This window comes from Manis javanica, chromosome 7 (genome assembly GCF_040802235.1).
Source record: "Manis javanica isolate MJ-LG chromosome 7, MJ_LKY, whole genome shotgun sequence".
In the NCBI taxonomy this organism is placed as follows: Eukaryota; Metazoa; Chordata; class Mammalia; order Pholidota; family Manidae; genus Manis; species Manis javanica.
In genome coordinates, this window is record NC_133162.1 from 76,317,654 (window position 1) to 76,461,832 (window position 144,179).

At 46.9% G+C, this 144,179-nt stretch overlaps 3 protein-coding genes across 10 annotated transcripts; 1 reads left to right on the forward strand and 2 right to left on the reverse strand.

Moving 5' to 3' along the window:
• Window positions 1-26,186: 26,186 nt before the first annotated feature.
• On the reverse strand, window positions 26,187-27,844 carry LOC108406087 (uncharacterized). The gene is given in 3 exon segments (XM_073241688.1): window positions 26,187-27,223; window positions 27,226-27,589; window positions 27,591-27,844. Coding segments are annotated over 3 exon segments (738 nt in total). The 5' UTR covers window positions 27,744-27,844; the 3' UTR covers window positions 26,187-27,002.
• Window positions 27,845-36,939: 9,095 nt separating this feature from the next.
• Window positions 36,940-75,763, reverse strand: RASSF4 (Ras association domain family member 4). 7 transcript variants are annotated; one of them, XM_073241182.1, is made up of 12 exons: window positions 75,530-75,683; window positions 66,221-66,314; window positions 56,254-56,329; window positions 46,875-47,014; window positions 45,730-45,821; window positions 44,872-45,029; window positions 41,198-41,299; window positions 40,901-40,952; window positions 40,209-40,330; window positions 39,417-39,514; window positions 38,653-38,714; window positions 37,993-38,232 (listed from the first exon to the last, which is right to left on the reverse strand). In XM_073241182.1, the coding sequence occupies exons 2-12, from the start codon at window positions 66,280-66,282 to the stop codon at window positions 38,213-38,215; spliced, it is 984 nt and encodes a 327-aa protein (XP_073097283.1). In that variant the 5' UTR covers window positions 66,283-66,314; window positions 75,530-75,683; the 3' UTR covers window positions 37,993-38,212. The 7 variants fall into 7 exon arrangements, with proteins under 7 accessions (XP_073097280.1, XP_073097279.1, XP_073097281.1 ...); XM_073241179.1 differs by lacking the exons at window positions 38,653-38,714; window positions 39,417-39,514 and adding an exon at window positions 71,742-71,980 and having other exon boundaries at window positions 36,940-38,232; window positions 75,530-75,699; XM_073241183.1 differs by lacking the exon at window positions 38,653-38,714 and having other exon boundaries at window positions 75,530-75,662.
• LOC140850439 (protein DEPP-like) lies at window positions 49,018-88,552 on the forward strand. 2 transcript variants are annotated; one of them, XR_012133280.1, is made up of 2 exons: window positions 49,018-49,722; window positions 87,875-88,552. XR_012133280.1 is itself a non-coding variant. In XM_073241185.1 (2 exons), exon 2 carries the CDS (start codon window positions 50,314-50,316, stop codon window positions 50,890-50,892), a length of 579 nt encoding a protein of 192 aa, XP_073097286.1. In that variant the 5' UTR covers window positions 49,019-49,722; window positions 50,287-50,313; the 3' UTR covers window positions 50,893-53,445. The 2 variants fall into 2 exon arrangements, 1 of the variants encoding a protein (XP_073097286.1); XM_073241185.1 differs by lacking the exon at window positions 87,875-88,552 and adding an exon at window positions 50,287-53,445 and having other exon boundaries at window positions 49,019-49,722.
• Window positions 88,553-144,179: the final 55,627 nt, after the last annotated feature.

Consider the following 144,179-nt stretch of genomic DNA (forward strand, 5'->3'; position numbering starts at 1 on the left):
AGAACCAGCTCTTGCCTTCACTGATTTTTTTTTATTGTTTTAATCTTCTCAATTTTATTTATTTCTTCTCTGATCTTTATTATATCCTTCCTTCTGCTGACTTTAGGCCTCATTTGTTCTTCTTTTTCCAATTTTGATAACTGTGACATTAGACTATTCACTTGGGTTTGCTCTTCCTTCTTTAAATATGCCTGGATTGCTATATACTTTCCTCTTAAGACTGTTTTTGTTGTGTCCCACAGAAGTTGGGGAAAAGCCAACATTTTAATGAGAAGGGAAGGAAAAAGAACTGAGCCTGACAAGTGGAAATTTTCCCTTTAAGACAAACTGCACAGGGAAGAAGGGTGGGCAGAGACTCCAAAATGTGAGGTAGCATATTCAGCAAGCTTGACTTGTTAAGGAAATAAGGTAGTTCAGGAACTTCCCAAGAGGAGGGGCTCAGGTGCACACGCTATGCTTATGCCTGGAATCCTTGGAGAACTGTGTTCTAGGAACATGGGTTAACTAGAGGTAAAGGGAGCCTTCCTAAAGCTGCAACCACACCTGATAGCACAGTTCCTGATAGATATAAGTGATTAGCCAGCATCTACCTGCCTAGATAAGAAAAACAGTAGTGTTCTTTGGAACCTCTCCAATTATTTTATATGCAACGTCTGGCATTTAATCAAGATTCTCTAGGACCAAATGACCAAAAAAACTAAGCAAGAGGAGAAGACAATTTAAAAAGACTCAGGTGATCCATGTATTTTCAGATAAGGACTTTAAAATGGGCTAATTAAAAGGATTAACATATACAAGATTTAGAGAAGATGGCAAAAACAATGGAGAATTTCATTGAAGAACTTGAATTTAATAAAAAGAATCAAGTTCAAATCTTAGAACAGAAAAATATTCAAATTAATAACTAAAAAGAGTGAGATTAACAAGTAGATTAGACACAGTAGAAGAAATAATTTGTAAATTAAAAGTACAGTCAAAAATATTTAAGCACAGAAAAAAGAATGAAAAGAATGGAAAGATGTAAGAGACATGAGGTACACAGTGAAAACATAACATATGTAACATATGTAACTAGACACATGTAAGGAAAGCAAATGGGACACAAGTATTTGAAGAAATAATGGCCAAGGATATCCAGAATTGATAAAAAGACATCAACCCACAGATTCAAGTTCTGTGAGTGACAAATAGGTTAAATGTAAACAAAACCATATCTAAATGTAGTTAAACTGCTGGAAAATCAAAGACAGAAAATCTTGAGAACCAGAGAAAATTAACTTCAAGGGAACAGCAATAAAACTAAAGTTGAATTCTGAATAGAAATAATGTAAGGTAGAAGACAATAGAATATTTTTAAAGTGTTGAAAGAAAATAACTATCAACTTAGAATTAAACACTCAGAAATGTATCCTTTAGAAATGAAGATGCAAAAAAGACATTTTCTAAGCACTGAGAAAACTTACTGCCAAAAGCCTGCACTGCAAGAAACACTAAGAGGGAGTTCTTCAGGCTGAGAGAAATGAAGATAAATTGAATTGTGGAAATGCAAGGGAATAAAGGAACATGTAACTAAATATAAATGAATATTTACTATATAAAATGATAGCAATAGTTCCTTATGCTATTTAAAACACACATAGGACTAAAATACATGCCAAACATAAAGCAAAAGGCACAAGGGTGATAAAATAAGTGAAATTGTTCTAATGTACTGTTATTAACAAGGAAATAATAAAAGTATTTACATCAGACTCTAATAAACTAAGAATACACATTGTAATTATGAGGGTAGCAATGAAAAGGGTAAAATATTGTATAAGTAATGAAAGAATAAGTATATTATATATATTTATATAATTAAATAAACACACACATATACCTATACAGACATACCTTTCACCAATAAAAGAAAGAGGAAAGGGAAAAGAAATGTGTCAAGAAGAAAAACAAAGTAAGATGGTAAATATAAATGCAAATACACCTTTAGCTATAATAAATATAAACAAATTGATACTTCCATTAAAGGAATATACAAGAATATTACTCAGCCATGAAAAAGAAGGAAATCCTGTCATTTGAAACAACATGGATGGATGTAGAGGATATTATGCTAAGTGAAATAAGCACACAAAGACAAATACCATATGATTTCACTTATATGTGGAACCTAAAAAACAAAACAAATGAATAAATGAATGAGCAAAACAGAAACAGATTCACAGCCACAGAAGAGACAGAGTGGTTGCCATGGGGGAGGGGAGAAGGGGTGAAATAGGTAAAGAGCATAGAAAGGCACAGAATTCCAATTATATATAAATTATTCAGAGGTTTGAAAGTACAGCATAAGGAACATAGTAATATTGTAATAGCTTTTTATGGTGACAGATGGTAACTACACTTATGATAAGCATTTAATAGTGTGGATAATGTTAATCACTATGATGTAGACCTAAAACAAATGTAATATTGTATGTCAACTATACATCAATTAAAAAATAATACAAACTGAGCAAGTATGTATAAGAGAATACCTCATTAAGGATACAAAATTGTAAAATAGAAAAAGATACACTGTAAAATGTAAGAAATAAAAGAAAAACTGGTATAGAAACATATCAAAGCAGACTGTAAGAAAGGAAGAATTACTAGAGAGAAAAGAGGATATATCATGACAAGGGACCAAGCCATCAGGAGAATACAGTGGTTCTCAATCTGTATGTAGCTAATTACAAAGCTTGTGAATATATAAAAGTAAAAGGATATGAGGGATTAAAGATGGCAGCATGAGAGACAGAGGCTTCCTCCTAAAAGTGGATAAAATTAGAAAATTTAATTGGCGCTAATCCTGAGAGAGCAACAGGAAAGAGGATGTGCCAGACTGTACACACTTGGAGAAAAGAGCAGACCTCAGCAAATGGGGTAACGTACCAGAGCTATGGCTCCGCGGGACCCGAGCCCCTCCGCCACCCCAGCTCACCAGAGGGAGGAAGAGAAATGGAGCAGGGAGGGAGTGGAAGGCTTGGGACTGGGGAACACCTAGCTCAGAAAAATCTGCACTGGGAGCACAAACCTACATTTCATGGTGCTTTCATGAGACTGGCATGACTACTGGGTTGGAAAGTTAATACAGGCAGAGTTCCTGGGGAGACTGGGATTCTGGCTGCTTGTGGAAAACAGGGATCCATATCTGGCTGCTCTGGGACAAAAATTTATACCTGTGTGCCCAGCCCACAGGCTCAGGCAGTGGAGACAGGCACAGGAGCCAGGAGGCAGGGAACAGTTCTTTCCTACCCCCAGGCACCAGTACCACTCCCCTGAGACTCCCAACATTGCTACAGGGGCTCAGCAGCTCCAGAATAGAGCTTATGGACATGAGAGGGTGCCATAAACAAACATGAAATGCCAAAGGAACCTTGTCCAGAGTAAAATTATTAATACAACTCCCGAGAAAGATTTAAATGATATAGACTTCGTGACTCTTCCTGAAAGGGAGTTCAAAATAAAAATAAACAACATCCTAATGGAGGTATGGAAAGTCATCCAAGAACTCAGGAATGAATTTAGGTCAGAGATCCAATCGTTAAAGAACATGATGGATAGTATTAAAAGAAGGTTGGATATGGTGGAGGAGACAATAAATGAAATAGAAACTAGAGAAGAGGAATACAAAGAAGCTGAGGTACAGAGAGAAAAAAAGGATCACTAAAAATGAAAGAATATTGAGAGAAATGTGTGACCAATCCAAGCAGAACAATATTCGCATTATAGGGATACCAGAAGAAGAAGAGAGAGAAAAAGGGATAGAAAGTGTCTCTGAGGAGGTAGTTGCAGAAAACTTCCCCAATCTGGGAAAGGAGACAGTTTCTCAGGCCATGGAGTTCCACAGATCTCCTAACACAAGGGACCCAAGGAAGACAACACCAAGAAACATAGCAATTAAAATGGGAAAGATCAAGGATAAGGACAGACTGTTAAAAGCAGCCAGAGGCAGAAATAAGATCACATACAAAGGAAAGCCCATCAGGCTAATATCAGACTTTTCAGCAGAAACCTTACAGGCCAGAAGGGAGTGGCATGATGTATTAAATGCCATGAAGCAGAAGGGCCTGGAACCAAGATTACTTTATCCAGCGAGATTATCATTTAAATTTGAAGGAGGGATTAAACAATTTCCAGATAAGCAAAAGCTGAGAGAGTTTACCTCCCACAAACCATCTCTGCAGTCTATTTTGGAGGCACTGCTATAGGTGGAAGTGTTCTTAGGGTTGGATAGCTGTCACCAGAGGTAGTAAAATCATGGTAGGGAGGGTGGAGCAGCTGATTGCGAGGAAAATGCAAAATTAAATTGACTATACCCAAAGCCAATCAAGGGATAGAGGAAAAGTATAGAATCTGATACCTAATATATAAAGAAAGAAGGAGGAAGAAAAAGGAAGAGAAATACAAAAGAACCTTTAGATTGTGTTTGTAACAGCATACTAAGTGAGTTAAGTTAGACTCTTAAATAGTAAGGAAAATAACCTGGAACCTTTGGTAACAAAGAATCTAAAGCCTGAAATGGCAATAAGTACATACCTATCGATAATAACCCTAAATGTAAATGGACTGAATGCACCAATCAAAAGACATAAGAGTCACTGAATGGATAAAAAAACAAGGCCCATCTATATGCTGCTTACAAGAGACTCACCTCAAACCCAAAGACAAGCACAGACTAAAAGTCAAGGGATGGAAAAAGATATTTCATGCTACTAACAGGGAGAAAAAAGCAGGAGTTGCAGTACTAGTATCAGATAAAATAGACTTCAAATCAAAGAAAGTAACAAGAGATAAAGAAAGATATTACATAATGATAAAGGGCTCAGTCCAACAAGAGTATATAACCATTCTAAATATATATGCACCCAACACAGGAGCACCAGCATATGTGAAACAAATACTAACAGAAGTAAAGGATGAAATAGAGTGAAATGCATTCATTTTAGGAGACTTCAACACACCATTCACTCCAAAGGACAGATCCACCAGACAGAAAATAAGTAAGGACACAGAGGCACTTAACAACACACTAGAACAGATGGACCTAACAGATATCTATAGAACTCTACACCCAAAAGCAACAGGATACACTTTCTTCTCAAGTGCACATGGAACATTCTCTAGAATAGTCCACTTAATAGGCCATAAAAAGAGCCTCAGTAAATTCAAAAAGATTGAAATCCTACCAACCAACTTTTCAGACCACAAAGGAATAAAACTAGAAATAAATTGTACCAAGTAAGCAAAAAGGCTCACAAACACACGGAGGCTTAACAACATGCTTCTAAATAGTCAATGGATCAACGACCAAATTGAAATGGAGATCCAGCAATATATGGAAATAAATAACAACAACACAAAGCCCCAACTTCTGTTGGACGCAGCGAAAGCAGTCTTAAGAGGAAAGTATATAGCAATCCAGGCATATTTAAAGAAGGAAGAACAAACCCAAATGAATATTCTAACATCACAGTTATCAAAATTGGAAAAAGAAGAACAAATGAGGCCTAAAGTCAACAGAAGGAGGGACATAATAAAGATCAGGGAAGAAATAAATATAATTGAGAAGAATAAAACAATAGAAAATATCAATGAAACGAAGAGCTGGTTCTTTGAGAAAATAAACAAAATAGATAAGCCTCTAGCCAGACTTATTAAGAGAAAAAGAGAATCAAAACACAACAACAGAATCAGAAACGAGAAAGGAAACATCATAATGGACCCAACAGAAATACAAAGAATTATTAGAGACTATTATGAAAACCTATATACTAAGAGCTGGAAAACCTAGAAGAAATGGACAACAACCTAGAAAAATACAACCTTCCAAGACTGACCAAGGAAGAAACACAAAACCTAAACAAACCAATTACCAATAAAGAAATTGAAGCAGTAATCAAAAAACTACCCAAGAACAAAAACTCCGGACCAGATGGATTTATCTTGGAATTTTATCAGACATACAGAGAAGATATAATACCCATTCTCCTTAAAGTTTTCCAAAAAATGGAAGAGGAGGGAATACTCCCAATCTCATTCTATGAAGCAAACATCACCCTAATACCAAAACCAGGCAAAGACCCCACCAAAAAAGAAAATTACAGACCTATATCCCTGATGGACGTAGATGCAAAAATATTCAACAAAATATTAGCAAACTGAATTAAAAAATATATCAAAAGGATCATACAGCATGACCATGTGGGATTCATCCTAGTGATGGATTCAAGGATGGTACAACATTCGAAAATCCATTAACATCATTCATCACATAAACAAAAAGAACGAGAAAAACCACATGATCATCTCCATAGATGCTGAAAAAGCATTCGACAAAATTGAACATCGATTCATGATAAAAACTCTCAGCAAAATATATAGAGGGCAAGTACCTCAACATAATAAAGGCCATATATGATAAACCCACAGCCAACATCATAATGAACAGCGAAAAGCTGAAATCTTTTCCTCTGAGATTGGGAACAAGACAGGGATGCCCACTCTCCCCACTGTTACTTAATATAGTACTGGAGTTCCTAGCCACAGCAATTAGACAAAACAAAGAAAAACAAGAAATCCAGATTGGTAAAAAGAAGTTAAACTGTCACTATTTGCAGATGACATGATATTGTACAGAAAAAAGCCCTAAAGACTCCACTCCAAAACTACTAGAACTGATATCAGAATACAGCAAAGTTGCAGGATACAAAATTAACACACAGAAATATGTGGCTTTCCTATACACTAAAAATGAACCAATAGAAAGAGAAATCAGGAAAACAATTCCATTCACAATTGCATCAAAAAGAATAAAATACCTACAACTAAACCTAACCAAAGAAGTGAAAGACCTATACCCTGAAAACTCTAAGACACTCTTAAGAGAAATTAAAGAGGACACTAACAAATGGAAACTCATCCCATGCTCTTGGATAGGAAGAATTAAAATAATCAAAACGGCCACCCTGCCCAAAGCAATATACAGATTTGATGCAATACCTATGAAATTACCAACAAAATTCCTCAACAAACTGGAAAAAATAGTTCAAAAATTCATATAGAAACACCAAAGACCCTGAATAGCCAAAGCAATCCTGAGAAAGAAGAATAAAGTGTGGCGGGGGATCTCACTCACCAACTTCAAGCTCTACTACAAAGCCACAGTAATCAAGACAATTTGGTACTGGCACAAGAACACAGCCACAGATCAGTGGAACAGATTAGAGACTCCAGACATTAACCCAAACATATATGGTCAATTAATACTCGATAAAGGAGCCATGGACATACAATGTGGAAATGAGTCTCTTCAGCAGATGGTGCTGGGAAAACTGGACAGCTACATGTAAGAGAATGAAACTGCATTACTGTCTAACCCCATACACAAAAGTAAATACAAAATGGATCAAAGACCTGAATGTAAGTTATGAAACCATAAAACTCTTAGGAAAAAACATAGGCAAAATTCTATTGGACATAAACATTAGTGACTTCTTCATGAACATATCTCCCTGGGCAAGGAAAACAAAAGCAAAAATGAACAAGTGGGACTATCAAGCTGAAAAGCTTCTGTACAGGAAAGGACACCATCAAGAAACAAAAAGCTACCCTACAGTATGGGAGAATATATTTGTAAATGACATAGCTGATAAAGGCTTGACATCCAAAATATATAAAGGGCTCATGCACCTCAACAAACAAAAAGCAAATAAATTAATTAAATTAAAAATGGGCAGAGAAGCTGAACAGACAGTTCTCCAAAGATGAAATTCAGATGGCCATAGACACATGAAAAGATGCTCCACATCGCTAGTTATCAGAGAAATGCAAATTAAAACACAATGACATATCACCTCACACCAGTTAGGATGGCCAACATAAAAAAGACAAACAACAACAAATGTTGGCGAGGTTGTGGAGAAAGGGGAACCCTCCTACACTGCTGGTGGCAATGTAAATAAGTTCAACCATGGTGGAAAGCAGTATGGAGGTTCTTCAAAATGCTCAAAATAAGACTTACCTCTTGACCCAGGAATTCCACTTCTAGGAATTTACCCTACGGATGCAGCACTGCTGTTTGGAAAAGACAGACGCACCATAATGTTTATCGCAGCACTATTTACAATAGCCAAGAAATGGAAGGAACCTAAATGTCCATCAGTAGATGAATGGATAAAGAAGATGTGGTACATATACACAATGGAATATTATTCAGCCATAAGAAGAAAACAAATCCTACAATTTGCAACAACATGGATGGAGCTAGAGGGTATTATGCTCAGTGAAATAATCCAAGTGGAGAAACACAAATACCAAATGATTTCACTCATCCATGGAGTACAAGAACAAAAGAAAAAGTGAAGGAACAAATAGCAGCAGAATCACAGAACCCAAGAATGGACTAACAGTTACCAAAGAGAACGGTACTGGGGAGAATGGGAGGGTAGGTAGGGTTAAGGGTGGGGAAGAAGAAAGGGGGAATTGTGGATAGCATGTATAATGTGTGGGGTGGGGGAAAGGGGAGGGCTGTGCAACACAGGGAGGAAAAGTAGTGATTCTACAGCATCTTACTATGCTGATGGATAGTGACTGTAATGGGGGTTTTTGGGGGGGACTTGGTGTAGGGGAGAGCCTAGTAAACATAATGTTCCTCATGTAATTGTAGATTAATGATAACAAAATTTTTAAAAACGGAAAAAAAAACACAAACAAAAAACAAAAAAACAAAACACACATGAGCAGCATGAACAGAGAGATGGAGATCCTAAGAAAGAACGAAAAAGAAACTTTACAGCTCAAAAAACTACTGTAACTGTTTTGTAATGAAGAAGGCCTTTGATGAGTTTATTAGTAGACTGGATATAACTGAGGAAAGAATATTTGAACTAAAGGATATATCAGTAGGTGAGCTAAAGGATATATCAGTAGGGTCCTCAAAAACTGAAAAGCAAAAAGGACACAGGCTGAATAAAATGAACTGAATATCCAAGACAGTGGGACAACTACAAAAGGTGTAACATACATATAATGGTAATCCCAGACGGTGAACAAAGAGAGACAGGAACAGACAAATATTTGAAACAGCAACTACTGAGAATTTCCTCAAATTAATGTCAGACACCAACCCACAGATCCAGGAAGCTTAGAGAACATCAAGCAGGATAGGTAACCACAAAAACTACACTAGGCATATAATTTCTAAATTCTAGAAAATCAAAGTAAAGAGAAACTCCAGAGAGAAGCCAGAGGGAAAGAACACCGACCTTACCTGCAGAGGAACAATGATAAAAATTATATCCAACTTCTGAGAAGCTATGCAAGCAAGAAGAAAGTGGAGTGAAATACTTGAAGTGTTGAGAGAAAAACTCCCACCAACATAGAATTCAGCACCCTGTGAAATTAACTGTTAAAAATGAAGGAAAAAATACAGACTTTCTTAAACTAAAATCAAGTGAATTTGTTGCTAGTAGATCTGTCTTGCGAGTTAAAAGAACCTCTTTAGAGAAAAGAAAAATAATATAGGTCAGAAATTGAGATCTACATAAATTAAGGAAGAATAATTAAGAATGAATAGTAAAGGTAGAATAAAACTTATTTTTCTTATTCTTAACAAATAATAATTTGTTAAAAATAGCTATGCCAACAATGCATTTCATTATGTGTTATGTATTTATCATATATATGTGTATGTGTAAGTGAAATGAGTGTAACAATAATATAAAGGACAAGAGGGAGAAATTAGGACTGTTTGTTATAAAGTATTCAGACTAACCATGAAGTGGTATATGTTATTTGAAAGTGGACTTGGATTAACATAAACATATATTACAAACCTTAGGAAAACCACTAAAAAGTTTTTAAAGGAAGTATAAACCACATGCTATGAAAAGAGAGTGAATTCATATGAAATGCTCAGTTAAAAACAGAAGAGGCAGAAAAAGAGTGGAAGACAAAACTACAAACGAAGACCAAGGACAACCAACAGAAAACAATAACAAATATGGTAGGTAATAATTCAACTATATAAATAATCACATGAATGTCAATGCTCTAAGTGTGCCAATTAAAAGATTGACAGAGTGGATAAAAAAAATAAGACCTAACTATATATTGTCTATAAGAAACCCACTTTAAATATGAATACACATATAGACAAATATTAAATAAATGGAGAAAAATATACCATCATAACACTAATTGGTAGAAACCAGGAGTAGTTATATTAATTTCAGAGTAGACATAAAAGCAAGGAAAATTTTCAAGGATACAGAAGGTAATTACATAATGATGAAAGGGTCAATTCTCCAGGAATATATATCAATCTTTAACATGTATGTGCCTAACAACAGAGCATCAAGCTACATAAGGCAAAAACTAACTGATCTGCAAGGAGAATTAGATGAGTTCACTATTAGTTGGAGATTCCAACACACCCTCCATCAGAAATGGACAAATTCAAGAAGCAGAAAATCAACAAGAACATAGTTGTATTCAACAACACCATCAAGCAACTGGATAAAATCAACATCTATAGATTATTTAATTCAATAACAGCAGAATACACATTCTTCTCAAGCTCACTCACATGGAGCATTCACCAAGATAGACCACTTCTGGGCCATAAAGTACACTTTACAGATTTAACAAAATAGAAATCATACAACGTCTGCTCTTAGACCACAATGAAATTTAACGAGAAATCCATAATAGAAAGATTTGAATTGAATTGCACTGAATTGCATTGAATGAATTGAATTAGTAATAACCTTCCAAAATTGAAAGTATCAGGACCAGAGGGGCTCACTGGTGAATTCTACCAAGTACTTAAAAAGTTATATCAATTCTCTATAATATCTTAGAAAGGATAGAAACAGGAGAAATACTTCTTAACTTATTCTATGAGGCCAATATTATCCTAATGCTACAAACAGATAAAGACATTGCAAGAAAAGAAACTACACACAAATAGTTCCCATAAGCATAATGTAAAAGTCCTCAAAAATATTTTAGAAAATTGAATCCAACAATGCATAAAAAGAATTATATACAATGACGAGTGGGTTTATCACAGATATGTAAAGCTGGTTCAACATTTGAAAATTAATGTAGTCCATCACATCAATAGGCTAAAAAAGAAAACCCACATGATCATCCCAATAAGTGCATAAAAATCATGTGACAAAATCCAACACCTACTCATGTAAAAACTCTTAGTAAGTAAGGATTAGGGGGAAACTTACTCAAATAGATAAAGAATAGCTACAAAAAAGTCCTATAGCTAACATCATATCTAATGGTAAGAAACCTGAGGCTTTCCCACTAAGATAAGGTATGTGAGGATGTCCCTTTTCACCACTCCTTTTGACATTGTACTGGAAGTTGTAGCTAATGTAACAAGACAAGAAAAGGAAATGAAAGATGTATGGTTGGGAATGAAGAAATAAAACTCTTTGTTTGCAGATGGCACGATCACCAATCATCTACGCAGGAAATCCAAAAGAAATGAACAAAAAATTCCTAGAACTAATAAACAATTATAGCAAGGTAGTAGGATACAAGGTTAATATATGGACATATTTTGCTTTCCTATATACTAGTAATGAACAAGTGGAATTAGAAATTAAAAACACAATATCATTTATAATCTCACCCCCCAAAATGAAATACTTAGGAATAAATTTAAAAAAATATGTAGAAGAGCTTTATGAAGAACTCTACAAAGCTGATGAATGAAGTCAAGGACAAACTAAATAAATGGAGATATTCCATGTTCATGGATGGAAGACTCAATATTGCCAAGAAGTCAATTCTTCCCGGTTCAATTTATAGATTCAATACAATCCCAGTCAAAATCCTAATATTTTGTAGATATTGACAAACTGATTCTAAAGTTTGTATGGAGAGACTAGAAAACCAGAATAGCTACCACAATATTTAAGGAGAAGAATAAAGTTGGAGGACAGATACTACTCAACTTTGACACTTAAGTATAGTTTCAGTAATCAAGATAGGGTGGTATTTGCAAAAGTATATAGACAAATAGATCAATTTAACAGAATTGAAAGGTCAGAAATAGACCCACATTTATATATAGTCAACTAATATTTGACAGAGGACAAAGGCAATGCAACTGAACAAAGAAAGTCTTTCCAGCAAATGGTGCTGGAACAACTGGACATCCATGGAGGAAAAAATGAACTAGACATAGATCTTATATCTTTCACAAAAAGTAACTCATAAAAGATCACTACTCTAAAAGTAAAATGCATAACTATAAAACTCTTAAAAGATAACAGGAGGAAAACCTAGTAATACACATTTTGTTTATGGTGATGAATTTTTGATAAACCACCACAGGCACAATTTGTGAAAGAAATAATTGATAAGCTGGACTTGATTAAAATTAAAATCTTCTGTTTTGCAATAGACAAGGTCAGGAGAATGAGAAGATAAGCTATGGACTGGGAGAAATATTTGTAAAAGATACATCTGATAAAGGACTGTTAGCCAAAATATACAAAGAACACTCAAAATTCAGCAATATAAAAACAAACAGCACTATTAAAAAATGGTCCAAAGCCCGGAACAGATTACCTCACTGAAGAAAATAAGCACATGGCAAATAACCATACAAAAAGATGCTCCACATACTATGTCACCAGAGAAATGCACATTAAAACATCATGACATACACTACATGCCTATTAGAGTGGCCAAGATCTAGAACACTGACAACAAAAAATTCTGGTAAGGATGTGGAGTCACAGAAACTCCCATTCATTGCTAGCAGGAATGCAAAGTAAGACAGCCAGCCACTTTAAAAGATAGTCTGATGTTTTATTACAGAGCTAACCATACTCTTATCATATAGTCCAGCAATCATGCTATTTGATATTTACACAAAGAAACTGAAAACATGTCCATACAAAATCATGCATGTGGATAGTTACAGTAGTTTTATTTGTAATTGCCAAGCTTTGAATGTAATCAAGGTGTCCTTTAGTAGGTGAATTGATAAATAAGCCGTGGTACATCCAGACAATGCAATATTATCCAACACTAAAAAGAAATTAACTACCAGCTCCCATGAAGGAAAATTGTGTATTATTAACTTAAGGAAGCCAATCTGAAAAGGCTACATACTCTGTGATTCCAATTCTATGAAATTCTGGTAAAGGCAAAATGATGGAGACAGTAAAAAGATCAGTGGTTGCCAGGGGTTGGGGCAGGAGAGAGATGAGTAGGTGGAGGAAAAGAAATTTTTAAAGCAGTGAAAATACATGATACCATAATGATGGATACATGTCATTACATGTTGTGCCACCCCATGCAATGTACCACACCAAGAGTGAATTGTAATGTGAACTATGGAATTTGATGATTTTAATGTGTCAACATAGGGTTATCAATGGTGACAAATACACCACTGTAGTGTGGGATGTTGATAATAGGATAGGCTATGCATGGTAGGGGTAAGGGACATGTGTGTAATTTCTGTTCTTTCCCTTCACTTTTGCTGTGTGAACCTAAAACTTCTCTAAACACATAAATTCTTAATTAAAAACATACACACAAATGTAAATAGAAAAACTAACCAGAGCCAAATGTTGACCTTTTTGATAGATTAATGGAATTGACATGTTCCTAGAAACATTGGTATAAAAAGAGAGAAAGCACAAGTTACCATCCGACTGACATCACAGACCAGAGCCCACTGTCAGGTCACAGCATCGTGATCTATAAGCGGAGGTGGGGAGATTTAGCCCCTGGGCAGCAGCTCTGTCAGAGTCAGTGGATAAAGACCTCTCCTCGCGGCCTTCGTGGCTCCCAGCTGGTAAATGGCAGGCCCTCTATCAGGTCCCTTGGAGGTGCTCATGGGATCAAATTCCAGCTTCCCTCAGCCTTTCCTTGTCCGTCACTTTTGTCTTATGCCTGCTTGGGCTGCTTAACAAACTGCCATAGTCTGAGTAGCCTAAATGACAAACATTTATTTCTCACAATTCTGGAGGTTGAAAGTCCAAGATCAAGGCACCAACAGATTTGGGGTCTGCTGGACCCACTTCCTGGTTCATAGACATCTTCTCATTGTACCCTGACATGGTATAAAGGACCATATTGTTCTCTGGATCCTTTTATAAGGGCACTAATTCCACTCATTAGGGCTCCACCCTGTGACCTAATCACCTCCTAAAGGCCCCACATACAAACCATCACATTGGGGATTAGTGGGATTAGCATATTTATTTAGGGGGACACATTCATTCCATGGCAAGTCTCCCAGGGACCTCCTTCTACTTTCTGGGATTTCATCCAGTAAACTACCTATATACATGTTCTTACTCAGGCTCTGCTTTTGGTGGTAATTCCAAGCCAAAGAAAGTTAATTCTTCCTTTTTAATCCCAGGAGAGGATCTCTAATAAGGTTCCCAGTGAAAGGAACCAGAACCACTTGGAGGGCTACTGATTCCATGGCTCAGAAAAAAATCACAGTGGGTCTGGTCTGGACTTTACTAATAACCTAAAGTGAGGGTGCTTTCAGGATGTTGGACGGAGGGGCTCCCACGGGGTGGTGGTGCAGGGACTGGAGTCAAAAGACAGAATAACAATTATGTTTAATCAGAACATTATGTTTAAGCCAGTGAACAGCTATGAGTTCATAAAATACTAAAAGAGTCAGTATTATGTGACAAAACAGTAGCTGTAATATCAAAAAATGGTTAGTGTAATAGGATTAAGAGAAATGTATGGCTCTTTCAATAAGTATCAGAACATTAACATAAGCAAATTTTTTCTCCAAATTACATGTTAGTAAAAAGGCTTAGTATATGTGCATGCAAGAATGTATATATATATATATATATATATATATATATATATATATATATATATATATATGAGTAAATAGGACATGAAGAAGAAAATAATGTGTTTAGAGTAGAAATATGCTATCTGAAGGGCAGAGTTCGAAGAACAATAATTGTGTCACCAACAAAGTTTAAAAGTAGTATGTGAGTTAGCTTCACAGGTTTTCAAGGGACAACAACCTATGATGAACTTTTTTCAATTAAATGTGACGTAAAAATAATTTAAATACATTTTGTTTTGTTACTGTTGAGTAGATATGATTTACTTACTAGAAGTTCTTGGAAAACATGATTCAGTAAATGTGAAAATTTAATCCTATTTTTTGTAAGAATGGATGCAAACATAATACAATAACATGTAGTGTGAGAAACACACTCACTGATCCAAATTCAGTAAGTGGACATGGAGACAAAGAGAACAGCAGAGTGAGGCTTTAATGATGGTCTTGAAAGATCAGGTGCCTGGTGAGCAGGCACACCTGGGGAGTTTGGTATCAATAATTTATCTCCTAGTGCACAAGTCCCTCCCCTGGGGGGATCGTCTAAGCCCTTACATTTGTCTTAATCCTATGGGTAGGCTTAAGAAACGCAAACAGATATAGCCAGGCCCTTATCAATTCTCACAGCCACTCTCAGCCTGAGTAGCTTCCACCACGTGGCCCTTTGTTAATATTTTACTGTTAAAATGTTTTTAAACCTCCTGGTGGGAATAAATCACATTTAGGTTTTATGGTGTTTTCTAACAGGTAGTACACAAAGATAAATTTTTTCTTTTAAAGTAGTCGTACCACAAAGTTGTGTGTTCATTGCTGTGTCTGTTACTTAAACTATTGTTAGGTCACTGCTTTGGAAATTTGGGAACTGTCTCCAGAGCTAATTGATAAGTTTTAAGAAAATAAGTCCTATTCTTCTATTCTTTTTTCTTTTCTTGTGTAGTTTCTTGCTCTCCTTTCATCTCTCCTCCCTCCCTCCCTTTTTCCCTTCCTTCCTTCCTCAATTGTTGGAAATGGCCTTTCTCCTTTCTCTTGCAAAATGTACACATAACATGGGAAGGGCCCTGTAACCACAGCTACTAGGTAAGGGGGCTAGAGCTGGAAGCTCTCCAGGTAGCCTCCTGAGATCCCTGGGGATGCCCTGGCTAACCAGCCTTCCTAAGGCCCAGTGGTTCAAATCTTGCTGTAACCATCTTTGTTTATTTCGGTTTACTTTGCTTTATTAACCAAAGTTGGTTTCAGCAGCTTGCAGCCATAGGCTCATAACTGAAACATGTGGCTTAATTGCCAAATTTGACTTCATTTGATATCTGAGAAGACTTGGGACCAGAGAGGAAAATGAATTGTCTAAGGTCACATGGATATTCCCCAGCAGGACTGGACCTAGAACTCAGTAATACCCACTCAATTTCAGATATTTCCTTTATGTCACATTGCCCCTTACATTCAGCACTCCCTTCCCCCACTCTGCCCCCTACCTAGCTGAGCACAGAGGTGTCACCACACACAGGCTATGTGACACCAGAAGCCTTTTGGAAGTGGGTGAAAAGAAATGCACCAGGAAAAGTATTAGAGGAATAAGTACCAGATGAGATGGTACATCTACAACGTGCAATGAATGTGATTTAGGATTTCCCACACACCAGTAAAGGTGACAAAGCATGGAGGCATTGCTCTGGGACCCCGTCTCCTGTTTCCCTGGACTGTTCTTAATCGCTTCTTGTTACAGAAATGATGGGATTTAAACCTATATTTTAATGGTAAATATATGCTTACACATGATAAAAAGTTCAAACTATGAAAAGCAAACTGTTCTCCCAACTCCAAAGCTCCAACACCAGTCTCTCCAACTGCATTCCATCCCCCACGGGTCCTAGCCTTGCCTCCCAGCCTCCCTCTCAATGGGCTGTGCTGCACAAATTGTCATGTAGAATCCTTGGTGTTTCTGAGCAGAGAGGAGGATGAAAACCTGATGACTGAGGGGAGAATGACAGGTAAAGAAAGGGAAAAGGTCAATATAGACAAATCTTCCAGAAAGTTGGCTGTGTAAGAAAGCAAAGAAAGGGGAGCAGAAAAAACAGCTATGATTTGTTTAGGGAACACTTTAAATGATTTCTTTTTCTACTGGGACAAGAAAAAAAAGTATACTTACCTGTGCCTTATACGTTCTTTAATAATGAAGTTACTGGGAGAAATGGAATGTCTTTCAGGTGATTTGATGAAATTGTGCTCAATTTTAAGAATTACATTTGCATCTTGAAAGATATTTTACTGAATTCCACATCCCAGCCGCGGAGTGTGAAGAGTGGCCCTCAAAATTTCAACATTCTGAGTATGGTGTTTTCAGGAGACAATACAGGATGGTGGTGTGCACAGAACAGCGGGATGGTTTGCATTAGGCGTCCTGTGCTGCCATCTACTGTAGGTAGGTCAGCACTGGTCGTTCTGGGTCCCACTGAGGCGGAGAAACGCTAAGGTGTCTAGGGCCCTAGGAGACACGTGACAGTGCTGTTTGCTTTGTCCAAGCAGGGCCCTCCGTGGGCTGGAGATGCTTCCCAATGGAGCCTAGGCTTTGGATCAGCTGATCTGCATCAGCAGTGCCCTGCACCTCCTCAAAAGGACTTATGAAACATGTTTCTGGGTCCTGTACAAAGTAAGGTGGCAGAAAATGATATGCGTGGTCCAACCATAGTTCGAATGAACAGCCTTGAGGACACCATGAAAAATAAACACATCACTGAGCAGATACTTCACATATTTGGGGCAGCCAAATGTTTTACAGTGAGAAAAAGTCTCTGTAAAAATGTGCCACTGCGTGTGCACATTATTTCATGTATTTGGTATTGTTTCTTTGGAGCTAATTCCTAGAAACATAATTTGTAGATCAGAGAATAAATGCATATACAAATCTGCTAGATATTGCCAGATCCCCTCTGGAGGGGTTGCACTATTTTGTGTCACCACCAAAAAGGCGTGCATCTGGCTGGGTCTCCGCAGCCTCGCCCACACAGGAGTTCCTGCTCTTGGACAGCCCTGATCTGTTAGGCAAGACATGGTCGGTCCTTGTTCTCGCACTTTGTTCCTCTGAATATTATTGTTTCAGTCAAGGCCCAGCCAGGAAAAGAAAAGCCAGACCAGTTATTGTAATAGAGAAAACTTCAGTTAAAAGGGTAAAGGGTAAACATAAACTGGTGGACTAAACAGGCTAAAAGGAAATACGAGGTAACAGAGGCAAGAAGTCTAGTTATATTAAATATATTAAAACTTCATATCTGGAATATAGAGTGGCTCTGGGTTTCTAACTGAGCCTAACTTCTCTCTCTGACTCTTTGCACATAATCATAATAGTGCCCCCTGACACACCTGCTCAAATTTTGATATGTAGCTTTTTACTCTCACGGAATAGAGAGGCTTCTTACAGCCTAGGGAACCCAGGGCCCATAGCGTGCTTACCCCTCTCAAAGACTATTATAATGTATCAGACATAGACACCATTTTATATAAACATATCACTACCTCCCCAGCAATACATCATAGCAGTGATTCACTGTATCACTGTGTCCTGGACTAGCCTGTAAAGTTCACCTGGGGTGTGTCAGAAATGTAAATAATCTGGCTACAGCCCAGACTTACTGAATAAGCAATTCTGGGAGTGGACTCAGCATCTGTTTTAACAAGTCCTCCAGGTGATTCTGATGAATGCTGAAATAAATAGAGGACCACTGGGTCAGAGGTCCCTCCTCTGTGCTCTCACAGCACCCTATGCTTGCTTTACTAATTTACATAGTTTTCCATTCCTCTTACTACCCATGTAATGGAAGTTCCTTTATGCTAAGGCTGTCTTGATCAGTTTTTTTTCTACCACACACACTGAATAAATGAACATAAGAATGTGGAAGCTAAGAATTTTTAACATTTTACTCATTAGTGTAGGGTGGAAGAAATATAGCAATACTTGGGAAAAAAACCATCTTTGGAACTTTTTTCTCCCCAAACAAAACATCCAGAGATTGTATAAGAAAGAAGCCTGCCAGAAAAGGACTCAGAGTGTGGTAAAACTGAGATATGGTGGTTATTCAGAATATTGAGGGGCTGTATGCTTTTGTAGGCAGCTGTTCAAAGAGACAAACCTGCCACATTCACATTCTGTTACTCAAACTTCCTGGACATTTCCTTTAATTCACTCACTCAGAAGACTGGGATTTTCTGTCCCAAGAGGCTCATGATAGGAGCAAAAGCCTGCAGTGCCACTTTAGTTACCCCAGAAGGCTACCACGTTACTGACCTTTGGCTTCCAGCTTTAGGGCTCTCAGAAGAAATGTAAACCACAGTTAAGCTGGGAACACATCAGAACCTGGGAGTGTTTTCTTTATTTGATAGAAAATATGAATCTGTTCAGGATAAAAATATAAACTATGATATTTAACAATACACAGAGGACTCTGTTGCAAGATCCTATGGTTGCTCTCAAAATTGGTAAGTTCATTACATTTAAGAAAGTGGTATTGGTCCCAGCCAGAGGTTACTCTACTCACAAAACTGTTAAAAGAACACGGCAAATCTTCAAAATGGCCCCTGCAACAAAGAGACTTGGCTGTCATTAATAGGACACTTGTTAAGTGGTCAAAGAGCAAGCCTTTTGTAAAAGTAACTGCAATCACCTCATATTCATGAAATGCTCTGTGGATATCCTCTTGGATGCTGCTGTTGTCAACTTCCAACATATGACCCTGCACTCAAATGCAAGGCCAAGAGGGAGGCAATGTTCAAGTTTGAGGAAACAAAACAGGCAGAACAAGTGTTTCCTCCAAAAGCTGTGATTTTAGATATCCCAGGAGAAAAAGAAGCAGATAGGAGGATGCAAAATAATCCACTTTTTAAAAATTTTATTTTATGGCTATCATTAATATAGCAGGAATTGGTATGATTATAAAAGATAAAAAATCTGAAGAATGTTAGAATTCAACAGAAATTAAAACCTGAGTTGAATGTTGATCAGGATGTCTGATGTTTGGTACTATTCTCATGGAAGTTAAGAACTATGTTTACTAGACATCACAAATAATTCACATAACGCAAAAAGTTAACCTTGATTTCAAAATCTATACATTGAGCTACAATGCATTCACAATCGAATCAAATGACTTTTGCTGTGGACAAACACTAAAATAATCTGAGTTACTTAAAGTTCACAAAGGGGAAAGCAGATAAGTGTAGATTTTTAATTAGCAAGTTGAGATTATTTTGCTATAATACAGGTTTATTTATTCATGCAGATCAAAAGGGCTAGATCAGTTTGCCAGAGCATAAGAGAATGCCAAAAGAAGTCAAAGGCATGGGACAGATCAACATAATCCACCCAACTTCCTGAAAACAAGAGACATGGTGTAACACCATCACAAAGTCAGTACTAGTAGGAATAGGAGACTTGTGACCTAATTTGCTTCTCACTCTGGCTTCTAGAGTATCTCCAGGAACTTGGTGAAAAACACGGAAATTCTACTTTAATAACTATCCATAGGTAGAAGGGAAGAAGCAAGAGAGCTAACAGAGCAATGGGCCTTGATTAAAAATCTGAACATCACATTTTAGTATGTTGAATCTTGAGTCATACTTACAAAACATGGTTAATACACAAAACTTTACAATCTCATCTGTTGCAGAATCCCAAAACTGAGATTAATTTCTTCTGCCTTTAATTACTTCATCCACAAAATCTTTAGTCATCAGAATTTCTGAACACGTGTGTTATTTAAAAATGATTTTGTCAAAATGATGCAGGGAACAATTTCAAGTAAGATAAAGGATCTTATATTCTCTCAAAACATATCTTACCTTCTGTGTACTCTATGCTACATCAAAAACAAAGAAAGAGAGCTGGACTTGTGAATTTCTTTCAGCCCAGTATCTAATTAAACTCCCACTGTGTCCATGCTGTGAAAGGTCACAACATTTAAGTACTTTATTATAAAATATCCCTAGTCCTAAAAGAGATTTTTTAAATTTTGATATCGTTAATGTACAATTACTTGAACAACATTATGGTTACTACACTCCTCCTATTATCAAGTCCCGCACAGATACCCCATTACAGTCACTGTCCATCAGCATAGTAAGATGCTATAGAATCATTACTTGTTTTCTCTGTATATACTGCCTACCCCATTTCCCCAACCCCCTAAATTATGTGTGCTAATCGTAAAGCCCCATTTTACCCCTTATAGTCCCTTTCCCTTTGGTAACTGTTAGTCCATTCTTGGGTTCTGTGAGTCTGCAGCTGTTTTTTACCTTCAGTTTTTTCTTTGTTGTTACACTCCACAGATGAGTGAAATCATTTGATACTTGTCTTTCTCCACCTGGCTTATTTCACTGAATATAATACCCTCTAGTTCCATCCATGTTGTTGCAAATGGTAGGATCTGTTTTCTTCTTATGACTGAATAATATTCCATTGTGTATATGTACCACATCTTCTTTATCTATTCATCCACTGAAGGACCCTTAGTTTGCTTCCATTTCTTGGCTATTGTAAATAGTACTGCAATAAACATAGGGGTGCATATGTCTTTTTAAACTGGGCTGCTGCATTCTTAGGGTAAATTACTAGGAGTGGAATTTCTGGGTCAAATGGTATTTCTGAGTTTTTTGAGGAATCTCCACACTGCTTTCCGAAATGGTTGAACTAATTTATATTCCCACCAGCTGTGAAGGAGGGTTCCCCTTTATCCACATCCTTGTCAACATATGTTGTTGTTTGTCTTTTGGACACTGGCCATCCTAACTGGTGTGAGGTGATATCTCACTGTGGTTTTAGTTTGCATTTCCCTGATGATTAGCGATGTGGAGCATCTTTTCATATGTCTGCTGGCTATCTGAATTTCTTCTTAGGAGAAGTGTCTGTTCAGATTACGTGCCCGTTGTTTATTGGATTATTTGCTTTTTGTTTGTTGAGATGTGTGAGCTCTTTATATATTTTGGATGACAACCCTTTATTGGATATGTCATGTATGAATATAATCTCCCATACTGTAGGATGTCTTTCTGTTCTACTGATGGTGTCCTTTGCTGTACCGAAGCTTTTTAGTTTGATATAGTCACACTTGTTCATTTCTGCTTTTGGTTCCCTTACCTGGGGAGATATGTTCATGAAGAAGTTGCTCATATTTATGTCCAAAAGACTTCTGCCTATATTTTTCTCTAAGAGTTTTGTGGTTTCCTGACTTACATTCAGGTCTTTGATCCATGTCGAGCTTACTTTTGTGTATGGGGTTAGACAATAATCCAGTTTCATTCTCTTACATGTAGCTGTCCAGTTTTACCAACACTGGCTGTTGAAGAGGCTGTCATTTCCCCATTGTATATCCATAGCTCCTTTATCATATATTAATGGACAATATATGCTTGGGTTTATACCTGGACTCTCTGGTCTGTTCCACTGGTCTATGGGTCTGTTCTTGTGCCAGTACCAAATTGTCTTGATTACTGTGGCTTTGTAGTAGAGCTTAAAGTCACAGAGTATAATTCCCCCTGCTTTATTCTTCCTTCTCAGGATTGCTTTGGTGATTCAGGTTCTTTTGTGGTTCCATATGAATTTTCGAACTGTTTTCTCTAGTCCACTGAAGAATGCTGTAGGTATTTTGATAGGGATTGCATTAAATCTGTAGGTTGTTTTAGGAAGTATGACCATTTTGACAATATTAATTCTTCCTAGCCAAGAGCATGGGGGTGAATTTCCATTTATTATTGTCCTCTTTCATTTCTTTTAAGAGTGTCCCATAGTTTTCAGGGTATAGGTCTTTTACTTCCTTGGTTAGGCTTATTCCTAGGTATTTTATTCTTTTTGATGCAATTGTGAATAGAATTGTTTTCCTGATTTCTCTTTCTGCTAGTTCATCGTTACTGTATAGGAATGCAATATATTTCTGTGTATTAATTTTGTACCCCACAACTTTGCTGAATTCAAATATTAGATCTAGTAGTTTGGGAGTGGATTCTTTAGGGTTTTTTATGTACAATATCATGTCATCTGCAAACAGGGACAGTTTGACTTCTTCCTTGCCAATTTGGATGCCTTTTATTTCTTTGCGTTGTCTGATTGCCGTGGCTAGGACCTCCAGAACTATGTTGAATAAAAGTGGGGAGAGTGGGCATCCTTGTCTTGTTCCCGATCTTAAAGGAAAAGCTTTCAGCTTCTCGTTGTTAAGTATAATGTTGGCTGTGGGTCTGTCATATATGGGCTTTATTATGTTGAGGTACTTGCCCTCTATACCCATTTTGTTGAGTTTTTATCATGAATGATGTTGAATTTTGTCAAATGTTTTTCAGCATCTATGGAGATGATCATGTGGTTTTTGTCCTTCTTTTTGTTGATATAGTGGATGACGTTGATGGATTTTTGAATGTTGTAACATCCTTGCATCCCTGGGATGAATCCCACTTGATCATGATGGATGATCCTTTTGATGTATTTTTTAATTCAGTTTGCTAATATTTTGTTGAGTATTTTTGCATCTATGTTCATCAGGGATATTGGTGTGTAATTTTCTTTTTTTGTGGTGTCTTTGCCTGGTTTTGGTATTAGAGTGATGTTGGCCTCGTAGAATGAGTTTGGGAGTATTCCCTCCTCTTCTACTTTTTGGAAAACTTTAAGGAGGATGGGTATTAGGTCTTCACTAAATGTTTGATAAAATTCAGTAGTGAAACCATCTGGTTTAGGAGTTTTGTTCTTGCGTAGTTTTTTGATTACCAATTCAATTTCTTTGCTGATAATTGGTCTATTCAGATTTTCTGTTTCTTCCTGGGTCAGCGTTGGAAGGTTGTGTTTTTCTAGGAAGTTGTCCATCTCTTCTAAGTTATCCAGTTTGTTACAATATAATTTTTCATAGTATTCTCTTATAATTCTTTGTATTTCTGTGGTGTCTGTGGCGATTCTTCCTTTTTCTTTCTGAATCTGTTTATGTGTGTAGACTCTCTTTTTTTCTTGATTAGTCTCGCTAGGGGTTTATCTATTTTGTTTATTTTCTTGAGGAACCAGCTCCTGTTTTCATTGATTATTTCTATTGTTTTATTCTTCTCGATTTTATTTATTTCTGCTTTAATCTTTGTTATGTCCCTCCTTCTACTGACTTTGGGCCTCACTTGTTCTTCCTTTTCTAGTTTCATTAATTGTGAGTTTAGACTATTCATTTGGGATTGTTCTTTCCTGACGTATGCCTGTATTGCAATATGTTTCCCTCTTAGCATGGCCTTCGCTACGTCCCACAGATTTTGTGTCGTTGAATTATTGTTGTCATTTTTCTGCATATATTGCTTGATCTCTGTTTTTATTTGTCATTGATCCATTTATTATTTAGGAGCATGTTATTAATCCTCTATTTGTTTGTGGGATTTTTGTTTCTTTTGTGTAATTTATTTCTAATTTCATACCTTCATGATCTGAGAAACTGGCTGGTACAATTTCAATCTTTTTTAAATTATTGAGGCTCTTTTTGTGGCCTAGTATATGATCTATTCTGGAAAATGTTCCATGTGCACTTGAGAAGAATGTGTATCCTGTTGCTTTTGGATGGAGTGTTCTGTAGATGTCCATTATGTCCATCTGTTCTAATATGTTGCTCAAGGCCTCTGTCTCTTTACTTATTTTCTGTCTGGTTGATCTGTCCCTTGGAGTGAGTGGTGTGTTGAACTCTCCTGAAGTGAATGCATTGCATTCTATTTCCCCCTTTAATTCTGTTAGTATTTGTTTCACATATGTAGATGGTCCTGTGTTGGGTGCATAGATATTTACAATAGTTATATCTTCTTGTTGGACTGACGTCTTTATCATCATGTAATGTCCTTCTTTGTCTCTTGCGACTTTCTTTGTTTTGAAGTGTATTTTATCTGATACCAGTACTGCAACTTCTGCTTTTTTCTCCCTGTTAGTAGCATGAAATATCTTTTTCCATCCCTTTACTTTCAGTCTGTGTATGTCTTTGGGTTTGAAGTGAGTCTCTTCTAGGCAGACGGTCTTGTTTTTTAATCCATTCAGTGACTCTATGTCTTTTGATTGGTGCATTCAGACCATTTACATTTAGGGTGGTTATTGACAGGTATGTACTTATTGCCATTGGAGGCGTTAGATTTGTGGTTACCAAAGGTTCAAGGCTAATTCCCTTACTAACAGTCTAATTTAATTCACTTAATGTGCTATTAAAAACACAACCTAAAGGTTCTTCTTTTTTTCATACTTTTTATTCCTCCTCCATTCTTTGTATGTTATGAATCATATTCTGTGCTCTTTATCTATCCCTTGGGTGACATCCATTTAGCCTTAGGAATACTTCCATCTGTAGGAGTCCCTCCAAAATGCACTGTAGAGGCGGTTTGTGGGAGGTAAATTCTCTCAACTTTTATCTGAAAATTGTTTAATCCCTCCTTCAAATTTAAATGATAACATTGCTGGGTATAGTATTCTTGGTTCAAGGCCCTTCTGCTTCATTGCATTAAATGTATCACGCCACTCCCTTCTTGCCTGTATGGTTTCTGTTGAGAAGTCTGATGATAGCCTGATGGGTTTTCCTTTGTATGTGATCTTTTTTCTCTCTCTAGCTGCTTTTAAAAGTCTGTCTTTATCCTTGATCTTTGCCATTTTAATTATTATATGTCTTAACATTGTCTTCCTAGGGTCTCTTGTGTTGGGAGATCTGTGCACCCCCATGGCCTGAGAGACTATTTCCTTCCCCAGATTAAGGAAGTTTTCAGTAATTACCTCCTCAATGACACTTTCTATCCCTTTTTCTCTCTCTTCTTCTCCTGGTATCCCTGTAATTCAAATATTGTTACATCTGGATTGGTCTCACAGTTCTCCCAATATTCTTTCATTCTTAGAGATTCTTTTTTCTCTTTGTGCCTCAAGTTCTTTGTATTCCTCTTCTCTAATTTGTATTCCATTTACCATCTCTTCTACTACATCTAATCTGCTTTGAAATCCCTCCATTGTATGTTTCATTTCAGATATGGAATTTCTTAATGATTGAATCTCTGACTTAAATTCGTTCCTGAGTTCTTGAATATTTTTCTATACCTCCATAAGCATGTTTATGATTTTTATTTTGACCTTTCAGGCAGATTGGTGAGTTCAGTTTCATTAGGCCCTTTTTTTGAGGTTTGTGAGACTTTGGTCTGAACCATGTTCTTTTGACATTTCATATTTCTGTGTGGTACCTGCTAGTGCCCAGAAGCTCCAGTCTCTGGAGCTGCTCAGCCCCTAGAGTGAGGTTGGGAGTCATAGGGGAGCAGAGCTGGTGCCTGGGGGGAGGAAATATCTGTTTCCTGATTCCCGTCTGCGGTGCCTGTCTCCAGTGTCAGAGAAGTGGGCCAAGCAGAGGTGAAAGCCTCTGTGCTTTGAGTCTCTAGCTGTTGTGGGTGGGGTCTCCCTCTGGCTGGCCTGACACCAGCGCAGTGATTGCTGGTTTGCAAACTGGTGCCGGCAGGCTAGGAGGAAGAGGCAGCAGGCTGTGTGTCACTGTGTGGAGCCTCGGAGCTGAGCAGGCAGCCAAGGGGATGGGGCGCCTGAAGTTCCACAAAGTTCCCAACCAGCTGGGCAGAGCGTGCACAGACAACCTGTCCAGCTCTCTCCTCCCCTGCACAGCAAGCCCCATGCAAACCTTCAGCAGCCTTCTCACTGCTAGGAATCCTCTCAAACTGCCTGCCTTTCCTCTGACACAGAGGCCGTGTGTGGATCCCCTCCTCCACAAATGGCTGCAATCTGTCTCTGAATCACTCCACCTGTCTGATATCCCCAATGTCCAGACCACCACACAGTGTAGGTTTCTTCTCCCAAAGCAGACCTCCGGGGCTCAGTGTTCAGCAGTTCTAGACTTCCACACCCTCCTTCGCTGTTTCTCTTCCTCCGGTGGTGAGCTGGGGTGGGGGAAGGGCTTGGGTCCTGCCTGATACAGGCTCTCCATACGTTACCCTGTGTTTGTGAGTTCTGCTCTGTTTGTGAGGTCTGCAGGTAGTCTGGTTCAGCCTTCTTTCTTGTTGCTGTTTTAGGGTTAGTTGTAGCAATTAACTATATTTTCATACTATTTGTGGTTTTGGGAGGAATTCTCCGTCTCACTTCTCATGCTACCATCTTGAATCCCCCGTTTTTCTTTTTTAAAAGGGCTGAAGCAGTGTCCTTTACTTTGCGGAGACCAGCCATTGACTTCCTGCTTGTACCAGCTTTCCAAGATGATACTAAGGGAGAATTTGCCCTAAGATTTTTGGCCCAGGCTTTGTGAGGCCTCTCTTCTTTGTGCACCTTCACTTGCTGCCTGACATGGGCACTCTAGCTGAAGCACTAGCACTGTCGTTGCACTGGCAGTGTTTCTCCCCGGTGTGGGTTCTCTGATGCTGAATAAGGTAGGAACTCTGGCTGAAACATCGGCCATATTCATCACACTGATAGGGTTTCTCCCCAGTGTGAATTCTCTGGTGCTGAATGAGATTCGAGCTATGTTTAAACCTCTTGCCACACTCATTGCATTTATAGGGCTTTTCCTCAGTATGGATCCGTCGATGCTCAATGAGATTTGAACTCTAGAAGAAACTTTTCCCACAATCAATACATTTATGGGATTTCTTTCCAGAATAAATCTTCTGGTGTTGAAAAAGAGTTGAGCTCTGACTGAAACTCTTTTCACATTCAGTGCACTTATAGGGCTTCTCCTTCCAAACTTCTTCTTAGTCTACTTAAGCTTGAGTCAAACTGAACAGTCATTCCCCATTTCTGCCTCTGGCTGCCGGTTTTGCGCTGGTTCACAAAGGCTTTTCCTTGGCTTGACCTCCGAGAAACTCCTCCCTTAGGTTTTCCTAACCTCATGGTGAAAAGCCAAATATATTCTTAAGAGTCTACTCTCTGGACAGCTACATGTAAGAGAAGGAAACTGGATCACTGTCTAACCCCATACAAAAAAGTAAACTCGAAATGGATTAAAGACTTGAATGTAAGTCATAAAGCTATAGAACTCTTAGAAGACAACATAGGCAAACATCTCCTGAATATAAGCGTGAGCAACTTCTCCCTGAACCCATCTGCTCGAGAAAGGGAAACAAAAGCAAAAATGAACTCATGGGGCTACATCAAACTAAAAAGTTTTTGTATGGCAAAGGACATCATCAACAAAACAAAAAGGCATCCTACAGTATGGGAGAATATATTTGTAAATGACATATCCAACAAGGTGTTAACATCAAAAATATATAAAGAAATTACACACCTCAACACCCAAAAAGCAAATAACCTAATTAACAAATGGGCAGAGGATATGAAGAGACAGTTCTCCAAAGAAGAAATTCAGATGGCCAACAGACACATGAGAAAATGCTCCACATATCAGGGAAATGCAAATTAAAACCACAATGAGATATCACCTCACACCAGTAAGGATGGCCAGCATCGAAAAGACTAAGAACAATGAATGCTGGCAAGGATGCGGAGAAAGGGGAACCCTCCTACACTGCTGGTGGGAATGTAAGCTAGTTCAACCATTGTGGAAAGCAATATGGAGGTTCCTCAAAAAACTAAAAATAGAAATACCATTTGACCCCAGAATCCCATTCCTTGGAATTTACCCAAAGAATATAACTTCTCAGATTCAAAAAGACATATGCACCCCTATGTTTATTGCAGCACTTTTTACAATAGCCAAGATATGGAAGCAACCTAAGTGTCCATCTGTAGATGAATGGATAAAGATGTGGTACATATATACAATGGAATACTATTCAGCCATAAGAAAGAAACAAATCCTACCATTTGCAATAATGTGGATGGAGCTGGAGTACATTATGCTCAGTGAAATAAGCCAGGTGGAGAGAGACAAATGCCAAATGATTTCCCTCATTTGTGGAGTATAACAATGAAGCAAAACTGAAGGAACAAAATGGCAGCAGACTCAGACTCCAAAAATGAACTAGTGGTTACCAAAGGGGAGGGGTGTAGGAGGGCAGGTGGGGAGGGAGGGAAAAGGGGACTCAGGGGTATTATGTTTAGTACATATGGTATGGGGGATCACAGGGAGAAAAATGTATCACAGAGAAGGGACATAGTGGATCTCTGGCAACTTGCTGCACTAATGGACAGTGACTGCATTGGGGTATGGGTGGGGACTTGATAATATGGGTAAATGTAGTAACCACATAGTTTTTTCATGTGAAACCTTCATAAGAGTGTATATCAATCATACCTTAATGAAAAAAAAAAGAAGAGAATCATATGAAAAGAATATATTATGACCTTATTTGAAATATTGTGTGTATGCCCCCCCCAAAAATGTATATAACTGCAGGATATAGATGACTTGGTATTAGAATAAATTTTTAAAAGCATATTTACTGTTAAAGTAGAAAATGAGCTCTCTGTACATGCATTTCAATAATCTGTACTAATTCTCAAGTCCATAAAAACATTGGTATGTATTCAACATTTAACTATGAAAGATTACAGAGCTGCAAGATAAATTAAATGTGCAAGTGATCTTAGTCACTATGTTTCTTAGTCAGAATAGTTTGTTTCCTACAGACTATCTACAGAAATCAGTGATTTTGTCTGTGATCCTAAGATTCTACCATTATGCAGAGTGATTACAAAATTCTATTTCTAAGTGAAGCAACCTACAACTAATGGAAAAATACATGATTTGTTAAAGACATTTACTATTTCAGACTTTTGGGGAGATTATTATCTAAAGGTTATGGTACATACTTTTAGAAGAATGAGACAAATAATCAGTTTTCCTCATTGATCATTCTTTCTTGAATTCCACAATTCCTAATGCTTTTTTACACTCAAGAGTAAATGCCATAGTAACACCATTTTCTAGTTATTATGGAAAAAGTAATATTTATTTAGGGAAAGTATAATAGTTCAATAATCTGGAGAATGTATTTTAGTTTAAGAGGATGAAATTACTAGTCCTCATAGTTTTGTGATTTCTAGTTTGATTTCTACTTTTTTCCAGAAGAAAAAAAATATTTTTTCCTAGGACTTATACAAATAATTTGCATATTTTTGTTTGTTCTTTAAAGAAATTTAATATATTCTCTTTGAAAATTTTTTTAATCAATTTATCTTTCCCATTTTATCACTTAAAAATATAAGTGTGAAAAGGAGACATATTTATGTCTTCTTGCTTTTCATTGCTTTTTTATTCTCTTTTCCTCATTCCCATTTCTTTATAGGGATCCCAAATTCTTTGAAGGCTTTTTGTCTGTAATGTAATGGATAAACTCCATTTATCAGAATTTAGGGAGGTCTGGAAAAGGCCCTGTAGGCTATTACTACTACAAAACACTGGAGGTATGGAGTTTGGGGATAAGGACAATGGTGAGTTTGAAAGAAAAAAAAAAGAGTCTACTCTCTTCTTATGAACTAATAATGTCTTTCTAGAGCTATGCAGTTCAGAATTCTCTGTGTGTAGAAAAAAAATAGATGATTTGTTAATTACTCAACTTTAATATCTCTTCAACCCATTAAAATTACATCCATGTTTAAATTTAAAATGTATCCAATATACATGAAAACAAAGAACTCTGGGGGGAAAATACTTGCAAAATAATTCAAATAATTTCAGCTTTTATATTTTGGGATAGGACAGAAAAAAGTAGTAACATGAAATTTCAGTCTTTATTAGGCATTATCAAATGAGTACATAATTCTGATTAAAAGGTAGAGATAAGATTCTTAAGGGGAAAAGAAAAACTCCAAAAGACTATCAAAATTTTGATAGTAATTACCAGTATGTTTTAATATTTACTCCCACATTAAATTTATTTTTATTTATTGGTGACTAATAGGGCATCCAAATTGGAAATGACAAATCATAGTACTTTTTTATTTAATCTTACTTGGACATTCTACTTTCACAGCTACAGATAACAAGATGGCTCTAACTTTGTAGCACACATTGTTTTGAAAGGAACAACTCTAAGAAAGGCATGGCAAGTTTCTGTGAGTTGATCATATAAAATACTGGATGAGAAAAATATGAATAAAAATGATTATTTCTCCTAGATTCTAATGCTGCAAGAAAAAGCACAATGCTTTGAAAATGTGAATCAAGAGGTCTCTGGAGACAGGAAAATTTCAGAACTTTTACTGGATATTGTAATGAAACTGAATAGAAAAAAAGGTAAGTAGAGCACAAGAAAAGGAGATTTATAATGTAAAAATAGGATGGATTAAAAACATATCCTTGTTCTTGACTTTCCCTCATCTGACTGTATGACTGAGACTCCAGGCCTGACAGTGCCGAGAACTTTATTTGGATACTTAGTGATTACATGTGCTCTAAAGTACACCGGCCGCACATAATACTCACTCCTTAATTTTCGTACGTGTTGGCGCATGTCTATTCCAAGGAGACATTCGTTAGGTCCATGGTGTTGGTGTCCAAAAAAAAATCTATGAGGATAATTACACGTGGGAAAAACAAATTTATTTTCAATACAACGAAGTCACATCTGGTATGAAAACGAGGGACTACCCAGACCGCGCAGGACCGAGCGGACGCGGCGACTGCGCCAGAAGCGGGCCCCGCAGGCCGGACGCGGGTCGGCACAGGATCACGGGCCCTAAGCGCACGTGTCTGCGCCCCGCGGCTGGCGCTCTGCCGCCCTGACCGGCCACCAAACCCGATCGGCCCCCACCCAAGCCTCCACAGCCGGCGACGTGCTGCAACTCCTGGGCCGGGCCAGGCCGGGCGGGGAACAGGGCGCGGGGCCCGCCCCGCCCACCGCCCACTCTCTGCCAGTCCGAGCCGCCGCACCGTCACCAGCGATATGCTCCGGTTCCTTCGCCGCGCTCCTCACCCGGCCGAAAGCGCAGTCCCCTCGTCAGTCGGCGGCGGCCGCTCTAGGAACGTGACGCAGTGACCCTCTATGGCCCCGGGCCCACCCATAAGCCCCGGCCCGGCTTTGCTCCTTGTTCCTCTGCCCCCTTCTCTCCTGGCTTTTCCTTTCTCTCTGGCATCTTCTAACTCCAGGGGAAAAATCCCGGGACAAAATATCTTTGAAACAAAAATCGGTCAAAGGGAGAAATAAAGTGGGAGAAACCCGTTTATTGTTTACAATAAGTCGTCCACTTCTGCTCTCCCGGGCCTCTCGGACCCGGCTGCAGAAGAAGGGACCCCACCCAACCTGTCCGGTCCAGATATGCCCTCGCTGCCCTTTTAATTACCTACTGATAAGGAGATGGACTACCCTTGACCCCTTGGGAATACCTGTTAATATGAAGATACCCCAAAGCCAGGCGAAAGATTCTGGAAATACTGCCGTTTTACCCACAGATCTTCTCTCTGACAGCCCCTTCCCCTCACCCCGTCCCTCAGCCTGGCCCTACTGGGCTGCCTAGCTTCTGTTCCCCTTGTGGCTCATTCCCGCCTGGAGCTGCTCCAGCCTGGTGGCTTCAAATGCCAGATGTGTAGGCCCTGGGATGCAAACATCACTGGGCTCCACACCTGTATATCCAGTTTCATTCCGCCCCCTTGCTTGTAGCTGGGCGTTCTGATCCTAGCCTGTCAGATGAACTTCAGGCGTTCACCTCACCTGTTCCTTCCATAGTATCCATCCCAGCAATTGGTAGCAACTCTGTCTTTCCAGTGTCCAGGCTAAGATTCTTCATGTCATCTGTAACTCCAGGGAGAAGTCTCAGGGCAAAATACATCTAAAACCGAAATCAGTCAAAGGGAGAAATAAAGTTTGAAACCTCTTATTGCTTACAAACTGCTGTCCGGGGCCCTCTCTTTCCTGCTCTGGCAGAAGGGAAGGAGAGCTCCCCCCAACATCTCAGGTTCAGATAAGCCTTCAGCTGCCCAGGTAATTAGGCATTGATATGCAGATGAACTACTTCTCTCCACCCCTTAGGAACGCCTGTTCAAATGGAGATGAACTAAAGTCAGGCATGATATTCTGGGATATTACAATTTTATCCACACATCGTTCTCTTTTTTTTTTTAACCTAAAACCAAAATCCAATCCATCTGTACCTTCAGTGTGTATCTAGAATAGACTCACCTCCGACACCGTGACTGCTGTAACACCCATGAAGTCGCCGCCATCTCATCTGGACTATGGCATTGGCTCTGTCACTGGTCTCCGCAGGGTCTACTCACTCACCTTCAAATCCACGTAGATCAGGTCATTCATTCTGTCCAAAATCCTCTGCAGGCCTTCCAGGTCCCTGGAGCAGTGGCACACACTCCAGAGTACCTTGCCCAGTGCAGTGTCTGCAGTGGTAAGAACAGTGCTCAGTAGGAAGCTGGCACACAGCAATCAATTCTGAATGAATGAGTGAATTTAACAATGCCTCATTGTTTGCAAAGTGCTTTTCATCTATAAAGTGTTTTACATCTACTCTCTGGTCATTCATCTTTACTGTCTTGAGCATCAGTGAATGGAGGCTGGGAGAGGGAAATGTGCCTGGAGGCACAAAGAAAGCTGAGGGCAGAGGCTGCACTAAGACCAGGGCCAGACCTCAAGTGGAGGGCTTTCTGCTGGCAGACGGAAAAGCCTGAGCCTGATTAGGCCTAGACAAAGAAGGTCAACCCAGTCACCCAGAACATAGACTATTACGAAGATTAAATGAGATAATGTAAGGCACTTAGCACAATGCATAACACGTAAGAAATATGAACCATTGTTATTACTTTTGTAAGTTATTGGTACTGGTTGATGGTGGTTGAAGGGGGTGGGGTAGGGGGCAATGGTCAGAGTTAAAGCAAAGTTTCAAAAGTGAAAGTGACCTTGTTTTATGTACATTTAAATACTAAGAAAAAATGTACTCAAAGCATTTTATTAGTAAGACAGTCATTAATGAAAACTATTTCCATGTCCCACATAAAGGTCTATTATCCCTTTTTCTTGTACCTGAAAACCTCTGGTCTAGCTACAGAAAGCCCAGAGATATATAGAGGTAGAGAATTGGGTAAAGAAAGGTGAATTTTTAAAAAGAAAGAGATGAAAGTGAAGTAATAAAGGGGTGTGGTTGTTCACGAGAGGACAGAGTAGGAGGTAAGCATGGAGAAAAACAAGAGAGAGAAAAGGGTATGAGATGGGGAGGAGGGGGAACACGAAGTAGAGAAGGAGTTACAGTTTTATCTAATTGTGGTAACAGCGCTTACTGAGTGCTTGTTAGGGGCCAGGCACTGTTTGAAGCACTTGTGGTGCATCGTTCAGTCGTTCCATATCCCTGAGGTATGACTGTTCCTGAGCGTTGGCCCCTCTAGGCTTTCACATCCCTGCTTATGGCTCGGTGATTTTGAGTGCCTCCTAGTGAACAGCACCCCCCCTGGACGTTGAGTCTCCTTGTGAGCCACATTGGCCACCTCATGGGAGGGCTCACCACGTACCAGTAACAGCTTTGGGTCACTGTCCTTTCCTTCTTCCTGGAGAATAATGTGTCCCAAGGAGGGGCTCTCCATCAGCCTAGGGCCCAGGATGAGAAGACCCATGCAGCAGAGCCACAGGAGCCCGCCTGCAAGGGCATGTCACAGTGGGACACAGATGCGCCTGTAGCCCCTGGGAGTGTTACTATTGCAAATACATTGGCAAGTACGCCTTGCAGGACTGAAGAGGCAGGATTGCCATTGCCTTCATTTTACATTTGAGGACATGCAGGCAAGTAACTTGCTGAAGGTCAGTCACACCTAAGTGGCAGAGCCAGGGCAGAGCCTTTGCTAGTAGCCTCATATGGATTCCAGACTGTTTTTAAGGAAGCTAAAATATCGGAAATGGCCATATATGATATTTACAAAACACAGAAGAGAAAGGGGCAGGTGTGGGAGGGCTGGGAGGCAGGGCAGCAAAGACTGGCTCTGCCACACCTCCTCCCAACAGTACATCTTTCTAGGGAAACTGGGCAACAAGAGCTTAATGGCTGGGGCTTCTTTGGGAAACTGCACCCAGCAGGGCCAAGTGTGCCCTCGAGCCTTGTCATGTTTGAAGGGCTCACTTAAGGAAGAGGCTTCTGGGATGAGAAAAGTCCCAGCAAGCCAGCTTCCCTTTACTATGGCTTTGTCCCCTGCATCCACACTCCCTTACACGTGCATACACACACGTACACACAGAACAGCACTGTCTCAACAGGGAGCACTGCCGCCTTGGGTCTGCATCTGGCAACAGAGCTAGGAGGTTGCTCACGTTTGTGACCCAAGGGCAATTACAGGAGTAGCCCATCTCGCACAAATGGTCCCTGAACAATGGTTCTCCCCCAAGCCTGAGACTTTGCCATTCTGTTTCCTTTGGGTTGTCTGGGAAAGGAAACTGGGAATTCCCATCCCTTGGATTGCAAAAAACAACTCCATTAAACGCCTGGCCAGGAGGGAACAGGGCTCCACCCTGCACATTGTGAGTCCAGGGCAGGTCAGCAGCTGGCTTTCCCAGACAATTGTGGCCTGCAGGGCCTAAGGGCAGCATGTATGCATTTGCTGTTTCTGCACTTGGATGGGTTTGGCTCTGACTGTGCTTCCTGCCTGGTCACGGCTGAGGGGCTGAGAGGCAGGGGCCACTGCCCAAGCAGCACCTCACAAAGACACCCCTGCTGTTTGTCCCCGGCTGCGAGGCACCTGTCTGCCAGGAATGCCGTGTATTGCAGCTCCTCCACGAATCGCCTGGCCAGACTGATGCGCCTGGTGCTGTGTTTCCCTTAGACCAAAGGGCCTGATGTATCCTGGGTGAACACATGACTGTGATAGTTGGAAGGGCTTTAATTCATTTTCTGGTAGACGTTCCTAGCAGGTAGCGTATGGTTATCACGTCAGGGAAAAACAAGCTGTTTTTTCTGTTCCTTCTGATAATGTTCTGGGCAAACCACCCTGTGTTTCCTGAGTCCACCCCTTTTGCAATCATGTTGATTTCATCCTGTGTTTCTCTGTTTTCTCTGTTTTCTGAGGCCTGGCCTGAGAAGACAGTCCCGTTTTAGGAAAGGACACTCCCAGGAATCTTCACTAAATCTTTGGGTACATTTTTTCCCCTGGGATACTCATTAGTGAAGGAGCATATGAGATGTACTGCAAGCTCATGGACAGGAAAATGGAGATTCCACATAAACCAAGAGGAAACCACAGAGCCTAGGGAAGAAAGTCTGAAATGGTGCTGTCACAGTGAGCTGAATTAGCAGCTTGTCACATTGCCTCAGATAAGTGAATACAGTGTTGACAAAAGATTTGTTAACCCCTCAGATGACTGTGGAAGCCGACATTTCCCCCCTCCTGTGCAATTTGCTAGTGATTTTTCTTAGCTATTAAATTCAGAAGTTAGGTTTGATAGCATGTATTTCAAAAGTAACACTTACCTAGACAGGCATTAAATTAAGTAACACTGTAACAGCTATAGAAAATCCCCAAACTTCCAAAGCAAAACAAAACCAGCAAGCACTGTCTGAGGGCTTCAACTGAAGGCTTCCCAATGCGGGGCGAGTCCCTCCTGGGCTGGGACCACCTCTCGGGCTGGAACAGCACACACACCACCTTTGCCACCTTGGGCTCAGCCTCAGGCCTCCTTCCAGGAACCTTCATCAGCTCCCTGCTCTGCTGGTTCCCTGACTCCTGGGTGTCTGGTTTGATTCTCCCTGTGAGGGGACCCCTGAACACAGAGTGGACTGTGACTCTTTGTCCTTTAGGGTCAAGCAGAGACCTGGCATAATTACTGTTGATGATGGACTGGCAGCTGTCCTAGACCTGGTTTAAGTATGGGCTGGAGGATCACATGGCCTGGGGAGGCCTGTTTGACTTGCTTTCCACCCTCTCCTAGGCCCTGCTGCCATCCCTGAGGTCCTCCTGAGACTAAGATTCTGTGACTCTGTGTGACCCTCTCGCTCACAGTCCAGACTGCTCACCGCCGGCCTGCTGCCCCCCACCGATGTTTACTCTCTGTGCCCTGTGGCCCCGTCAGTGCACCACGCCAGTCCCAGGGTGGGCTTGGTACAAGTCTGGCCACATGTACTGGAGAAGAACTTCAGTGACTACAACAGGGGGCGGGGTAGACACATAAAGGCAAAAAGAGCACGTGGTCCAGACTCCTTCAGTTCACATACACACCTTTATTGAGCACCTAGAAAACCATGCTGCCAAAGGGAGCAGGGACAGTAGAAACCATGGAGGGTCACCCCAGGCATCACCCTGTGCATCTCTGTGACAGCCGGGTTAGGTCGGAAACCCTGGCATGAAGCAGATAGTCTCTCCTACATTTGGAAGACTTTATAGTTCTTCTCTTTAAATCTGCTGCCCACAGGCCCCTGCAGGAGAAGACTTTGGTCTTTGGCTTGCTCTGTTTGGGACAAATACTTCACATGAGTGAAGTAAACTGCTACAGTTTTCCAAAGGCCTTCTGATTCATTTCAGAAATTCCCCATTAGCTGACAAGACCAAATTGTTCAGTATTTGGCCCAGTGAATTCAAAGCCCTTCCTCCTCAGACTGTCTCCTCCTTGCACCTCTTTGACGGGAGGTGGAGGAAGATGCAAGCTCACAGAGGGCAGGAGGCACCCAGGCCCCTGAGGAATGTGCGCCACCCTCTGAGCCACCAGCAGCCCTGGGCTCTCGGCTCAGGTTGGCCCCCTTCCAGTGGTGTACAGCCATGTTCTACACATGACCAGAGCTCAGTGTTTGGGCAGCAAGCTCAAGTAGGAGCGAGTGGTACTGGGAGAAAATGAGACACTCATGACTTGTTCCTGGTCCAACATCTGGCACCCAGGACTGGGCTATGCGGGTTCACCTGGTGACACTGGAGGCCTGCATGCCAGGCGAGCCATGGGAAAGTGATGGCTGGGAGCAGGGTGAGTCCCATATCTGCTGGCAGCTCCTGCTCCTCCTTGCAGAGCTCCTGAGTGGCAGCATGACGTGAGGGCCCAGACCATGTGGTTCACATAGATGTTGAGAATGGGCAATGGCCCCAGGGAGGCCCTGGGCTGGGTGCTGGGAAAGCCCAGGCCCTGGGCTGCAGTCAGGCACTGCTCTCCTGAGCAGGACAGGTGTGGCTGAATGGGAACAGCCACACCATCCAGTCACACAGTATGGCCAGTGCCTCCACTTTGGGGCTGCTCACTGTGCAGGCCAGCCCCACACAGAGCCCCCATCCAGTGAGTTCCTGGCCCCTTGGCCTGGCTCTGGGTCCTGTAAATGCTCTGGGGCCAAGAGCCAGGGCCACGGGACTCAGGGTTCTTAGGCAGGTGGACAGGCAGCGGCTCGATGTGGGACTTCCAGCTGGTGGCCCTTGGTCAGCTTCTGCCCACTGGTCCTCCGTGTGACCGTGAGCTACTGGGTCTCCACCAGCTGCTGCAGACGCTGCAGCATCATCATGCGCAGGGCCTGGAACCTGGGGGAGAGGCAGCCAAGAGGGCCCACTCAGGCTGGAGGCACGTGGGACAGAGGAAGGGACAGCACAGACACGTGGGCCAGGAGACCCAGGGCCCTTGACCGGCTGATTCGAGGACTGTCTCTCCTCCGCTAGGGGAGGGAAAGGCCAGGCAGGCCTGGGAAGAGCACTGGTTCAGGGAGCAGTCCCACAGGTCGGCAGACCAGGTCCTGCCTGAAAGCCAAGTGCTGCAGCTTCTTTCTGAGGTTCTCTAGTGTGGGGAGGAGCAGGCTGGAGGGAATGGGAAGCCTGCCTGCCATCCTGGGCCACAACAGCCTGTGCTGCCACCTTCCTGTCATAGGCCCCCATGGGCTGTCCACACACTGAACAAATGAACCAAGTGACCCCCAGGCCCCCTCAACTCCAAAACCCTTCGGTGACCTGCCATCTGTGTGTCTTCTGTTCTCCCTGATGGGGCTCTATGGCTGTCTGAGGGGCCCCGGCTGAAAAACAGGAAGTGGGGGGTAGTTTCCAAGAATCCTTCGGTCAGAAGCCAGAATCAAATCTGGTCCTGGACTGCAGGCCCCTGTGGTGAGCAGCCTCCCCACTTCCACTCCTCTGAGAGCTCCCACTCAGGCACTGGTGAGAGCTGTGTACCCGCACGCCTCAAATACATCCTCGGGAGGTACAGCTGAGCCTTCACGTCGCCTTCCCAGGAGCTGGCAGGTGACAGCTGCTCACCTATCTGTTGAACCAGTCTCCAAACCGGTCTCCACACCTGAAGAGCAGTTGGCACGGGGATTCCAACAGCCACTGCTTTTTGGCAGGCTCAGAACACTCTGGGCACCAAGCAGGCCCTGTCCTCATTGCTCTTCCAGGGCTGTGTCACCAGAACGACAGCCTTGGCCCAGTGCCCCTGCCCCTGCCTGACTCCTGCCCAGTTTCCAGCAGCGTGTGCCCCTGCAGTGAGGCATGGAGGCCACTGTGGTGGTCTGGGCTGCATCCCACCATTTCGGTGGGCTGTCACTCAGTTGGTATTAACACCAAGCCTGGGCCAGAGGGCAGTGCTGGGGGGCCGGGGTTTGCAAGGCCCTGGGCTGTGCACTAGGGGAGCCTGAGTGCCCCCTGTCTGGCCCCAGGGGCTCTGCCCAGCAGACTTGCCCCGAGGTCCAGGACCCAAGACTGGCTCTTTGAGTGCTGCTTACTTCGTGGTCAGTTTGATTATTTCTCTTTCCTCCTCTTCTTTTAATTTTTCAACAAAACTGTCCAGCACCGGCATTTCAAACTTAATGTACTGAGCGACCTAGAAAATCCAAGAACATTTGAATGTGCTCTAAATTAGAAAACGAAAACGTGTGTTCTTTTCCTGACTGTTTCCTTAGGGGCCGACAGAGGCAGCATCTGGTACCCATGGAAGTGGTGCCCCCCCACATGCCGCAGCACAGCTGTGTGTGTGCCAGGGTGGGAGGAGGGGGCGCATCTAGCATCCCTGGGAGGGGCAGCTAAGTGAGCACTGGGAAGCACTCAACAGTGAGAGGTGCCACAGTGGGTGCGGGTAATGGGAAGGCTCCTGTTTCTCACCGGAATGAACTGGCATCAGCCCATGAATGGCCCAGGACAAGGGTCACATGACTTGCCTTTTCTGTGCAGGGGAGTTTGGAAATGTGCTGGTCTCCCAGTCAGGACTTGGGTGGTGGCCCCAGTGAGGACCCCTGTGTATGCAGTGATGATGAAAAACATACCAGAAGGTCCTGTCTGCTTCCGTGGAAGCACAGGCCCGGTTCTCTAAGGCCCAAATTCTCTCTCCCCTGAGCCACTGCAGAAGCTAGTGGTCCCTGACAGGAACAAGGTTGGAGCCATCACAGTGCTGGGCTGGGGCTTTAGGACAACAATGTGGCCTGGAAACATCGTCCCTTACACTCTGGCCAAGGAGGTCCCTCAGGATGCCCCTAGCCCTGCACACAGGAACAGGCCTCCAAGCCTCAGCTCCCACTCACGTCGTGGGGGACCTCCTCGCCCAAGTCAGCTTCCATCAGGAATATCCTGGCAATCTTCTCACATGGCCCATGCAGGATTCTGGAAATCAGCGGGTACTCACTGTCTTTCAGTTTCGTCCGTTCTGAAAAGGAAGGTGGTTTACAAAATTCACGGGGCATTAAGATTGCTTCTCTCTTCCAAGATGGGGTTGTGATAGAAACAGATGTCCATGGGGATTGGAACCTTCTCCCAACCTGAGAATGCTGCCCCTGAGTTAAGTGGAATTGCGTCATTCAGCAGAGGCCCAGTTCAGGGGTAACAGGAGTCGAGGGAGCAGGAGAGAGGGGACAGCGGAGCAAGGAGGCCAGGGCTGCTCAGTCACAGGCTGACCACGTTGGATCTGCAGCTACCCTCAGTGGGTGGGGCCTTCAGCTCCAGCTCACAGACCCAGACATGCAACCAAAGCTCCTCTAACCAAGCAAGAGAAGACATGATGGCCTCCTATTAGTTCTGAAATGGACAAGTGTGACTGGGTTTGGGACTGGGAGAGGCACTCATGGTAGGGGCATGGTGGGTCCTAAAGCCAGGGGGGCAAGGTGCCCTGTGCCTGCCATACAAGGGCACAGCCTCAGAGGACGAGCATGGCGGGTGAGCTTGCCAAACAGAAAGATACTTTGGGTTTCCAGATCTGGAAGCAAAGGCAGACACTTACCCCCAGATTCATGGACGACATAGAGTGCAAACTCACTGGGGCCATTCTCCACCTGCACAAGCAGTAATGGGTCAGAGCAGGGATTTCTTGGGCAAGACAGAAAGGGGCCCCAGCAGTAACCACGCCCCATGCCACACGCAGGGGACCCCTATCTCTCTGCTGAAAATCCCAGACATCAGCCCAGAGGAGGGAACTGTGTCAGACATTCTACTCAGGAGACCCAGGGAAGCTTGCACAGCCCTTGCTAGGTGTGTCCTCAGCAAAGAGCAGTTCCCAGCATCCAGGGCGGTGGCTCACCCGGAACTTGTTCAGCAGCAGGATGAGCACATGCCTGGCTGTCATGGTGGTGTTGACCCTCACGTTCGTCACGGACCCATAGGCAGGAGTAAACACAGACGTCTGTGCAGGAAGGGGCACAGGTCAGGGCAGGGCCAGTGGGCACCACATGATGGGGAAAGCTGTGAATCTGGGTCTGGCAACACCTGGCTGGCTGACTCTCAGAGTGGCGCATGTGAGCTGAGCCCATGACAGAGTGCACTTGGGGTGCTGGAGCAGTCTGTCCCCAAGAAGGGCCATAAACAGGTGCCTTCACAGCCTAGGGGCACACCCCACACCGAGGCACAGGGCCTTGGGGATTCTCCACAGCATGGGACAACCGGTTCCCCCAAATACTTTCTCTCGAGCAAATCACCACGTGTGCATTTATTCTCCAGCTCAAAATCCTCAAATCTGTTCACCTGCTCCATCCTCCCAGTCATGCTGGACTAGAGACTGTCCGTTTACACCATATCCACTTCCCAATTTTCCCTTCCAATCTCAGCCCTTTTGGTACACTCCCCACACTGCTGGCCCAAGGAACTAACTTTTGGGAACCTTGCACCTCAAAGTGTCTTGTGGAACAGATGTGTCAGCATATAGTCTCAGGCCCTCAGCCAACATCTGGATCAGGATCTGCCTTTTGAGGAAACACCTGGCCCTCTACTGGTGCAGTACAACTTGGGAAGCACTGTCATAGAGCACGGCTCTCATCATAAATATCCATAACTTCCTGCAGCCTAACAGGGCCATCTGCAGCCCCTCCCTGACAAGCACATGCCATGGCAACCCTCCCCCAGTGCTGTATGCCAGCCAGCGCTTTTCCCCGGTGGAGCCCTGTACTCTTGCAGGCTCCTGCCTTTGCCCAGGCATGGTCTGTGGCTCAGCAGTCTGTGTGAGCACCAGCCGGGAGGGAACCTGCAAGTGTTTTATCCTCAGCCTGACTGAATCCTTACAGTGGCCCTTTGAAGCACCTGTTGCTAGTCCCCATTTCCTAGAAAAGATACAGGGACTTGGAAAGGGTGAGTAGCTCATTGGGGTCACTCGTCTAGAAAGGGCTGAGCCTCCAGGAACCTCATGCTCCACCCCAACAGCACTGTGGCTTCTCAATCTGACACTTGAGTTGAGCTCCTCTCCTTCCAAACAGAACTCAAATCCACATGTTCCCCAATGTGGTCCTAGCTCTGCCGTCCCCAGGATGCACCAGGGACATGAGGGACTTGCTCAGTGTCCCTAGGTGGCCCCCAAGTACCAGAGCCAGACACAAACCCAGACATGCCTTCCACACAGTTGAGATGACTATGGCCTGTATGAGAGCCAGACTAGGCTTTTGGTTCCCAAGAAATATGAAATAGAAAGGCCAGACTATTTCAGGAAGATGCAAGGTTTTGTCACAAGACATTGCTGGTGTTTCTTCTGCCTGAAGTCTGTTCTCAGGATGACACCCACCAGCTCCAAGGAGGAACAAGGTCCCATGGCTGCTTTCCCATCTCCAACCACTGTTTTCTCTGATAGAACCAATGATAAACACCTGATAAAACACTCTTTGCTCTCAAACGCATCTGAATCCATCAAGGAATAGTACTAAGTTTTACCCCGTCTGGAAATCATACCAGCATGACTGTGAATCAGAACAGTTTTGGGAAATGATTGGTGACATAATAGTTCACGGTTCTAAGAAGTAAACCCAGAAAAACCCCAGGAAGGCAATTCTAGGGATTTCTTCTTTAGTTTTTGCCAGTGACTGGAGTCCTTTCTCTCCTGATGTTTAAGGACAGCGATTCTGATGAATCTATGTAGAGCAAGGTGAGAAAGAGAGCCCCTCACCTACCCGGGAGACGGGACTCAACTTCCCAACACACCAGTTCATGTCCTGGGAGGTTGTCAGTTTGCCTGGAGGGATGGATCCAGATTCTGCAAGTAAATTTTGGGAGGACTGGGCGGCAGGCTGGTGTGTGGAGGGTGACAGGCTGAGGAGCCCTCTTGGCAGGGTGGTGCCAATGGACATGAAAGGTTGTGAGGAAAGCCACGGCTGTTCATCTCTGCTTATTTCAAAGGCCCCAGAGATTGCTCAGTGTCAATGTGACCCTGGGACATTTACAATGACTCAAATAAGGTTTAATGGGTCAGACACACTGCTTGGAGATGAATACAGTGGGGTGAGTGCACTGAAGAAAAACCCCACTATTTGGACAAAAGCCTCCTTTTTAAGTCAGGAGAGCAAGTGAGAGGCTCTTGGAACCTTCTCCAGATCTTTTATTTAGAGATAAAGTGGGAGGACAGAGCTCCTGGCTTCTGCCAGGAAGGGACAAGAGAGCCCTGGGGTGATGTGTTGTCTAGGGGATTTATAGGCAGTTGAAAGACAAAGGGCTAGGGATGTACACCTGCTAAGTGGTCCCAAAATGTTTATCTTTGAAGAGACACTAAATTTCTTATTAGTTCTTCTGGGTTATTTACAAGAAATTTACTGCTCTGATTCCCTCCCAGGATAGCAGCTTCCTGGTCTGGGAGCATATCACTCAAGACTGCCTGTTTTGTTCCCAAGGTGGGCAGTTATTGTCTGTTTCATAAAGAGTATGTTAAGAAACTCACTTTTTAACTAATTGGGTTTTAAAATACAATCTTATCTTCAGGATAGAATCCTTCCTGTTTTTACTACATTGTTTTGGGCTTGCTTGTTAAATTGCCCAGGTTGCAAATCACTTAATTAGGGCTGGAGGAAGAAAAGCAGCACCTGGGTAAAGTCAGAAAAACAAGCTGGGCCCCCCCAGCAGACCAAAGCAAATCTCACAATGGATTATCTTGCTTTGTTTTTTCCGGAGGCCCTCACACTACAAATACCTCCTTTTTGAGGAAGGTAGATCTAGAAAGAGCCTAAATCCACACAAATATTGTTTAAAAATTTAAAAATAATCCCTTACAGTTGCATATTGATATATATTCAAGTATTAGCAACTGGTTCCTACTTAACACTTTACAGGCTAAACTCCTTTTGAGCAATATTTAAAGAATACCCAAGTCAGACTGGCTGATCTAAACCATTCTTAATCTCTGCTTAACTGCACCCTGCTTCCCCCACTGGAAGAGCCAGCAAAGGTAACCTGCTGTCACTCATTAACCCTTGCTGCATCCCAGCAGGATGGACAGACACCCTCATGTCAGGGAGTCCCCAAGCAGCCGGAAGGGTTCCTATGAGCTGCCCCGGGCCTCCCTTTGCCACTCTGTCCCGTCTGCCTTGAGTCCCCACCTCTCAGGAAGGGCAGCTGCTTGAGCTAGATTCAGATCCACAGGACAGGCCTGTCACATGACACTCCTTCCAGGGCCTCTCACAAACTGCATGCTACTTAGAAGAACAGCCACTTCTCCTTCTAGTTTGGCTTGTTTTGGGAATAATGTCTCTGGGGAAGGAGACTTTTCCTGAGGCCAGTACAATACATGCTTGGACCAAAGGCTAAGTGCTGGGAATTAGGCACAGTGAAGGTTCTTGAGGGCATAGAAACATGTGCCCAGGGCACAGCTCAACCCAGTGGGCAGGGCAAACTAGGACAGACTAATGCAGGCCTGGCTATGAGGCCCACAGCTGCCCTGCCTTTGGGGCTGGTTCCCTGTGGCCTCGGCTTCAGGGCCCAGTCGGGGGAGCCTGGCTGGGATACCACCTTGTGGTTGTAGAAGTGCCCGTTGATGGAGAACCGGTGTCGCCAGATCCGCTGGGCATCGCCAGGAGCACAGTGCCTGGGCCTCCTCCGGATCACACCAGCTGCATCGCTCCTGGTCCGCATCAGCTGTGGGGTCTCCTCTTCCTCCTCTAGGGGCTCTGAAGTCAGAAGCAGAGGAGGGGGTCAGGCCCAAGGGAGCAAAGTGGTGACAGAGAACTGCTGGGGCCCATGGTCAGGCTGTGTGTTGGCCTTCGCTCCCTGAAGCCTGGTGGCTGCACCACAGCAGATGGCAACCTGAATGCAGTTCCTGCGACGGATGCTGGGGCCCCACACAGGGGCATCCACTTTGTAGACAGGACAGGTGCCCCCAGGTAGGGTAATCTGTATTTCCAGGGCATTTGGACAGAAGCCTCTGGGCCTATTTCCGGACACCCAGGGAGAGTCTTGGGCCACCCCATTCCATCTCTGGGCCTCCCCTGCACTGTGCCTTTCACCGAGTGTATGGTGGAGGGCACAAAGGGGGCACACATAGTTACAGGTCCCAGACCATGTGGAGGTGGTCCAAAGGACTGTGAGCCAGGGTGCTGTGCCCTCCGCCGGCACTCTCCCCTTCCATGAGGCAGTGTGCCACAGTGGTGGGCACACCACTTCAAAGTCCCTCTGTATGCCTCTGCTTCCTTTTCTCGGCGAGTGCACAACACTGCCTCAAATGGAGAGGGTATTTTGCAAGAGTTCCCACTGAAAACAAATACGCACTCCTACCCCACCAGTTATACTTCCAGGGTGGCAGCCATGAGCCAAGCCACCTCTTCCCAGGGTGAGCAAGACAGGGCCTGGTTAGCATAAGGTGGCACTTACCTGAGCTGGCCCTGGAACTCTCTTCCCTGGCTGTGGGCTGGTCACCCTGCTCCTGGGCCATGGCTCTGTCATCCTGAAGAGGTGGCTCCTTTCTGAAGAGAGACAATCCTGGCATTCAGGAAGCTGCTGGCAGGCAAGCAGCTCAGGTGGAAGAGGGGCTGGCTGCCTCCGGACAGGACATTACAGGGAAGCAGGGCAGTGCTGAGGCTGCGATCCATGTGGAGCCAAAGTGAGATATTCAAAGAATAGCAAAGGATGGGCAGGGGACTATCTGCTAAGAGGGGAGGAGCCTGCAGATCTCAGTGGCCGGAGTGTGGTGTGTGGCGCACACAGGGACATATGCAGTGCCTGGGCCTCCTAGGCAGCAGCCAATGCCCAGCAGGGTCTCCGGGCCTCTGTCTGGCTGGGGCAGGGAAGTGCAGGTCTGGCAGGGGCAAACTCAAGGGGGCCTACCTCTGGGCCTTGTGGTGGGAGTTCTCCACCTGCCAGGAGGGATGCCCATGATGGGAACCAGTCCTGTCACTCGGGGGCCAGGGAGGAGTGAGGCCACCAGGGGGCCCTGGAGGCCCTGCAGGCAAAACTCAGCAGCTAGCTGCCCTAACTGGCAGCAGTGGGCAGGGGTGGTGGTGGCGGCAAATGTCCATTAAGCAGTAAGACAGGAAACCATTTCATTCCGATCAAAAACATTTTTCCAACATTAAAGTAAATCTGGTATTAAATTCTGATAAAATTGATAAAAGTAAATTCTGGACAAGAGGAGGCTCAATTTGTATGATCTTTTAAGACAGAACAGATGCTGGGAACTGTCTGTCTTGCAGAGGGCGCTGGGAGCCTGGGCGATGGGCTCCACAGGCTCCTTGCGGACAAGGTGCCTGTGTGAGTGTGAGGAACACAAGTGGGGGTAATGGGAGCAGGGACACCCTCCAGGAGGGGAATGGCTTGGTGGTCACATGGGAAGACCACTGTGGGAGGGGCTGCAAAAGCCACAAGGACGTGGGCAGCACAGGCTGAGGCTGGGTTACGCTCCCGTGTTTGTGCCCCACACAGAGTGGGGCTCTGCCCCAAGGCTGAGAATCCCATCCCGGATACACCCCAAACAGTAAGCTGGGGATGGGGTGTCACAAGGCCACCCGGACAACACTCACGGGTGGCAGCTGGGCCGTCCGGGCATCCAGGAGGCTGAGAGCTGCACTCGCTCCCTGTCATCCTGTATCTGGAGCCGGATGGGCCGCCTCAGTCCCCAGGCAATGTTGAGGAGGCCCTCGATGATCAGAACCTCTTCTTCCTGCGGGGGACTCACATGGCTCAGCCCCCTTCTCCAGAGCAGCTGCCTCCAGGGGTCACTGTCGCCTTCCCTGACCTAGTCCAGGGGACTCCCGGCACCCGGAGCTGCCCACACCTTCTCTTTGGGGTCCTGTGTTCCCCTGGGGAAAGGCTGGGAGCTCAGCTGAGCCAGGTCAGGAGTCCCGGGGAACCCAGCTGTCAGCCAGCTGGCACATCCATAGTGGTGAGGAACCGGTCCAGAGAGCACGGCTGAACCCCAAACAGGGCAGTGCAGGGCACCTCTCCACACACCACTGTGCCGGGCCCTCAGGTCCCCAGGCTGTACTGGGAACATGCTGAGGGCACTGGATTCCACGCCGACTGGAGCAGAGGTGGCTGCTGCCCCAAAGTGGGTCTCAGTCTCACCCCTCTCCCCAAGGTGTGTGGACGGCATGCTGCTTCCCTGCACCCCGACTATGAGGTTCTCATCCACAGGGGCTTCCAGAGCACCCTCAGCCAGCTCCCACTCACACCCCCATGTTTCTGACTTCTTCTGACCCATTTCCGGCTCCTGTCTGTTTGCGTCCACCTCCAGGCTCCGGTGGCCAGCCCAGTCATCCCCACAAAGGTGTCCCGCAGGCTGCTTCTCCTGTAGCCCCCGAGCACTAGTCAGAAACCTCAGCCTTGCCCTTCCCTAGAGCCATGGTCCTCCAGCTACCCACTCCTGATCTGCTCTGATGGGACTCCAGCAGTGAACGTTAGACCTCATCTTCTCCTTGCCAGCTTGAGCACCACGTTAGATTCGCAAATTCCCTTTCTTTGGGTGGGTGCGCTCAAAGCCTTGTGAACACAGGGGCCAGGTGGTAGACCTCCCTGTGCTCCTGGCGCTCGGTGTCAAGGCCATGGTTACCTAGCACTAGTTTAAAATTTCATCATCCAGAGGAAACAGTGCTACTGTTCAAGGCCATCAACATACACATCACTTTCTGGGATGACCCTGCACTTTGCTGAAAAAGAAATCAAACAACACAAGCCCAGAGCTATTTTTGATGACCTCTGCCACCACACAGGTATGGAACCAGCCCTCCCTGTGAAGGAAAGCCCAAACTGATGCCCTGGAGTTGAAGGTCCTACAGGGATCATAAGAAAACCCAAAGTGGGGTTCAGTTCTGTTTTCTATTTTGGCTTCACTTGCCTGTCAGATGTGGTTGTATGGCTGGAGAGTCCCAGGCCCGCCCAGACCAGTGGCACAGCAGTCCCAGCCTCAGCCCCTTGCCCCCAGTCCCAGAGCAATTCCTTCTGCCTCCCTGGCAAAGGGCAGGTCCCCTGAGCCTTCCCGTGCATCTGTGACAGCCTGGCCTCAGCATGTCCAGCCCCATGGTCCCTGCCCCAGCTGCAGCCTCTTTCCTTCCCTGAGGCATTAAACTGTCTCCTAAGCCCCTCAAGGTAGGGGCCACATCTGCTTCATCTCCCTCCATCCAGGCCTGGCGTGGGCTGGTGAGCAGTGGGTCTCTCTGAATAAAGACCCAGAGGTATGTCCTGTACCCACAAGTTCCAGGCAGGCCACAGCTGGGCAGATAACTGGGCCTGAGAAATGCATGGTGCCAGCTGTTTACAGTTCTCCCAGGGCTGCCCACTGCGCCCTCAGCCGCCTCTTGTCCAGCAGGGGCCACCCTGGGCATAGGCAGCAGCTTCCGAGTGCTGTGCAGGGCCAGGACAGCTTCCAAAGCAGAAGCGACTGCTTCCTTCCATCCTTCTCGGCGGGAAATCCAACCACCATGCCAAGGTCCACTGACTTCCTCACATGTGGCCAGTAATGTGGACCCTTGAGCATGCCCACCCTCTCCTCAGGGGCTGTGTGCATGCTGCCGTATGGGCTCTGACCCCTGCTAGCCACCCCTCCAGGGTCCCCTCCTGGTAGCTCTGCCGCATGGCAGCCACACTCCTGCAGCTGTTCCCAGAACCTGAAATTACTGCCCTCGTCCACTGAGTATGTGCCCCCCTCATGAAAGGTAAGTTCCAGAGGCCAGGACTGTTTGCTGCTCTGTCCTCTGTGCCCACAGGAGCCTCTGTGTACAGAAGCGCTAATTAGATACAAGCTAACAGTTCTCACTTGAAAGCACCACATGTAGAAGAGGCAAGACCATGTGCCCACAGGCTGTGCCTCACAGAGTCCCAGGGAGCCCTGCCCAGGTGTATCTGATATGTTGCCTCAGGCCATGGCTCTGCCACACCAGCCCCAGGTCAGTGTCCTGGGGCCCTGGGGTGTGGACGGTGCTTCCAGGTAGTGCTGGCAGACATTAGGGCTGCCTGGGAAGCCTAGCAGAGCCCTGCCTCTCCTGCAGCCCAGGGTGGCCAGGAGTGGTGGTCACTCCAGTCCCACCTGTGGAGTGACCATCCCAGAGCCTCCCTCAGGCACAAGCACGGGCTCTGAGCAGGCAGCAGGGCCAGGCCCCACCCACCTGTTTTCTCTGAGCCTTCCTGAGTGCTATTTTGGGCTCTCACAACAGTAACTGATGGCTGGTGGAAAGGCATAAAAGCAGCAGCCAGGCCTTGAGGCTCACTAGACAGCTCTGTCCAGCAGGCGGTGACCCACCATCCTCACGGCATCCTCACTCAAAGTGGGCACCAGGCTCCGGTTGCAGGAACCCCTTCCTCCACCCTGCGCTTCCCGAGGACTGACCTTGCTCGTCCAGAAGCCCTGCTACCCCCAGGCCCTCTCAGCTACAGGTAAGAGCCAGCAACTGCCCTCTGGTTTGAGATACAACAAAAAGGTTGTTGCTCCCCAAGGGCAGTTAGCTGGGACTCATGCAGCCTCACGGGGGTAAGAGACCAGAGGATGCAGTTGAGGGCAGTGAAAATGGGCTCTATGCTCAAGAAGCAATTCACAGGGAGTGTCATTCCACATGTTCTCACAATACCCCTCCTCCTGGGGATTCTCACACCCACCTCATGGAGGAGTGAGTGGAGGAATGGAGAGGTGGCCTTGCCAAAGGCAGGTTGGGAATTGGCAGAGCCTGTTTGTAAACCCACTTCCCCTGACCCTGGTCTATTAGGCTTGGTCCTCTTATTTTTGTGGTTCTTAAACAACAGGAATGACAGAATCTCAAACACAAGGCTTTTGATGTTCTCAGGAGGGAGCAGCCCAGGGGTCCAAGCCTGGTCTGGGATCTGCAGACTACAAGCTGCTCCCAGGCACAAGAGCCACCAGGCAGCCTCAGATGAGTTCAGGGACACAGGAGGGTGTCAGGACAGAACTCAGACCTTTAAGTCTGGCTCTCTGTCTACCGACAGGTAGCTGCTGCCTGGCAGCCAGAAGCCATGAGTTCTCGGCTGCTGCTTTCAGAGGCCCACCTGCCCACAATTCGGGAGACCTTGGAGAAGATGCTGCCTGGGTGGATTGGGCAGGGACCCCCGGCCTCTCCCAGCCTGGATGACTACATCAGGTCCATCTGTCAGCTGGCACAGCCCACCTCAGTGCTGAGTGTGGCCACAGCCAGGGGTCTATGCGGGTCCCTAGGGGACATCACCACCTACCTCAGGGGCCAGCAGCCTGCACTGCATGGGGCTGGTACTTCTGACCCCCTGCACTGGCTGTTCGGGGAGTCCCAGCAAAGGTGGCCAAGTAGGAGGGAACTGCCCAGGACGACTGGCCCCTCTGCTGAGTCCAGGGGCCCATGTGGACAGATGGACAGTAGCAAGGCTGGGGAGGCCTCCAGAGGGAGTCCCTGTGACGCCAGATTGTCCAGGCACTTTCTGGCAAGACCATCGAGGGAATGGCAGCAGGGCTCCCTGACTCCCAGGCAGTCTGGTCGGGCTGCAGCCTCCCCCACAAGGTCCTGCCCCAGCAGCGTCCTCAGAACTCTCTACCTGCTCCTCCCAGTGATCCACGAACTCTGACATCTCCCCAGTAGAGCATGCTGCTCTGGTGCTGCCCCGCAGGTCTCTGGTTCATGGCAGCAGCCTGCCTCCGCAGTGATCTCATGCGCACTGCTCCCTACAGGCTGACCGTCTTGGTGAGCTGCATAACGCCTCTATCCCCAGTGTTTTCATGAGTCAGGGGTCCTGACTCCTAGCCTGTTCTGACAAATAAATGGAATAAAACCCAAATATGGGGCTGTGGTTACAAGACCACACAGAGTAGCCATTATTGCTGAGGCTGTCTCTCAGGCGGGAAGCGAGGTTGGACGGAGCAGCAGAGACGGGTAGGCTGAGCAAGGTCCCGGGCACCCCCAGGTCAGTCCCTCAGCCCTGCACCACAGAGCCTGTGCTCCATGAGGCCTGAGAGAACACCAGGGCTCTGCAGACGCACCCACTATGCTTTGGGGGGGCCTGTCCCTGGGGTGTCCTGGGGACCGCAGTTGGTCCAGCTCACAAGTCCTGCTGTGGCATCAGGAGAGGCCCCCATGCTGAGGGCCAAGACAGCACCAGCACCAGGTCAGCCTGCAGGGTGCCAGACCCCGGCCAGGGGGCCCGTCCCCACCCCTCCCTGTCTGCACCTCAGCTATGGGGCCAAGTCCAGGGGCCAGGGCCCCACTCCTCAGACCTGTTCACAGCCTGGCGAATCCGTGTTCTTGGAGTCTCTGGCAGAGAGGTGAGGGTGGGGAATAGGGGAGAGGGAGGATCTCCTCAGAGAGGCTGGTGGGCATCAGAGAGCTCCAAAGGTCAGGCCTGAGGACCTGTCCTCCCTCTCACTGGGGCTGCGTGGGAGCTGGCTGACCTGGTCAGGGTGGAGGGGGCTGAGAAGAGAGGAGCCAGGAGCTGGGTGGCTACCAAGTCCACACCTGCTTCCGCCCCCCACCTCCCTGCTCTGTGCACAGCAAACTCCTCCCTTCCTTTTTTTTTTTTTTGGTGCTATTTTTAAATTGCTCTGGACTATAAAAATGTCCCCTTTCATGTGTGTTTTGTGGGGAGACAGAATGTAAAATATATTTAAAAGGGTTTTAGACAAGCAATTTACTATCTTATCTGTAAAATGGGGGTGCCAATGCCGGTCTTTCACACCCCACAGAGCACAGGGGCTGGACAGATGAGCTTACAAGCACCACACACAGATGTCTGCATCTGTCACACCCTGCTGTATCTGTGGTCGGCTCACATCTGTGGCTCCCTGGCCTCCGGCGAATAAGTACGGGGCATCCTGGAGCCCAAGGGCCCCTAGGAGGCAGTGGGGTCAGCCTACTGAGTGGGTGCCTGGCAGGGGGTGAACGGGCTGGTCACCTTCTGTGAAGCAGCATGAACGGGGTCAGAGGGAGGCAATCCTGATAACACTGTCCAATTCCCTGGAGCTCAGAGACCTCGCTGTTGCATTTGGGGAGGTCAAACAATGGGGAGCAGACCCTGGCCTCTGGGATCCTGTTAACATCCACCAATAAGACAGGAGTTAAGGCAGCTTCAGAAGGTACTTAAAGAAAGCAATAAAGAGCTGGGGGAGGGGCTCCCATAGGACAGAACAGCCTGGAGGGCCGTCCTCGGGATGCAGGCCAGAAGAGCAGCAGCATTCTCCTCATGTCCACCACTGGAGTGGGGAAGGGACGCAGTGCCCCATCCAGAGAGCAGGCTGCAGACATGTCCACAGGCCACCACTCACTGGGGTCAGGGGCCTGTCAGCTCCCCACCATTCCTGCCTGCAGGCCTGGGAGAAGGTGTTCATTATAGGAAGAGGATCCTGCGGACACAGAGACCGTGGATGAGGGGGCATAGATATGGTGGGCAGGGGGAACACAGAGACCAGGGTCCAAGGGGACACAGACCGGGGGTAGGGGGACAAAGGGACTTGGGGCAGGGAGGACACAGAGATTGGGGGCAGGGGGTGCACAGAGACCATGGGCAGGGGGGACACAGACCATGGGTGGGGGCACACAATGGCTGTGGGTCGGGTCCTGGGATGGGTGGAGGGGGCAAGTGTGGTGTGTGTTGGGGCCAACAGGGCGTGCCTCCAGATAACCTAGCACAGAGTGTGAGACACAGGGACTGGCTTGGAGTTCTGTCTCTGGGGGTGCAGCTGTGGGGAGCCACCCGAGCTCCACCTAGGAGGTGGAGGCCCTAGGGCTTGGATGGTTAGTGATGGGTTCACCCCCTGGTTTTGGGCAATCCCCTGTTCTGTGCAGACACCAGCCTGCGCGGTTAAATATTTGCTGTCTTTAGGCAGCAGACTGTGCCCAGCAGCTCACACTTGTCATTGTCCTATAAGCACAGTCACCCAGAATCGTGGCCTACAACAGAGGGGCGAGGGGGCGAGGGCTCTGGCTGCCTGTGCCAGGAAGCCCTCTGAGAGCTCAGGCTCCCTGGAAATACTGTCGCAGGGACGGCTCCTCCCAAGGACACACTCACTCCCCCGTCCAAGCTCTGGGGGCCTGGGGGCAGTGGGAGAGGCACACACACAGGGTCATCAGGCCTGGTTGCTCCAGGGAGGCCCAGTGACAGTAGCAGGCCTCTCTTCCAGGGCATGCATGGATCCACGGGGACACACCCAGTGAAGAGCCCCTGGGCAGCCTGACGGCACTGAGCTTGGGGGCCAAGGCTGGCAGCCAGCCCCACCCTGCAGCCTGTCCTGACTCCGTGTGGGCAGTGGTCTGTACTCAGGCCTGGGAGCCATGAGCCATGCCGGCACCTTTCACTTGCTGAGGGTCACCTTGCAGAGACAGGCATGGAAACCTCAATCCCTGTCTGGAATATGGTCATTCCTCTTGTATTACAATAAATAAAACAGGCAGGTGCCTGATGCCTATCTGTTCCCCACTCAGGGCCTGCCATGCCCAAGGGGAGGCCATGCAGGGGCAGTCCTGTGGCAGGCACTGGAACCAGGAGACATGAGACTGGGAGGCCCAGGTCTGCATCAAGAAATCAGGGGCTGGATGCCATGTGGTGGGGTAATGGAAGGGCTTGGTGACCCAGGAATCAGCATCTCAGCATAAGAATGTCAGCCCCATGCCTGCAGCCTGACCCTGTGGGGACAGCCACCTCCCAAAGATGCACACTGCCTCAGGCTGGAGGTCCCTGAGGTCCTTCCTGGCTCCAGGGAGGTCAGGCCCGATCCTCGTACCTTCATCAGGCCAGGAACAAGAAACCCACCGGTGGAGTGTCAACTCCCTACTGCTGGGCACCTGCTCCCTGCTGCCGTGCCCCCCACTCCTCGTGGATGGTCCCATCACACACAGACACAGGGGACAGGCTTGGGGTTTCTCAGTCCTGTTCACCACACAGCTGTACCTACAGAGGGACTGTCTTGGGGAATCCCAAGAGCCAAGACTGAACTCTTAGACTAGTGGTTCTAAAATGTGGCATTCATCAGAATCCCCCTGAAGAGTTGTTAAAACACCAACAGGAGGAGACAGTTTCTGATTCAGCAGGCCTGGCAGAAGGAGAATGGTAAGAATTCTCATTTCTAACCAGTTCCCAGGCAACACTGAAGCTGCTGGTATGGGAACCCCACAATGACAGTCACCCAGGTCATAGGTCAACTCCTGAATGCCCAGAGCTGAGGAGTAGAGCCCAGCCAGACGACCCTACCCCATGCCTCCAGCACAAGAACTGAAATAAGTCCAACTCCTCACTTAGCACAGATCACAACGGTCACTTGCTGGTATGCAGGACTGTCCCTACTTGCTCCAGGCCTGCACCTGCTGGTAGGTCACGATACCTATGCCGAGGTAAAATGAGCCTGCCATGACAGATATGGACCTGGCACTGGGAGCCTGCCATTGCAGTAAGAGACAGTGAAGCCAGAGACGGCAGAGTGGGAGAGGGGACAGCGCCCAGCTGGCAGCAGAATGGAGTTGGGTAAGGGTGGGTGGTAAGAGGGGTTGGAGGGGCCACTCTGAAGAGGGAGGAGGAGCAAAGGAGCAGGAAGCAGTACAGAGGGCGTGGGACCACGCAGGGAGGCAGACCTCAGGGAGGTGGAGCACAAGCCAGTGTAAGTCATCTCAGGGAGCCCAGCACTTCCTGGACTGGGAGCCAGCAGCTTCCCAACCCAGGCTCCCGCCATGGGACCCAGGCCTGGCTGACGGGCACCACAGGGGCTAAGGTCCGCTGGTGGGTGGGTTCCAGTCGGCCCTCCTTCCTACCACTGACTGGCAACCACAGCAGCCCAGAGCCGCCTGCACACAGGGCTCACCTCTGGGTGGTAATGCAGCAGGACATGTGGCTGTTAGAGTGGCCAAGGGAAGTGAGGACCAGTGAGCACAGTGGCCTCTGTGGGTCCCCAGGGCTTGAACTGTCTACTTTTGCTCAATAGCAGAAGGGAACTCCCAGGCGGATGACCTTCACCACATACGGACGGGTGGGAGAAAGTCCAGGAGCCAAGCTGATCTCCACCTCAGAAACCCCCTAAATAAAACCTCTCCATGATCAGACTCCCCAGTAGGCTAATAAACAAACAGGCAGACCAAGGTGGGGGCTTGGTGCCCTGAAGGGGATCTTGCGTGAAAGGTTCACAGGTCCTGTGTGGCATTAAGTCCAGGCCTGTCTGAGCTGCCACATGAGCAGCTGAGCAGGGGCTGCACTGCCTATCCCAGAGTCCAGCCGCTGCCCAGGCTATGTCTGGCCTACAGACATGTTTTGTTGAGCCCACATAGTGTTCTAAGGTTTAGGAAATTCCAGGTATCTAACTTTGGAAAAATCATAAAGGGTCTGCCTGGACAGAGCCCATGATCCTGCCCCGCAGTGAGAGATTTGGGCTGCAGACGGGATGTGCTCTCCTGTGTCCTTCACTCCCATTGCCTGACCTGTCCCTGGCATTTGGACCTGCCCCGTCCTGTGAGCACCTTGTGGGGAGCTCTCCTCTCTCTCGAGGTTTCCTCTCGTCTTGGTTCTGATTGATAAGCACAGAGGCCACTTTCTGCTTTGACTGCCCTGTGATCCTGGGCCATAGCCCTGTGCTGAGGCCCTACTTGTGCTGTGGGATGGGCAGAGAAAGAAGTGGGCTGTGCGATCCTGAAGATTTAAACTCTGATGTCCTGGGAACACCAGGGAAGAGGTCCCAGACGGAAGGAGAGGATTTGCAAGGTGCTTTCCACCTGCTCTGAACTTATAGGGACACTCTGGGCCTCAGCACCCCTCACAGAACCCCAGAGGAGGGATTCTGGCTACTGGTAACATGGCCCTCAACTCAGAGGATGGGTGACCTTATAATCATTATGCAAACTAGGGCACTTCTGAGAGAGAAGCGAGTGGCCTTAATAATGACCCTACGATAACAGGTGCAAACCAGGACTGTGATATGTGGCAGACCAATGAATAAAGGAGAGACGCAGGCCTTACCTCTCGGTGTCTTAGCTGAAGGCTTCGGCCCTCGTGGTAGCAGTTGTAGGTCTTCAGCAGGCTTAAGAGCTCTGACCTAAGGAGGTAAAGATGCACACATCCTCTTGGGGTGTGCTGGGGCCTCGGATAAGGCACTTGGCTTTACTGGCCTCAGTTTCCTCATTTGTAAAATGGGCCTAACACACATTTTACCAGCCATATATAATCAGTTTAGAGACTGGGCTCTGCCATCAGACACCTGCCATTTAGTCTTCTCAGGGGTTTCACACATCAGCCCTTTGGAAGCCAGAGGGGGGCTGAAAAGGAAGCAAAACTCACATAGTTGGGCCCTCAGCCTCTATCTCTAGATGTTTGGACATTTCCACTATTACAGATAGGATTCCCTGATACATTTCCTGTATCTTACCTCTGAGCTACCACCTCAGAATAAGCTGCCTGGGCTTGGATTATCAGCATTTTAAAGATTTTCTTTCCCCTCACATTACTTCCTATGAGGGCCTGGTGTGGCTGCTGCAGGGGCACCAGGAGTGGGGTCTGCCTCTTCCTCACTTTCTGGAGGATGATCAGGGTGAAGGTGACAGCTGTGAGAGTGACATCCTAAAAGGCTGAGGAGGCATTTGCCCAGTGTTTTCTCCCCAGTATAAAGGAAGGCTCAGGCTTGTCTCTAGGCTGATGTGTGGCAGAGAGAAGATGAGGAGAGTGCCCTGCACCCAGGTGGGACTCCAGCAGGCATGACATGCAAGCCACACCTATGACTGTCAATCTTCTAGTAGCCATGCTACAAAGGAAAATGAAATAGGTGAAATTAGTCTGAATAACACATTTTACTATACGGCACAATAAAGCTAAAGTATTATCATGTCAACATGTAATCAATATAAAAATTATTAATGAGATTGTGTTCACTAATTTGTTTTTCAATAAGTGTTTGCTAACTGGAAGGTCTGTTATATTAACTACACCTCTCCAGCCACATGTCATGGCTCAGGAGCCACACGTGGCTGATGACCCCATTCCTGGATGGGGACGCTCCAGAACCCTTTCCCGTTGGCAGTATACCCTCACTGGCATGAGAGGACCTCAGGGTGTGGAAGAGCGAATGCCACTGTGGTGCTGTGGTGTGCTACCCACGTGTGACACAGGGGGATGGCAACTGACAGAGGAGGTGACTCACGACTTGATGGCATCAACAAAGCAGGATTCAGTATTACATGTTCACTGTGCTTACCACTGCATAAATGCTGAATATAGAATCATTATGACACATATATATGAAATTAAACATGTTATAGTAGTAGTTATTATGCATATTATAATTCGTATTGTCCTTTGTAGAGTTTAAGTAAGGAAAATGATGATATGGGCAGCACGGAGAAAAGATACAATGGAATACTGTCTGTTTTCTCAGGGCTTTAATGGGAGGATCTCAGGGTGTGGTCTTCAGCAAAAAAAACTAATCCATTTCAAGAAGCCTGGCTTGTCTGCAGGATGGCAGACAGCTGTCCACATTTAGAAAATATTTGAACTCTGGATTCAGAAAGGAAGATAAAACGAAACATGTACTTTTCTTTAGTTCAGAAATGAATTAGAAAAAGGATTCTAAATGTTTCTTATGATGAGACAGAAAGTAAATAAAAATAAGCAAAGTTAAGAATCATCATGTCATAAAATATACTTTTTCAATAAAAACTCAAAACCGGTTTTGAGGGATACTTTTCCCTGAACAGTTTAACACAATAAGATTATTAATTGGGGCCAAAGAGGAGGGGGTCTAAACCATGCCCTGAAGAGATCCTCATTCTCCAAAGAGACAGGCTTCAGAAAGAAGTGTCCCAGCCATAGCTGATCTATCTAGCACAAAGGAAGAAACACAGAAACACAGACAAAATGAGGAGGCAGAGGAATATGTCCAAACAAAAGAGCAAGATAAAACACCAAAAAAAAGGACTTAAATAGAGATTAGCAATCTTCCTAATAAAGAGTTCCAAGCAACAGTCATAAAGATGCTCACCGAAATGGAGAAAAGAATTAATAATTTGACAGAGAACTTTGACAAGAACTTTGACAAAGAGATAGAAAATGTGAAGAAGAGCCACTCAGAGCTGAAGAATACAGTAACTGAAATGAAAAATACAATAGAGGGAATGAAGAGCACACTGCTGAAGTAGAGGAAAGAATCATGGTAATGGAAGGTAGAGAGCAGCAGAGTAAGCAAGCTGAGGAACAGAGGGAAAAAGAATTTCTAAAAATGAGAAGATTCTAAGAGCTGTGTGACAACTCCAAACAAAACAATATTTGCATAATTGGGGTCCCAGAAGGAGAAGAGAGAGATGAAGGAGTAGAAAGTCTCTCTGAAGAAGTAGTAGCTGAAAACTTCCCCAATCTGGGGAAGGAAACAGACTTCCAGCATCTGGAAGTTCACCAAGATGAACCCCAGGAAGAGAACACCATGACATATAATAATTAAAATGGCAAAAGTTAAAGATAAGAAGAATCTTATAGCAGCAAGTGAGAGGCAGACAGTTACCTATAAGGGAAACTCCATAAGGTTATCAGCAGTTTTCTTAGAAGAAATTTTACAGGCCAGAAGGGAGTGGCATGAAATATTCAAAGAATTGAAAAGGAAGACACTACAACAAAGAATTCTCTACCCAGCAAGGTTTGCATTCAGAGCTTAAAGAGAGATTAAGTTTCTCAAATAAATGAGAGCTAATAGAATTCACCACTACTAAACTGGCCTTATAGGGTATATTAAAGGGACTTCTGTAGATGGAAATGTTCTTAAGCCTAAACATTTTTATCAGTGGTAATATCTCCTCTAATAAAGGTAGTAGACCAATTACCTATCAAACAAGTATAAAGTTAAATAACAAAAGTAGTAAAGTCAGCTATACACAAAGCTAGTCAAAGGATACACAAAAGATGCAGATTATGACATCTGTACATAAAGTGTGGATGAGGAAGAAGAATTCAAAAGGGGTACTTTTAGTGTTCAAAATCAAGTGGCCATCCACTTCATGTAGGCTGCTATATATTTTGGAAACTATGTATGAATCTTATGGTAACCACAAAACTAGAGGCTATAACAGATACACAAACATTTTTTAAAAAGAATCTAAGTATAACACTGAAGAAAACCATCAAATAGCAAAAGAAGAGTGTAAGAGATGAAGAAAGGAACAGAGAGAAAAAAAAAAACAGAGACAATTAGTAAAATGGCAATATGTACATACCTATCAATAATTACCCTAAATTTAAGTAGACTGAATTCACAATCAAAAACAGGGTGGCAGAATGGACAAAGAAAAAAGACCCATCTATTTGCTGCCTAAGGGAGACTCAAATCTGATCAAACAACAAACAGACTGAAAGTGAAAGGATGGAAAAACATATTTCATGCAAATAAAAGGGAGAAAAAAGCAGCAGCAGCGGTCCTAACATCAGACAAAATAGACTTCAAAACCAAGAAAGTAAAAGAAACAAAAGATGTTACATAGTGATAAAAGGATTAGGCTAACAAGAGGATATAACAATTGTAAATATCTATGTACCCAACATAGGAGCACCTAAGTATGTAAAACAAATACTAACAGAACTAAAGGGGGAAACAGACTGTAACTCAATCATATTAGGAGATTTTGAAACCCCACTTACATTAATGGACAGACCATCCAGACAGAAAATAAAGAAGGAAACAGAGCCACTGAACAACATATTAGATCAGATGCACTTTGAACAGATATATACAGAATATTCCACCCAAAAGCAGTAGGATACACATTTTTCTCAACTGCACATGGAATGTTCTCCAGAATGTATCACATATTAGGACACAAAAGAACCTCAATAAATTAGAAAAGACTGAAACTGCATCAAGCATCTTTTCAAATCACAATGATATGACACTAGAAATAAACCATATGGAGAAAAGAAAAAACTCACAAACACACGGAGGCTAAACAACATGTTTTTGCATAACCAATGGATCAATAAACAAATCAAAGGGTAAATCAAACAATACATGGAGACAAGTGGGAACAGAAACACAAGAGTTCAAAGGATGTGGCATGCCGCAAAAGCAGTTCTAAGAGGGACGTCCATAGCAATACAGGCCTACCTCAAGCAATGAGAACAATCCCAAATAAACAAACTAAACTCACAACCAATGGAACTAGAAACATAAGAATAAACAAAACCTAAAGTTAGCAGAAGGAAGGATATAATAAAGATCAGAATAGATATAAATAAGACAGAGAATAAAAAATCAATAGAAAAAAAGTCAAAGAAACTAAGAGCTGGTTTTTTGAGGAGAAAAACAAAATAGAGAATCCCCTAGCCAGGTGTATCAAGAAAGAGAGGACACAAATAAATAAAATCAGAAACAAAAAAGAAGTTAAAACTGACACCACAGAAATTCAAAGAACTTAAGAGAATTCTATGAAAAGTTATATGCCAATAAGTGGGACAACCTAGAAGAAATGGACAAATTTCTAGAAACGTACAATCTCTCAGGACTGACCCAGGAAGAAACAGAAAATCTGAACAGACCAATCACCAATAACAAAATTGAATTGGAAATCAGAAAACTCCCAACAAACAAAAGTCCAGGGATAGATAGCTTCATAAATGAATTCCACCAAACATTTAAAGAAGAGCTAATACCTACCCTTCTTAAAGTATTCCAAAAAACAGGAGATGAGGGAATACTTACAAACTGATTCTATGAGGCCAGCATCACTTTAATACCAAAACTAGACAAGGAGAATATTAAAAAAAAAAAATTATAGACCAATATCCCTGATGAACATAGATGCAAAAGTCAACAAAATACTAGGAAACCAAAGTCAAAAATACATCAAAAGGATCATCCACCATGACCAAGTGGAATTTATTCCAGGGATGCAAGGATGGTATACAATATTTATAAATTAATCAATGACATACACATTAACAAAAGGAAAGGCAAAAACCATATGATCATCTCCATAGATGCTGAAAGCATTTGACAAAATTCAACATCCAGTCATGATAAAAACTCTCAACAAAACAGGTATAGAGGGAAAATACCTCAACATAATAAAGGCCATATACAACAAACCCAAAGCTAACATCATACTCAATGGTATAAAAAGTTGAAAGCTTTTCCTCTAAGATCAGGAATGAGACAAGGATGTCCACTATTGTCACTTTTATTCAACATAGTACTGGAGATCCTAGCCATGGCAATCAGAAAAGATAAAGGGATAAAAGGACTCCAAATTGGTAAGGAAGAAGTAAAACTTTCACTATATGCAGATCAGATACTATATACAGAAAACCCTAAGGACTCCACCAAAAAGCAATTACAACTAATAAGTGCATTCAGCAAAGTTGCAGGATACAAAATCAATATGCAGAAATCTGTTGCATTCCTATAACAACAAACTAAGAGAGAAATCAGGAAAACAATTCCATTTACAATTGCATCAAAAAGAATAAAATACATAGGAATAAACATAACCAAGGAGGTGAAAGACCTGTACTTTGAAAAGTATAAGACCCTGTGAAAGAAACTGAAGACACAAGTAAATGGAAATCTACCCCATGTTCATGGATATGATGAATTAATATTGTCAAAATGGCCATCCTACCCAGAGCAATTTACAGATTCAATGCAATTCCTATGGAAATACCAATGGCATTTCTAAATGACTAGAGCAAATAATCCTAAAATTTACATGGAATTACAAAAGACCCAGAATATCCAAAGCAACCTTGAGAAAGAAGAAAAAAGCTGAAAGTATCATGCTCCCTGACTTCAAGCTATACTACAAACCTACAGTCATCAAAACAGTATAGTACTGGTGCAAGAACAGACTCATAGATCAATGGAACAGAATAGAGAGCCCAGAAATACACCCATATATATATATGGTCAATTAATACATGATAAAGGAGCCATGAATATACACTGGGGAAAAGATAGTCCCTTTAATAAATGGTGTTGGGAAAACTGGACAGCTACATGCAAAAAAAGAAACTGGATTACTGTCTAACTCCATACACAAAAGTAAATTCAAAATGGATCAAAGAGCTGAATGTAAGACATGAATCCATAAAACTCTTAGAACAAGACATAGGAAAAATATTGTGCACATAAGTATAACTAATTTTTTCTGGATATGTCTTCCAAGGCAAGAGAAACAAAAGTGAAAATAAACAAGTCGGGTATATCAAACTAAAATCTTCTGTACAGCAAAGCAAACCATTAACAAAACAAGAAGGCAATCTAACATACTGGAGAATATATTCATAAATAATTCATTCAATAAGATGTGAACATCCAAAATATACAAGGAACCCATACAACTCAACAACAAAAAAATCAAGTAACTCAATTAAAAAGTAGGTAGAGGAAGACTTGTTGCAAAGAAGACAGACACATGGCCCACAGGCATATGAAAAGATGCTCCACATCAATAATCATCAGGGAAATGCAAAAATCAAAACCACAATGACATATCACCTCACACCAGTCAGAATTGGCCACTATCTGAAAGACAGAAACAAGTGTTGGCAAGGATGTGGAGAAATGGGAACCCTCCTACACTGTTGGTGGGAATGTCAGTTGGTGCAGCCACTGTGGAAAGCAGTATGGAGGTTCTTCAAAAAACTAAAAACAAGAGAGAACCAAGATGGCGGTGTGAGTAGAGCAGCAGAAATCTCCTCCCAAAACCACATACATTTTTGAAAATACAACAAATATAACTCTCCCTAAAAGAGAGACCAGAAGACACAGGACAACAGCCAGACTACATCCACACCTGTGAGAACCCAGTGCCTCACGAAGGGGGTAAGATACAAGCCGTGGCCCGGCGGGACCTGAGCGCCCCTCACTCCAGCTCCAGGCGGGAGGAGAGGAGTCGGAGCGGGGAGGGAGAGGGAGCCCAGGACTGCTAAACACCCAGCCCCAGCCATCCGCACCAGAGCACAGACACACAGTGTGTGCCTGGGGTGCTGGAAACTAGGGAAACAGGACAGTAAGACCTGTGAGCGGGTCCCTGCAGCTGGCGCACCAGGGACAAAGAAAAGCGAGTGCTTTTTGAAAGTCTTAAAGGGACAGGGACCTCACAGCTGCACGGAAGTGCCCTGGGACACCTGGCCCAGCAGCAGGGAATTCTGGGGAACTCTGGGCACCCGAACCCCCGCAGCGCAGCTTGGAGGCCCCTCACTATGATAAACAGCCTCCCGCCTGTTCCCCCTCAGATGGGGCCTCGCCATATTGGAGCAGCAGCCTGAGGCAGGCCACGCCCACAGGAACTGCAGAGCTAAATAAACTCCATTGCGGCCAGGCAAGATCAGAAGCCCCGTCTGCACGCAGTTGCCCAGCACAAGCTGCTATAGGCCACTGTTCTCCCAGGAGAGGAAGGCCACAAGCTGGCAAGAAGGGACTTTCTCTTACCCAACAAATGCGCCAGCTCCCCACAAATATATCTATCGCCATGAAAAGGCAGAAGAAATTGATACAGACAAAGATCACAGAGGCATACCCTGAGAAGGAGATAGACCTAACCAGTCTTCCTGAAGAAGAATTAAAAATAAAGCTCATAATCATGCTGATGGAGCTGCAGAGAAATATGCAAGAGCTAAGGGATGATGTCTGGAGGGAGATAACAGAAGTGAAACAAACTCTGGAAGGATTTATAAGCAGAATTGGATATGATGCAAGAGGCCATTGATGGAATAGAAACCAGAGAACAGGAACGCATAGAAGCTGACACAAAGAGAGATAAAAGGATCTCCAGGAATGAATCAATATTAAGAGAACTGTGTGACCAATTGAAAAGGAACAATATGCACATTATAGGGGTACCAGAAGAAGAAGAGAGAGAGAAAGGGATAGAAAGTGTATTTGAAGAAATAATTGCTGAAAACTTCCCCAAACTGGAGGAGGAAATAATCGATCAGACCATGGAAGTGTACAGAACTCCCAACAGAAAGGACCCAAGAAGGACAACACTAAGACACATAATAACTAAAATGGCAAAGGTCAAGGACAAGGACAAAGTTTGAAAGGCAGCTAGAGAGAGGAAAAAGGTCACCTACAAAGGAAAACCCATCAGGCTATCATCAGACTTCTCAACAGAAACCTTACAGGCCAAAAGAGAATGGCATGATATATTTAATGCAATGAAACAGAAGGGCCTTGAACCAAGAATACTGTATCCAGCACGACTATCATTTAAATATGAAGGAGGGATTAAACAATTCCCAGACAAGCATAATTTGAGGGAATTTGCCTCCCACAAACCACCTCTACAGGGTATTTTAGAGGGACTGCTCTAGATGGGAGCACTCCTAAGACTAAATAGATGTCACCAGAGAAAATAAAATCACAGCAAAGAAAGCAGACCAACCAAATACTAAGTAAAGGCAAAAAATAAAATCAATTACCCACAAAAGCAGTTAAAGGAAGCACAAAAGAGCACAGAATAAAACAACTAACATATAAAGAACAGAGGAGGAGGAATAAGAAGGGAGAAAAATAAAGAATAACCAGACAGTGTTTAAAATAGCTCAATAAGTGAGTTAAGTTAGACAGTAAGATACTAAAGAAGCTAACCTTGAACCTTTGGCAACCACGAATCTAAAGTCTGCAATGGCAATAAGTACATATCTTTCAATCATCACCCTAAATGTAAATGGACTGAATGCACCAATCAAAAGACACAGAATAATAGAATAGATAAAAAAGCAAGACCCATCTCTATGCTGCTTACAAGAGACTCACTTCAAACCCAAAGACTATAGGAACAAAGAAAGACTGAAGGAACAAAACAGCAGCAGAATCATAGAACCTAAGAATGGACTAACAGGTACCAAAGGGTAAGGGACTGGGGAGAAAGGGAGGGAAGGGAGGGATAAGGGTGGGGAAAAAGAACGGGGGCATTACAATTAGCATGTATAATGTGGTGGGGGGCATGGGGAGGGCTGTGGAACACAGAGAAGACAAGTAGTGATTCTACAGCATCTTACTACGCTGATGGACAGTACTGTAATGGGGTATGTGGGGGCGATTTGGTGAAGGGGGGACCCTAGTAGACATAATATTCTTCATGTAATTGCAGATTAATGACAACAAAATAAACTAATTTAAAAAACAAAACAAAACAGAAATAACTAAAAACAGAAATACCATATGTTCCAGTAATTCTATTTACAGGAATTTATCCAAAGAAAATGAAATCCCTGATCCTAAAATATACATGCCCCTATGTTTATTGCAACATTATTTACAATAGCCAAGATATGGAAGCAACCAAAGTGTCCACCAATAAATGAATGGATAAAGATGTGGTACATAAACACAGTGGAATCTTATTCAGTCATAAAAAACAAGAAATCCTGCCATTTGTGATAAAATGGATGGACCTACAGGGTATTATGCTCAGTGAAATAAGCCAGGCAGAGAAAGACAAATACCATATGATTTCACTTATTTGTGGGATCCAAACAAAAAACAAAACAAAATGAACAAAACTGCCACTGACTCATAGACACTGAGAAGTGTCTGGTGGTTATCACGGGGAGGCATTGGGGTCGGAGATGTGAAGTAGGCGTGGAGGTTAAAGGGGCACAAATTCTTAATCATAATATAAAATTAGACAGGGCATGAAAGTACAACATAGAGAATATAGTCAATGGTTCTGTAACATCTTTCTATGTTGACAGATAGTAAGTGCATTATTTGGGGTGAGGATTTAACAAGGTAGAATCACAGTGTTATAACTTGAAACCAGTGTAATATTGTGTATCAACTGTACTTCAATAAAAAATATATCATCATCAACAACAATGACAGAAGTGCCCCACAGTGACCTGGGGCAGGTACACTGTCTTATCTGTGAAAGTGTCCTAAAGCTGTCCCCAGCAGGGAGTGGCTGAGGGGCTGGGGGTGTGAAGTCCCACTCTGCACACAAAGGCCTACTTCAGAATGGACTTGCTGTCACTGATGGGGACATGGGCACTGGGCGGACAATCTTCCTTCATCTTCTCCTGTTATCTGCGGACCTGGAAGTTACCTGTGAGGAAGACAAAACAAGACAGGTGGCCTGGAGGCATGTGGGTCACAGCATCGCCAGAGCCTTGGTGCCCAAGGACCTAAGCCTCTCCCCTCCCAACCCCCACTCCCTGGTGCACTGGGAGGCTAAGGCTGAAGGGCCAGGCCCAGAGGACTTAAAGCGGTCCCACACCCACATGTCAGCCAGGTTCCCATCAGTGGGACAAAGTCAGAACTGCTGAGAGGCTGGGACCCAGAACCAGCCCTATCAGCACCCCTCCAAAAACCTCCATAAACCACAGGAATCTGAATCAACTTTCTAAAAGTTTCAGACCACGTACTCTCTTCCTTTGGTTGATGATGGTTTGATGAATGATGGTTTCTGCCTTGATTGCTCCTGAGGCCCCACAAAGCACCTTGGGCCTTTCTCCTCCATGGCCACTGAGCCTGGGCTGCTGGCCCAACCCTGCTTTGGAATCAGCACACCAGGGCTCACTCTCCTATTGATGGGTTAATTGGTACTGTGCCCACTACATGCTGGAGGCTGTGTTGAGCATTTTTTGATTTATCTCTCTCCTTATAGTACCATCCTATTCCCATTTTATGAAAGAGAAAACGGGAACAGAAATTAGGTATTTTGCCTCAGATACCAGGGAAGTGGCTGAGTCACTGTTTGAACACAAGCATTCAGACTCTAGATTCTGGTCTCTTAATTCCTCCCCTACACTGATGTGGGACAGTGACTTGAACCCCCCACCCACACCCTTCCTTTTCTCATCTCACTGTGGGGTAGTCTCTACCCTACAGGATTGTTAGTGGATGCACACAGGAAACTACCTAAATCTCTTCCCATTCACGTCTGTGGAGCTTCTCAAACCCTCTCTGTCTTTCATGGAGAGCTTTCTCTATCTGTGTGCATCTTTGGCACAGATTTCTACCTCTCTGTCCACTTGGTTCTAGCCCAGGACCTTTATCAAAGCCCCTGTGTTGGGCAGTGAGCCACAGCTTCACGCACTGCCCCTGTCTGAGCTGGCCTCTGCCTCCCCTCTCCAGTTGCAGTGGAAACATGGGGTTAGGCAGAGAGGAGGCAGCCAGGGCACACAGCTGCCCATGCCAGAGACTGGCTCCTCCCCAAACCCAACATCTGCTCAGTCGTGGCTCCCTATCTGCATGTCAGCAGCTGTTACCAGGTGGCTCAAGCACACTAACTGCCATCCTAATGTCCTCAGGGAGGACAGAGCACTCCGGCCCCTGGGCACTGACTGCCCAGCACACACTCTTCTGGCTTGACACCAGCCGCAAAACAGGCTGGGCTTGCCTTCTGTGCTGGCATTGGCCCCAAGAGCATTTGGTTCTGGAAGCAGGGGACACTTGCAGAAGAGGAATGATCTGAGGGAAGTGGGCTCCTCAGTGACCTCAGAATCACCCTATAAATGCCTGCCCTCTGCCCTGGCCTGGGGTGAGGCATAGAGATGTCAGGCCCCTGCAGGGTAAGGGGCAGCATGGGGGCCTGGAATGGGGACCTCCAGCTGCATTCCTCTCCAAACTGGAAACAGGATTTCAAAATAGGGGTTCAGTTCCTCAGTACCCCAGTCTCCTGTGTAAAAAGTGACCTGCCAGTTGCCCTCTCTGGGTAGCAATGCAAACACATCCATTGCAGAGCTGGCTTTAGCCATGGTTCCCGGGAGCTCAACACTGTTCCTGCAGGGAACCAGCAACAGCTGTGTTGCTTTAAGCAAGCTCACTGAAGAACAGGCTGGGTTTACCAGCATAGCAGGAGGTGGTTTTCCCCTTGCCTTGCTCTGTGGCCAGCTTCTCTCCCCTTCCTCCCCACCTGCTGCTCTGAGCTGCATGCAGCCTTCCAGGGCTGCTCACAGCTCCCCTAATGGACTCTATGCTTTGTGCCCCCTTTGGGTTTCACCATTCTGTTCCCTGTGCACAGCACAGCCTCCCTATCCCATTGTCTGATGTTAGGGCCTCCAGGACACCTTGCCAGAGCATCCCCCTCCTCCGGGCCAGGGATCTGGCAGCTCCTCTGGGGTCCAGCAGCTGCTATCGCTGCCCACTGAGCTGGGCCCTGCAGGGCCTGCCTTGTTTTGCCTTTTCTCTTTTTCCAAGAGAAAAGGTGTGTGGAGCAGCACGGACGCTGCTTTTCTGCCCCACCACTTGTTTCCAGCATCAGGCACAAGCCTGGCTTTTGCAGGGGTCTATAATGGCTGTTAGATTCTTGGATGTGTATGAGAAGCTCCCCAACCCCCCAAAACCACCTTTCCCAGAGTCGTGTGTACACAGCTGGAGCAAAGCATGAAGTGCCAGTGGCCAGGGAGGTGATGTGGCCGAGGAGTCCACTGGTCAGTGAAGTCCGCGGGGCACTGGGGACACATTGGAGACTAGAGCGGCAGAGCTTCTGGTATTTCACAGGCAGCCAGAAATTGGATTTTTGTATTTTTGTGTGTAAAGTCAGGTGACTGGTGGAGCATGTACTGCCCCTGAGCCCTGAAATGACCATGTGTCTTACCAATGGGTTTCAGCCCCCGGGAAGTTCACTATGGATTCAATGTGACCAAAGAAATGACAGTAGAACATTCTTGGGGTGAAAGCATTATACCCAACTTTATTCCCATGGTGGCAGGTCAATCACTAGAAACCTGTCCACTCAGAGCAAGTCTGCACGCAGCAAGTCAGTCTCTGCCTCTGGGCCTCTGTCCTCCGTGCTGCCACCACTCCCAACTTCTGCTCTGCTCTCCTGCAGCCTTGCAGCCGTGCCACTGTGTTGCTCAGAGCACTTGGTGGAGCTCTTTATATAGTCAATAGCAACGTATTGCCCACACGTGTGTAGTGAGCTAGCCAACTAGGGCCAGGTGAGAATGCTGGCCACGGGAACTTTCATTTTATCCACACCATGCTCACATTCCTCGGGCCCTTGTAGTTGTGGGGCCAGGTGACTAATGAGTCACATATTACACACAAGGGTCATGAGTCACTCTCAGGCCAGGGCATATGAGCCAGTTTGTGACCCTGCAGCCCTCTGTTCTCTGCTGTGCTGACCCAGAAAGCCATGTGTCCCAATTGGTCAGCCTGGGTCCCAGGGTGCCTTTGTGGAACACAGCCCTCTGCCAACTCACAATGGGTAGAAATTGGGAAAGAAAAATAAACCTCTGCTGTGATGGCACTGGTGTTTTAGGGATTTGTTACTGAACTAAAATCTGTGTTAGTAAATAATTCCATTAAATGAACATATAGGTAAAAGTAAAATGTAGCCATGGTGTTCGGGGGGATCATGGGGAAGACATGTAGCACAGAGAAAGCAAATAGTGACTCTGTGGCATCTTACTACACTGATGGACAGTGACTCCAATGGGGTATTGGGGGGGACATGATAATATGAGTGAATGTAGTATCCACATTGTTTTTTCATGTGAAACTTTCTTAAGAGTGTATATCAATAATACCTTAATAAAAAAAAAAAGTAAAATGTAGCCAGACAAAGCATACAAGACAGATGGCCTTACTGTAGCTCATTTGTAACATGACTCAGTTTACAATACTTTCATTCCCCCGAATCCTGCGGGGAATATGTCCATTTTGCTCCATTTAGTAGGAATGCTTACAAGTAGAATTCCCTATTCATCAGTGATTGGTTATTCATAGATGCTTCCTGAGGCACTCTGGGTTGGGGGCTGCTAAAGAGCTACGTGGCTTCAGTTGCATGCTTTTCCTCTTGAGCCTTAGTTTTCCCACCTGTACAATGGGAGTATTGATCTCCAATGGGTTACAAATTTTCCCACCTGTAGAACTTTGTTCAAATGGAATATTTATGCAAATCAGACTAAAGGGGGTTGAATGGTGGGAGGCAGGGAGCCTGTGGATAAAGTGAAGATTCCTATGGCCAGGATTTTCACCTGGCCCTGGTATGCTTGCTCACTATGCATGTGTGGGGATTACATTGTTATTGACTCTATATAAAGAGCTCTGCCCAGTGTTCTGGACGACACAGTTGCATGGCTGCAAGGCTGCTTGACTGCAGGAGAGCAGAGACGGGAGTGGTGGCAGCGCTGAGGACAGAGACTGAGGTGGCTGTGAGGGCAAAGAGGCTCAGAGGCAGAGACCAGCTTGCTACATGCAGACTCGCTCTGAGTGGATGGGATTCTAGTGATGGACCTGCCACCGTGGGAATAAATCTGAGTATAGACCCTTTCACCCCAAGAACGTTCCACTATCATTCCTCAGTCTCACTGAATCCATAGTGAGCTTGCCCAGGGCTGAAACCCACTGGCAAGGCAGAGCCCCATCCAGGGCTTTGCTTAGGGCTCCAGATAAGCACTGTGCTGAGTGACATATGAGACCCTCCTCACACCAGAGAGCTATACCCTTGGGAGTCTGCTTATTTAAAGGACATGGCCAACATACTGAGTGTCTCCAGCAGGACTTGGGTGACATCAGTTGAGGGAGGCTGCTCAGAGGAGGGAATCAGGAGGAAGTGAAGAATGGACCTGGATTGCACATGACAAAGTGAGAAAGTGGAAGGTGGCTTTTAGGATAAACAGCTTAGCTTGGGCAGGGATGGAGAATGGGTTGCATCATCCCCAATGAGGACAAGAGGTGAGTGAAGCTGGGGGGTGGAAATGAAGCGCCCGCTTCACCAAAGGGGCCTCCTACAACTTGCCAGGCTGGGTCCAAGCCTTATGGGGTAGGAAACTTGATCCAATAGCAAAACAATCTCTCCTATGAGAGAACCATGTATTTTGGTGTCCTCTGACATTCACCATCTGTGTGTCTCTTAGCAAGTCACATGATCTCACTGGTTCTCCTATTCCATCCCTCCACCTCAAGTAGGCAACGTTTGCTATCTCCCTGAGTTGCAGACCTGAGCTCTGGGGCCACCTGCAGAATTCCACTCTGAATCTGAACACTGTGCGTTTGTGTCTCCTGTACCAGACTGGTGGCTGACATGATTTTCATTCACTTGGCGAATCCCAGTGTCTTGAAGAGTTCTAATGTGAACTGCATGCACACCTAAGAGGCAGGCTAGAGGTAACAGTGAGCTGTCCTTCCCTGTCCCTTTAGAGTGGGCAGGGCCTTAGAGTCTCTCAGGGAGTGCTTCCTAACACTTGATGAAAAGCGCAATCTTACTTTTAAGATAAAATCTTAGGCAAAAGCCCAATACACAAATGGATGAAAGCTAAGAAACTTTGGTGGAAACAAAGTTGGGGAGAGAATGGGCTGGGACCAGTCCACCACTCAGGCGGTCTGAAATCCAGGTGACAGATGCACCAGGGCAGGCCAAGCCCCATCACTCTGGGGAGCCCAGCTTCTTTGTCCTGGCCTGCTCCCCAATCCCTAGCCCCACAGCACTCAGCTCAGGCTGGAGGAGTCTGTCCCCACCTGGACGACTCAGGCTGCAGCCAGGGCTTCCTGTCCCCCAGGACGGTTTGCCAGCCACGGTTACCTGTCCTCAGTGAACAGGCAGTGGATTGCTTTTGCTTTTCACTTCAGCGGCTGCTTAGGATGGCCGGCACCACAGCCTGCCCTCCCTCTTGTCCCTGGCCTTTGGCTTGGGACAAAGGACACTGAAGCTTTTGTAACTGCCAGGCTTGGTCCTTCTTTCCTCTTTTGTGGTCATGGAGCCAGTTATCACAGAAGAAGGCAGCTCTGTGACTCTTTAAGGTCACCAACACAGCTCCATTCCTACTGGCCAAAGAAAAAAGGCTAATGAAGTAGCATCCTCATGAGACCAAATGAGTGCATTTGAAAGTCCTTATTTCCAGACTATTTGCTGCCTACTTTTCAGTCCACACAATGCCCTCTCTTTCATGAAATGATGGCAAAAGAGTTGGTCATTGTTGTCCTCTCTTGGCAAAATGGAAAATGCACCAGTATCCAGATTAAAGTGTTCTGAGGATGTCTGAAATCTGAGGGCTTGCTAATGTCTATTCTAACTCTTCATAAAATAATGATTCCAATTTTCTTCCTTAGGCATGATTCACAAACATGTAGAGAATGTGTTGTGGGAAATAAAAGGCAGAAAGCACAGCATGTGGGGCACAGCTGAGAGCCTCCTGGCCTAGTCTGCTCCGACTAGGAGGCAGAAGTTCCCGGCGCAGGTGCTGGTGACACTGCAAGGCACTCCTGAGGGGCCTAAGGCCCCTGCTCTGGAGCCAAAGCCCATCCCTCCAACCTCCAAATGCCAGCCAGGGCCAGCAGGGAGGCGCTGAAAACAATGAACCTTTAAATGGACCTCCACAGCCTGTCAGCCAGCAAGTGGCAGGAGGGAGGCCAGGGAAGAAGCAGCAGTGCCTGCTGGCTGCCTCTGAGAGGGGAGCTGGCTGGACACAGCCTGTCCCTCAGCATGTTTCTGCTGAGAAAACCAGCTGCTGGGTTGTGAGTGGCAGGCAGGGAATTGGCAGCTGCAGCCCCCTTCCACACTGCTGTCCTCACCCTCCTGTCCAGCTCCCTCTGCCACCATCATCCCCTCTGGCTTGGCCACACCCCTGCCTACCCAGCACTGAGGCTGGGAAGCCCTGGGAGGACAGGGCACTGTCCAGGCGGCGATGATGTTGGCGGGAGGGGAGCAGAGGAGGTGGGTGGCTACAGCAGGCTACATTCACCCCTTTCTCCTGGGCTGACTCATGGATCCCGGCTCACCTTTACTGTATTCCTCCCACCCCAGCAGTCCTGGGCCCACACCGCCAGGTCTCCGCAGGTCCATTCCAGCTCCCGGGCCTGCCAGACACGGCTGCGTTCCTCTGAAGAGCCTGGCCCTCTACACGCATGCAAGCTGGCCTCCTCACGGCTTCCTGACAAACTCAGACCCCTGCAGCAGGTTTTCTAGTTTCTGCCCTTGCTTTCAAGGCACATCAACTTGGGGAAGAAAGCCCTTTCCAATTCTCCTGCTCTCTATTACACAAATGCTTCCTGGCCCTGTGGGGGCTCTACCCCCTCCATCAGGCTCACCTCTTTCCTATGGAAGAAGGGATCTATGGATACAGGAATCCTCTCAGCCATGCTTTTTGGACAAACAGGTGCTCAGAATGGCCACTGGCCAATACCCTGAGTGACTAGCACCAGAGGTGCAGAGTAGGGGCCAGGTCCTCCCAGTGTTTGGTGCCAGCCACTACTAAGCGCTCCTTGTGGCCGCCCCCCACTCACCTCACCTCTGTGCCATGTGATGGTCTCCTGTGAGACACCATGTGCTTCAGGATCTTGTGGGCCATGGTCCCCTGTGGTGTCTCTTGAAAACTTAACACTCTCCCCAGGAAAAAGCACATGTGCATGAGTGTGTGTGTCAGTACCATAGCACTCAATCTACATACCCTGCAGGGGGATCAGGAAGCCCCTCTTCCTGTGTCCCTGGGTCCCCAGATTCCAGGATAGGAACTCTTGCTGAGGCATGTCACAGCATGAGGGAGGAGGCAAGGGGCACTGCAGCGAGGAGTCTGGGTGTGAGTTTTGCATCAAGGTGGCATGTGACTCGGCATGTTGTGCCATCTCTCGGGCCATGGTGTCTAATAGGATTGTTCTGGGAGCTGGTCTAGTGTCCTCAGGGCTCTTCCCAGCTGTACTGTACTGTCCCCAGGGTCAGGCTGGGCAAGGGGAGGAGGTTCCAAATCTCTCTCAGCAGTGCATCCTGGGGAAGGCAATCAGCCAGCCAGAAGAGACTGAGCAAAGGGCAAGTTCCCCTTTGTGAAAAAACTGCAGAAGCTTTAAGAGGTGCAACTACTTTCTATTTGATTTTAATTTACTTTAAAACAATTTCAAAATATTTTCTTCAATATCTCTGTGACAGGATAACCACTAAGTTTTTATAAGGATCTGGATTTAAAGCTCTGCTCTGGGACTCTTTAGCTGTGTGACCTTAGGTAAGTCCTTTTCCTTCTCTGAACCTCAGGTTCCACACTAGTGGAATAACTGCTGTGAAGGTGAATGAGGGATTCAAAGAGGGTGGCGCCCTGCCAGAAGGAGTCCTGCCAGCTGTGAGTGAAGACATTAACTGAGTTTACTCCCAACCCAGGGCCCAAGGTCCCCAGGGGCCCAGCCCAGAGTGCTTTCTGAAAGACCTCTTCATTAGGGTCTCCCTTTCAGGCTTTGTTCTTACAGGATCGACATGCAACATGCCTGAGTTATGTTCTTGTTCTTTGTTATCTGTCCTTGTCCAGCTGAACCTAAGGGACCCTGGGTCTTCACTCAGCTCTCAGCCTGCAGACCACCCACTGGGGCCTCACGGTGGAAACCCCGCCCCACCACCCACTTTCACACTGACACTAATTTGTGGCAGCTATCCCTCACTGTCCAGCCTAGAGCCACCAGCCCAACACACAGAGAGAATTATGACAAGAGCTACTGAAAATACACTTAAACACTAACAAAGTACTGAAACACTCATTACAACTTCCAGCCAGCCCGCAGGTTTTTGACCTAAATTCAACGCCTTTCATCCTCTCTCCTCTACTTAGCTTCCTCGGCCTGACTGCAACCCCTGCTCCTCCTCCCTCTCCCCAGCACCTCCCTCTTCCTCCCCAGCACCTCCCTCCTGCAGGCAGCAGCTTAGGAGATACACTGGGCATCAGACATAACTCATTTACCTGGTAGTTTCGCCAATTCACTCACAAACTTTCTATTTTTGCAAGTTATGGCTTTGTGCCATGAACAGTCAGACTGCAGTGAAGCAAGCACATGGCTTTGGAGTCTAGGCTGCATGGGTTCAAATTCCAGAACCCATCCCTCATTTCTCGGCCTCCTTGGTGACACCGGCTCTCTGGAGCGCAGCAGGAAGGCTGGGGGCCCCCACGAAGCCCAGATGCTGACACCACTCCCGCCGATGGGAAAGCCCAACACCCAACCCCCTCTCCTGAAACGGGGCGATCCAAGCACCAGGGTTGCGGAAGGGAGTGCGGCGAGCTAGAGCCCTTGGGCGCGGGTCTGGTCACACGGGCCCTCTGCGGCTCTTGGGTTGCTTTTCTGGCTGCGAGACCAGACGTCCAGAGGAGCCTTGAGCCTCCCTGGCTCCAAGAGCCCTGCCTTCCCGGCCTGTCCAAGAGCCCGCACCCCCCCACCCCCCCCGCCACAGGCCGGGTCCAGCCGCAGAGTACCTGCGCCCTTGATCAAGGGTTGCGCAGCGCCCGCGCGAGCCGGGCCCGCCATTCGCCCGGGGCCCACGAGACACTGCTGGGGCAGCCCCGGGGCGGGTGCGGGGGTGGGTGTGCCGCCCATGGACTCTCTTGCCCTGGCATCACTTACCGCGCAGTTCCGACGCTGCCAACGGCGCTGTGCCCTCCTGGTGTCCGCTGGCCCGCGTGTCCTAGGGCCGCCCCGCCCCTAAGCCTGTCCATAACGTCGCCCCCCACCGGTCACCGCCCCGCTCCGCCCCCGAGCCAATGAACAGCTCAGTCTATCCCTCTCCTCCCCTCCAAGCCCCGCCCCTCTCCTCGTTCTGGCCAGTGAGCAGCCCCATTTTTGTCCCGCCCCGCCCCTCCCCTCTGCCCCGGGGCGCTGCGTCCCAGGGAGAAGTTGGTGGGTGCGGCCGGGCGCTTGCTGTGACCAGCCGTGGGCGCCATGTAGGAAGCCGGCCTGGCTGGGGTTGAGAAGAGCTGGCCCGCCCCGGGCGCCGCCTGTCGGAGGAAGACTCCGGGCGCTGAGGCTGAAGGGACAACCCGCGCACCTGGCCTGGGCACCTGCTCCCCCGTCCTGTCACCAACTTGGACCGCTTTAGTTTCGTCCCGTAGGGGTTCCTAATCTTTCCAGGCACAGGCCGCTTTGCCTCAGCTATGGCCCTTCTGGGAAAACGCACGTTATTAGAAACTCCAGGATCTGCGACTCGCTTGAGAGGGAAGGTGCTAATCCTATGTTAGGGCTGCTGGATTTGGGGTACAGACTGGGCTCTTCCACCTTCTTCGTGTGTGACCTTGCTTGTTGCAGTCGCTCCAGACCTTAGTTTCCCCACCTGGGAAAATGAGGGTGATGTTGCAGGTGGAGTTTGTTCTCCTCCGTTCTTGTTCCCCTGGAGAATTGAAAGGCAGAGACACAATAGTGAAGTAGAGCAAAAATTTTATTTGAATACACTCCAAGGGAAGTGCCAGAGTCAAGGTGTAATGGCCTCCATCCCTCAGGCTGGAGACCTTTATATTACTTTCTGGGTAGGAGGCACCTCTGTGATTGCCAACCCTGTGATTGGCAGGTCCATCTATAGCCATCCCTTTCAGTGCGCATATCCTTTCTCAGGAAGCAGTGTGGTTTGGCAGTTCTTAGTTTTGTTTGCTAGAGCTCATGTTAGGAACTGGTTTGGCCTGGTCCCACTCGGCATGAAAGTTATCACTCTGCAAAGCCTTTGTTTTCCTCAGGCGGCACCCATCTGTGCAGAGTTTGGGTGGTTCTTTCCTTAAACCTTATCTTCCCTTTCCCCCGTTGCTCATGTATATCTTTCTACCTAACAATAAGTTGGCTAGGCCAGCATCCTTCAGCTCTGCTTTTGCATGAATTCGTGGAGAAGGTTCATCCTCTGTCAGTCAGCTCAGGGAGTCCCTGTGCCTGGGGACCTCTACCTCTGCACAGCCCAAAGGTCTGGCCATCAAAGCTGAGGCCAATAATGTGGTGGCTTCTAAAAATAATGGGTAAAATTCAGCATAGCTCTGACCCTCTGAGCATTCATTCATGTCCAATAGGATAGGTTAATAGCACCAGGATAACATACCGTTTCCCCAGCCCTGGAGTGAGTCATTCTCTCTGACGTAGTTGATGCTGTCTCCAGGGCCAGGACTAGCCTGGAGTGAAGAGACTGATAATTTTTTTAGGGTTTCTGAAGGGTCCCCACCAGTAAGATGGCAAACTTCCGGCTTCTCTTCGGGGTCCTCAGTTCCCGCCGGCGCCACCTGAAGCCCAATCACCTCTTGCCCCCCTCCCAATCCCAGCACCTAGCCAACAGCCACCAGCCCCGTAGAAGTGACACCTCAATCAATCATGCCCCCTCCTATATAACCCAGCACCTTTCCCTAATAAAGCGGAACTCTCCGGTGAATTGCTGCTATGTGTCGCTCCTTTCCTTTCATTGGTGCCGAAACCCGGGAGACGGGACACCCCAACTGGGCCCCGTCTTCCCCCGACACCAGCAGCAGCTTGCCCTCGTCCTCTTTTTCCGGCGCTGGCTCATCACACTCACCACTCCTCTCTGGCCTTTAGGTAAGTTTTCCCCCCGGAGTGGGTCGCTCTTCCCTGAGCTATCGCAGTGCCATTGACCGTGATCGTCCGGCAAGGCCCTGACGCTCGGGGATGAGGAGGGAACGCTCCCCGCCTCAGGCCTTCACGGCTGCGGCGGACCCTCAGGCCCCTCCTCCAAAAGCCATAAATCCCCGCCTCAAGCCTTTATGGCTGCGGGGAACGCTCAGGCCCCTCCTCTGACAGTCATAAACGCATTCACCATCCCTTTCATCAGTGCTGAAAGTTTTTAAGCAAAATTTCCCCGGGGTGGGCCACTCTTCCCCGAGCTATCGCAGTGCCATTGACCGTGATCATCCGGCAAGGCCCTGACACTCGGGGATGAGGAGGGAACTCTCCCCGCCTCAGGCCTTCACGGCTGCGGCCAACTCTCAGGCACCCCCCTCCAACAGCCATAAACGAGGTGACTCCTTTGTGGATGAGAACGCTCCCTTTCCCCCCCTCCTCCTTCTGCTCCGTCCGCCGAAAACGCCTAGCACTAGGTACCTCGAGACTCCGGCACTCTGCCTTCTTAGGGAAGTCTGGGTGACGACCCACACTTCCCAAGAAATTCCGACTCGTATACGAGTTTCCGCAGACCACCAAGGATCATCGGGGACGCCCTTTGTCTCCTTGCGGTCTGCTTCCAGTCCGAGGATCTCCGTTCGTCTTCCCCTGTTTGTCTCCTTCTCTGTCCTTTAGCCATGGGAGCCTCCTCATCCCTCCCTGAAAGTTCACCTCTTGAATGCCTGCTTAAGCATCTGGCTACCCTCTCCCTGACGCCTGATATAAAACCAAAACTTCTCCGTAAATATTGCTCCCAAGATTGGCCAACATACCCCCTAGACAATAAAAACCAATGGCCTGCAGGGGGAACTCTTGATCCTAACATCACTCGCGATCTTTTTAACTACTGCCAGCGCCTGAAAAAATGGAAGGAGATTCCCTATATGGAAGCTTTCCGCCTCCTCCTCTCCCCGCCCCCTTCCAAGTTCTCCTAGCCTGCAAGCCGCCGCCCCCAAAGAAGCCTCCTGTTCACTCCCTTCCCCTTCTTCTCCTACAACAGCCCTTCTCCCTTCCTCCCCAACCATCTCCTCCCCCATCTCACCTCCTCCACCTTCATTCCCTGCAGATTAAGCCTGAGCCTTTCAGCCCCCCTTTAACTAGGTCCCAAGAGCCTCCTCCGTCTTTGCCCTCATCACCTGTTTCTCCCCTGTTAGGGACCGCCTTTGTCTTCTCACATGTTTGTAGGGAGAATGGGAAAGCACCTTCCCCCATGTCTGAATGCAGCATGGGAAGGCACAAGCTAGAGAACAACCGGTGCAGTCCTTAGAGGTTATCTGTCCACAAAAACATATCTTGCCAAGACTCCTCACTCTGAAAAAAGGGAGACCTTGAAGATGTGTAGAAACACCGCCCCTGCTTCTAAATATGCCCTTCCCCCACTTGCAGATGTGGCAGGAATGGAGAACAAAGAACATTCTGTTTACGTATTCCATAAGCAATTAACTAGAGCCCTGCTGCAGCTCAGTTAGTAGAGCATGGGACTCTTAATTCAAAGTCATGAGTTCAAGCCCAACTAGAGCGGCAGAAGTAAGCAGCTGGGCTGCTAGCTGGCGACATGTGGGTCCGATTCTATCTTTCTGTATTTTCTTTGCCCCCCTTCTGCACTTCAGGACCTGCTCGACTAGGCACGGCTAGACCGCGTCACTCCCCCACAGACTGAGCCAGAACCCTTCAGTCCCCCTCAGACTCAGTCCCAAGAGCCTCCCAAAATTATCGCCCCCCTCCGGGAGGTAGCAGGATCCGAAGGCAGCGTGCGCGTTCACATCCCTTTCTCCTTAAGAGATTTAGCCCAACTAGAGAAACGCCTAAGTTCCTTTTCCACTGATCCCATGACATACATCAGGGAGTTTCAATAGACCCTCCAGTCTTACAGCCTCACACATCATGACATTTTCATGCTCCTGGCCAATACTCTCCTCCCTGAAGAGCGTAGACGAGTTTAGGACTTCGCCCAAATGCAGGCTACTGAAACCCACAGGACTGACCCCACTTATCCCCCTGGCCCCACTGCTGTCCCCGAACAAGACCCACACTGAAATTATAACACCGCCATGAGTCTCCGCTCTTGAGATATTTTTGCCTCCTGCTTAATAGCAGGTCTGAAAAAGGGCAGCTTGTAAAGTAGTCAATTTTCAAAAGCTCCAAGACATAATTCAAAAGAGAGATGAAATCCCCTCCGAGTTCTTAGACAGACTCACTCAAGCCCTATTACAGTATACCAGCCTGGACCCAGAAACACCTGAAGGAAGACATGTCCTTATGACATACTTCCTAGCTCAAGGCTACCCCGACATTAAAGCTAAACTCAAAAAGTTAGAACAGGGCCCCGCTACCCCACAGACTGAGATCCTAACAGTGGCCTTTAAAGTCTTCCATAAGCGGGAGGAGGAGAAAGAATGCCGTAAACAAAAGGCTGATCAGGCCAATTTCCAGATGTTGGCCCAGCTGATAAAACCACAAACTGGGCGCCCCTCTACAAACAAGCCCCCCCAAGAGCTTGTTTCAAGTGCAGAAAAGAGGGACATTGGTCAAGGGCGTGCCCCTCCCCCAGATCTCCTACCACCCCATGCCCCAGATGCCACAAAAAGGGCCACTGCGGGTCTGATTGCCCAACCACCCAAAGGGGAGGCTGGACGAACAACCCCCATCCTAAGCCCGCTGTAGTGGGGCTGGCAGAAGAAGATTGATGGGGCCCGGGGGCTTCTCGCCCGACCATTTCCATCACCAAACAGGAGCCCAGGGTTACTCTAACAGTAGACGGTCACCCCATCTCCTTCCTCCTAGATACAGGAGCCACCTTCTCAGTCTTGTGAGAATACCGGGGCCCTACCACGCCAGCCATTACTCCTATAGTCAGAGTAGGAGGTAAACAGATTTTCCCATTAAACCCCCCACCCACCCTTTTATGCACAATCCAAGACAATCCCATACCTTTCTCCCACTCCTTCCTGGTTATGCCCCAGTGTCCCATCCCTTTACTAGGATGAGACATCCTTTCCCTCCTCCACATTTCCATAACTATATCCACTCCCACAGCCCCCAGTACTCCCTTTCTGATGGCCCTCATGGCCGATGACCCCCCTCTACCCAATGAAAACTCTGGTTCTGCCCTCATACACCCTGTAAATCCCAAAGTTTGGGACATTACAAGCCCCTCCGTGGCCCTATGTCCCCCTGCCTCTATCAAATTATGTGACCCCTCTCAGTATATCTGTCAGGCCCAATACCCCCTAACCACTTCAGCCCTCATAGGCCTCCAACCCATCATTCAAGCAGACCCACTCACTCCCCATTTAATACCCCCATATTAGCTGTTAAAAAAACCAACGGATCTTTCCGCCTTGTCCAAGACCTTCGCCTCATCAACATAGCCATTGTCCCTATCCATCCCTTAGTTCCAAATCCATACAGCCTCAGCATCCCACTTCTCAGTCCTAGATCTCAAAGACATACCCCCATATTAGCTGTTAAAAAAACCAATGGATCTTGCCGCCTTGTCCAAGACCTTCGCCTCATCAACATAGCCATTGTCCCTATCCATCCCTTAGTTCCAAATCCATACAGCCTCAGCATCCCACTTCTCAGTCCTAGATCTCAAAGACCCATTTTTCTATCCCTCTAGACCCCTGCTCCCAAGATTTTTTCATCTTCACCTGGACGGACCCATACACAAGACATTCTAAACAACTCACTTGGTCAGTTTTGCCACAAAGCTTCCGAGATAGTCCCCATATTTTTAGACAGGTCCTAGCTCAGGACCTCAAACAGTTTCATCATGATCACTCCAAGTCCACCTTATAAGACATAGACAATCTTCTACTCTGCAGTCTCTCGTGGGAACAGTCTCAACTTGACACTGCCTCCCTACTTAACTTTCTAGCTTCCAGAAGTTACCGAGTATCCCCCGTCAAAGCTCAAATCTCTTCCCCTCCTTTCACTTACCTCAGATTCCTTCTATCTCAACAAAGAAAGTCCATTACCTTAGACAGAAAATGGCTCCTCTCTGACCTGCCCATTCCCAAAACCAAGACAAAAATCCTTTCCTTTCTAGGCCCTTTCTAAGCCTAGCTAGATATTTTAGAACGTAGATCCCTAACTTCTCCCTGCACCCTGTTGGCAAGACCCCTATATAACCTCAGCAAGAGCCCCTCTAAAAAACCATTATCCTCCTCACCCCGACACTCCTTCATTAAGCTCTGTCAAGCCCTTGTGGAAGCCCCAGCTCTCCATCTTCCTGATTTGTCGAAGCCCTTCTCATTACACATTCATGAGAGGTCCAGTCAAGCTCTAAGAGTCCTAAGCCAATATTATGGCCCATCCTTTGCCCCAGTAGCTTATCTCTCCAAGCAATTAGACCCCACAGTTCGGGGATGAGCCCCCTGCCTATGAGCATTAGCCTCTAGACAGCACTTGCAGAAAGAAGCTCATAAACTGACATTCAGGGCGCCCCTTACCATTCTGTCCCCACATCACCTAAAAGATCTCTTAACTTACAAAAGTTTACAGACTCTCCCTCCCTCCAGACTCCTGACCTTACTGTCCTCTTTCCTCCAAAATCCCGTTCACCCCCTTTGCCATCCATACCCGAATCATGACTTTTTCCTCCTTTACTGCTCTCTCGCCTTTTTTTTCCTCATTCCTATTGTCTTCCCCACCACCCCAGCCTCCTTTGTATGGCGATTCAAAGTCAGACAGACTTACACACAGCATCAAACAAAAGTTACTGCCCTCATTGCCACACCAGACTGCCCTCTGAAAAGCTGCTCTGAGCCTTTATACCTCCACTTTCCTCCCTCCACTGAAGTGTTCACTAGCAGCTACCCTTATTCTCCCTACCTCTGCTTCCTCTATGACCAAAAACAAGCCTATTGCAGGCGATGGCCAGATACCTACGGGAGATGTCCCTACTGGTCTTGCGCCATTCACTACATGAGTAACTCCCGGTACCCACAGTATTACTCCTCCAACCGTTTCATGAAATATCCCAACAGCTCATTCTCCTTATCAATCCCAGATCCCTGGGACTCTCGATGGGCTGCCAGAGTCACAGCCTCAGTTTACTACGGGGAGTCCTCGACCCCCCACAGTACCCTTCATATCTCTCGAAAGAATGTTCCCTCTCATTCCCAGATCTCTCAAGTTGCATCAGATAGCAGACATTCCGAAAAAGTCATTATCCAAACTCTTGATAGCACCTCTTCATCTTCTTATCCCCGCCCCTCTTCCCATTTCTCCTACTCTTCATTACAGCTCATTCAGGACACCACCATCTTTCTCAACCACACCCTTAACACAGCCAATTGTTTCTTGTGCGCATCACTACAGCGCCCACTGCTGGCCGCCGTGCCCCTTAATATTTCCAACTACTCCTTCCATGCAGAAAGACAACCCCTCTGCCCCCTGGCAGACATACCCCTATGGGAACCAGCATATGCAGATAATCTCACCATCCACCACTGTGTAGGCCCAACTCCACCCCCCTCCAGCGCACTTCACTGCCTCTCTATCTACACCCCTACCTCCAGCTCTAAGACTTTTACGCAACCGGGACACTTCTTTTAGTGTAATAGTCTTTTCAACTCACTGCCTCTCAACTCCGATACACCCTGCATTCTCGTCACCCTAATCCCACAGTTAACACTTTACAGCATGGCAGAATTTCTTGAGCTCCAACCTCCCTTGCCCTCGCGCACAAAAAGAGCTGCTTTCCTTCCCATCATGGTCAGTAGCTCTTTGATCACCTCAGCCATTGGGGCAGGGTTTTCGGGAGAAGCCTTGGGTCACTCTCTATAGGCAGTTAGAGATCTCAACGCCAAACTTGAGGGAGCCCTGACATCCACTGCCGATTCTCTAGCCTCTCTCCAAAGACAGGTCACTTCGCTAGCTAAAGTCACCCTTCAAAACCGGCAGGCCCTAGATCTGCTTACAGCTGAGAAGGGCGGCACCTGCGTCTTCCTCTGGGAAGAGTGCTGCTATTACATCAACGAATCTGGCATTGTAGAAACTGACATTACCAAACTCACCGACCTTGCCTCCAGTCTCCACTCTGCTTCCAATTCCAACCCATTCTCTTCAATACTAACAAACCCCCTCCTCACCTGGCTCTGGCCCATTGCAGGCCCCATAATAATCATTCTTCTCGCCTGTCTCTTCTTACCCTGTATAATAAAGTTCATCAAATCCCAAGTCGGAAAAATCTCTAATCAAGCTTTCAACCAGCTTTTACTCAGGAACTACCAGCTTCTGGCCACAGAAGATCCCTCACCCTCACGTGACCTCCTCACCACACGCTGAGATGGACCCCTCTCTCCACTGGAAACTGTTCCTGGAAACAATAGCCGCAGACGCCTGGCTCCTGACACCCATATCCTCTTGGCCAACCTATGGTTACAGGGAACCTTCATTGATTTCCAAACCTGAAGAAGTCCACATCTACTCGTCCTTACTGCGGGGAGTCCTATCAACCCTTTCCTCCCAATCCTCAAGCCCTCACTCCCTTCTCCGCCCCTGTTCAGCAGGAAGCAGCCAGAGAGAAAGCAACGTCCACAAACCCATAGAGGAGAAAGGGGGGAATGAAGGGTCCCCACCAGTAAGATGGCAAACTTCCGGCTTCTCTTCGGGGTCCTCAGTTCCCGCCGGCGCCACCTGAAGCCCAATCACCTCTTGCCCCCCTCCCAATCCCAGCACCTAGCCAACAGCCACCAGCCCCGTAGAAGTGACACCTCAATCAATCATGCCCCCTCCTATATAACCCAGCACCTTTCCCTAATAAAGCGGAACTCTCCGGTGAATTGCTGCTATGTGTCGCTCCTTTCCTTTCAGTTTCAGGAAGCAACTTGTTATGTCCTGCACACCTCCTATGTGTCAGAATTGTGCTAGGTGCTTTACAGCAACAGGGATTGCACACAAGCCCCTCAGCACTCCTGGGAACAAGCAACTTGTTAGGAGCAGCTGTGTACTAGCCCCTGGTAATGGCTCAGGACCACTGTATTTTTCATACAGCACTTAAAACCCAATAGTAGGTTATGAAATGAAGTTAGTAGATGATGTGGTTAGTATTTCAAAAATAGAAGAGAAAATATCAGTGTATAACACACATTGTCAATGTAAGTTGTGTTTTATGAAACTTTCATTTGCATTATTTATGTTTCAGTTATATGTATTAGACTGTGATATAAAATATGTTTCTCTGTGGATCATGGGAAAAAGTTTAAAAGCTATTGTTTAAGTCAATCTTGACAATTCTTTTCATGGCTCTCCCAGGTTCTTTTGACTCACTTCTGGGCAAGGAGACAGGGAAAAGTGAGCTGGGAGAGAAGGAATTTGAGGGAGGATGAAGAAGATTTTTGCTTTCTTGGCAGAAAGAACTTGTATTCCTCCCCCCTGCTTTTCTGTCTCAAGTGTGAATATAATGTGTGATGTCTGGAGCTTTGGCAGCAATTTTGAGATTGTGATAAACAGCTGATGGACCATAAAGATAAAAGGAGTCTGGATCTTTATTAGCATCACAGAGCTGCTGCACCTTGCCTGCCCTGCATACTCTAGACTTCTTGCCATGGAGAAATGTTGTTCAAGCCAGCATTTGTAAGTCTTCTACAAAGGACCAGATAGTGAATATTTTAGGCTTTGTGGGCTAAACTGTCTGGGTTCCAACTACTTAGCTCTGCTTTTGTAGCTTAAAAGCATCCATAGACAACACATAACCAAAAGGGCATGGCTGTGATTTCAGTAAAACTGTTTATAAAAACAGGTGGCCAACCACGTGATCCATGGTCTGTATAGTTTGCTGTAGATGATCCTCTCTCCTTTATCACCCCTCTAACCTCATCTCCTACTTCCCCTCCTTCTTTCTGCTTTGGTCATACTTTTCCTCATACCAGGCCACTCCTCCTCAGGTCCTTTGCAATTCTGTTCCCTCAGCCTGGAAGACTCTTCTCCCAGGTATCGGCAGGATATCACCTTCAGCTCCATCGGGTCTTCACTCAAAAATTGCCTTCATCTTGAGGTCTTCCTTAGTCCCCCAACTAAAATGGTACATGTGTTTTACTCTGGCACGCTATATATCTCACTTCTTTATCATGAGCTCCTTGAGGGAGGAAGACTGTCTCAGAGATATCAACTGTTCAGAATGTCATTGTGTTTAATCAATATCTGGTATATAATTGATTTTTTTCCTTTCTGCCAGAATCAGGTAAAAAAACAGACTCAGGAAGGCTCAATACCCCATCCAAGGGGACACAGTAAGTAGAGTGGTAGAATCTGGGTTTGCATCTTGGTGGCACTGGGAGGTCATATGTGCCTCCAGAGTGTGAAGATTGAACACCATCTACTTCTGTTGGAAGATCAAACCTCAGGGAAGTTGAGGCCACACAGAAATTCCTACAAGATGTTTTGCCCTGGGGTATCATTGCAGTAAAGGAGGCCTTTGGGAGCCCATTTAGGGAACAGGGTATTATCCTGTTCATCTTCGGCAGTCTCATTTTTTATAGTAACTTTACATTAGGAAGTCTTTAGAAAAGTCATTGTTTTATGAACAGGCCAGGCTGACTTCTGATCCATAAGAAAACCAAGTGGAAACACCCACGATTCAACATTTCTAGTTAAAGGCCCAAAACAATGAATTCATATTTGATATGTAAGCTGGGAAACATGAAGGAGCCTAGAGTCTGGTGAAGCACATGTGACTTCATGTAGTCAGATAAAGCTGCTGTTGGGGCTGGTGTTCAGCTCAACTTTTGCTTGAGCCTTCTTGACTCCCAGGCACTGTTCCAAGAAGACAGAAATTGCCTTCTTCCCTCTGGTGCTTTGAGAGGCCAGTGGGGAAAACGCCTTGGTATAATCACATGTGAAGATGCAATGAAAGTTCTCTGGGTTTTGAAGAACAGGTTTATGTATTTTAACATAAAAAATATTAATAATGCTAATTTGCAAGGTCATTCTCTTAAAATGGTAATGGGGAGTTTGAATTAAAATTACTGGTTATTTGCCTAAGAACTTTTATGGATGATTTTGTAGGATTTTTTTCCTTTCACTGTTGCCAGTGTAAGATTCAGAGCAAGTGAGTTTTTGGAGCAATTTTTCAAAATGTCTGTGTGATTCCAATTGCATATTCTTTAGAAAACAATTGGATGCTTGCACTTGATGATCGGTAAGATCCAGCTTAAACCAGGCAAGTTTTCCTTTGCCCTCAATGGGCTCCATGTTATCAAAGCCCCCAGCAGAAAGAGGCCACTTCTAGCATGCTTCTGGCACCATGTACTTGGGTGGAATCCCTGGATGGTGAGGTCATCCTATTGCATGGTCCTAACATACAAAGTTTGCCATCTGTTTCCAGATGATTTCTCAGATGAAGTCATCTGCATACATCTACCTTTCTTCTGTAGGTGAAATGGTGTTCATTAACTTCACTTGTTAGCCTATAAATAATAACTTCAGTTTAATAAATGGAGCTCTTCAACCCATACCAGAGTCAAGACTGGAAATGAGAATTTATTCTCCAGAAGAATGTGAATTTTGACAATGAATGCTGCCTAAGTGCCTTCTTGGTACACACACACACTCTTTGTGTGTTATTTGTCCTTATGGTTATGCCTTGGCAAGGCTTCTGTACCCACACTGCAGAGCGAACATGTGCTTCGGTACAGGGTTTCCCAGGAGGGGCAGAGCTTGATTTAAAAGGTGAGGGAGCTGAAAGTTGTTTGTAAAACTTCCTTTAGAAGAAAAATAGCTGCTTAACTCAAGCCCTTCCTCCACCCAGTCTTGAAAAAAGGGTGTGCCAGTCCCCAGGTCTGCTCCCAAGATGCATTGGACCAGGACGGCATGAACATCTACTGGCAGAGAATGAAACTGACCTGGTTTGTGGATGAGTCTAAAGTCTTTCTTCACCTTCTGCTCCCTATTTGCCTGCCACTGGGCAGCTCTACTTTAATATGCATTTTATATTTATATTTATTTATATTATTTTTATATGTTTGTTTTGGTTCACACTACATACAAATTAGAGGCTGCAGAGGGACAGCTCTCCACTTCCTTAGGCTTCTGCTGCCTTCCCGAGCCCCCCTCAGAACTCTGTCACCTTCTCACCCACTCACACCTTCTACACCCTCCCCTCCTACTCAGGCTCTGTTCCTGGAGGAGGGGGCTACCTGGAACTGCTAGAAAGTCAGTTATTATGAATGGACACTGTAATGGCCATGAGTTGATAATGTCTTAAAAATACAATAAAAATACTCTATCAACACAAGATACCTGAACAAACTGCATTATCAGTGTAACTATAATTTTAATAGTATAAAATGACTTTGTTGTTCAATATTTTGATTCACTTAGCAAGACTGTTTTCTGGACATGGCATGAAACAGCACAAGGGCAGGAGGATTTCCAGAAGGACCATGCGTCTCCAAGTGGAATGTCTTCATTGAAGATTTCCCTCTACAAAGAGCCTGTTTTTGTTGGGAGCCAGAAGAGCGAGACAGTGAGATTCAAGACTGAACTAATAAGCCAGTAGGACCTCCCCTGGAGCCAGGATATTAAAGAGCCAAAGGAAGTGGAAGCCTTTCCGATGGAAGAGAAGAATCTGGAGTCGGCACAGAGCATTTGCACGGACAAGGGTCGTTTGTCCAACTCCTGGGCTGTGAATGCGAGGGCAGCCTCAGGGCGATTGGGGGAGATTTGCCAGGCAGAATATGTGGCTGCTGCTGTGTCCAGAGGAAGAGCAGCCCCCTCTATCTCTTCTTCCAAGCCTGCAGTTCCGGAGGAATGTGAAGCATTCCCAATGGGTCTCTGGCAAACTGGCTAGACTTGACCTGTTAACCTTGTGTTTAAAAACATGTCTTAGCTGAGTTGTCCTCACCTGAGAACCTGCCCTCAAAGCACCTCTGTTTAGCCCCTGGTGTGACAGGGCCTGCCCATCCCCAGGTTTCCTTTCCATCCTTTGTAACTCAAGTGAGGACATGTGTAAGAAAGGAGGGTGCCATATAATAATAAATGTCTTAAAGTTTGTGTCTATTTGGGAATCATCTCTGGTTTTCACTTTGAAAACTCTTGGTATAACAAGTAAGATGTTGACCTTAAGGCTGGGACAGGATTAGAACAATCAGAATATTAGTCCGGGTTCTCCAGATAAACAGAATCTACAGGAGATTATATATATATTATATCCTGTTGAGATAGATAGCTAGAGATGAGGGAGAGGAAGGGAGACTTATTTGTTTGTATTAAGGACCTGGCTCATGGGATTATGGGGACTGATGGGTCCAAAATCTTCTGGGCAGGCCAAAACGCTGGAGATTCAGATAAGAATTGATGTTATATCCTTGAGTCTAAAATCTTTGGGCCAGCAAGCTGGAAGCTCAGGTGGGGTTTCTGGGTCTCAATCTTGAGGCAACTGCCTCTTCTATAATAAACCTCAGTCTTTTCTCTGAAGGCCCCCAACTGCCGAGTCGAGTCAAAGCCTACCACATCATGGAGTAGCTGAGACACTTTACACAAAGCCAAAAAAAAACCCTTCTTGACATCTAGACCCTTGTTTGACCAAATAAGTGGGCACCATGACTCAGCCAAGTAGATAAATAAAATGAACCATGGCAGCCAGTGAGCTTGACCAGTGACTGGTTCCCCACCATGTCCTCAGGGCACACTCTGTGGCAAGGTATGGCCAACATTAGGCCTTCCAGGACTCGGGGGTGGTGTGTCTTTTCCACTGTGATTTGATGTTTTAGGTACCTACATGATCTGCAGCAGTTTTTCAGGGACTTTTGCTTCTCTGCTGGCCTAATGGATCTAAAGTAGGAGCTGGCAAACACTTCCAGAAAGGTCTGGATAGTAAATATTTTCATACTTGTAGACCACATTGCTTCTCTGTCCTCTACTCAAGCAAAAGCAGCCATAGGCAATCTGAAATGAATGGTGTGGCTGTATGTCAACAAAACTTTATTTATACAAAGCAGGCAGAGGGCCTGATTTAGTCCACAGGTACGGGAAGACTTTGGGATGTTATCAGACCTTTTCCCTCTGCCAAGCCTGGCAAAAGGGGTGGATAAGCTACATCTGGGTTAGGATGCTTTCTGTTGTGAGGAATAAAAAACCCAAACAAAGTGGGCTTTATTACCTTACATAATAAAAAGCCCAGGGTTGGGGAAATCAACCCTCAGAGATGTCTTCAAAGACCCAGGTTCTTTCCATATCTGCACTCTGTTGTCCTTAGCATGATGGTTTGGTTTTGCTTGATATTTGCTGGTGGTTTGTATGTTTCCTGGCAGATATGACCACATTCAGTGCGAGAAGAGAAAGGATGCACCTCTCTGAGGCTCATTTTAGTAACAATAAACCTTTTCTGCACCAGGCTACCTCTGTTCATTTCTCATTGGCCAGAATGGGATGTGGCATGCTGCTGAGGGTGGATCCTCTGCACAAAGGGGAGGAAGGCAGATTAGATGTGAAAAGTCAGGCCACTGGGACGAAGCCCAGCAATGCCCATCTACAGGCCCATCTAACTGCAGTCTGCAGATGAGGGGTTCCATTTCAAGGGAACAGAGCTGCTGCCTTGTGATGAGTGAGCAGGGTTTGAAAGAGGAGAAGAAGGACCAGGCTGGAGAGATGTTCAGGAGAGCAGCTTCTCTGTAGGAGGGGTGGAGGCTCTGGTAACTTGGAGAGGACCTTGGCTAGAGAAGAGTATGGTGACCATAGGCACAGGGAGCCACCCAAGTCAGAGAAGTGGGAACTGAAAATGCTGGAGGAGAAATGAGAGCTCCTGGGACCTGAGACCAGCCCCTGCGGGGGTGGTGGGGGAATGCTTAGCCAGCAGCTCTGTGGTTCTGGGAGCAAGAGGCCTTGGGGAGGCTGTGCTGGCTGGGCTCTCTCTGTTGACCTTTATAAACTCTAGGTCTGGATTGCAGCAAGCAGGGTCCCCTGGAAGGAAGCTGGAGAGATAGCATTCATGCTGTGCCCCTGAGTGTCAAAGTGAAGTCTGCTTAGCCACTTCTTACTTGCATGGAGCCAGAGAGACCCTGCTGAGGCTGAAATATTTGTCCCGGGCTTGGAGGCAAGCCATGTGGGAGGGCTGGGCACAGCTCCCAGGAAACCCAAAAGGCGCCAGATCCCTGGCCATGTGAGCAACACATTTTTGATGTGCTGGGGGTAGAAGGCCTGTCAGGTACTCTCCTTTTTTTTTTTGAAGCTATTAAACCATTTATTGGTTATGCATGATAATGGCTGATACACAGCTTCAGTCCCATCTATAACTTTATCTGGCATCATAATTCAATTCAGATATATTGCATAAGATGTGCCAACAATCATGTCAACAACCAAATAGACCCCTGACTTTACTTGGCTGACCCTTTTGACAGTGTAGCTCCAGGCTGCAGCACAGTGGCGTCAGGTCAACTACACCGAGGTTCCTAAAGACAACCCCTCTGCCCCCACCAGAAGGTTGTAAATGATCTCAAACGGAACCTGACATCATCCTGATGGAATTCCAACTTCACGCCTTTGGGGCAGTTTAGCAGGATGGCCTCGGAGTAGACTAACTGTTGGGGTGGGATGCTTAGTGCTTTGAACAGTAACCGTGCCTGGGCATACAAACACAAGGGCAAAATAGGAGGCCAGTAATGACCCAACTGGGAAGCTGTTCATCTGCCTTGCTCCACCTGAGCTAGTTCTCCTCATTCTTATTTTCTTTATTCCTCCCTGTCCCTTTCCTCCTCTCTGCTACCCTAAGAAAAATTAGAATTTCAGATGACTTAGTTGAAAGGGACCTTAGAGTCATCTGATCAGCGCCCTTCTCATTCAGAGGATGAGGGAAGAGAAGCCCAGAGGAAGGGGCATAGTCAAGGAGATGCGCCCTGAGGTCTGTGGCCAGTCTGAGATTTTGGTTTCCTGGCGGCATTGAGAATCCAGCTGTAGTATCTGGAATGCATCCTGGTTCTACTGTATCTTAGCTTCACGGCAGGGTGCATGTTTCCAAGTCCTCCATGCCAGGGATTCCTGTCTACAGGTGATCACAGTCAGCCTGATTTATAAGTGGTGGGATTAAGGGCGTGGAGCCTGTGGAACACGGTCGGCCCGGCACATGCTCAGTCTCGATGGTCAGTGCTCATTGTCACTGTGGTCGATGCTCCTGTCTGCCTTATACTCTTACTGCCACAGAGACATCTTTTGTTATGCATGGAAAATATATCTGCAGGCTTCACACTCTGGGGCCTTGTCCCAGGACAGACAATTACATAACTGATAACATTCTGGTCCTCAACAAAGATCCACCTTCCTAGATTTCCCTCTGAATCCACTTCTCAAGGCACGTTGTTTGCAATTTTTTTGTAAACGTCTCTGCATCTTTATCTCTGCATCATGTCAGCGACACTCAGTGACCATCTTTGAGCTCAGACAGTGAGCCCGACTCATTCCTTCAGTCCAGCGTCTTGCATGGCACCTAGACCACCAGTGGACACTCAATATTTGTTGAGGTAAATTAACTCTTGTCCCTAGTAACCAATGTTACTAGGGTTTATACTAGTGCTGCTGGTTTAAAAGAAAGGGACATGTTTGTGGAGATTACACATCTTCACAAGTTTCATCCCTGCTTAATATTTTCACGGGCTTTCCACTGCCTGGAGGATAAAGTCTGGATTCCTTAGTCCAGAGTCCCAGACCTCCTGTGAGCTCCCCTGTGCAAGCTCTCCACCTCTCCACTCTGTCCCCTCAGTGTCCTCTTCCTCTAGACTGTCCGGACTCACAGCCTCAGCCCCACCAGACACATTCCTGGCGCCTTCCCTCGTGTTGTTCTCTCTGTGATACCTCGTGACCTTCTTCTGCAATGTTCTCTCCTCCTTGCTGCCGTCACACTCATCATGTGAAGTCCTTGGAGCAGCACCTCCTTGGAGAGCTGTTTTTAGCCACAGTTAACTTCTCTGCCCAGTGTTACTCATGTTGTATTTGAATTCCATGTTAGCGTTGGCCTCTCCCTGTAGCTGGTGAGATTTATAGACTCAGGGATGGAGGATGCTTGAAAAAATGAAGGAGGCATGTCCAAAATATTTTTATATAAAAAACTATTTTTTAAATATAAAAATATTCCAACCTAACTTTGCTTGGACAGATCACACTTTTTGGGCATTGGTTTTTCTGTGTTCATGAGGATGTTGGACCCTTCAGATCCTTCTGAGACACTGAGGCTGAGGTCTTTAGAGCCCCGAGCTCCATTTCAATTAAGTCATCTTAGAAGAGAAGACTGACAGGGGTGGGATTGCCATGGCTGGTGGGGCCTGACATGGGACTGCCTACTTTGCTGAGTGAGCCTCACTGGACAGGGCCAGGCCCCCCTGTGCAGCTCAGCTTCTGGGATGATCTCTCAAGACAGATTTATGATGTGCAGCCACAGGAGGTTTAAATTATTCTATGGGCTTGGCCCCCTCAATGACCACAGATTTCTGGAAATTGGTCTCTGACATTAGTCCTCCCAGGGGACCCAGTGAGAGAAATACCTGTCTACGTTTGTAGCATTTAGGGCTTTACTTCCCGATGCTCCCAGGAGCAGGCACATGGAGGAAACAACATTGCAGCCAATGGCACTGAGCCACCATTGGCAGGGCCTCCTCTGCTGTTGCTTTGAAGAGAGGCTTCCTCACCAGCCAGATCCCCAAAGGAGGCTCAGGAGGAAAAGCACAGCCTCCCTCATGAGGATCTGGGCTCTGGTGCCCCAAACACATGTGCCCTGAAATATAAGGGCTGAGATGAAACTGAAGGGGGACCATGATTTCCCTTTCTGTGCCATGCTTATAATGACAGTGTCTCTGGGCATTTTGATGTTTTTGGTTTAAATTAATTCTCAAAAGATGTCTAAGGCTGTGGCAGGGAAAAGGAGAATCCTGTGGTGAAGTTTGTTTACAAGTCAACCCAAATTACTTGTAAGCTCCCTAAGTGCTAAAAGCACATTCTATTCATTTGGTCCTGCCCATTCACCCACCATCATCCAATTCCCAGTGCACACACCAAAAATATATTTTTTCTAACTGGAAAAAATAAAACAGGTTTATTTTTGAAAACACAGGGGCTTCCAGATGCATGTGGCTCTCAATCAATAAACATTTGGATCCTCCCAACCAAAATGGGGTGTGAAAATTTTAAAAGTGTTCACTCCAAGGACACAAAAGCAGACAGGGGAATTCAGTGAAGGAGGCGAAGGAATGGCAACTGATGTCACAAACACGGGAAGGTTAGAGCTTCTTGCCCACAGTGAGATGTGCTGTGAGCTGTATTTCACCCTGCAAATCCTTGAGGTGCTCGGTGCTGGGGGCACCAGAACCAAGGAGCAGGGGTCACTCTTGAGGCTAAAAGTGAGGGGTAGGGAAAGTCTGTACATAGAGCAGTTGGACCCCCAGGTCCTTGCCCTACCAGTGTCAGGGGTACCCCCACCTTCCTCTCTGCCCTGCCCTTCTCCTGCTCCCCCATCAAATGGAGACCAAGTTTCATTTCCCAGATGAATGGACAGGTGAGGCTACAAGCAGCAGAGGGAAGAAGCCACAGATTGAAGCCAGATGGGGGCTGAACCAGCTCATCTTTCCCTTGCCCCAACTGCAGCAGCAGCAGGAGGCTGTGGGACTCCTCCCAGTGGGCGGATGGCCCCAGAGAAGGCCCGTGTGCTAACGAGTGAGGGCCAAAAATGTGCTGAGCTGGCAGAACCCGCAAGTCCTTGGAATTTCCACACTTCCAATCAGTTCTTCAGTAGTTTGTTCTTGGTATAAGGACACTCCAGGCACATGTGGTATTTGAGGAAAGGCTCTCACATGACAGAGAGCCCAGAGAGGAGGTACAGGTGATGTACAACACATAAGAAACTTAAAAATGATAAGCCCTATAATTACTATCTTGAGAGATGAATGAGAGGCCGATAGACCCATAAAACAAGGACAATACAATGAAGAAATAGCCAGAGCACAAGGATCTAAAAATAAAAAAACAAAAAAACCCTAACAAAATAAAATAATAAAATAGTTGGAAGTTACAATCAAGTAGAACAAAATGGGAAACTGAAGACAAAGTCTGAGCTTCACCTACTGAGCTACAGGAGTTTCAGGAAAGCAGAGGAGGAGGAAGAAGTATGGAAGATAGAACACAAGAAAATCCCCCAGAACTGAGGACAATGAGTCTCCAGAATATTTAATTAAAAATTGCAAAATGAATATACTACCACAATATGAAAGTGAATATGAGAAGAATTTGCTAGAACAGTTGCTAATGTTTGTCTTTGGGGAGTGGAACTGGGGAAGGGATCTGGAGAAACAGGGGCCAGCTTTTTGTTATTATTGTTTTTGTTTACTTGCTACTTACGACTCATATTATTTCTTCACATATTTAGCTTGATTACCTTTTTATTACTTTGACAAAAATAAAAATGTATTTTGAAAAGGGAAAATGGTTTAAAAATTAAGTAACTCCCTTCCAGATGTTCCTATATTAGAAAATATCCTACTAGATATACTGTTATGCATATACAGAAAAACATTTTCTTATCACAGCAGATTGTTAACATTCATGCTGCTAAGTAATTTTTTAACCTAAAAATACACTGGAATTATGCACCTGTCAACAAAGGCATATAGTGTACTTACACACAGAGGGACTACTGTAGTTCTAGGAGAGAATAAAGCAACATTCAGTTAAAAACCATAAAAGCAGCATAGATTGAGTGGCATGAGTGAGGAACAGGAGGGTTGGGCTGATGCAGGCAGGCTTCCTAGAAGAGGCTTCTTAAAAGAAGGGTTCTTAAGAGAATCCAGGAAGCACTACAAGCCACCAGTGGAAGGCCTCAGTGATGCAGAGGTCAACTGCCCCATGCCATCCATAGCTGATGAAGTGTTGCTGGAGGGATGGGCCCACATCTGTCCTGTTAGTAGCCCAGGTAGAGGGGGACAGGGATCTGCCCACTTGGTTACAGGAAGTACTGTCTCTGGCTGGGAAGGAGGGAGAGGGAGGCCAGGCACCTTCCTGATCTCAGTGATGACATCCATCCACTTCTTTCTTTCCTTGTGGGGAAGTTTCCAGCAGCTCTCCCACTGTGAGCTGCTTCCTGATGAGTTGAGCTGCCTTGAATGAGGGGCATCACTGCAGGCTTCCAGGGAGCGGCTTCATCAGGCCGTGGAGATGCCCAGATAATCTTCCACTTGGGATGAAGTGCCTCACATGACTGCCTCCTCTGTCAGCTCCTCACCTGTAGGTTCTCTGCTTTAAAAGCCAGTCTGACTTTTCCTGGGATCCCTCAGCCCTCTGCTCCTCCCACCTACAGAGTCTGCCTATATAATTCCCACATGTTTTACCTGTTCCAAAAGACTACCTTAGAATTGTGTCTGGAAACTTTGGGACCTAGGGGACTGCACCAGGACACAAGCACAAGACAGCGGTAGTGGGCAGTACATGGGGACACAGAACCATAGGGCTCTGGACTGCAGTGGAGCCTTATTTCTGAGAACATGTGGGGAACCCACATACGTGGTCCTCCTTACTGACCCCAGCGAGAACCATGTCTTTCCAATGGGTTTCAGCCCTGGGCAGGTTCACTATGGATTCACTGTGACCAAAGAAATCGACAGCAAAACGTTCTTGGAGTGAAAGGATTATACCCAACTTTATTTCCAGGTGGCAGGTCAGTCACTAAAATTCCATTCCCTCAGAGTGAATCTTTATGCAGCAAGCCAGTCTTGGCCTCTGGACCCCTCTGTCCACACAGTCATCCCACACAGCCATCCTCCAGGCCTCTGTACTTGGCACTGCCACCGCTCCAGCCTCTGCTCTGCTCTCCTGCAGCCTTGCAGCCCTGCCACCATGTCATGCTCAGAGCATTGGGCGGAGCTCTTTATATAGAGTAACAGCCATGTATTGCCCACAGCTGTGCAGTGAGCTAGTCAAACAGGGCCCTGTGAGAATCCTGGCCACAGGAACTCTCATTTTATCCATAGCCATCATGGAAACTGAATTGCATGCAACAAATATTGGTTCCAGTTATTGCTCCCATCTCTTCCACACAAATTTCCTATTGCTGTTGTAACAAATTCCCACACATTTTGGGGCTTAAAATAACACACATTTACTATCTCACAGTTTTGAAGGTGAGATGTCCCACACAGGTCTCACTGGGAAAAAATAGAGGGGTTTCCAGGAATTGTGCTCCTCTGTAGGACAACACTGTCCCTTGCTCATCCAGAATGTTGACAGAGTTCAGTTTGTTGTGGCTTTAGGGCCAGAGCCCTGTTTCCTTGCTGGCTGTCAGCTGAGGTGTGTTCCCGGCTTCTGAAGGGTGCTTACATCCCTTATTTGTGGCCCCCCTTCTCTATCACCAAAGCCATCAAATGTGGTCAAGTCCCTTTCACCTTTGAATCTCTTCTTTCATCTAATCTCAGCTGGGAAAGCAGCTCCACTGTGCTGGTGAGGCAGCATGAGCAGCATTGGGCCCACCTGGAAAACTCCTGCTCATCTATTTTAAGGTTGGCTTATTAGCAAATTCATTCCATCTGCAATCTTACATCCCTTTTCCCTATAACACAACAAACTTTCACAGGTCCCAAGGATTAACACACAACATTGTTGGGGGTATTATTCTGCCTGCCATGCCCTCCACCCTTCCTCTGCAGATGCTGCCTCCTGCAGAAGACTAGGGCAGGGAACCTAAGCACAAGAAATTTGGCATCTCTTTTGCAGAGAATCCTCATGGTGGAGTGTCTTACCAATGACTTTCAGCCCCAGGCAAGTACACTCTTGATTTGGTGAGACGTTCTTGGAGTAAAAGCATTTATACCCAACTTTATTCTCATGGTGGCAGGTCAATGAACAAGTCTGCATGCAGCAAGTTGATCTCTGCCTCCAGACCTCTCTGCCCCCACAGCCCCCTCAGTCTCTGTCCTTGGCACTGCAAGCACTCCAGCCTCTGCTCACCTGCAGCCATGCTGCCCAGAGCACTGGGTAGAACTCTTTATATAGAGCAATAATAATGTATTGCCCACATCTGTGCAGTGAGCAAGCCGACCAGTGTCAAGTGAGAATCCTGGCCATAGTAATTTTCATTTTCTCTACAAGGAGGGAAAACTGAAGTTGTGGAAAGGGGGAAAGAAGGGGTCTTCAAATCAGTGGTTCTCAAAGGAAGCTCTCCAGTCCAGCAGCATCCGTATCACCTAGAGATTTGTTAGAGATGTAAATTCTGGGGGTCTCACCCAGACCTACTGAATTAGGAACTCTAGGTGGCAGGGAGCTTGCGACCTGGGGCATAACAAGTCCTGCAGGTGTCTCTGATGTGAACCACTGTTCACAGGAGTCAGCCTGGCCTGTCAGAGTGGCCTTCGGCAGAGCCTTCTCCATTGCACTGCACTTGGCTACTGAGGGCTCCTTAGGCTGCCAGTGACTCCAAGCCACCCTGGGGTCTCCCTAGAGGACTGGTGTGGATTAGATGAGAGTTCCTCTGGCCAGGATTCTCACCTGGCCATGGTTGACTAGCTCACTGCACACCTGTGGACAATACATGGCTGTTGACTCTATAAAAAGAGCTCCACCCAGTGCTCTGAGCATGACATGGTGGCATGGCTGCAAGGCTGCAGGAGAGCAGAGCAGAGGCTGGAGTGGTGGCAGTGCTGAGGATAGAGGCCCAGAGGATGGCTGTGTGGGATGGCTGTGCAGAGAGGCCCAGAGGATAGCTGTGCAGACAGAGGGGCCCAGAGGCAAAGGGATAGACCAGCTTGCTGCATGCAGACTTGCTCTGAGTGAACCAGATTTTAGTGACTGAACTGCCACCTGGAAATAAAATTGGGTATATCCCTTTCACCCCAAGAACAGTTTGCTGTCGTTTTCTTTGGTCACACTGAATCCATAGCGAACTTGCCTAGGGCTGAAACCCATTAGCAAGACAATTGGCATAGTTGGCAGGATTCACTGTTGACCAAGGAAAAAGACAGGCTGCCCTTATGGGAGGGGTTTTTCAGTGGGCTGCCCCTGTGAATGGGGAGACAGTGGATCATTCCCCTATGGGTATGTGGTCTGAGGTGGCTTGCCTCCTAGAGGACTGGGCCCTACCCCAGGACTGGCGGCAAGTGGAGGTGACACCTGATGCAGTAGGGGTGGCCCTTGGTATAGTAAGCAGATCCTTTGAGAAACAGAGTGCCTGGGAGGCAGCGGGGACTGTGGGCTGGCTGATTCTCACCATCTTAAAGAGGTCTGCAGAGGAGACCCAAGAAATTGCACTGTGAGAACGTGAGCTGCAAACTTCAGTAGATTCCCTGAGGAGGGAAATGGCATTGATGCAAGAGGCGGCACAAGAACATGAGCTGCAGACTTCTGTGGATGCCCTGAGGAAGGAAATGGTATTGATGTGGGAGGAGGTGGCATGAGAACACGAGCTGCAAACCTCTGTGGATTCCCTGAGGAGGGAGATGGCCTTTATATGGGAGGAGGCAGCACGAGAGTGCCGGCAGCAAGGTGCCATTGTATACGAGACAGCAATGCTGTCAGGTGTTCTGAAGGAGGAAGAGGCCATCATGGAAAAAGATGAACTGAGGGAAGCACAGGCAGAGGTGGTACAAGAACATTAGCTGTGAAGAATTGAGCTGAAGGTAAGAGACCTTCTGGAGACTGAGGTAGCATTGTTGTGAGGCACAGTAGAAAAGGTAAAGGTTGTAGCAGAGGAGGCACTCGGGGGAGGGGAGAGAAAGGTGCCATCAGCCCCGGAAATGGAGGAGCTGGGGAAGGATGAATGGGTGGTGCTGGAGGCACTGGCACCTCCTTTATTGAAAGCATGCCCAGTGGTTGTAAAGAAAATAAAGACCCAGCAGCTCAAAGTTCCCCAAGGAGAGGAGCAGCCCCTGCCCCAGGTCATGGAGCACTCTATGGTCCACCCCTATACTCAGGCTGAGCTGGTGGATTTGGCTCCCAGTTTAGGCAGAAGCCCTCAGTATCAATATCAGCTTGGCTCCTGCATCTGTGGGACTTAGGGATAGATGGAATTGTTCTGTCTGGATCAGAGATGGGAAAGCTGGCTTCCCTGACAGTGCAGCCACCTTGAGACAGTGATTACAAAGTGTACATCAGACTCCAGGGAGTCACTCCCTCCTCGATTGGCTGATGGCTGCACTTCGTGCTGTGTGGCACAATCCGGGTGATCTGCCATCCTGTCCTGTTAAATGGCAGACATATGCTGAGCTCCAACAGGTGCTACAAGAGCTAGGCATAAAAAATGCCATCTATAGTCCAGAGAATTATGGCCCAGATAAAGAGATTTTCACTACTGGGATGAGAAATATTGTACTTCAAATGGCTCCTACACCCCTCTTTGGGTCTCTGGTGGCCATCCTTTTCCTCACTTAGGGCATCACATAAGTGAGGTGACATGTACAGTAGCAGACTTAGGAGAGGTTGAAGCAACAAGAACCTGGAAAGAAATCAGACCTGTTACTCACAAGAAGAATTTATAGGGCCCCATGAAGGTTACGAGGACCCAGATGTGGGTTGATATAATATGGGCAGGAGCAGATGGAAGGAAATTAGATGGGAAGTCAAATAGGATCTTATTAGAGCTCTGGCAACAGCTGAAACCAGAGCAGCAGTTCTAGCCATTAAGGCTAAAGAGGCAGAGGTCAGAGACAGAGCCACAAGTCTGGCCTGTGTGTTTGCAAGACTTCCTTCTGGAGAGGGAGCCAACCTCACTTGAGCTCACACAGGAAGGTGATTGGGTAACATGGTTTGACTGAGGGGAATGTCAAGGTATCTGCCCTGAGGGACCACAGGGGGACTGGAGGCCACATGTTGAAATAGCTATCTGTTGTTCCCCAGTAAACATACAATGTGTCCTGGCTCTGGTGGACACTGGGGCTGAATGTTCACTGACTCATGGTAACCCTGAGCAGTTCCCTGGGACCCTCACTATCATAGATGTATATGGAGGTAAGGCTATCAGAGTGAGAAAAGCCCAAATCCCTCTTGGAATGGAGCATCTACCCCCAAAAGAGTATACCATGTATATATCTCCTATCCCTGAGTATATTTTGGGATTGATATCCTGCAGGGTCTATGGTTGCAGACCACTGCAGGTGAGTTCAGACTGAGAGTATGTGTGGTGAAGGCAGTTCTGAGGGGACATGCTAGGCACCCACCCATAGCTTTGCCTGTGCCTTGGCAGGTGACTAATACCAAACAATACAAACTGCCTGAAAGGCATAAAGAGATTGGAGAAACTCTCCAGGAGCTGGAAAAGGTGGGTATTATAAAGCCCACCCATAGTCCTTTCAATTCCCCAGTGTGCCCATTAAAACAGCCAGATGGCTCCTGGTGAATGACTGTGGATTATTACATTGAACTGAATAAAGTCATATCCCCTATGCATGCTGCTGTCCCCTCTATTGCAGGCTTTAGGGATACCTTCAGCCATGAACTAGGAACATACCATTGTATAGTAGATCTTGCTAATGCCTTCTTTTCCATTGATATTGAGCAGGAAAGTCAGGAACAGTTTGCCTTCACGTGGGAAGGGTAGCAGTGGACTTTCACCGTCTTTCCACAGGGAGATCTCCACAGCCCCACCATCTGTCATGGACTTGTAGCCCAGGACTTGGATACACGGGAGAAACTGCCAACAGTGCAGCTGTACCATTATATTAATGATGTCATGCTCATGTCTGATTCTCTTTCAGATCTAGAAGGTGCAGCACCTAGAGTGCTGCAACATCTACAGGAGAAAGGGTGGGCTGTGAACAGTACCAAGGTTTAGGGACCTGGTTTGTCTGTCAAATTCTTGGGAGTCATCTTGTTGGGTAAGATGAAAGTTATACCAGAAGCAGTTATAGATAAAGTCCAGGCCTTTCCTACTCCTACAACCATAGCCACAGAAAATGGGACAATAGTTAAGAGGCCTATACCCCTCATCAGGTGGCAGATAGAGTATATTGGGCCTCTACCTGTGTCAGAAGGATATCAGTATGTGATGACTTGTGTGGACACAGCTACTAGACTTCTGGATGCTTTTCCTACCTGTTGTGCAGACCAGCAGATGACCAAAAGAGGCCTGGAGCATCTCTTTGCAGCCTATGGCCGACCACAAGTAATTGAGAGTGATCAGGGCACCCATTGTACTGGACATACATTGCAAGAATGGTTGCGACAGCTGGGAATCAAATGGAAGTGTCATGTGCCATACAATCCTACTGCAGCAGGCATGGTAGAGAGGCACAATGGCCTGTTAAAGTCCAGACTAAAATCAGATACCAATAGTCTGTGGGGATGGTCAGTCTGCTTATGGACTGAAAGGGAGCCCTGAGTCCCATAGACACATATGGCTGCCTCCTCTATACAACTACAAGTATAAACCAAGGAAGAATCACTGAAGCCGAGGTTCGGCCACCAGCATAATATCTTACTGCCAGCACCAACTGCACTGAATTCCAGAGACTCCATTGAGTGGATGTGGCCTTAGACCTTTAGACACATGGACCAACGATGGCTGGCTCTCCTGGTGCTTGGGGACAAGGCCTGGAAGCTGGCCTCCTGTGTATTCCTGGAATAACAAAAGAGTGGCCGCCAAAGTTCACAGTAGAATATCCTGAATGGTTTGAAGATAGGAGTATCTTACCGGGGAGTTTTGTTTTATCAGTATGGCCAGTGTATGCACCTCCAATAGCACTATATATAGACCCTTCAGTAACCCTCATGGGGAAAGAAGTAAAAGTATGGTATACTGGACCTGTAAGGGACTCCCTTCCTGCTACAGTCCTATCACAGGACCCTCTCTTGCATGCATCCAACCTGATGGACAAGATTTGCCTATGTTGGTGTCATTAAAACATATGTCTTATCGCCCCTAATGTCTTTGTTATTAGGAACCACCTCTAGCTTAAGTATTATTATAACTTTTGTTATCTATATCAAAATCTTGCTGTATTTTAATTTTTATTATTTCTAAGTTGTTGTTATCCTCTGTTGCTATTGTGGAATCTGGTTACAGTGCTCCAGCTTTCTCACACAGGGACCATTGCAGAAGATTGAAAGCATGTGGATCGTAAAGCAAGAATCCTTGAGGGGTGGAGTGTGCGGAGTTGGGGTTCCTATGGCCAGGATCCTCACTGAACTTAAACCACCTGATGATATGACTGGCGTGTTGCTAGCTACCGCTTACACACCTTTACGCAATAAGCTATTATTGCGCTCTGTAGAGAGCTTGGTCCAATGCTCTGGGCATACACAGAGATGCTAGTGCTCAATCTACCACTGAGAGAACAGGCCAGGAGATAAACACTTTCATCCCAAAGAACGTTTTGCTGTCAATTTCTTTGGTCACATCGAATCCATAGAGAACTTGCCCGGGGCTGAAACCCATTGGCAATACAGGTGTGTAGCACAGTGCTGGCACCCAGTTACAGTGGAATGGTGGTGGGGCTGTCAGTGGGACCACTGCTGCTCTGCCTGCACTGAGACTGTCTTGGCCTCCCACCTGGTGCCTGTCCAGCGTTGCTACTGCCTAGATGGCAGGATTGTCTCTCGCAGGCGCATGGCAGTGAATGAGCTGGGACAACAATTTCAGCTCTCCCCCAGCGTAAGGGGCTGTGTCCAAACTCACCTCCTTTGGGAGGGGCCCCAAACTCTGTGGATGCAGATCATTTGCCATTTCCCAGCACTCACCTAAGCCGCTGGCACCTGTGCTCAAAATATTCCCCCCGTGCAAAGCTTCTCTCCCCCTTGGCCTGTCAAAAGGAGAGTAACTGGGGCAGGCTGGTCCTTGGTGCACCCCAGCACAAGCCCGTTGTTGTGTAGGATGTCCTGGGATCATGAATAACCTTTGCCTCTGCTCACACTTCTGCCCACAATGTGCAGCCTCTACTAAGTGACAGCATTGGTCTACCTGAGCCCATGGACTCCAAGGTCCTCCCAGGGCCTCTCTGGGTCTTGGTGCCCTGGATGCTGGAAGGGCCTGGAGTGACAGGAGCACAGAGGACTCATACAGCAGATGGGGACTGCCACTAAGGATGGCTGTGGGTCCTCGGCAGTGGGGTCATTCCACTCTCCTGTCCTAGGAGCTTGGGGTTGGTATGTGCTCCTAGGAGCTGGCCCGGACTTCCTGGGAAGTTTCTCATACCTCCCAGGGGGCAGTTCAGCTTCTCATCCTGCCTGACTTACCTTTTTGATGAGCCTGTGGCTTTCCTCCCTTGGGACACCATGGCATAGGGTATATTTCATCCTCTTGAAGGGAGTCTCATGTCGAATCCACCCAGTGGCCTGCAAACATTTTGCTCTTGTTAAAGGAATCAGCTGGGATTCTACTGTCAATTTCTTTGTCAACAATGACCTCAAAATAAAGTTGCCCTTTTGAGGAACAGCTGAGACTGCCCCTGATGGAAGTTGGTGGGCATTTCAGGGCTGAAAGCCAGACTTGGGGCCTGCTTACCTTGCATAAACTCCAGGCCTTGAAGGACTCATCTGTGTGTCTGAGGATCACAAACCTCCTTCTAGCTCTGATACTCTGGGATTGCAAAATGAGGTGAAAACTTGCTGGGCAGTGGAGATCATCTCCAGCCAAAGACACAGGCACCTTTCCTGCAATCTCAATTTAGCTCTAATGTCCCTAACGGTGCTCAAGTTCAAGATCTGTGCAATTCTTAGCTAGGAAATCACATTCTTGCTCATTGTTTTTTTCTGACCATGGAGTGGCAGCCTATGCAACTGAGCTGAGATTTATGTCCATTGTGTTGGCTGCTGTCTGATGCCTGCTTGGATTATCAGATGTAAATTACACCTGTGTGTCCTGTTCCAGGACATGTGTTATTTATTGTTTGAGGTTAAGATACATAGAGGATCAGATAGGGGAGGCCAGGCGAGTCTGGCCAGGGATAGTTTCCAGACTCTGTCTTAGTTTCCCTGCTCTTTATCTCACATTGGCTCCAGGCATCCTGGGAATGAGCAATGGGGCATAAATAGGAGAGTGAAGCCTGGCAGAGTCACCCTTGGTCCTGCTGGCACTGGCTTGTGGGGTGTGCGGGGGTGGCAGGGTGAATATGGAAGGGGAGCTCTGGGTCTGACTCTCAGCATCCCTAGACTGATGGTGACACTTTACCAAGGTTTCCAGACAGGCTGCCACCTCCATTTCTATGGAAAGACACATACAGTTACAAATTTGTCGAGATGACCTCTGATGATGCCTTGAGTTGCTGTAAGGTACAGAGGGGTTGCTATGGATGGCCCTATACCAGGCTGGGCACTGCAGGTGAACAGTGTACAAGGCAGCAAAGACATGCAATGGGCACACATAGGAGGCAACCTGTCCATAAACCATGCCTCACTTGATTACTTAAACCAGAGAAAAGGCACTTCAAACCCACTGGGGGGGCTGTTTCTGGAGAATGGGAAATAGCAGGTGTTGGCTGGGTGTGGGAAAACTGGCACCCTGTGAATTGCTGGTAGGAGTGGAAGATGCTGCACCCTGGGAAACAGTCTGGCAGCCCCTCAAAAAGCCACCCATAGAATTATTGTATGACCCAGCATCCACCGCTAGGTGAAGCAAAGTGAAGTAAGTCAGACTCAGGATGAATACTGAACAGTTTCATGTACATGAGGTGCATGGAATAGGCAAGTCCGTAGACAAAGTGGGAGAGGGTGTGGGGCTGGGGCAGGGCAGCAGGAGCTGTTGTTTAGTGCCACAGACTGTCAGTTTGGGAAGACAGCAAAGTTCTGGGGATTTTGGTGGTGGTGTTTGCACACCACTGCAAATGTATTCATGACACTTAAAAATGGTTTCAATGGTCAACTTTTGTGTTTTCTCTTTTTCAACTACAACTAAAAAAAAAAAAGAGGACCAAGCATCTGTGGTTGAATTCTTGTTTACCTGCTAGGCCGTGGACATCACCAGATGGGGGAGGCCCGCGGTGCCATCATCCTCCTTTATGGAGAGCACACCAGGGTGCAGGGCATGGGGGACCAGCCTGGGGTCTGTTCTCCTTGGTCTCTCCACAGCGCACCATATCCATTCTCATTCGTATTCCTGCTTACTGGTCATCTTCCTGCCACTAGGATGTGTGTGTCTCAGGGCAGGGACATCGTGGGGCTGCTTACCCAGTACCCCCAGTGCCTGGAGCATGCCAGGCACACAAAAGGCATTTACACCAAATAAAACAGCAAATGACACTTCATCTGAGGCTGGTCTTCAAGCCGGCAGGGAGCAGACGAAACAGGCATCTCTCCCTCTGGCTCCTCTTCCCCGTGTTCTCCCATATCTCAGCCTGTCTAGATGGGTGAATGGGGACCCCATAAATGTGAAGGCCTTTCATACTCCAAACCAGCACCCACGTCTGCTGAAAAGCTGCACTTTGCCCAACAGCATCCCCTTGGTGGCTATGTGGCCTCCCCCTTGGAGTGACCCCATTTTCTCTGTTGAGATCTTCCTAGTCTCCTGCCCTGCTCACCCCAGTCTGTGCAGATGTACCCCCTCCTTGGCTTCCACTGCACGTAGGCTCTCTGCTCCCCCAGCCCTGGCCCAGAGGGAAGTTCTCCTTGGGCCTCCCAGGGCCACGTGCATTTGGAGAGGAGATGGGCGCTGCCTCCAGGGTCAGCCCTCGGCCCTCATGCATCAGCCCTCTCCTCCCTTTGGTGCTCCTCCACCCCTGGGACAACCTTTTCACCTTTGCTTCCCATCCCCAGCCCCAGCACAATGTGCCTTTACTGTCAAGCTGACCCCAAATCAAGTCACTCCTTCCCAGAACAGACCCTGGTCTCATGCCTGATCTGGGGGCTTATCAGGGATGTGGGCCTGGGGCCCGATTCCCTCAGGTGAAACCTTGGCCCTGGTGATCTCGTGTGCACAGTGAGGTGAGAGGGTCAGAGGTTCTCAAACCTTCTTCCAGCCCTGATCCGCTTGGATTGCCTGGCACATGGCTTCTTCGCTGGTTTCTGATGAGCAAGTCCTGCTTTGCTGGCCGTGTTCTACTCTGGCTGCCTGCTCAGGTTCTCTTGCAGTTCCCTCATGTCCCTTCCACCTTCAACCATCTATGCCTGGCTGTGTTTGTGATGTATTTTCAGCAGCCAGTGTGGGGTGTGGGGCATGTGTTACAGGGAAATCTGGGGTGGGGGAATTCTTAGCTGCCTAGCCCCCAGTTTCCTTTGCACCAACATTCTTGTCCATCATGAAGGCAGGAACTCTGTCTTGTGGCCGACATGATGGGGCAGGTGTCTGGTGTGGCGGAGTGGTTGGGACAGCCCATGGCCCAGGCTCTGTGTCTCACAGACCCCTCACTGTGCAGCGTGCATGTTGTTCAGTGTCACTTGACAGCTTCCCAGAAGGAGACAGGGCTGCAAGAGGAGAGCACACTGAAAATAAGCACAAAAACCAAGCAAAGGGAAGAAGTCCTGAGCACATCGGGGTGATGCACACATCAGGGTAGGGTGAGGTTTTCTGTCAGCGCAGAAGACGGATGACCTAGTTCCTCCCCACGATCAGGGAAGGGCCCATGGGAAGGAGGCAGTTTAAGCTGGTTGCAGAGGATCTGGAGAACATTGGGGCCACCTGCAAAGGGCCTGCAAGGACTCCTGGGGTGTCAGAGCCCCCTGTGGAGGACTGAGGACTGGAACCACAACCCAGAATCCTGACCCTCCAGGAGGGTGGGCAGTTGGAAGAGGCCAGGGAGCTCATAAGGAGAAGGAAGGAGGAAGAGGGAGAGGGCTGCCCCTCCTTCCCCTCCCGCCATGAGGTCAGCCCCCCAAGGATGTGCTCTGCTCACAGAGGTAGAATGGGTGCCAGGCACCCTCACAGCCCCTAAGGAGCCCAAACAGATAGGTGCTCCAAGCACAGATCATTTCTTATCTCACAAGGAAGGTCTTGTGCACGCTTGGGAAGGCTGCACTCTGATTAAGAAGTGAGTATGGGAGGCATATTCCAGCGTTTGAGAGCCTGATGGACAGCCACCCCAGGATATCAGGATGGAGAAAGCTATCTGTGGAGTCAAAAACCAAAGCATACCCAACATTCCATCTTTAACCCGTGCATCCTTTCATTTTGGAAAACAAAGTGCAGATGGCTTTGGAAAGCCCCTGGAATCTGATAAAATGTCATTTGAAGTCTGTCTTGCGGTTTTCCATTATGAGAAGTCCAAGATTTATGGTTGGCACTGTAAGGATCCCTGTAGAAGGATTTTTTGCTTCAATCTTTTCACGTAGTTTTTTCCTTTACAACTCCTCACACAAAGGCTCTGGTGTAGCCTTGGGTGTACGCTGCCTGAACTTTGGGCCAGGATTCTGGGTTGTGGGCCCAGCCCTCAGTCCTCCACAGGGGGCTCTGACACCCCAGGAGTCCTTGCAGGCCCTTTGCAGGTGGCCCCGACGTTCTCCAGATCCTCTGCAACCAGCTTAAGCTCCCTTCATCCCATGGGCCCTTCCCTGATCGTGGGGAGGAACTAGGTCATCCGTCTTCGGTGCTGACAGAAAACCTCACCCCACCTCCATGTTGCCCTTATCTCACTGTGATCATCATCGTCATCATCATCGTTATAGCCCCTAATATTTTGGAATACTTACAAGGTATTGAGCACAGAGCTGAGCAGTTTGAGTTCTTTGCGTGTCCTGCCTGCTTCCTCTTGTTCTCTGAGCTCCTGGGAGGCAGGGACAATGTTTCACACACCTTAGGCCCCTTGGTTCAGTGGCTAACACACTGCTGGATTTGTAGTAGGTGCCTTACCAGTATTTGTTAAAGGAACCTGCATGGACTGATTTGTTACCTTGACCTTGACAAAATCAACCTCATTTCTATTTAATATTCTAATAAAATGGCTTTACCATTTGTCTTTTGCACAAAGTCCCCTGTCTTCTCGCATTACATTCAGGGGAGGCTGACTCAGGTCCACAAGCCCTGCACAGGCTCTCCTCCCATCCTGCAGGGCTGAGGTCAGAGGATCTGCTGCTGGGACCAGAGCTGCCTCCTGTGAAGTGGCCACAGTCATGCTGATCCCATTCCTGCTGCTGTGGGTCTTCCTCATGTGCCTGAGGGATTGAAGCTGGATAATCAAAATTCAATGTATGCCACATAGGTGGATGTCACAGGATGTCAGCATTAACAGGCACTCCAAACTGCCAAGCCCCAATCCAATAGCAGATCTGTGAACGGTTGCTTCTGTACATCCCCATCACGCCAGAGGATGGTGCGACCTTTGACTAAAACCATCCCTCCTTCCCACCCTTGAAACCTGGCTCCCTCTACCCCAGCACCTGCATTGCTTCCCAGCTGTGGAGGTGTTTCCACGGTGACGCTGGGGGAGGTGCTGTGACTTCCACCTGCCTGCCCAAGGGACTTACCTGGAAGTATCTCTTGGGGCCAGTGGGTCTGAAGCAGAAGTTATAAATACTCTTTCTGGCTCCTCCCTGCTCTTCAGAGCAAAAGAAAGTTGGAGAAAGCAGAAGCGTGACAGATGACGGAGGACCTCTTCTGGCCCTTTTCTTTACCCTACTAAATCAGTTCCCAAAATACACGCATGACTGTTCCTATCAGCATGGCCACATGCTGGAATTCCTTGCAGAGAGAGAGAGAGAGAGAGAGAGAGAGAGAGAGAGAGAGAGAGAGAGAGAGAGAGAGAGAGAGAGAGAGAGAGAGAGAGAGAGAGAGAGTCATTGTCCCCTTAGAACACACTTCTGAGCAAGTGGGCTGCGTTTGCTGTCTCAGGTGTGTGGCATGAGGAGAAAGCTGTCTTGCCCCACCACTAGTGAGCTGTGGAAATTATATATTTACATGGTAATATGGTCAAGCATGTTGGCAAGCTGGATATGTTGACATCTAAGATAGGGTTTCTAGGTCGTCCATAGCCAGCCTTGGTACTTAGCATTGTAGTAAATTCAGTGTTTATAGAATCGGCCTGCTTGCCTCTGCAGGTATGGGGGATACAGAGATGCATGACACACCTCTCCATGTCCCAGGGGTCTGGTTTGGGAGCCCAGAACTGGGGGAGGCAGGCAAGGATCGTGACTCAAGAGACATGTTTCACAGACATTGCCTCTGTAGGAGTCACGGAGAGGCGGGGTCAGACCAGTGTCCGTAGGCATTGGAACCCTCTGTGGCAGGGCCATGGTGACTGATTTAACTCGAGAATGCAGGGCTGGGCCTGCAGGATTAGACCGGATTTGACCTTACAACCCAGGACCTGTCTTCTCACCCAGAGAGAGAGGCTCCGTACATGAGCCTCACTTAGAGGGCTTTACATTTTTAAGGGAGGTGCAACCGATATACAGTAAAAGGGAAGATTTTAAGCTTTTAGTTTGGAGAATTTTGATAATCATATATGACTGCATAACCACCACTCAAAACAACATATGGAGCATTTTCAGTGACTAAGAGGCCACCTCACCCCTTTCCAGTCAACCAGCCAATAACCACGTTATTGCTTTCGTTTCTCCAGATTACTTTTTACTAAATTCTAATTTAATATAAATGGAATCATAAAGTATGTATCCTTTTGTGTCTAGCTTCTTAAAATTTTAAGGCTCATTCCAATTGGATTTTATATTAGCAGTTCATTCCTTTCTGCTGCTCCACAATTCATCTCTCCATTCACCCGCGGTTCCTGGGTGCTTTTCGACTACTGTGAAGAAAGCTGCTATGAACAAAAGTATGATTCCCTTGTGCAGACACAGGGTTTATTTCTCATAGTAAATATGCATGAGTGGGATTGCTGAGTCATAGCGTAGATGTGCGTTCGGCTTTACAGAGCCGGACACGCACTGCTGCTCTGTAGGTGTGTTGGTCACACTGCCACCAGCCTGAAGGAGAGCTACTGGCTGGCTCTCATTTTAGCAGCACTACTGGAGTGAAATTGTATCTCATCGTGGAGTTTCAACTCACCCTTGTCTGGCACCCTCCGTCCTACCCTGCATGCGCACAGCTTCCTGATTTTGTGACTCTTTCTGGCCAGTTATCATATCTAAGCATCTTGGGATGCTTACACATGGGGAACTGATGCTCACAGCCATCCAGGTGATGCGCAGTGGTCCTGTGTTCCAGCCCAGCTACAGCTGGGTGGTGTAACAGAAAAAATGCTTATTTGATCTTTGTCCCTGGTCCCTGGCACAGAGCTCCTAAAATGCTTGGAATTCCCTGAGTGGTAGGTGTGTCTTTTATTACCCATAATACAGCACCCACACATTTCACAGGACTCAGAGACACCAGCCCCTTTAGACCTGACCTGAGTTTATGCTAATGAGGCAACTATTGTCAGGTCCTTAGAAAGCCTCAGTGTGTGTGTGGTAGGGGGCTGGTTGTCAGAGGAACTAACCAAGGGTTGGAGGATTAGAACTTTGATCTCCAAGCCCCTGACCTTCAGGCAGGACTGGGCTGGAGACTGACTTCAGTCTCCATGATTTCATTAATCAGGCCTACATTCAAAAGCACCAACAAAACACAACTGGGATAAAAACAGCCAAGGAGGCCAACAGAGCTTCCGGGCAGGTGAACGCATCAGGTTCAGGGAAGGTGGCGCACCTGGAGAGGGCAGGGACCCTCCGCACACCCCACCCATGCCTTGCCTATGCAGCTCTGCCATTTGGCTGTTCCTGTGTATCCTTTATAATAAAACTGTAATTACAGGTGGCATTGCTTCCTGATTTTGTGACTCTTTCTGGACAGTTATCATATCTAAGGAGGGGTGGTGGAAACCTTGAGTTTTTAGTTGGCACACAGAGTTGCAGGTGGCCTGGGGACTCCCTCTGCAGCGGCCATCTGTGTGTGGGACTTGTGGGACAGATCTCACAACCCGCAGGTCAATAGCTCCGGGTAGTTAGTGTCAGACTGAGTTGAACTGTCTGACCCCTCGTCAGTGCGGGAGAATCAAGACATGTATCAAACTGAGTATGTGATGTCAGCAAAAACCTCGCTGATCTGTAGCTGCTTCCCCCACTGTCGCTATTTTCTGTGGGCACAAGATATTTAGCTGCCCTTCAGACGGAGGGGACTGCCAGGGCTAGGACTGGAGAGTGACAAGAGGGCCCTTGTCTGAGCTCTGTGATGGGTGTGGGTGCTATGTTAAGACCAGAGGTGAGTGACTTCTCCATGGGGTTACCGGACACCAACCATCAAGCTTCCTGGCACGGACTCTCACGAAGGCTGAGTTCCAGAGTGTGTGACCGAACCCAGGGCGGAGCAGACAGCACGAGGGCCGACTGTGAGTCGAGGGAGGTGACATGGAAGGGTCCTGGGGAATCCTGGAAGGGAGATAGGACTGTCACCAGTGAACACGGCTAGAGGAAGTGGGTGGTACTTGGGGATGTTTCATGAGTTTTGTTATGTTTTATGTAACTTAAAATACGAATGACAGGAATGGAGGGACACTCATAATTTTTGCCTTACATTATTATTTATACATTGTAAAACTATCCATTAATGTTATCTGGACTACTTGGTAATTTTGTTTTTTTCCAGAAATGGTGTTTTCCCAGAGGGCCTCAACTTCATCTCTCAAGCTGGGTTGTTGAGTCTCGAGTCTGTTGCAGGTTAGACTCTAAAGCTGGCCTTGACACAGGGATGCCCAGGTAGTGACAGCCAGCTTCTAAGGCAGCCCTTGCTGCCACCTGTGCATGGAAGCCCCTGGGGAGCTCCTGGAACACTGAGCCGATGCTGTGGTCGGTGTCATCTGAGCCCATAGCAGCCAAGCACAAAATGCCAGACTTTCAGTTCTGGAGAGTTTTGCAGGGGGTGGCCCTACACATCGTGTTTCCAGCACTTGGTGGTGGATGAGAAGCTAGGCCCTGGAGATGCAAAGTACTCGCACAAGTCCCACTGGTCTCCAGCAGAGGTGGGATGAGGAGCCCATTTCCTTGGGCTCTCCTTCTGTGTGGGATGCAGGCTGGGCAAAGCCTCGCCACTAGAGAAAGGAAGGGAGCAGATGCCTTAGGAAAGTAAAGCCGGAATCGATTGAGCTCATACCACCAGCAGAGGTCTGTCAATGTTGTACTCATTCCCAGCCTGACAGGGAGAATAAAGCAGGCCTGGGGAAGGCAAGTGGGCTCTCCAAGGTCACAGGTCAGGCATGCGGGGTCTGTAGCCCTGTGTAGGAAACACTGCCCTCTGGTTCACTTGGTCTGTCCCTCATTGTCCAACAGATGATGAGATTTGGGGTCTCCAGGCTCTACCTTCCAGAACCCACTGGTAGCTCTGATGACCCGAGGACCACTCCCCACTGGCCTGTGGGATGCACCAGCTCTTCTGGCCTCTGGCTCTGGCACACTCCCATTCTGGGGCAACAGTGTCCAGCCTTGTCCTGCTGGAGTGTCTGCAGGTTCATCTGCGTCTGGCCCATAGCTCTGTTTCCCAGTGCCTGGGGGATGGGTGGCACCTGCTTTACTGCACATCCTGTGTCTTCCCCAAAGCGACTGTGCCACGTGTGGGCCTGGGAACTGTGGAGTCCCCCAGACATGAAAGCCTTTCAGCCTCCAGCAGCCAGCCTTGGGGGGGAATGGCCCCGGCTGTCCATGAGTCCTCCCAGTTTTCAGTCCCAGGGACGAGAGCAAACCTGCCATTAACAAGACGTCCCTCAGCTTGGACTGAAATCTGAAGTTCTGGAGAGGAAAATAGTGGCTCCACAATGACTCAGAGCCCAGAGCCAAGTGTTTGGTGAGGTTTCCACATGTGGTCAAAACAAGAAAGAAGTAGTCTAACGTGTCCAAGGTGGGCCACGCTCAGCAAGCGGAAGGCAGCGCCCTGCATCAGGGCCCTAAGTCTCCCCTTGTGACCCCTGTAGCCCAGCCTTGGTCTGCAGGGGTCCTTCCTCACCTGAGACCGGCCTGGTCTGCAGGATCCATCTCTGTTCCCGTGGCCCATGTGCCCTCTCACGCTCACATTCACCCACCCTACAAATGGGCAGACTGCCCTCGAAGCAGGGGTTGGCTTGCCTCTAAGGACATGTCGTTGGGGAGGCTGATGTGAGTCCTCAGACTCCCCACCTCATTCCAGCTCCTGGTCCAGCCTCAGCCCTGCTAGGCACCTGCTCTGCACTGGGGGATCAGGTGGGTCGTCTCCTTACTGTCCTGGGGAAATAATCTGCTCTTGGGGGATTTCCTTAATTCTGTGAGTCCTGCCTGGTGCTCCACAGGTCTGAGTCCTTCTGAACCTTAAGCAGATCCCATCACCTCCCCTTCCCATACCTGCTCCCTTTGTAAGAGCCCCACCTTCCACCCAACGCCCCACCAGGAGCCTGGTGGTCGGCTCGCCTGCCACACCTGGTCCTGGGGCCTTTGTCTTCTCAGGAGCTCTTCAATGCAACCCTTTCTCAGCACACCAACTGCTCCTGCTTTGGCTGGTGCACTGACCTCTCACTGTGACAACTGGAAGAGTCTCAGATGAGGTTCCCCTGGGGCAATGCCCCTCAGTCCATGTTGTCCTGAGAGCTCTGCCCTCTCTGCTCACACAGTGAGAGCTCTTTGTTGGAAGCAACAGGAACCTAGTCCAGTAACTTAAACAGAAGGGGTGGAAGGGGGCTGGAGCAGGCAGATAGGACGGTCTCCTGGGGAGGGTCAACCTTTCTCCCCACTTGGCCTTTGTAAGTCAAATGTCCACTGCGGTGGCCCAATGTGTAGTGTGCCTGCAGGTAAGGGAGGGGGGCCTGGCCAGGGCATGGTGTCCCGGGGCTCTGTATGAAGAATTTGGGAGTTGGGGACTGAAGGAAAGTGTCTTTGGGCGTAAAATGAAATCAAGGCCTGCAAACAGTAACCACCTGGAAGCAGCAAGGCAGCAGAAGGGAGGGAGGGAGGACGCAAGGAGGAAAAGGTAAGGGCAAGAGGAAGGGAAGCAGGGAAGTGGGAGGGAGACTTGGGGTGGTGGCTGACACTGAGGAATCCAGATGGGGTTAGGTGTGAAGCAGAAGGTGGGAGGCTGCTCCTGGGGAGCCCTGGGCCCCTCGGAGTGGCTTCTGGAGCTTCATGTGGGGCATCTGTGGACGGGAGGAGTTCTCTAAGGATGCCCACCCAGAGCCAGCTGGGCAGAAAGAGGGGAGAGGAGGAGGTCACAGGCCTGTCCTCAGTGCCCACAGGGAGAGCAGCAGAGCCAGGAGGCTCTCGTCTGCCTATTGCTGTGATTAATGAAAGATCTGCCGGCTTTTGCTTCCTTGTTGGAGAGCCTGGGAAATGCCATCTTACCCTCCTGAATGCAACAGTGAAACTGGTCCTGTGGCCCATAACGTTGTCACGCCCACTGCTGGAGAGGGACATTTCTCCCAGGGTCCCTGCTGCACAGAGGGGTGCTGTAGTTCTGGGGACCAGAGTGGGGAGCAGTGCCCCTCAGGGTCATACCCTCCCTGGGGTGGTGATTCGGAGCAGAAGCCTTTCCACAGGAAGTGACTGAGCCACAGTGGGTGGGGTAGGGCCTGGGCTCTGGGTCCCTTGTCCTGGGGATTGTGGGACACAGGGGAGCGTAGGATGGTTCCCTGCTCAGAGGCTGTGGGGAGCTGTGGCTCACGTCTGATCCAGTAGATTGCTCAGTCTACCGTCCAGACCGTGGCAACATCTCCACAGATGTGGACAGGGTGCTTGTGTTTATGTTCATTCACATTTTGTGCATGGTTCCACCCCCCACTTGATTCTCTTGGTGTTGTTTCGCCATCCCCCTACTTAAGGGAGTGACAAGCACTGGACACAAATGGTGGCCCTTTTCAGGAGCCATCCTGGCCAGGATGATGGGCCCCCTTCTCATCGGTGGGATTTTAGGGTCATTTCCAGACCCGGCCCCAGCCCGTCACCCACTGTCTCCGCCATCCCCTCCTGGCCTGCCTCAGGGATCATGGCTCACTCACCAGGTCAAGGCCCACACCCCACAGCTGTTGTTGCTGGCTTCTGACCCCCTTCTGCACCCCAAACCGTTCCCTCTCCCCTCATGGTAACCATATTGTCTTTATGGACACTGGCCTCTGCTGCTCTGCTTTCTCAGGTCATGGTAGGGAATCAAAGGGCAATTTGTGGACAGGTGAGGCTGGCGTGGTGGGAGTGAGGCTGGGCTGAGATGCACACCGTCACAAGTACACATGCGTAGGAAGGGGGACCGCATGTCATGTATTGGGAGGAACTTCATGCCCTGTGACAGGGCTGAACAGGTGCTGTCCTTAAGGCTAGATGGAGGCTCCCTTCCCCAACTCCTCTCGCATTGTGAAGATGCACTGATCTGATGGTGACTTCCGTCTCCATCTCTCAAGGCAGCAAAAGCCCATGGTCCTTTTGAGTGCCAGTCTCTTCATTGAGCTCACAGGGACAAAGTCACTCTCTCTAGCAGGATGGGGTGGAGGTAGGTGTGCGTGTGCATGGCTATGCATAAAGATAAACATACACTGATGCCCACCATGCAAACATGACCATGGGTAGGCTCTCAGGTCAGGAGTCTTCCTCATCTCACATGGGCAGGAAGACCCCATTTCCCATCAAAAAAACATCCCACAGCTTCCCTTATCTGCTCTAACTGGACATGGGATTCTTATAGTCACTTGCTTAGGAGAAGTGTCCTCTGTCAATGTCCAAGTCTGAGGGGAGAACAAAGCCTGCACTTGGCTTAACACAGAATGAAAATGCATCAGGTGTGTGAAAACATCCTGGAAATGACAGGACATACAGAAATGTCAGAAATTTTCTTTATTATTATTATTGTGCTGACATGGGTGTATAAGTCCTCACTTAAAACTCAGTGCCTCCTAACTTAAGTGCACAGCAAACATTATCTGGCTTCAAGGCCCAGGCTTAGCACTGTGATGGGTCAAAGGAAACACAGTTTCAGCTCCAAAAGCATTTCAGAGAAGCATATGCCTCATGTCCTCTGGAGGGCTGGCCTGTGGGGAACATAACTCCAAGTCTTTCCTACTGCTCACTGCAGCCCTGTGGTCAAGTTTTCTTCACACTTTCCAAAGGGCTGAAGCCCCCTGGTCCTCCTAAAAGCTCTGGCCAGCCCCCTCTGTGATCACTTCCTACCTCTCACATGTAGTCGCTTGACTGAAATCACAAAAGATCCAGAATCTTGCTTCCAATGTAGGTGACAGGGGGAAGGTCACCATGCTAGCTTTGTGGCCTCCGCTGGAAAACTCTTCCAACATAGGTTGAAAGCTTTCTTTGCACTGCATGTCCTGTGGGTGGACAAGGCGGGACACTATATCCCGGCAACCCCTGGTGAAGGGCCCCTGTGGGGCAGAGACAAGGGCTTCAGTCTCCTTCCTCAGCAAGGAGGCCAAGGCCCAGAGGGGGTGATTTGATTTCCCCAGACACAGTCCTAAAGGGCAGAGCATGGTTTTAAACCAAGATCTTTGGCATCCAAGTTTAAGGCTATGTCCACTAATCCTCAGAAAGCAGGAACCGAGTCTCAAGAGTTGATCTTTGGGTTACGTAGGTATGCAAGAATCACAGCTTCCAGGAGAATCCACATGGTTTTGTTTCATGGCACAAACTGGTGGCCCTTCTTGGCAGAGGGATGAGCAGAGTCAGGTTGAGAGTGGGGTGGGGATCTTCCTTTGGGACTCAGGCTGTGTGACCCTGTCACATACGCTGCATGAGCACAAGTCCCACCAGCTGAACACTGAGGCCCGGCCACCCTGATGGGGCCCCAGCAAGGCTGCGGGTACCTCAGCGCCCAAAGCCGATCTTCTTGATGGAATGCAAACCATTCCCTCCCTGCCTTGGGGCCCTGGCAGGCCTTGCAGGATTAATGTGACTTTCAGTTCCAGATTAATCCAAGTTGGAACAGTTTTTCTGAAGGTATAGAGAACTTAAAAGTTATATTTTGGGTTTCTTTTCTGAAACCCCCAAACAAAGGACGTGGTTTTGGATTTCTGCCCATGAGATGCATGAGCACCATTAGTATTACTTTTACAATGGATGCTCATAATAACTAAAAGAGCAGCGGCAATTTATATTCTCTAAGGTTTGTTTCTTCCTTTTAAGCTTCATTTCAGGAATTTGGACTGGATTCAGGGATTTGTAGAACTTTTCAGTGTGGAAGAGGCAGATGTGTCCTATCTGTTCTCTGAGACCCATCTGTGAAATCCCCACCAAGCATCCTCTGGCTTGGCCCCCCAACTCTGGTGAACCCCTTCCTTACAGAGCAGCCATTTCCCTTCCAGCAGCACTAACTGAATGTCTGTATGGAGCTGAGGCAAGATATGTAATGTCTGGATGGGGAGTTACTGGACTTGGGAGAGGCTTGAGCCAACCCCTTCCTCTGCTGGGTGTGAAAACTGAGGCCAGGGGAGGCAAGCACCAGGACTCAGGAGACCTGGCATTCTACGGGCTGTGAGTCCCATGACAGCGCCCAGCCCGAGCACCCCCACCCGGTGCTCCTCCCCTGAACTTCTGCTGTGCCCAGGCCCACCAGCAGCCATGTGTCTCTATTGCTTTGGAATGAATTAAGCAATTCAAGTGAATTAAATTATAAATTAAAGACAGACATGATATAATACTAATCATATTATAATTGATAATTTTAATTACTAATTAATTAATTAATTACAGGTATGTGAGTTGTCACATGACTTTTTTGTATAATGTTATGGGGGCACTCAGGGCTGCGTGGACATTTTTCTGGGGGTTAAAAAGAAATTGTTGTCAAAATGTTGGAAAAAAATTCAGATTCCTATTATACAGAGAATACAGATCAGAAACACATATTTCTGAGATAGCTATTCATGATGCTTCAATGCTGTCACTTAGCAAAGCAGCAATCACACTATGTAACGGGTACTCAAAGCGCAATCCCTGGGCCAACATCATCATTAAGGGCAATTTATTGCAACAGCAGCCCCACCCTACTGAACATCAGAAGTTCTATGGATGGGACCCACAGCCTGTGTTTTCACAAGCCCTCCAGGGAGTTCCCATCTCCATATATCCCAAAGCTTGAGACTTACTGCTGGGCAGAATATTGTCTCCCTGCTCTATTATGTGATGGTTAATTTTAGGTGTCAGCCTGGCAAGGCCATTTTACCTAGCTGACTGGTCAAACACCAGTCTAGATGTTGCTGTGAGGGTATTGTTCAGATTTAAGTCAGTGGATTTGAAGTAAAGCAGCTCACCTTTCATGATGTGGGTGGACCTTATTCAATCAGTTGAAGGGCTTAAGAGAAAAGACTGAGGTCCCCTGGCGAGGAAGGAATTCTGCCTCTAAGCGGCCCTGGAACTCAAGACCACAGCACTCACTCCTGCTGGAATTGCCAGTCTGCCAGCCTCTCCTGCTCCACAATCAGATAGACTAATTCCTTAAAAATCTTTCTTTCTCATCTTATGCATCCGTGGATGTTTTGCTGCCCTTGTCTAGCCTGGATTAATACTTAATCCACAGGCACACACCTGATCATCTGATCATCTACATTTGCCCTCTTACAGCACTAAACTATGTTTTCTACCTTTATCTTGCATCTCCCTACCACTTCAGCATTTTATTAAAAATAATAATAATAATAGAGGGAGAAATGTGGGATCAACATATAAATCAAGTACAAAAATCAAATGAATATTCATATTTGACCTGATCATAATGCGTGATCAAAACTGAAAGTTTCTGTGATGAATGCCCTTGTACTATTCACCATGTAAGAATTTATTCACTATGTAAGAATTCGTTCACCATGTAAGAACTTGTTTGTTATGCTTCAGAAGATTGGAGACTGACGAGAATTAGACTTGAGATGGATTAATGATTGTACATTGAGCATTGACCCCCCCTATACTGAATTTTATTGTTGTTAACAACCATTTGATCAATAAATATGAGAGATGCCCTCTCAAAAAAAAAAAATCTTTCTTTCTCTCCCTCTTTCCAGTTATCTATAGGCATCTTATGGGCTCTGTTTCTCTGGAGAATCCTGAGTAACGCATTAGCATCCAGCCTCTGCCATCTTTCTTGCTTAGCCCAAACTCAGCTGCATCGTCCTTAGTATGAGACTTCAGATACTTTCATTGGATGGGAGTTAGTACAGGCATGAAACTTAATAGCCATCCAGGATTTAAAATGTTAACTAAGATCTTAAAAACTTGTAGGTATTCCTGATTTGGCAGAAACCATTGGATTTGGGGCCATTCCTTGAAAGCATCTTTATTGAGAAAAATGCTAGCTTTCACTGAACATTACCATCCAGATGGATCTGAGTTTGGACCCCTACCACTACTTACTTGCTAAACAACCTTGGGCAAGTAGATCAGCATGTGAGCCACGTTTTCTTCCTCAGTGAAAAGAGGATGCTAAGGTCTTTTCGTTTTATGCTTTAATAAAGCTTCTATGTAGCATATTCAAAGTGCTGGTTTAGGTCTTATACAGGAATTAGGCTTATATAGGAATTCAGGCTTATATAGGAATTCAGTGAGTGATAGCTATTATTATTTCAGCTTGTCACTTCTGGAAGTGGTGATATGCTAGTAAGACATTACTTGCAATGGGGAGTTCTAGGTAACTGCTCTCTGGTTGATCCTGGATTTATTGTCATGTAGCAGAGATAACACTTTCAGTTGTAATCACTACACCAGCATTTGGACAATATGGTATGCACTGAGTGGGTGGGGTCAGTCCTAGAGCATTGATTGGTAGGTCTTGGGGTAGCCTCATTGGAGGTCACAGTACCAACCCTTGGTGGCATGAAATACCAAGGGGAGGAGGAAAGTGAAGGATCCACCTATACTGTATTATGGAAAGAAGCCAGGCAAGCCATAGGTTCTTGGAATTTCTATCACATCGACATAGACTTTCAAAGGAGGACATAGGATACATAATCTGTTGGAGACTTTATTAGTTGTACACAATTTTGGAGATATATATGAACATTATTAAAAAAATTTTTCTGCTTTTAACTGGGAAGAAGGCTGGCCTATACAAATAAGCCCAGCTCGGTAAGTGAATTTAGCATAGCCTGAAAGGGTTTTGCCCCTGGAAACTCTATATTATATTTAATTATATGTCAAAATAATATAATTACATATTAATACATTATATTAAGCATATAATATAAGGTGGTATATTATATTAGCTCATCTATGTTATGTTTAATTGTATGTTAATACCTTTGAAAACCAAATGCAATGGATAATGCTTTAGAAAAATAAAGGCCAAAATTAGTTCATGAAGAAATTAGAAAAGTTATATAAACCAATGGTTATTAAGGATATTAAAGTGGCATTTAAAGGCTTCCTGTTTTCAAAGCCCCAAGTTCCGATGGGTTGAGGTGGTTTTAAAAAACTTTCAAGGTTTAATTCCTAATTTTTTTAAGTGATGACATTGAAGAGAGAAAGAGAAAGCTTTCTGGCTCATTTTATGAGTCTAATGCAATTTTTAATTGAAAAGTCAGATAAGAACAATAAAGGTAAAGAAAACAGTTCTCCAATTTCACTTTATTAATGCAGAAGGTAAAACCTAAATTTTAGCTAAGTGAATAAAATAGTATGTTAAAAAAATATCATTTGGTATAAAAGATTACCATATTCAAAGACTACCAAAGGAAAAGCACATGACAGTTTAAATTAATATAGAAAAGTGTTCCACAAAGTTCAACAACTTTTATGACTTAAAAAATAATAGGAAACTAGAGGCAGGAGGTATTTTCCTCACCTTGGCAGAAGTTATATTCAATAGTCCTACAGCAAACCTAATATTTAAGGGAGGAGCAGAGGACCTGTGTTCTTTAAAATGAGGAGCAAGGTCAGGATGCCACCATCCCTGCTGTCTGACTTGGTGGTAGGGCTGGCCAGGGCCTCACGAAAAGGAAAAAGATGTCAGTCCACATGGAGGAGAGATTCCAGCTGCCGTATTGGCAGTTCAGGGAGGTGGTACCGGCGGAAGTAAGGAGATGAGAGAAGGCACTGAGGGATCCAGGTGAGAGGTCATGGTGGCTTGGAAAAGGGTGGGACAGTAGAGGTGGTAGGAAGGGGTTGGATTCTGCATGAATTTTGAAGGGGGAGTTTACAAATTTGCTGAAGGATTTAGAGTTGGAGTGTGACAAAAAGGGAGGTGTTAAGGGTGACTCCAAGATTTTTGTTATTGTTATTACTTTTATTTATGAGCAATGGGAATCACTAAGGTGGGGGAGATAGCAGTAAGCAGTTTGTGGGGAGGAGACAGAGTCAATTTTGAAAATGCTGAATTTGAGATTACTATTAGATGTGCAGGCAGTAGAGAGAAGTCCAGGAGTCAGGGAGAAGGTGCTAGCCAGTGAGCTCAATTTGAGAGCTGTTGGTGTAGAGATAATATTTGAATCTATGAAACTGGATCATCTCACCAAGGAGGTGACTTGTACAGAGCAAAGAAAAGGTGAGAGGACTGTGTTTCAGAGCACAACAGAGATTGTAACGAGCAAGAGACTCAGTGATAAAATGTATCTGTTACTGATAAATATTCACTTATTAAATATTGATGTATAAATTTTATTATTAATAAGTATTTGTGTTATTAAACAAAGTATTGTGTTTGCATTTCTGTTTGTTAGTCATCTTTTTCAAATATTTATTTAGATTTATCTGAATTTTAGAATAAGTTACTCAGTTTGAGATCCATGAAAGCAATGTATCCATTTTCTGAGATCTTTTAAATTTTTTCTCAGCAATATTTTGTGGATTTAGTGTATAGGTCTTGAATATCTTTCGTCGTATTTATCCCTAAGTATTTTATAGTTTTACTGGTATTGTATAAGGCATTTTGTTTAAATTTCTGATTGTTCATTGCTAGTATCCATGTGAAACACACTGATCTTTGTATACTGATTCTCCTGAAACCTTGCTAAATTCACTTATGAATTCTAAAATCTTTTTTGTAGAAAGCACTGGATTTTTAGATATGGGTAAGCATGTCTTCTGTGAATAAAGAGAGTTTATCTTCTTCCTTTCAGTTTCAATGTCCTTTCTTTCTTTTTCTTGTTGCATTTGCTAGAACCTCCAGCAAAATGTTGAATGGAAATGATAAGAATGGAATCTTTGTCTTGATCTTGATTTAGAGGGAAAACACTCAGTCTTTTACTATTAATTATAATGTGAACAGTAGATTTTTCATAGAGGTCCTTTATCTGAAGTCCCTTATATTTCTTGTTTTCTGACAGTTTTTCTGTGGAATGAATGTTGGATTTTTAAAAGTGCTTTTACTGTGTCTGTTGAGATGTTTCTGTGGTTTTTCTATTTTAATTTATAAATAAGGTGAATTACATTGATTCATTTTCAAGTCATAAGCCAACCTTGCTTCCCTCACTTGGTCATGTTGTATTATCTTTATCTTTTTATACTGTTGGATTGGATTTGCTAAAATTTTGTTTGCCTTTCTTTTTTTGGCATCCATGTTCATAGGACTATTGTTGTATAGTTTTTTTTTTTATAAAGTCTTTGTCTGGTTTTGATATCAGGGTGTTATTGGCCTCTTCGGTGGATTGAGAAGTATTTGCCCTTTTACAATTTTTGGAAGAGTTTATGTAGAATTGTTACTAGTCATTTTTAAATGTTAGGTAATGGAGCTGTTACAGAAAACCGGAAAACCTGGACTGGATCGCTGACAGAAGAACCAAGCAGCACTCGGAGGTCTTGGAAGGTGGAGGTTAATTTTACGCCAGAGGGCTCAAAAGAGAGTGATTTCCTAAAGTCTGAGCCCTGAGTACAGCAGGGCCGTCTTTTATACATTTACTACAGAGCTAAGGGGGAAGTCAGCACCCAGAAACTGTTGCAGTAGGAGCTATTAGGTCACTATAGGTGTATTCAGAATGCTAGGTTTATTTTAATCAATTTCTGTAAAGGTTACCTGGATACCTTATTATAAACTAATGGTCTTCCATGATTTAACAAGCTGTTCCATACTACTTAGTCCGGGTGGGGGGCGGGGGGAGAGAATACATTGCTACATTGTTTCAATCCCAAGCACCCAAGTACCCAAGCACCTTGTGATTCCTCTGTATTTCTGGAAGCCTTAACAGAAACTTTCTGTGTATTTCCTCAGTAGAGCCATTTGGGCCTAGAGTTTTCTTTGTGAGAAGAATTTAAAGTTAGTTTCTTTGATAAAAAACTAAATATAAGGCTCTTTCAGGTTATCTGTTTACTTTTGAGTCAACATTGACACCTTTCAAGGAATTTGTCCATTTTATTTAACCTGTCGAATCTGTTAGCTTCAAGTTTTTCACAATTTTCTCTTTAATTGCTATAGAAGCCAGTTAAATAACAACTACCAACCCTGACATAAGAAGTGCCTTTCTTCCATTTTGGTGATCAATTTGACTAGGAGTTTATCAATTTTAGTGGTATTTAAAAAAAATCCTCCAACTTTTAATTGCATTAGTTTTTCTGTCTTGTTTTCTATTTTGTATTCCATTGATTTGTACCCTGACCTTTATTTTCTTCCTTCTGCTTATTTTGGGTTTAATCTTTTCTATTTTTTTTGAAGGTGGAAGAGGAGATCATAGATTTGAGATTTTTCTTCCTTTCAAACCTAAGTTAGGGCTTTTAAGTTTTCCTCCAAGCATTGCTTTATGTCTATCCCACCAATTTCAGTGTTTCATGTTTTGGCATTCAGTCTACCAGTTGAGTTTCCCTCTCATTTCTGGTCATTTTTTTACCAATTGCTGGACATTGCTGCTTTATGGGGTGTGTGGGACAGCTTTGTTTTCCTGTATGCATTTTAGAGCTTAGTCCTGGGAAGCAGTTAAGTTACTTAGAACTAGCCTGACCCTTTCAGGTCATTCCGTTAGCCTTTCTTTGGGGGAACAGAGCGGTGTTTACTCTGGGGTAATTGTCCCCACTCCGAAGCAAGACTCGACCTGCCTCATGGCTTGTGAGCTTTTCGGTTGGGCTGATGGGAAGGAAGGGCCGGAACTGGGGTCCTGTGTGAATGCCGCTGTCCTCCCCTCCAGTCCTGTCAGGGGGCCTCTCCTGGGCCCTGGTGACTCCCCCACACGCATGTGCTGATCATGCAGCGCTGCACACTGAGGAGCCTCTGCAGCTCTTGGGAGCTGTCTATCTTTGTGGAGTTCTCTTCCCGCAGGCGCCCAGGGTCTGCCTGGGTTCCTTTGGACACTCAGCCTTGACTCCACAACTCATGGCTTCTGCGAGCTGTGCCAGGGTCTCCTCCCGGTGATGTGGCCTGGGCACTTTCTGGGCAGTGAGATGGGTGATCACAGGGATGGAGTTCCTAACACTCAGGGATCCCTGTACTTTGTGTCTGGGGCACCGTGTCCTGAAAACTGTTATTCGAGATATTTGGTCAGATTTATTTCCCCCAACTCTTTCAGGTGGGGGCATAAAAGTGGTCCCTGTTACTCTATCTTGGCCATTTAAACCTCCTAACGATCATACAGGTAAGGACTATTATCACCCTCTTCACAAATGAGAAAACTTCTACACGGCTGTTTTAAATAACTTCCCGGGGCTGTCTACCGGACAGTGGCAGCGTCTGAAGTGGAACCCAGCCTCGGGGTGTACTCCCCACATCTGCTCCCGCAGCAGAGGCGGTGGTACAGCCAGTGTGTTTTGGGGGCTGCGGAGGTCCAGTATTGTTTGTATAAATCCTGTGCCTTTTTCCCTTGTGGCTTCTTTCCTGAATCCCTGTTCTTGGCTCCTATCCTGTGACTGCTGCTGTGTGCACTTCTGGTGATTTCTTAGCTTTCAGTTCTGTTACCCCACAACTTTGCTTCTTGGATGGTGGACAGAGATGAACCCCAGAATCACTTCCCTGAGGGCAGCCCATTACAGAGCCCTGGGTGCGGGGAGCTGACAGCAGCAATCAGGGCAACCACAGAGGACACATGGCATGAAAAGCTTGATTTACCTTAGGTCTCTAGTGTAACTTACACAAAATTATTTAGGGCTTAAAAACGTTTACGGAGTTTCACAAGCTAAAACCTGGTTACGATGTCAATGGGACTTGGTAGCCTAGTGGTTTTCTGGCTTCCCATGCCACAATCCCAGTGATGACAAGGTGGGACAATTACTGTTTATTTAAAAAAATGTTTGGTTTCCTCGACCTTGATGAAATATGAAAACATTGTTAAATGACACGAACTCATTCTTCATTATGTAGTCTGTGGAGGAACTGATATCACCGGCTATGTTTGCTTAGGGTTCAGGATCTAGAACACACCATCCTGGGAGGGTGGAGGCTCTACTGAGCCCTGGGAGTGGTGTCCATCCTGCCACTGCTTTTCCTCCAGGCACAGACACAGACCTAGAGGGCAGAACTCACCAGAGACCTCAGCAGAACGCAACTGCCCAGAGACGACTGGACTCCCATAAATGCGTGTTCACACCTCCTGGTTCGGGCTTCTGGCGCACCTTTGTACAAGATGGAGATCCCCACAGTTCAGAGTCTGTGCCAATAAGTGTTTAAAATCAACTTAAGGGGTTTGACTTGCATATATTCTCTTTTGCCATACCCAAGACATCATGATCTCAAAGCCTTTTCATAAGTAATTTTTTTCATTTATTTATTCATTAATGCAAAATATATTTACAGACTCTGTGCTAGTACAGTTGTTTGCAAAATAGGCATAACTGCTGTGTTCATAGAGCTTGATGTCAGGCCAGTGCATCAGTGCCCATGGTGCAAGCGCATGAAACCAGGAGACCCAACTGGGTCATGGGGTCAAGAAAGGCTTCTCTCAGGCATGAGCTTTAAGCCTGCAGATGGGAAAGGCTGGGCAGCAGCCGGGCGTCCGGCAGGAGCCTGGTGTGAGCAGGACAGTTTGCGGGGTGTGCAGATGGCCTCTGGAGCTGTCAGTGCCCAGGGCACTGAAGGTAGCTGAGGGGCTTTACCAGCATTTTATAGGGAAGCAGAACCATGCCAGGTATATTGAGCAGGGAGAGGTTCGGTACAGGGAGGTGGGGGCTTTTTTAACTGTTGGAGAGACGGGGAAAGTGGAGGTCAGGAAAACCCCCTGAGAACTTCCAGACAAGTCAAAGGGAAGATATCTCAGATGCTGGGGCCTGCAGTGCCAAAGCAGGTGTTGCCTGGAGGTCACCTGGAGAACCTGTGCATAGATGTCACCTGCAGCACACAGGGGGTGAGTCTCAGAAGCCTGGAGGCCAGAGAGCACTGCCAACGATCCCAGTGGCAAAGGAAAGCCGCTATTCCTCCACCTCCCTGTTCCAGGTCTCAGTGCTCGTGCCCACGGACTGAGTCTCACCTGGACCCAGGTGGAGAAGGGATTTGGTAGCCCCAGGCTTGTCCCTGAAGAAGCAGAGGGCAGTGCAGCAGGGACGAGGAGACACTATGACAACTGACAATCCAGGAAGATCAGTTTTGGAGGAGCTGTGTTGGGGTCCTGCCTATTGCTTCCCGGCTGCATGTCTATCTCAGTTTCCTCCTCTGCAAAGTGGATGACAATACTTTCTGCTTGATGTTTACCATAAAATATTAGACAAGGAACGTAAGTAAAGTGCTTAGTATAGTCTTGGCACTCAGGTTTCAATGATATCTGGTTATTATTATTATTGTTATTAGCATTTTTTGTATTGACTATTGAAAGAAAGTTGAAAGCCATTAAAGGACTTTAAATATAGAACAGAAATAAGCTCATCTTTTTAAAAAGGTGCAGTAGCTTTGGGTGTCGTAGGGAACAGCAGCCATGTGTGTTGAGCCAAGTGGCTCTGGGTCCAGAACCACTGGGGTGAGGCTCCGAGCACATCCTGCTCCCCGTGGACTCCCACTGCCTTACCAAGTTACTGTGCCAGTCTCAATACTTTCGAATCGGCCCCTGTATGATGCCTGTCAGGTGAGTGGGATCATTTCTTCACTTTGGGCCCAGAGAGAACTTGTGTTCTCCAGGGACCTCTCTCTAAACCTCTGGCCAGTGGAGTTCAAATGGTGTCGCTGACTTCTCCGAATCCGGAGTGTTCTCTGGCTTCTTCCTCCATCTGGGGTGGCATGGGGCCACAGGAGCCTCTGAATGGGGTTTGCACTCCTGTCTGGGGAAGGTACTGTGGTGTAATGGGGGCAGCACCCTTTTGGGGAGCAGGCACCCCCACCCCACTCTGCAGCAGAGAAGACACCTGTGCTCTGGAGCCTCCATGTCTTACCCACAAAGCCCTGCCCTGCCCTGGATCAGCCTGCCCTGCCTACGTACAGGATTGCTGTGAGAACGCAACCACTGTAGACAGAGGGCCTTGTGGACTGAGTGGTGCTGTACCTCGGGTTCTTTTATTTCTGACCTCCTGGTCCTACAGAAAGACAGGACCTCCCCCTACCCTGCGACTACCCAGAGGTTCATGCTCCTGTCCTGGGTGTGCCCCTCAAGTCTGCCCTGGTGGTGCCCTGATGGGAGGCCTGCTCTGGACTGAGGCTGAGTTAAGAATGAAGCTACATTAGCTGAACAATGTATGGTCCTGCTCAGCAAAGAAACCCCTGGGGAGTGTGGAGTATGACTCCCCTTCCGGCTCCTGAAAAAGGAGAATGCTGGGAGCGTCATCCTAGCGTTGCAGCCTGGGGTCAACAGTCCAGACACTGGGCCTCTCTTCCTTCCCCAGCATTCCTCAAGACCTTCATCACCCAACTCCCTGCCCCCAAGTCAGAGGAATGGATCAAGGCTCTGCCAGAATAAGGACTCTTCTGTGTCCATGTGGACTGACCTCAGGCTCCCTTCCCCCGCCACATCCCGCTAGGCCCAGGGGCATTCTTGCAGACATGAAACAGCAGGATCAAAGGGTCTGGTGAGCACCTAGTTGTAAGGGCTTTTGTCAAGGGCGACACCGAGCCCCCTGTAGAGTTGGAAGGGGCCTGGACGGGAACTAGTCCAGCTTCTGGTGGAACTTCAGGCATCACACTAACAGGGCAGGGGACCTGTCCTCCGCTGGAAAGAGTCTAACAAGCAAACTTGCCCCCTGCCATTGTCTGATGGGAGATGAGGGAGGGGAAGAAGAGAACGGAAGGCTGAGAGGTGGTGCTGGCCACACAGGGCTGTCTGGGCCATGGGAAGGATTTGGGTCCTTAGCTCAAAGGCAACAGGAGAGTTTTGAAGGGATTTTAGAGTGAGTAATTGTGGGTAAAACTGTAATATTTCCGGAATATCTCTCCTGGCTTTAGTGTATTTGCATCATTCCTCAGGGGTGGAGAGAAGCTCATCTCCATATCAGCGGGTAATTACCTGGGCAACCCAGGGCTTATCTGTACCTGAGAGGTGAGGGGAGGGCTGGTTTTGCTTCTGCCTGAGCAGGAAAGAGAGAAAGGCCTCAGACTGCAGTTTGTAAGCAATAAACGGGTTTTAAACTTTATTTCTCCCTTTGACTGATTTCAGTTTTAGAGTTATTTTGCCCCGAGATTTCCTCTCCCTGGACATACAGTAATACAGTCAGGTTTGCTTTTGTTCTGTTTTACTTTGTGTAAGTGAATGAATTGGAGGGGTCAGGACAGGAGGCCTGGAGCATATTGCAGGGGTCCAGGCAGGAGGATGGCAGCTGGGATTAAGGTGCTGAGGGTGGGGGCAGAATTGAGGGATGTTTAGGGAGTTAAAAATAAACCTGCCAGAGGATCTGATCAGCAGCAGTTAGTCACCTAGGAGAAATGAATGTCCATCCCCCATCAATTCCCCCCTCCTTAGTGTCAGCGATGGATATGCAGGTCCCAGGGTGAGAGGCACGTGCAGTGCACAAAGCAAAGTAGGAGCAGAGGCTGCTGCAAACTCATGGACCCACAGGGGGCCTCACAACCATGCCCATCTGTGGACCTGGCACCTCCTCAGGAGCTACAGGGGTTGCTCCAGGGAGAGGAGGGGAGAGGAGGCCGGTCTCTGTCCTCCAGCCTGCAGGGGCACTGAAGGCCTGGGGCACTGACTGTAAGGGTCTGGGGAGGTGAGGAAGAGCAGAGGAGGGGCCGGGGCATGGGGTCTTCATTCTGTCCCTGTGCCTGTCCTCCTGTTTCAGCTGGGGTCAGGAAAGGCGGCAGGGTAGGGAATCTGAGAACTGGCTTTTGATCACTCTGGAGGCAGGGCAATTAATGAGATGAAGGCATGAGCCCAGGGGGCCTGTCTGCAGCCCAGCCTGCCCCCCTCTGTGGCACTAAGGACAGACTGAAAGGTCAGGAGGCCCCTTCTCTCCCTCAGAGTGCAATTCCTTCCTTGCAGCTCCCTGGATGTGGACCCTTTTGTGCGGGGCTCTCCTGGTGGCCCCCCTGCTTCTCCTCCATGCCCCTGTGAGCATCTGCTCCCATCAGCTTCAGTGCCTCACTGTGGTGGCAGCTGCAGGACTGGGGTTCTGGCTCACTCACTGCCTCTGCCTCTGCCTCACTTCCTGCAGCCCCCAAGGGAAGCTTGGCCTGGAGGTGGAGAGCTGGGGTGCTTCCTCCTGCATTCTGTGCCCCCAGGCCCCAGGGTTTCTGGTGACCTCTCCCCATCCTGGGCCCTGTTCCCTCTCCTGCCTTCTCTGGGAGGATGCTGGGAGTCAGGCAGGATAGCCCTTCTCCCAGTAGGTGGGCACTTGGGGCCACCAGGGTCTACCTTCTCCCCACCACAGCTTCTTACCTACACTGACCTTGGCTTTTTGCAGGATCCGTACTGGAGGGAAATGGTAGACCCTGAAGAATGCTGTGTTTTTGGGGTCACTGAGAGAGATGGCAGGCAGGTGGGGAGGGGGCAGAGGGAAAAAGCATTTTAAAATATTTTTGTTCTTTTATTCTCCAGGTGGGTTACTCCAGTCCTTGTAAAATACCACTTTGGAGTTACCTGGTTTGAATGAGTAAGTTATTCCCTTCGGTATGGGACTTAACACATGTCCTCTCTTTTCTGGCCTTGATTTCCTTATCTGTTAAAAGGGTCTTATACCTCTAACACCTCTGTGGATGATAGGATCCCAGGAGACCTGGGAGCAAATGCCAGAGTGAATGATGGGGGTGACACAGGATATATTCTGTACAGGTCTCTCCGCCCCACATTTCCTGCCTTTTGTTATAGTGGCATTAAATTTAAGGTAATGTGATAAATGACAAAGCAGGAATTAAAAAAAGATTTTCTTGAGGAACTGGGAATTTGAGCTGGATGAGGGAGGCTGTCTCACACTCTGGCAGGCCTGTAAGGCCAGTCAGCTGGCCACCCAGACAGACTAGCCCAGGGCAGGCTCAACGTGCTGGAAAGAGGGTTTGTCCTTTGCCCCTGCTCTAAGCTGTCAGCAAATTTCTGGAACTGGTGGGCATGCAGAGGAGGGCGGGGGGGCCTCACTGGGGAGTCCAGAGCCCCATGCCCATACACCTGAGGAAGGCTGAGCTTCCCCAAGGCACCTGTCACTGTGCGACGGGCTGAGCTCTTGCAGAGGCCTGAAGCAGGAAGAAGCCCATGTCAGCCAAGTCCTGCTTTGAGATGCCCCCTTCCATGAGGCCACCCCTTTACCACTTGGCGACGGTGCACTTTCTTATGTGGAGACAGCTCCCTGGGAAGGCTCCACCTTGAAGTCATTATTACCCAGAGGCATTAGGGATGCAAGCTCCCTGGGGACCACATAGTACCCTCCCTCCCCATGGTCGGAGCAGCCTTTGCTCCCTGTGAAGATGGCCTAATGCTCAGAAACTGCACTGTCCCCAGCGTCCCTGAACTCAGGGTCTTAAAGGAGCCATAGGGAGCCACTGCACCTGTCTGGTCCTGCTGAGGAAGGGGCTGGAGAAGAATTACACTACCTCATCCCAGTCCATCCTCTGACAGGGGCTCTTCAGAAGCCCTTTGTGTGGCCAAAGAGGAATCTACCAGGAGGCCTCCTGCCCCTCCTCACTCTTTGTGAGCTCCAGTGGTCAGGTCAGAGATCACACGCACGTGTGATGACAGCCAGTGAGGAGCCATGGACAACAGGGGCCCTGGCCCAACCTAGGCCCCAGCTCTTGGGGTGGTACTGATACAGGGGACATGGTTGGGGCTGTGGGGTTGAATGGGGGATGCTAGGCCTCCCCAAGGCTCAAGGGCTGACTCTAGACTAATAATTATGGTGATTATGTTTCTGTGGCTAAGTGACTGGTTTACTAAAAGGAAGAAATATAGCCCTGGTCACTGACGTGTGAAGAGAAGTTTATTTGAGGTGCTCTGAAAAGGATGAAAATTCCTATTTTTGCCTTGGCTGAATATTGTCATGTCTGACAATATTAGTCGCATGCCTGAGACTATGGCAGCTGTTTTGTAATCATGAGGAAACAAGTTTAAGGACTAAGTCAATGGGATGGGAATGTCAGATGGAAAAATGGAAAGAATCTGAATTGTGCATGACATCTCTGAGCCTTGCAACCTTGCAACTGCCATATCTCAGACTGGTTGTGTAAGATAGAAGTGCCACTGCCTTTGGGTTTTCTGTTTCATAGTCCTGAAAATACCAGATATACAGCATGTCTTCAGGTGTGTAGCAGGTAATCCTGGTACTTGGCCTAGATCCCCTTAGAACTCACTGCTGTTCTCCACCCACCACCCACCTCCACCCTCAGTCTGGTGTTATTTCAGCACCTAGAGATCCTTCAGGGAACATGTCACATGCTGTTTCCTACAGGAAGGCCTCCTGGAGCCTCCTAAGAACTGATCTCACCCTGCACTGGGCTCACGTGGAGTTCACACATGGCCTTTGTTTGGGCCTGGCTTCTGCGCTCTGCATTGTTGTGATGGGTGTGCCTTCATCAGGACAGGAGCACCCTCTGGGTCTCTGAGCCTTGCAGTCCCCAGGGTGTTTGGAGAATACGCTGTGTGGAGACCTGAGCAAGCACCATACTGTAAAGGTATCGGATGATGTCCTACCCAGAGTTTCACCAACAAGCAAAGGCAATGGGGATGTGCAGTACGTGGGGGAACCTGGGGGCCGTGGGGTGGACAGAGCCATTGTGGCTGGAGCGATGGTGGGGTCAGCTCTGTGAGCTTTCTTCTCAGGTTAAGAGCGTCCATCTGTGGGAGAGCAGTGGGTCTGGCCCAGGGCCACACTCAGAGGATGCTGGGCTCTCTGGCTCCTAGGGCCCCACCTCTGGCCTTCCTCTCTCACCACCCATAGGCCCTGCCCAGCCCTGCTGGTGCTCTGGAGTGCCCTGGGGTGTCCTGAGCTCACAGAAACTATTTGTCACATTTTTGCCCCCTGTTTGGCTGATCCAGAACTGCCAGCCAACAATACACAGATTAAAGTACAGGCATAAGTAATGAGAGCAGCCACCTGGCCTGGAGGCCTTCTGGCTCCTGGCACTTGCCTTTTTGTGGAGCTCCCTTCCCCTCAACTCCACCACAGCCTAGGAAGCCAGGGAATCTGCCTGCATCCACCATGCAGCACAGCACTTTTTCCTTCTGACAACAAGCTCTCTATAGACGCTCACTCCTCCTGTGGGGAACTGATGCCACCCTTGTGCCTGGGCAGAAAGCGTGCCACTCAGTCTCTGGGCTGCACTGCTTTTTCTTCCCATTGCTGCTTGGCTCTGGGCTCCAGTCCAGAGCCCCTGCCCCAGGCCCCTGTTCAGTGTCCTCAGCATACCCAGGCAGCCGTCCCAGGCTGGGAGCAGCTTCACGTTCTCCATGTCTGTGTGGGCTCACCTCCCAGCATGCAGAGACCCCGTGAATGCACCACCACTGTCTCCCAGGCCCCACTAAGTGCCCAGGGCCCTTTATAGAAGGCATGCAAGGTGACCCCATTCCCAGGAGCCCAGCTCATTCTAACATTAGAACAAGAAGGCACAGACGATTCAGGCAGGACCATTGTGGGAACAGGGTGCTGCCCTTCCCATCTCCCGCTCCTCCTGCAAGTGCTCAGCCAGGAACTCAGAGCATGAAACCCCCTGGAGGCAGAGGATGTGGCCTCAGACCAGGGGGCAGAAGGCAGGAGTGCACAACAGCCTCCCTCAGAGCAACCTTGGCCAAGCATCACCCCACTTCAGCTTTAGTCCCCAAATAAAAAACAGGAAGCTTGCAAGAAGCTTTCTGGTCAGGTTATTGAGTGATGTATAATAACGCAACCAAGATTTATTAGCTTAAACCAACAGCATTTAACTTGCTTATGACTCAGTGGGTTCAGCTCATCTCTGCTCCTCTTAGCACTATCTGGGGTGGCTCCCTGGCCAGGGGCTCCTCCCTCACACCCATGTGTAGCTTTTTCATGTGGCTGTCTGGCTTCTGAACAAGTTGGTGGCTGGATGCCAAGTGCTAGCACCTGACAGGGAGGGAGAGAGGAGGAGGGGGAGGGAGATAGTCAGACTGACAGATGCCAGAATCAGGTGGAGGCTGCCTGGTACCATAGCCTGTTCTGTTCAGGGTGATCTGTGTGTTAGAGCAAGTTACTAAGTGTAACTCTGGGGAAAAGAGATCCCCAGGCAAAATACCTTTGAAACCAAAATCAGTCAAAGTTTAAAACCTGTTTATTGCTTACAGGCAGTCATCCAGCCTGTCTCTCTCTCTCCTGCTGTGGCAGAAGTGAGTGAATAATCCCCCCAACCTCTCCAGTCCAGATATGCCCTTGCTAGCCCATGTAACTACCCATTGATATGGAGATGGACTTCTTCTCTCCACCCCTTAGAAACACCTGTTGATATGGAGATGCACTAAAGCCAGGTGAGAGATTCTGGAAATACTGCAATTTTACCCACAGGTCACCCCTCCAGAAATCTCACTTTACAATCTACTCATTCCCCATCTTCCTCAATGGCCTCTGGATGAGAAAACTGGAGCACTGTAACCAGACTAATGACATACAATAGCAACAGCAATAAACTAATGATAATTCTCAAGCTGGAGGATTCAGCTAGGTTTAAATTCCTATGCAGATTAAGTCCATAGCTTGCCCATTCCAGCAGGCAGTAGCTGAAGAGGTACAGAGAGTTCAGAGCAATCAACATGCAGCAGCTGCAGCCGGGGTGCATCCAAGCCATAGGGACTGTAGAAGAAAATAACCTTAAGAGTGATAAGATACATGTTTTAATGACACCAGCATAGGCAAATCTTGTCCATCAGGTAGGATATATGCAAGAGAGTGGTTCTGTGATAGAACAGTGGCAGGAATGGGATCTCGCCCTGGTCTAGTATACCAAACTTTCACCCCCCTCCCTGTGGGAGTTACAGATGGGTCAAAATATAGGGCTGCAGGAGGTACATGCACTGACCATAAAAATAAAACAATACTTCCCTGTAAGATGCTCTTATCTCCCGAACATTTTGGGTACACTACTGTGATCTGTGGGGGTCACTCTGCTGTTACTCCAGGAATACACATGAGGCCAGCTTCCAGGCCTTTTCCCCAAGATGCCAGAAAGGCCAGCCTTCGCTGGTCTATGTGTCGAACTGTCCAGGGCCATGTGTACTCGACAGTGTCTCTAGGCTCTAATTCAGTAGGAACAGGCAGCAGGATGTTGCTCTGATGGCCATTTCCTGGCTTCAATAACTTCTCTTTGGTTTGCACAGACAGTTGTATAGGAGAGGCAGCAATGTGTGTTAGCAGATCCACAGGGCTCAGGGCTCCTTCTCAGGGCTTCTCATTCAAACACTATAGCACTGTCCATAAGGGAACTGACCAGCCCCATACACAACTGGTGTCTGACTTGAGGCCAGATTTCAACAAACCATTGCACCTCTCTATCATGTCTGCCCTGGTAAGGTTATATGGAAGTTCCACTTTATTCCTAATTGCTGCACCCATTTTTGTAATGCATGTCCAGTAAAGTGAGTGCTTTGATCACTCTCAATCACCTGTGGCCAGCCATTGACTGCAAAGAGACACTCTAGGCCCCTCTTGGTGGTTTGCTGATCTGCACGACATGCAGGAAAAGCAACCAATAGTCCAGTAGCTGGGTCTACATAAGTCAAGGCATACTGATATCTTTCTGATATGGGCAGAGGCCCAATATAGTCTATCTGCCACCTGACAAAGGGAATTGGCCCCTTACTATTGTCCCATGTTGCTGCAGAACTAGGTGTAAGTCCCTCTTAGGGCAAGCACACAAGTCACTCCCTCCAGGCTCTGCCGACTTCTTCAAAGGTCAACAGCAAGTCCCACTGATGAGCTACAGCCCACATTATTGTCGTACATCCGAGGCAGGCTTTCTTTCTAGCCAGCACACCTGGGCCAATGTGTCTGCTTCATCATTCCCTGGGGATGCCAAAGGCAAATGGCCAGTCACATGATATACAGTAACAGTCTTAGGCTGACCAGAGGCCCATAGGTCTTGCCACAACTTTTGCCCCTAAAGGAGCCAGTGACGAACTGTCCAGTTGACAATGGTACCATGTTGGTAGCCACAGGGTCAAGCCCTGATAGACAGCCCAGCTGTCAATGCAGACAACTACAGGGGAGGGCTCCTGGGTGATCATGAGCCATATTGCCCGCAACTCGTCCCATTGCCTTCTTTTCCCTGTCCGTCCTCCACCCATATTGTCTCAGTCTTAGGATGGAAAGCCACAGCTCTACATTTCAGGGACTGCCCACAACTGGAGTCGTCTGTATACCAAACAACTTCAGGTATAAGGGATTTTCCCTCCTGACAAGGACTCATCGCTACCTATGGTTCAAAAGCAAGTTCTTCCTGATCTCCGCTGGCATACGTCACTGGCCTCAATAAGCATTGGAGTTCTCCACTTAAGGGGTTAGTAAAGAGGGTGCTACACTGTTGTAAATATGCACCCCATTTGGCCAGTGTAGGCATCTGTACCATGCCACTCTGTGGCCTTTGGGTCCAGTCTCACAGCCACCCCAAGATGAGATAGGTGGTTATTACCTTGGTTGGAGCTGTTCCAGTGATGGGCTCCATAGTCAGCAAGGCATGGTACACAATAGCCAGTTGCCTCTCTGTCAAGGTGTACCGGACCTCTGCTCCTTTCCATAGTTTTGACCAGAATCCAATAGGTTGGTGTGTCTTTTCAAGCCGCTGCCAAAGACCTCATCCATAACCATCTTTGGTTACATTAACATCTAGCTCACAGGGCCTTGATGAGTGCATTACACTCAAGGCCTGTATGGCCTTGACTGTTCACTTAGCAGCAGTAAAAGAAGCTGCACATGTCTCATCCCAGTCCCACCTGATGCCCTTTCGTACCAACCAGTATAAGGGCTTCAGAATTTGTGCCAAGTGCAGGATGAACACTCTTTACTAGCCCAAAAGACCCAAAAACTCCTGTAGTACTGCCACAGTGGTAGCGGTAGGGAAAGCCTGGACCTTGTCTATGACTGCTTCAGGAAAAACTTTAGTTTTACCTGGCCAGACAACCCCCAACCAGGTCCCTGAACCTTGGTGCTATTCACAGCCCATCCTTTCTCCTGTAGATGTTGCAGCAGTCTAGGAACTGCCCCTTCTAAATCTGAAAGCGGATCAGATGTGAGCATAATATCTTCAATGTAGTGATACAACCGCACCATTTGTGGTTTCTTCCATGTGGCCAAGTCCTGGGCTACAAGTCGGTGACAAATGGTGGGACTGTGGAGGTATCCCTGTGGAAGGACAGTGCCGGTCTTCCCATGATAGGGCAAACTGTTCCTGACTCTCCTGTGCTATGTCAATAGAGAGGAAAGCATTGGCAAGGTATAGAACATAATGATACGTCCCCAGTTCATGACTTAATGTGTCCATGATGGCTGCTACAGAGGGGACAGCAGCATGCAAAGGGGTGTGACTTTATTCAATTCCTTGTAGTCCATACACCAGGAGCCATCTGGTCTGGCTTGTTCACTGCACACAATTAAAAGGACTATGATTGGGCTTTATGATGCCCACCTTCTCCAACTCCTGTAGAATTGTCCAATTTCCTTGTGCCCACCAGGCAATTTATACTGCTTAGTATTTGTCACCCACTGAAGTACAGGCAGAGCTACAGGTGGGTGCTTAGCATGTCCCCTCAGAACTGCCTTTACCACACATAGCCTCAGTCTGAATACATTTGCAGTGGTCTGTGACCACAGGCCCTGCAGGATATCTACCCCCAAAATATATTCAGGGATGGGAGAAATGTATACAGTATACTCCTTTGGGGGTAAACGCCCTATCCTCAATGGGATTGACCTTTCTTCACCCTAATTGCCTTCCCCCAATAGCCATCTATCAGAGCAGGGGTCCCAGGAAAATGCTCAGGGTTGCCATGGATCAGAGAACACTCAGCTCCTGTGTCCACCAGAGCCAGGACATGTTCATTCACAGGGAACCAATGAGTTTCTAATTCTACATGTGTCCTCTGGTCCCCACCACATCCCCCAAGGCAGGGACCTTGACCCCCCACCCCAGTTGAACTGTGATGCCCAATTGTTTTCCTGTGGGGGTGAGAGCCCAGGTGGATGCTAAGTAGTGTACCCCATGAAATTTTGCAGGGACACAGACCGGGCATGAGGCCTTGACTCTGGTTTCCGTGTCCTGGACCTCAGCAGCTGGAACCGCTGCTCTGGTTTTAATTGGTGCCACAGTTCTAAAAATATTCTATTGGGTTGCCCATTGAGTTTTTCTGTCACTACCCCGGCCTTTATCAAATCAACCCACATCTGGGTCCTCAAGACCTTCACGGGTCCTTTGCTTCTCTCCTTTCAGTCATAGCCCATACTTCCCTCCATGCCCTTACTGTTTCAGCCTCCCCTAGATCTGCTAAAGTATGAGTAGCCTCACTTATGGGTTGCCCTATGTGGGGGACATGAGTAGTCACTAGGGGCCCAAAGAGAGATGTGGGAGCTGTATGCAACACCAGATTTCTCATTCCTATGGTGAATACATCTTCATTAGTGCCCTGGGGCTCCATATTGTAGATGATATTTTTCATGCCCAATTCTTGCAATACATATTGGAGCTTTACATATGTTTTCCAGCTAGTGGATAAATATGGTAAATCACCCTGATTAGGCCAAACTACCCTGATGGCAGATGTCAGCCAATCCAGAAGTGTCTGCTTCCCTGAGGCATCATGGGCACTTTGCAACTGCTGTTGGAGGGAAGGGTGAGTTGTTAGGGAAGCCATTCTACTTCTCTCAGTACCCAGCACAACAATGTTTGCCACCCCCACATCCCAGAGACATAAAAGCCATGGAGGCAGAGATTCTATGGCTTCTGCCTATCCGGACACTCATATCCACCAGCTCATCTTCGGTATAGGGACAGAGCATGGAGTGTTTCACAACGTGGAGAGGGGGTGGCTCCTCCCCCTGAGGAGCCCGTGGTTGTTTTGTTTTTATTTTTTTAATTACAGGCCGGTGGGCCTTTAATACAGGAGAGGCTGGTGCCTCAGGAGGTGGGCTCGGCAGCAGGTCAGGCCCTGGCCCAGCCTCCTCCTCTTCTCTCGGGGCTCCTCCACCATCTCTTGGGATGAAGGCATCACTCTTTCCCCCCTCACACCATTGGCCTCCTGCAATGCGGCTTCTCCTGCCACCTCTGCACTTGCTGCTGCTAAGGAATCTTCCAAGAGCATGACCAGTTTTCTCAATAACTGTCTCTCTTCCTTAAGGGCATCCCGTAGGTCCTTGCCCAGCTCCTCCAAGCAATGCTGAAGTGTGTCTCTCTCCTGCTGAAGTCCCTCTGTCTCCTTGATGACCTTCTTGATAACCCTCTCTTTCTCCTTGATAGCCCTCTCTCTGTCTTCGATAACATTTTCCAGTATCTCAAGGAAAGAGACTACATGGCTACTCAGAGCCTCTAAGCAGTCTTATATCTCACAGAGGGCAAATTCTGCAGCTTCCAGTGTTGTCTTTACCCTTTCCCAGTTCTGGGGAAGGCCCCATCCCTCTAGGAGGTGCTTTACCCTAGACCAATTCCCCACTAGGGACTCCTAAATTGGAAGCCCCACAGAGAGGGGGCTCCTGGGTGAAGTTGCACCCTCTGCTGCTGCAGCCACTGGGTCCTCCCCATTATGCATGGTGTGTGTGGGGGTTATGGGCATCTCCCCACCATCTCTAGGGGCAGCTCACCCAATGGTTGCATCCATGTAGATAGATTTCAGGTTCAGAGGTCCTGCCGACTAACACCAGATATAACTTTGGGGATGGGAAATCCTGAGGCAAAATATCTTTGAAACCAAAATCAGTCAAAGGGAGAACTAAAGTTTAAAACCTGTTTATTGCTTACAAGCAGTCGTCCAGCGTGTCTCTCTCTCTCTCTTTCTCTCCTGCTGTAGCAGAAGCCAAGGAATACTCCCCCCAACCTCTCCAGTCAGGATATGCCCTTGCTGGCCCATGTAACTCCCCACTGATATGGAGATGGACTACTTCTCTCCACCCTTTGGAAACACCTGTTGATATGGAGATGCACTAAAGCCAGGTGAGAGATTATGGAAATACTGCAATTTTACCCACACTAAGACTGGCCTGTACTCAGGTGAAGGAGGAAAAATCTCCACTTGCAGGCATGAGGGGTGTCAGAGAACTTGTGGACTTGTGGACATGCTGTGATACCATCATGTTTTCCAAACCCCTTCCACCTCTAAAGGGGCTATGGGTGTGATATGGTGCGTGACAGCACTGTGAGGCCAGACTCCCCCAGCCCCACCCTGCGGCTCCTGCTTCCTAAATCCCACTTCCCCTCTTAACTGAACCTACACACAGGGTGGAGCAGGAAATCGTGACCATCTGTGGCAGTGCAGTCTACCCTCTCCTTTCTGGAGATACCAGTTCATGCATAAAGATCTGCATTGGGGAGCGTCTGAAAGGCCCATCTCTGGAAATCTCTAGTCAGCAAAGTGTCAGCTATCCCCCTTCTGACTTCTTTGAAGGGTCCTGAGTGGCTCTGGCCCAAGCGTGGAACCTCCCTGGCCAGCCCCCAGCTGGCTCCTCTGGCCCAGCCCATAGCTGTCCTTGGAACTGGACACCTCCATGCTGTTCATGAGTCTCTTCTTCTTTTCATTGGTTTCCCTATCAAGGTCTCATTCCTTTCCAACAGTCTGAGACTCTCAAGTGCCCCTTCTCAGGACAAGTGTATTTCTAAGGATGGGGTTTCTGTCAAGCATGGCACCATGATGGATGCCACCTGGGGCTGGGCCTGGTGTCCAGGGCTTGGTGGTTGCCAGTCATGCCCAGAGGTGCTGCCCAGATGACAGACACATTTTCTGTCCGGGGTGTAGGCCCTGAGAAGTCTCCCTGGTGCTTTTGCGGCCCACGGCCTCTACGTGGCAGTAGCAGGGAATTAAGGGTGGAGACTTGGAGAGTGGGAGTAGGGTGTGGTTATTGGAATAAGGAGGGGCCTTCCGGGTCACCTCTGAGTCCTCTCCCTGCCAAGCTCATTTCTGCTGCTGAAGGCACTCTTTCTTGTCTTCCCCTGGCTCAGGCACTGTCACCCCGAGGTGGGACAGTTCTGTGCCATTTTCAGCCTTATGGCCACATCATCTTGAGCTCCCCATATGACAGGCACGGATACCCCAAGAAGCCGCAGCAAGCCCGTGGCAGTGTCTGGGGCCTCTGGGCACTGACGTGCAGTGAGCCCACTGTCGAGCTCTGAGGGGCTCCAGGGGCTGTCCACCCAGATCAAGGTGAGCTAGTTATGTACAACAGCCGCTGAACTGTGAACACAGGTCAGCCACTGGGGGTTCTGGAGGCAGGTTTCGGCTCCACCCCACTCAGATGTGTGACAAATGATAGGTCAGGTCCTTTCTCTGGCCTTCAGGTTCCCCACCTGTCCGAGGACGGTTTGGGCTAAGGTACTGCTGCGCCGCCTTCAGTTTGAAGCTGTGATTAAAGGCTCTGAGTGGCCAGCAAATGAGAAAGGAACTGAGCCCCTCCTTTGGCTGTGGGTCTGGGGTAGTTCTGGAAAGGGAGAGAGAGGGCCAGAGCAGGCCTCACAAACACACAAGGTGTCAGGGGCTGTCTCCAGATAGAAAATAGGGGACAGCTGCAGGCTCAGTCTCAGAGGACTGTGGGCCTGGGTGCAGAGGCAAATCCACAGCATCCCTGCAGCCCTGCCCACATGGCTCACTTACTGGGATCCCTCCCATGCCCCTCTTTAACTGAGATCCACCCACCCACCCCTCAAGACTCAGTTTACCCTTCAGCTTTTCCATGAAGATTTCAGTGGGCCCCCATCTAGGTCAACTGCCTTCCCTGTATTTCTTCTGGATTTCATGCTGATCACTGTGGAGTTTTTATCTTACACATACACACACACACACAGTGCTTACAGTGCTGCATTTTCAGAATAATTACAGTCACTTCTGCTGGGGCTGACAGAAGAATCCATCATTTCCACAACTGGGGTTTGTTCCACCCACTGCAGAGCTCTGGGAAGGCCGCGGGGGAGGGCCTTACTTCCCACAGAACACTGGGAGGACTTATCTCCTGCACTGGTTGCTTTAGAGTCATTCCTTGTCCAAGGCCACCAGCACTCTTGCCTGTCTCCCTGTGGGAAGACAGCACTAAGCTTCCTTGCCAGGCATGGGTGTGGGGCGTTTTGCTGGTGCTGAGATGCCTGGAGCTGGTCTCCAGAGGCCACCATACACAGCCCCTCTGAGGGTGACTTTCTGGGATGCTCCCAGTGGGTTAGGGCAGGTGTAGGCTGCTTGCAGAATCCCAGCTGCTGTGCCCACCCTTTCTGGTGTTGGGGATCACCTGCTCCCCTTTTCTCCTCTTGCTGATCTTTTCTCTCCTGTGCTCACGGTCTCTCCTTCACCTCTGGGAGGCTGCATGCACTATCAGTGAGTCACAAATTCATGTCTTAATAAGTTGTTCACCATATTGGATTGAAGATCTGTGTTTATACATATGTTTTCCCAATTAGCAACAAACTCTGGGAAAGCAGGAGCTATGTTGTATTAATCTATAATTCCAGTGGCTGGAAAAGTTCCAGACAGATGAGAGCTCAAGATATTTTTACTGAATTAAATTGAATTGAATATCCCAGTTGTCCAGCATTGTCCAAGATGAGTCTGAATCAGGATTATGGATTACTCTCTATTTTTGGGGCAGATCTGGTTATGTTAGTTCAGAAAAGTCAACAAGAATTTCTGTGTCATGACATTCTGGAAACAGCATGAGTCTTTGAGAACTGGCAAAACTCAATGTCTGAGTGATAACATCTTGAGTTGTCAATAGCTGGTAGATAAAGGATCAGGTTTTATTCCTTGAAGAGAGGCCTAGATGGACAGAATAATATGTACCATAGCCAAATGGAAACCAGAAGACAAAGTTAGAAACAAAATAGAAACCTAATCTTAGAGGTGGCATGTTCGGCAGCGAAAGGGGGCAAGACAGTGACTGGGGGACACAAGGGGCAGCAGTGCTAAGACTTGGGGCGAGGTCCTTTCACCCTGCAGGGGTGGCACTCTAGTATTTGCTATACTAGATATTATATATCTATGGTATATAGTATATATGCCCTCATGGACTTGGGACACCATGGCCCAGCAGGTCTAACTTCCAGTTGTAGAAATTATACAGCCTGATAGATTCGTGTCCAGATGGAACGCTGTCTCACTTCTGCATGGAAACAGGCCATTGGAGGCCACTTGGTGGATTGAAGGTGGCTCCTGGGGAAAGAATGTTGAGGTTAGGTCAACTGGCTGGTAAAGTGCTTGACTGGAGTTAAAGCTTCAGGACCCACAAAGCATGGAAGGCATGGCATGGGTCTAGAGTATTAATGCTGGTTGCATAGGGCTGGCTAGCCCTAGTGGGATTCTTGATTTTGTCCCTGCCTGAGATTGACAGAATATATGGACTTCAAAATGTGCCCCAAGTGGATGGGGCAGGGCCCACTCGTTCACCAAATAGACCCACATGGGATGCCTGCCAGGGGCAGCAGTGGCCCTTCAGCCTGGTGAGCATCTTGCTCTTCTTTCTAGGAGTAATTAGCTCACAGGGGCAGCCACTTCTGGTCACTCCTGGCTTGCAATGGTAAATCTTGTCATTCACATAGGGCAGTGGAGGGGATGTGTGGTCCTGTTTGCATGGCCCGTGGGCACACATGCAGTTTGTCTAAGACCTGAGTCAAGTGTGGACACAGTGAGGGTGAAAGGGGCTGTTACAGAGTTTAGGTTTAAAAACTGAGCTGCAGAGAGATTTCCTTCCCACTTGCCATTATTTTGACAATAACATGGCGGAGGTTTTCAACAAGTGTTTCCAAACAATCAAACTTGTTTCCTTGTTAGGGAGCTTACTTAGATTATTGTAGTGATCAGTAGTGAAATAAGTGTGTGCAAAGCCCCTTTGCTTCAGGCCTTAAAAAAAATTAAATTGAAATATAGTTGATATACAATATCACATTGGTTTTAGATGTATAACATAGTGATCCGACAATTATATATGTTACTAAATGCTCACCAAAATAAATGTGATTACCGTCTGTCAACGTACAAATAAATTATGTAGGATTACCTATATTCCTTGTGTTGCACTTCCATCCCTGTGACTAATCTGAACTTTGTACTTCTACCCTCTTCGTCTGTTTCACCCATCCTCCCTTCTTCCCCTATGGTAACCAACAGCCCATTCTTTGTGTTTTGGTGATTCTTTCAATTACAAATGTAATTTTCTTAATAGTTATGGGCTAATCAACAGTTTATTTGTATTGGATAAATTGTGGTAATTTTTCCTTTTAAGGAATTAGTCCACTTAATCCAAGTTTTCGAATTTCTGTCTGTTGAGTTGTTCATAGTGTTCCCTTACTATCGTTTTGGTATTTGAAAGGTCTGTAGGAATAGCTCCTGTTACATTTCCAATATTAGTAATTTATGTTTTTTTCTTTTTCATTTGTCTGTTTTGTTAAAGGTTTGTCAGTTTCATCAATCTTTCCAAAGCTGCTCCATTGATTTCCACAATGATTTTCCGTTTTTAGTTTCACTTATTTCTGCACTTACTTTTATTATTTCCAGAAACTTACTTT

Bases quoted from the DNA above. Each gene is read 5' to 3' on its own strand.
- LOC140850439 (XM_073241185.1), top strand. From the start codon at position 50,314: ATGAGTTCTCGGCTGCTGCTTTCAGAGGCCCACCTGCCCACAATTCGG.
- RASSF4 (XM_073241179.1), bottom strand. From the start codon at position 66,282: ATGAAGGAAGATTGTCCGCCCAGTGCCCATGTCCCCATCAGTGACAGC. The intron at 45,030-45,729 runs GTAAGTGCCACC...TTCTGACTTCAG, and splicing joins GAGTTCCAGGGCCAGCTCAG to AGCCCCTAGAGGAGGAAGAG. The intron at 38,233-40,208 runs GTGAGTGGGAGC...CCTCTCCCCCAG, and splicing joins GCGAGGAGGTCCCCCACGAC to GTTCCAGGCCCTGCGCATGA.